The 144,179-nt window shown below is 38.4% G+C and overlaps 3 protein-coding genes, 1 long non-coding RNA gene and 1 pseudogene across 13 annotated transcripts; 4 read left to right on the top strand and 1 right to left on the bottom strand.

Moving 5' to 3' along the window:
- Positions 1 to 33,026: 33,026 nt before the first annotated feature.
- COMMD3 (COMM domain containing 3) lies at positions 33,027 to 36,997 on the top strand. Of its 3 annotated transcripts, XM_025463988.3 has the most exons (8): positions 33,027 to 33,236; positions 34,560 to 34,671; positions 34,781 to 34,844; positions 34,939 to 34,973; positions 35,346 to 35,406; positions 35,497 to 35,553; positions 35,648 to 35,707; positions 36,623 to 36,997. In XM_025463988.3, exons 1-8 carry the CDS (start codon positions 33,098 to 33,100, stop codon positions 36,680 to 36,682), a joined length of 588 nt encoding a protein of 195 aa, XP_025319773.1. In that variant the 5' UTR covers positions 33,027 to 33,097; the 3' UTR covers positions 36,683 to 36,997. The 3 variants fall into 3 exon arrangements, with proteins under 3 accessions (XP_025319773.1, XP_025319774.1, XP_025319775.1); XM_025463989.3 differs by lacking the exon at positions 34,781 to 34,844 and having other exon boundaries at positions 33,053 to 33,236; positions 34,902 to 34,973; XM_025463990.3 differs by lacking the exons at positions 34,781 to 34,844; positions 34,939 to 34,973 and having other exon boundaries at positions 33,053 to 33,236.
- Positions 36,998 to 38,418: 1,421 nt separating this feature from the next.
- BMI1 (BMI1 proto-oncogene, polycomb ring finger) lies at positions 38,419 to 48,537 on the top strand. Of its 5 annotated transcripts, none has more exons than XM_025463984.3 (10): positions 38,419 to 38,557; positions 43,419 to 43,549; positions 43,896 to 43,992; positions 44,598 to 44,653; positions 44,768 to 44,818; positions 44,973 to 45,081; positions 45,160 to 45,205; positions 45,629 to 45,727; positions 46,091 to 46,171; positions 46,255 to 48,537. In XM_025463984.3, exons 2-10 carry the CDS (start codon positions 43,438 to 43,440, stop codon positions 46,582 to 46,584), a joined length of 981 nt encoding a protein of 326 aa, XP_025319769.1. In that variant the 5' UTR covers positions 38,419 to 38,557; positions 43,419 to 43,437; the 3' UTR covers positions 46,585 to 48,537. The 5 variants fall into 5 exon arrangements, with proteins under 5 accessions (XP_025319769.1, XP_025319770.1, XP_025319772.1 ...); XM_025463985.3 differs by lacking the exon at positions 38,419 to 38,557 and adding an exon at positions 38,966 to 39,101; XM_025463987.3 differs by lacking the exon at positions 38,419 to 38,557 and adding an exon at positions 42,594 to 42,674.
- Positions 48,538 to 62,667: 14,130 nt separating this feature from the next.
- Positions 62,668 to 129,556, top strand: SPAG6 (sperm associated antigen 6). 4 transcript variants are annotated; one of them, XM_025463978.3, is made up of 11 exons: positions 62,669 to 62,828; positions 62,934 to 63,029; positions 80,640 to 80,806; positions 84,500 to 84,683; positions 104,406 to 104,611; positions 105,454 to 105,627; positions 107,207 to 107,359; positions 109,560 to 109,751; positions 120,681 to 120,797; positions 124,732 to 124,877; positions 128,558 to 129,556. In XM_025463978.3, the coding sequence occupies exons 1-11, from the start codon at positions 62,804 to 62,806 to the stop codon at positions 128,625 to 128,627; spliced, it is 1,530 nt and encodes a 509-aa protein (XP_025319763.1). In that variant the 5' UTR covers positions 62,669 to 62,803; the 3' UTR covers positions 128,628 to 129,556. The 4 variants fall into 4 exon arrangements, with proteins under 4 accessions (XP_025319766.1, XP_025319767.1, XP_025319763.1 ...); XM_025463981.3 differs by lacking the exon at positions 120,681 to 120,797 and having other exon boundaries at positions 62,668 to 62,828; XM_025463982.3 differs by lacking the exon at positions 124,732 to 124,877 and having other exon boundaries at positions 62,668 to 62,828.
- On the top strand, positions 118,247 to 120,576 carry LOC112670327 (60S ribosomal protein L10a-like; annotated as a pseudogene).
- Positions 123,360 to 124,539, bottom strand: LOC125753445 (uncharacterized). The gene is made up of 2 exons (XR_007405323.1): positions 124,501 to 124,539; positions 123,360 to 123,944 (listed from the first exon to the last, which is right to left on the bottom strand). It is a non-coding gene; the product is annotated as an uncharacterized LOC125753445 (long non-coding RNA).
- Positions 129,557 to 144,179: the final 14,623 nt, after the last annotated feature.

Genomic DNA, 144,179 nt, shown 5'->3' with positions numbered 1-144,179 from the left:
AGAGTGCTCAACCTGAAGAAGTGAACAACGTATTTTGTGAGCTAACACCAACCTTTTCCATTCTTGGCTTTGCCTTTTTGTTCACCAATCCTCCTCTTTCATAATTTGGCCCTGAATCCTAAAACCCTCATTTCCTTATTCCTCTGCTGTCTCTCTCTCCTGCTCCTAGAAATTAAAATTCAAACTTCAGGGTTAGCCATACTTTTGCTCCAAGCCTTCTATTATTTAGCTACAGTATTGACATACTTAATCTCCTTTATGTGACAAGTAATGAACTCCACTAGCTGGAAAACTTGAACGCAAAGAGAATAGACAACTCTTGTGATATAATTCAGATGTTTCCCTCGATTCACATTATTCCTGCTCTAAAGACCTTCCCTGTCCCCAGATATCAGTTGGTTCCTCACTAAAACCAGCCATCAAGCAGTCTCACCTTATGCACACTTGCTTAACAAGATATAACATTTAAATAATTGTGCTGGAAATTTAATTTGCATACTCTCAAGCAACAATTGTTCATTGGTAAAAAATAAAGCACTTGACCTTCTACAGTGGGCTACAAAGACTTCCTAAAGGACAATTCGTTCTGCAACTGATTTTTCTAAATATTTAGTAGCACTCAAACACAGCACTAAACAGGCTATTTGCTTGGAAAAAGAAACAATGCCACTTTAGACACTGCTGTCAAATTTTTGATAAATAAGTACAATATGCTCTTTCGGAAACTGGTGAATCTAAATCAAAACAAAATAAGATCTTTTGCCTCTTTCCAAAAGATACCAGTGATTCTCCACTATTCTTCATCCTGTCACTCTTCCTGGTCTTCTGTGTTGCTTCCTCTTGATCCCCTGCGACTTGAATGTTGGCGTACATCAGGGCTCAGTTATCACATCTATCTCTTTTCTGGGATGATATCAAGAAATCTCTCAGCTTTAAGAACCATCTCTGTGCTGACAACTCCCAATTTTATATCTCTGGCTCAGACTTCTCCCTGTCTCACATATCCCTCTGCCTATAGAGCATCACATGGATGCCCAAAAGACACATCAAACTTAATCCTAAAGCAGAATTTCTGATTTCCCCCTAAAAAGAGACTTAATCCCACAGTCCTCCCTTATTTCAATAAATAGTAACTCCATCCTTCCAAATCGCTGAGGTCAAAAACCTTGGTGTCATTCTTGACTTCTCACTTTCTCCTTGCACCTCCCACAACTAATCTGTGAGGAAACCTTAAGGGTTCTACCTCCATAATCTCTCCACACTTTGACCACTCTCACTACCTCTGTCACAAAGCAAACTGCCATTATCTCTCACCTAAATTCTTGCAATAGTCTCCTAACTGGTTTCCCCACTTCAACCTTCTTCTCCAACGCCCATGCCTAACTAAGGTCTTCTTTGAATATAGAAGCCAAGATGATCCTTTTAAATCTCTTGCTCCACTCACAACCCTCCAATGTATTTCCATTTCAGACAGAGCCAAGGTCAAAGTCTTCACAACTGACTCAGATGCCCCACCTCTGCTCTAGCCACACTGGCTCCCTTGCTATCCCTCCAGGCATGCTCTCTCCCCAAGATCCTGGCAACTGTTGGTCCTCTACCAAGAACGATCTTTCTCCAAATAGCTTCATAGATATTTTCAGGTCTTGATTCAAAGTTATCTTGTCTGCCCATTTAAAAATGCACCTTCCACCTTCCCCCCAGCTCTCTATCTCTTGTCTCTTTTTTACTTTTCTCCATAGCGCTTATTACCTTCTGATGTACATGTTGCTTATTAGTTTATTGTCTATCCTTCCTTACTGGAATGCCAGCTCCATGACAGCAGGGAATTTTGTTTTTTTCATCTAGAGCCATGCCTAGCACATAGTAAGTGATCAATAGATATAAGTTGAGTGAATAAATGAGTAAATAAAGAGTATTTAAGACAAAGGCAAAAGCATAATTAACAAGTATACTTCCATGAAGGACAGATCCCTTAAAAGAAGGCACTGTGCCTTTTCCTTCTTGGTGACCCTAACAGTGTCTTTCATATTGTAGGCATTCAATAAATACTTGTTGAATATTTGTTGGAGAATAGACTGACACGACACTGGATTGCCTGTGTTCAAAATCCAGCATCTCTACTGACCAGCTGGGAAAAGCATTTAACTTTTCTATGCTTAGTATCTTCATAAAATAGGAATAATAGCTATAATAGTAATTATATATGGAGTTGGAATAATAGCTATTATAGTAATTATATATGGAGTTGTCATGAGAATTAAATGAGTAAATATATTTACAGCATAGTAACTGTTAGATGACAATGATGATAATGATAGTCCTTTGAAACTCACAATGAGATAAGAAAATTCCAAATAGGGGGATCCCTGGGTGGCTCAGCGGTTTGGCGCCTGCCTTTGGCCCAGGGTGCGATCCTGAAGTCCCGGGATCGAGTCTCGCGTCGGGCTCCCAGCATGAAACCCGCTTCTCCCTCCTCCTGTCTCTGTCTCTGTCTCTCTCTATCATAAATAAATAAATAAATAAATAAATAAATAAATAAATAAATATCTTTAAAAAAAGAATATTGCAAATAAGCTAAAACAATCTAAACTTTTTAAGTGTAGTAAAGGAAACAAGAATTTGATCAAATAAGCAAATTATAGCATGTCACTCTCTAATCGAAAATCTGAGAATTTCCAACTTCCAACTTGGAACAACTTCCATAATAAAATCCAAACTTCTAATCTTGCATGCAAGGCCTTCTAAATTTAAATTTTAAACTCAACATTTAACAGAAAAGTTAATAAGATATAATTTTTTTCAAATAGTAAAGAATTTTCCAGAAACATATGATGATGATTTTTCTAGGGATCAATAATGTCTCCTCCTGTTTTTACAATGCTTTATGATTTACAAAGAGCTTTTACATAGCTTACTTGTTTATAACCATGACCACATTAAAAAGGAACCAGGAAAGGAAAAAAAAGAGAGAGAGAGAGAGAGGGAAACAAATCAAAAGAGACTCTCAAGAACAGAGAACAAACTGAGGGTTGATGGAGGGATGTAGGGGGATGGGAATTAAAGAGAGTATGTGTTGTGATGAGCGCTGGGTATTGTATGTAAGTGATGAATCACTGAATTCTACTCCAGAAACCAATATGCAGTATGAATAAATATAAACCATAACATTCAGTATGTTAACTACTAAAATTTAAATTTAGAAAAATAACAAAATAAAAAAAGATTTAAAAAGAGAGAGATAAACCAGGGCAAACACCATTTTTTTCATTTTACAGATAAGGAAAGTGAAATTCAGAGAGAAAAAGTGATTTGTTTGAGGTTTCATAGGTGGAAAATGGTGTATGCAAGACTAGAAAGCAGATTCTTCTGATACTGAATTCAGGGTTTGTTTTACCACAATCTTCTATTGATAACACCGAATTTACCTAGTGGATTTTGTATCCTTTGTATGTTTTGCACATGGGAGGTGTATCATAGGTGCTTACTACATGTTTACTAATCACTTAAGGTGAAAGGTGTGTACATTTTTCTTTTGTTCTCACTTACCAGACTTGTCATAGAAAAGATAATTCACAGAGGTGCCTGGGTGGCACAGTGAGTTAAGCATCTGACTCTTGGTGTCAGCTCAGGTCCTGATCTCAAGGTTGTGATCAAGCCCCATGTGGGCTCTGCACTTAGCAGAATCTGTTTGAGGTTCTCACTCCCTCTCACTCCCCCTCTATCCCCCTTGCTTGTGTTCTCTGTCTCTAAAATAAATACATAAATCTTTTTTAAAAAAGATAATTCACATCTTTTAGCAGAAAATAAACAAGTCCCCAAATCTTGCTAACCTTCACACAGAGTGAATACTTTTCTCGGGCATAAAAGCTATTGTAATGGGCCACTGATTTCTATCAATATTCATATTTACTGTTCATTTCCCAGGAGTTCTGCAAGATTAATGCCCAGCTTTCATGACTTCGGTCATTTCCTTTTGAACTAAAGAATAAATCATCAGATTCTATAAGATCTTGTGTTCCCTTCTGCATATATAATTCTAGCTCCTTTTCTCCTGTATGTGAAGAGACAGAGAGATTTAACTTTAATTGTCTTACACAGGGGTTTAAAACCTTATGCTTTAACATTTCATTGCATACTCCTAGCATTTTCTAGGAATAATTAAATAAAATAAATAGCATGATATTTATATTTAAGATATGTTTGAAAACAATCATGTTTCTAACTGAGCCGTGAACAACAGCCTTCTTGAACAATAAGAATTTAGCAGATACTATACAATAGACTTCTATCTTTTTTATTTCAACTATACTAAGTAGTAGTTTCTCTAAAGCCTAGAAACACCCCCCAATAAAAAAAACCTTTTTTCTATGCCTGATATGAAGATGCATCAGAAACAAAAACTTTTAGAGAAAAAAAAGAAAACAAAAGAGATCTAGCTTTTTGACCCTTTGGGTAATTTAAAGAAATAAGTATTGGGGATTCTGGATGGTGCACTTGGTTGTGTGTCCGACTCTTGGTTTCAGCATAGGTAGTGATCTCACGTTGTGATCTCAGGGTTGTGAGATCAAGCCCTACATCCCCACCTCCGGTTGGGTGCTCAAGGCAGATCCTGCTTGATTCTCTTTCCCTCTCCCTCTGCCTCTCCCCCCACCACACTCCTGCACGCTTATATTTTCTTCCTCTCAAACAAACAAATAAATCTTAAGGAGGGCATGGGATGTAATGAGCACTGGTGTTATAGACAACTGATAAATTATTGAATACTACATTTGAAACTAAGGATGTACTATATGTTGGCTAATTAAATTTAAATAAAGACAAAAAATAAAGAAATAAGTATAGTCTTTTGTGGGTCAGTTATCTGCTGCAGCTGATCTCACCAAAGGGGCAGAGATGTTTCCTCCTATCAGCCATCACCTTGGTGACACTCCTGTGATGATTTTCCTGGCTTGCCCAGGTAGCTGCTACAGTAAAATTAACCTGCAGGTTTTCAACCTTAAAAACCAGGAAGCTCACTTCTCTCAGCCTCTTCTCTTCCACTTCCACTGTTGTGTTCTACTTTTCATCTATCAAAAACATATGATGAAAAATGTAATCTAACAAAGGGAGAGGCACTCAGCCCTCAAGTTTAGTGGACACCATGTCTAGACATTGGGCAGAGAATACATTTACATTGTTGTGCAGGCTGCTCATGTAAACTGTTATTCCCTGGCACCTACACCCTAGGGCGAGAGTCCAAACTTGTGATGGGCAGCAAGCCATGCCAACAGATGGGCTCAGGGATGACAGCCAAGGGACTATGTATGTGCATCAAGTATAGGTGTTGAGAACAGGAATTCCAACTGAGAAGATCAAAATGACTGTCTGTCTCAAGCTTATGGTTAGGAGCTTGTCAATTCATGCCTTGTTTAATATAAATGGACTGGAATTCAAGAGAATGGACAGATTTTGACAAAAATCTCACATTTACTTTTTTTAACTAGAAATGTAAAAATAACTTGGCCATTTGCGGGAAATGGTTTGGTGGTGTTTTGTGAGCGGAAAATGTTTTAGCTTCTCCAGAAGACTTCATGATTATTAAAGCTTCTCTTAAAGAAACGTGGAACTGGAGCATTTTACAGAATTAGCTCATTAGCTTCTCATCTGTTATTAAAATCCTGTAGTGCATTTAATTCTATTATTTCAATGTCACATATAATTTCTAAGGAAATTTATCATAACAAATCAATGAAATTGAATTTCCCAATTCAATCATCTGCTAAATCTCAAAAATGCCTGAGATTCACTCTATTTTGTTTTTAATTTAGGAAAGATTGTTCAGAGGGGACACTTTATTGGCATTTTTAAGTTTTTCCTTTAAAAAATAATTTCAAAGTTTCAAATCCAAAAATTATATGATTTGAATCATAAGTGGAAGGAGGAAAGATTCAGAATCCCTTAAGATCACTCCTGTGAACAGAGAAGGAAACATGTGATTTATGTTACATAACTTCTCTGTGTTTTTTTTTTCCTACCTAATAAAATTAAGGAATCGGACTAGACTATCTCTAAGGTCCTTCTCAGCTACAATTCCCTATTTCTAATGTAAACAAATGAAATGGTGCTTTTCTTTCAAAATAAGAATCAAAATTCCGAGTAGAAATCTCATGGCTATTACAACTCCAAAAGAAGGTGGAGCACAATGATTGCTGCTACATAAGCCAAATTTCCCTGGATTCCTAAGGTTTTTAGAGGTAAGGAAGTCTTGATTCATCTACACTCTTTCAAAGGCCTTAGAGATAGGTGTTTTCCCCCATCATTCAAAACTCCTCCATAAAGATATTTTTTAATTTTTTAGAAGTAATAACATAAACAGAAAAGGACACATAAGATACAAGAATAGTTCATGAACCTTCATAAACTGAACATACCAATGAAAACAGTAACAGATCAAGAAATAGAGCACCACCAGCACCCAAGAAGATACTACTCTTTCCAGTCACTACCTCATCACTAGCAACCACTATTGGGACTTCTACCAACATATATTAGCCATAACTGTCTTTTGAACTTTATATAAATGGAATCATACAACATGAGCTCTTTTGTGTCTGGCTTCTTTTACTTGATATTATGCTCATGAGATTCACTCACATTGTTGCATGTAGTTTTAGACTGTTTATTCTCATTGCTATATAGTAATTCATTTATCTATACTACTGTTGACAGGCATTTGGTTAGTTTCTAGATTTTGGCTGTGACAAATAATATTCCTGTGAATATTTGAGTACACCTCTTTTTAATAAACATGTATGTATGCATTTCTTTGGGGCATATACTGAAGAGATTTGCTAGGTCATAGGATATGCACATGCAGCTGTAGTAGACATTGCCAGTTTTCTCAAGGAATTCTAATCAATTTACACACCCACCCATCAGTTTATGAGAATTCCTGTTGCTCCACATCCCTGCCAAATTTTAGAATTTATGTCTTTTTTTTTTTTTTTCTCTTACAGCGTTGCTTTTCTGGTGAACATCCCAAAGTGTATTTTTTTAAGATTTGTTTTATTGAGGTGAAATTCGCATAACATAAAATTAACAGGGATCCCTGGGTGGCGCAGCGGTTTGGCGCCTGCCTTTGGCCCAGGGCGCGATCCTGGAGACCCGGGATCGAATCCCACGTCGGGCTCCCGGTGCATGGAGCCTGCTTCTCCCTCTGCCTGTGTCTCTGCCTCTCTCTCTTTCTCTCTCTGTGACTATCATAAATAAATAAAAATTAAAAAAAAAAATTAACATTTTTAAAGTGAACAACGTAGGGACGCCTGGGTGGCTCAGTCAGTTAAGTGTCTGCCTTTGGCTCAGGTCATGATCTCAGGGTCCTGGGATCAAGCCCTACATTAGGCTGTCTACTCAGCAGGGAGCCTGCATTTCCCTCTCCCTCTGCCCTTCCCTCCTGCTCATGCTATCTCTCTCCTGCTCAGCTATCTTGTCAAGTAAATAATAAAATATTTTTTAAAAAAGAACAATTCAGTAACATTTATTACATTCACAATGTTGCGTAACCATCATGTCTATCTAGCTCTAGAACATTTCGTCAACGCAAAAAGAAACTGTGCCTACTAAGCATTCACTCCCTATTCCCTGTGTCTCCTAATCTATCCATGGCAACCACCAATCTGCATTCTGTCTCTATGGATTTACTTATTCTGGATATTTCATATAAATGGAATCATACACTATGTGACATTATGCTTCCAGCTTCTTTCACTTAGCAGACTGTTTTCAAGGATCATTCACACTGTATCAGTACTTCACTCTTTTTATAGCTGAATAATATTCCATTGTTTGGATATACTACAATTTATTTATCTCTGCATACACATTTAAGTTCTTCCTACCTTTTAGTTATTATGACTAGTACTGCTGTACATATGTGTGTACATGTATTTAGTTGAACCCCTCTTTTTGATTCTCTTGGAGATATATACTGATATAGATATATAGATATAGATATAAATATATATCTCCTAGGATGGAGATAGATATGTATCTCCTATATATCTATATCAAGATATAGATAGATAGATAGATAGATCTATAGATATCTATCTATAGAGAGATATATATCTATATCTATAGATAGATATACATATCTCCATCCTAGGAGTGGAATTCCTGGGTCACACAGTAATTCTGTTTAACTCATCAGGGAATTGCCAGAGTGTTTCCATAGCAGCCTAACCATTTTAGATTCCTACCCATAGTATATCAGGGCTCCAAATTCTCCACATCCTCAGTAGAAAAATAACACTTATTATTTTCCAGATTTAAAAAAGCATTATGATTATAGCCACAGCCATCCTAATGGGTATAAAGTGGTACTTTATTGTGATTTTGATTTACATTTCCCTAATGAGTAAAGATGTTTAACATCTTTTCATGTTCTCCTTTCCGATTTACATATCTTCAAGATATGTCTGTTTTAGTCATTTGCCCGTATTTTAATTGGACTGTTTGCCTTTTGCTGTTGAGTTTTTAGAGTTCTTTATATATTCTGGATACTAGACTTAATCAATGTACTATTTGTGAATAGTTTCTCCCATTCTATAGGTTATCTTTTCACTTTCTTGATAGTGCCCAAGAACATTTCTTTAATTTATTAAAACAAAAGTTAATTTTGATGAAGTCCAGAATGCCTAAGTGGCTCAGTTGGTTAAGCATCTGTCTTCGGCTCACTCAGGTCATGATCCCAGGGTCCTGGCATGGAATCCCGCGCTGGGATCCTAGATCAGCCTGCTTCTCCTTCTGCCTGCCACTCCCCCTGCTTGTGCTCTCACTCTCTCTCTAACAAATAAATTAATAAAATCTTTAAAATTTTTGATGAAGTCCAATTTATCTATTTTTGTTGTTGTGGCTGCTTGTGTTTTCATGTCATATCTAAGAGTCCATTGTTAAATCTAAACCCATGAAGATTTACTTCTATGTTTCTTCTAAGAGTTGTATGATTGTAGCTCTTATATTTAGCTTGTTGATCCATTTTGAATTAATTTTTATATGTAATGTGAAGTAGGAGTCAATTTTATTCTTTTGCATATGGTTATGCCAGCACCATCTGTTGAAGAGAGTATCTTTTCTGCTATTGAATGGTCTTAGCATCCTTGTTGAAAATCAATTGATCATAGATGTATGGATTTATTTTTGGAATCCCAAATTTATTACATTGGTCTCTGTATCTGTCCTTGCTCTCTGTATCTGTCCTTATGTCGTACCACACTGTTTTGATTACTATAGGTTTGTAGTTAAGTTCTGAAACTGGGAAGTGTGAGTCCCTCAATTTTGTTCTTTTTCAGTATTCTTTGGCTGTTAAGTGCCCCTTGCAATTCCATATGAGTTTGAGAATTGACTTTTCCATTTCTACAAAAATTGTCACTAGCATGTTGACAAATTTCACTGCATCTGTAGATTGCTTTGAGTAGTACTACCATCTTAACAATATTAAGGCTTCCATTCAATGAACACAGGATGTCATTCCATTTATTTAGACCTTCTTCTATTTTTTAAAGCAACATTTATAGTTTTCGGGGTACGGTTCTTTCACCAACTTTGCTAACTTTATTCCAGGCACTTTATTCTTTTGGATGCTCTTGAAAGTGGAATTGTTTTCTTAATTTCCTAGTCAGGTTGTTTGTTGTTGGTGTATAGAAACACAACTCTGTGTGTATGTGGGTGACAGAATGGGGACTATGTGTGTATGTGTACTCATCTTGTGCTTGAAACTTGGCTGAGATTTGTTTACTAGCTCTAGCAGGTTTTTTCTTTTTGGTAGAGTCTTGGAGATTTTCTGTATGTAGGATCATGTCGTCATTAATAGAGATAGTTTTGCTTCTTCCTCTCCAATTTGGATGCGTATTATTTATTTTTCTTGTCCACTTGCTCTGGATAGAACTTTCAGTACATTGTTGATTAATAGTGTTTAAAACAGACATCCTTGTCTGTTAGCTCTTAGGGGGAAAGTTCTCAGTCTTTCACTATTGAGTTTGTTAGCAGTAGCTCTTCATAGATAACTTTTATCATGTTGAAGATGTTCCTTTTATTCCTAGTTTTCTAAGCATTTTTATCATGAGTGTTTTAGATTTTGTCAAATGCCTCTTCTGTATCAATTGAGGTGATCATGTAGTTTTTACTTTCATCCTATTCATGTGGCATGTACACTGAGTTTCCTACGTTCAATCACCCTTGCATATCTGGGATATTTCCCACGTTGTCTTTATATATAATCATCTAAATGTGTTGTTTGATTTGATTTGCTAGTATTTCGTTGAGGATATTTGAACTTATATTTGTAAGGAATATTGTCCTATAGTCTTTCTTTCTTTCTTTCTTTCTTTCTTTCTTTCTTTCTTTCTTTCTTTCTTTTTCTTTCTTTCTTTCGTTCTATTTTTTTTTTTTTTTGATATCTCTGTCTGGCTTTAGTATCATTACAGTACTAGCCTATGAGTATGAGAACATACCAACTATGAGCTGGTAAATATTTCCTCTTCTTCCATTTTTCAGAAGAGTTTGAAAATAATTACTATTAATTCTTTAAATGTTCGGTGGGACCGATGTGGTTTTCATTTGCATTACTCTATTGTCTAAAGAAGTTGAACATCTTTTCATAGGCTTATTGGCCATTTTACCTCATCTTTTGTGGGTACTCTTCACACTTTGCATTTCCATATTAATTTAAAAACCAGCTTCTCAGTTTCTATAAAAGAAAGGAATCTTCCTAGAATTTGGGGACAAAATCAGAAGAAACATTGTAATAATTCAATAAATATTTGCTCAGTGCCTGATGTTGGCCATGCTCTCTAGGAGATGTAAGGATACAATGGTAAATGAGACACAGTACTTGCACTCAAGGAGCAGCCTTGCTAGTTTCTGAATTCCACACTGAGAATCTCCATAGAATTGATGCAGTCTGTGTGTTGCTTTTTAATCATGACAGATTTATAATGGGTGGTATTAGACACCTGCTGAGGGATTTTATGATCATTTGTAAATGTCTTCCTGATGAAATGGGGTGCTTTCCAAAGCCTTGTGAGGTTTCACTTAAGAAATAGGAGCTTGGAGTTCACTGGGTTCTTCACAGATGATTTTATTTAATTCTCACAGCAACATCTCCCAACAATTAGGTAAATAGTATTGTCCTCATGTTTACAGATAAGGAAACTGAGGTTTAAAGAATAATTTACCCAAGATTATACCATGAGTATATTATGGATCTAGGGTTGGAACCCAAGTGTTCCTAATTCCAAAATACCAAACTAGAAATATCAAGAATAGAAATGATATAAAATGACTTAGCCCTATGATTTAATTTCTTGCAACAGGCTTACATGTGCAATGTCATAACAGAAGAGATATGATATGAATGTGATCTTAAATATTTCCTTCATACTTTACCACTTCCATACCTCATTGTATCTATCTATATAGTTACATATATGTTTTGTGGCTATATATGTAACTACCCTTATGTATACATATATAACTACACACACATACACACGTGTAACTGGATATAGTTATATGTAATTACATATGTATATATAGTGATATAAACATATATATGACTGTATTACTATCACTATAGTGATATCAACATCTAGTTAATATGATATATTGTATCATTAATTATATAATTAATACTTATATTAATAATTATTATTTATTAGTATGATGGTAACTTAATATCACTGTGTATACGTATATTAGCATATTACTATATATGCATATATAGCTATCATATATACATATATAGATACTATAGCTCTATATAGTTACATATATACATAATTAATACACATATATACATAAATAACTGTAGTATATGGAATACATATATTAGTATATAGAATACTATATATACTACATATATACTGTAGTATATAATTATATATATTGTATTATATACATCCTAGTATGCCCTCAAGGAGATAGGCTATAATAACAAAATCTAATAAAAGAGATGCCAACTATACATCAAAAGAGTTGCAAGGTTATTCTAACTGATATTGCTAAACTTTGGAAATGGATTCTGAGGATGTTCAACCAAAGACAATGGGACAGAATTTTTGGTTTGAGTTTCAGTTTGTTAGCAGTGGCCATTTATTGGATGTACTGACTCAAGTAGCTGGGAATTGTTCTAATGGATCGGCCAGTTGGTTGCTGAAACCTGACTGAATAAAGTTGAGATGTCTGAAACTCCTTGATATAATGTCAAGGAAGAAATCCAAATAGTAGGGAAATAAAAATGTTGGAGTGGATTAGTCATGCAGAGGCTGTTCTCCCAACTGCTAACTGTGTCCCCTGAGGGGGTCCAGAAGACAGTCCTTGGCGAGAGTAGTACCAACACCGAAAAAAAAAAAAAAAAAAGAACAAACATTGCACTGGTTGTTCTGTGTAGCCTGGGGATGTTTTGATTGAAATGTGCTTTTGATATCATTCCCCAATGAATTCATAAAGAGAGTACCAAGGTCTCACTGAGTGCAGTGTCACTCAGGCAAGGTGTATGTGGCAGCAGAATGGGAGTGATAAATACAATCAGCCCTACAAAAATCTTTGTTAGCAGCTATTTGAGTATTGGCTCTCTAGAACCAAATTAGATAGTTAGCCCCTTAAAGGCCTACTTGATCTAAATAACCAAAACTTCTATCTGGTGAACAGAGATTTGCTATGAGCTTTGATAATGGGGATCCAGGCCATTCACCCAACTCCTGAACCTGAGTCAGTCCAGGGACCCAGAGTGCCTGTGTTGAAAGAGAGGCAGGGACCATTGGAGGAAGAATCTGTATCATCCCCTGTCCATACTGTGTATCTTCTCCTGGACTTTCCCAAAAGCACTTGCAAGTCTTTAATCAGCGTAAGAGTTTAAAGATGTTTAGAAGATAATTGGAAACTAAGAACTGCAATTCCTGAATGAAACAGTGGTTTATAGAATACAATGAGATTGCTTCCCTTGTTTCCTTTAATCTTAGCTCAAATAAGGCCATCTCTGATCATCCAGTGAAAAATGCAAACACCTTTCCATCTAGAACTCTCTAACCCTCTTCCCTGACTTACTTTTTGCTCTATAGAATTTGCTGCCTTCTATATTAGTTAAACATCTGTTTCTTTTAGAACACAAGCACCATTAATGCAAGGATTATTATCTGGTTTTTTTTTTCGTTGTTGTTTTACAAACAGCTAGAACAATGCCTTTATAAGTATTTATCAAATAAATAAAAATGAGAAATAAAATTTTGATCTGATTTTGTATTATTTAGGCCCAGTAGTACCTTAAACTCATACTGTATTTAGTTCCTCTGTTGCTAAGCACAAAAAGGAATAGATAAAATATGAAAGAATTTCCACCCAAATTCCTGTCATTGCAAGAGCAAGAGCTCTTATGGCAGGAGGGGCCACATTCAGAGCTCTTAGAGCATCCCCTGTGTACCTCTCTATACCAACCAGTCACCAAAAAGCAATACCCTGCTACCGAGGGATCATAGAGATAAGGGACATCATAACAATGCCCCTTATGGGCAGGGTTAAAGATTCTTTTTACATCACTGTTTAACTAAACTGTATTGTTAGTGAAGCTGATAGATATCTTGAAAAAGGAAGCATATTATCAACATTTCAATCTCCCTTATAGGAAAAGAAGTAAGACAGTGAGTTGATATCCATGAGATTCACTTATCTTGTAGACATCACTCAGAAGTAGCTGGCCCTATTGAACAGTAGAAACGTGTCCTTGACAGATTGTTGTGCTCTCTTATGGGATATACAAAATGTTTTTAGCCAACAACCAATTCTCCCACAGCTAGAATAGATGGATTTGGGAACAATAGGAGGAAGTAAGAGTGGAATCTTTCACTATTACCCTAATGATCCCTCTGCAAAATGTTTGCTTACTATCCCAGTAACATTAGGCTCTGGCATAGAGGTCTTAGTACCCAAGGAAAGAATTTTTCCATTAGAGGTAAAGCACAGATTCCTTTGAATTATAAACTGAGAGTGTCACATGGCCAATTTGGGCTTTTCGTGCTACTGGATAACAGTTCAAAAAGAAAGTAAGGGAAAAGTATGCACTGATTCTTGAGGATACATCAGATCACCTCCTACACATCAGGATATACCAGATCACCTTAGAAGTGGTGAAAATTACAAAAACCCAAATATGCCAGACTCAGATCTTCCAGGACTGTTGGTGTGAGCCCCTTTGGGTTAAGAATCTTAACTAGCTGATCACAAAGGGAATAGAGAACATGTAGTGTAGCAGGAAAATCATAACATCTACCCTTGCCTGGTGATTCATGCTATGAGCAAGGATTAGTTTCTTCTTTCCTGTATCAGGGATATATCCAAACATTTTAACTAAGGTCCATTTTCTCTCCAGGTCTCTTTTCCCCATTATTTTATTTAGTCTTTAAATAGATGTAGTGATTAACTCTACACTTAGTCCATGGATTACAGAATATCGAGATGGGATGGTGATGAAACTAGAAAAGGAATGCACAGCATCCTGGGATCCTGACTTGGAACTGAGTACAGTTAGTAATGAGATTGCGTTGACCTTTCTGGGAAGGGAGATGAACACATTTTCCATTATCCTGAGGCTTGCTCATCATGTTAATTTTAATCGTTTCTTTTCTTCTAAGATTCTTCTTCTCTCTCTCTCCCTCCTTCTTCTCCCTTGCTTCCTCCCATTTTTGGAAGTCTCGAGTATGGGAAGAAGGTTATATGCTGTTATTAGACAGTTTGACTGTCTAAAACAGGGGTAAAATGCAGAGTTGAGCAGAAGCTTGTTGTTCTTCTTGCATTCAATATCTGAACTCTCTGGATTTGAAGAACCCCTCATTTTATAGGGCAGAGCCTGCTGCCAACTAAGCTGAAAATCTGGAATATTGTAGTTCTTTTGTTCAGATTCCTTGCACCTAAGCAAGAGCTCTCAGCTCCCAATTTAGTCTTGGGACCTAGTAACACAAAGACACAAGTGTCATGGTGGCAGACGTCACCAGACAGCCATTTCCTGAAGCAACGAGGGGAGTAGTTCTAGCAGAACCCTCCTGGGCCAGCTAGTGACAGGTCCTGTGCCCAGCTATTCCGCCTGCTATCAGCTACTCCCTGTCCAGTGCTATCTTCCAGAGAGCCGTGCTGTGGGCGATTGGGCTGCCGCTTCCTGGGTAGGTGGCCCGGAAGCAATGGTGTGCTAGCGTCCACTGTACCAGGTTGTAAAAGGTGACTGCTAACTTGGTGGACATTTGTGAGCCAGTCAAGAATCATTAAATGTAATACTAGTGGATCCCTGGGTGGCTCAGCGGTTTAGCGCTGCCTTCCGCCCAGGGCATGATACTGGAGACCCGGATGGAGTCCCACTTCGGGGTCCCTGCAGGGAGCCTGCTTCTACTTCTGCCTGTGTCTCTGCCTCTCTCTCTCTCTCTCTGTGTCTCTTGTGAATAAATAAATAAAATCTTTAAAAAATAAATATAATACTAAAGATTAAATTATGTAAATTTATTATTAATAAATTAAATATAAAATGAAAGTAAGTACTCAAAATTCATTACTTCCTATTTTTCTACATTTTACTGTTATCTGTGGACTTAAGATTATTTACATCTACTATATCTGTATGATATGTCTCTTCCCAAGTCCTCGTTCAGTGACATCACAGGAGGAGCTTGAAATCAGCCAGGATGGGAATATTTACACCATAGAAATTGGCAAACACCACAAAGTAGGACTTGATTTATTGTTTTGTTGAGTGTCTAGGGTTTAAGTTATGGAAAAATGTTAACAATACAGATTAATTTAAAATTTTGCTGTGTCTATAATCATTACTTGGAAATAGCACAGAAATTAAGAAAACATACTCCCCACACCCCCAGAGGACTGGTTTCACTGCTCAAAAGCCTTATTCTCCGTTCTTCCCAGAGATTTTAAGAGCAACCTATTATCCTTGTCAAAAATCTTTTACTGAACAAATCAGGTAGCATAGGTATCCGAGGACCAAGAAAACAGGTGGATGCACTAATCTATCTGCAATGAGACAGTAACTTTTCAGTAGCATGTAACAAAAATCTCTGCCATGAGCCTACAATGTTCAAGGGAAGGCAAGATTCTGCCTTTCATTCTGAAGCTTAGCCTCAATTTGTAACGAGAATATTCCAATCCTTTGAACAACAGTCCAATTCCTATTTAAAATTGCTCATCTTTCAAGAGGCACCTGGCTGACTCAGTAGGTGGAGTGTGTAACTCTTGATCTCAAGGTTATGAGTCCAAGCCCCACATTGGATGCAGAGATTACTTAAAAATAAAATCTCTAAAAATAAAATAAAATAAAATAAAATAAAATAAAATATTTCATCTTTCTAGGCATCCCTATTTAACTGCAACATCTCTTCTACATATTATAACATATACCGAGTGTCCCCAAGTGTAGATTTATATTCTGATGTGGGACTGTTTTGCATATTTTTGAGGAACTAAGCTACACATATCAAAAGTAACAAACATTTATTGAGTACCCACTGTCTGCAAAATGCTGTGGCAGGAGCTACTGAAGAACAATTTTGGACCTTAGAGAACATTAGCATTCTGTACCAGAGAAGACATATACACAATGACTATAATTCAAAATAGAATGTGTTAGGAAACATGAAAGAGGTTCAAACTGCTATGAAACCTACCAATTTCAGCAAGATAACAACTAAGCAATCATATCATCTATAACAATAAGCCACACTTGATAATGAATGTTATCCAAATCAAAATCTTAATTGTTATTTCTTTCAACATGAGAAGACTAATAGGCGCTTAGAAGCCAGACAGACGGACTTAGAAGATACCCAGTGACTTGCTTACTATGTTAACGGCTCAATCAGGGAAGCAGAACCAGTAGGTGTAATGTGGAATAAGGAATTCATTATAGAGATTTGAACTTACACAAATGTGGGAGAAAATGTGATTGTAAAGATCTGAAAAGGGGGTGGGGATACTTGGAGGATCAGAGAAAGTCACTCTCCTGGGAGCATGATTGGGAGTCTATAAAGGCTCTGTGGTGGGTCTGGAGTCACCGCAGGCCAGGAGAGCTGAACAGTAGTAAGGATAGCTGGACATGAAGGGATGGAAAGCAAGCACAACTACTTGTAGTAACAGAGCATACTGGCTTGATATTGTCTCTCCAGGCATCTAATCTGGCCCGGGACTGAGAGCAACTGAAGGAGGAGATTGGCAGGAGCTGAGGGAGCTGTTGCCTCAAGCCAGCAAGATGAGCCAGGAGATCATGCTTTGAGGGTAATGGCTGCCGCTTCACTTCTACATTCCAAATCTTGCACAGATTTCTCTTGTGGCCAACTTTAAATGCGAACCATACAAATCAGGAAGTTTGGGGAATTCCAGCGTGGCTAAACTGACACAGTATAAAGCCACCATACTGTGTTACCTCAAGTAAGAGACTAAAGTGCTCTTAGTCTCAGTTTTCTCATTGGAAAAGGGAATAACAGCATTTACCTAGCAGAGGTATTGTAGCTGTAGTTGTAGCCTATAATATTATTTATCCCATGAAACAAGCTTGTTTGTTTGTTTGTTTGTTTGTTTGTTTTTCAGAGAGTGCACATGCGGGGTGGGCGAGGGGCAGAGGGAGAGACAGAAAGAGCTTTTTTTTTCTTTTTTAAAGATTTTATTTATTTATTCATGGAAGACACACACAGAGAGGCAGAGAGTCATAGGCAGAGGAAGAAGCAGACTCCACGCAGGGAGCCGGATGTGGGACTCGATCCCAGGACCCTGGCATCACGTCCTGAGCCGAAGGTGGATGCTCAACTGCTGAGCCACCCAGGTGTTCCCAGAGAGAGAGAAAATCTTAAGCAGACTCCACATCCAGTGCAGCGCTTAATCTCCTGACCCTGAGATCATGACCTGAACCAAAATCTAGAGTTGAACACTCAACCGACTGAGCCGCCCAGGTACCCCAAAACAGATTCTTGTATAGCATTTATGGTATTTCCCATATCATAAATTATGGTATTTTTGGCTATTTATTATGGCTAAATTTATGGTATTTCCCTCTGTTTTTTAAGTTATCTTTTTTTTATAAGATTATCAGTATGACTTGCTAATTTTAAAAGAAATTACATATAATTTTTTGGAAATATAGTTTAACATTGAGTTTATATGTCTATTCCTTCGACTATAAATGGTTTTTGATATTACTGAAAGCAAATCTTATATACAGTTAACATCTATATTTACAGTCTAAAATTTGAAAATAGGCAGATGATTTGGATAATATGAAACCTCTATAATCACCAAAGCCCGGTCCTCAATTTATACTGATTAGAAACTTCAGATTCCTCCAAAAGTTATGTGACCCTCTATTTTTATTATTTTTTGAAGTAATCTCTACACCTAACCTGGGGTTCATATTCACAACCTTGAGATCAAGAGTATGATGCTCTACCAGTATGATGCTCTACTGAACCAGCCAGGCATCCTATGATCCTCTATTTTTATATTCTTTCTACTTTGAGGCCTGTGGAGCCAATGCCCACAATGAAATAAAAGTTCATTGATCATAGGATTGCCAGACTTAGCAATAAAAATACAGGATGCCCAATAAAATTTGAATTTAAGATAAACAATGGATAATTTTTTAATATAAGTATATCCAATGTAACATTTGGGACAAAGTTATACCCCCCCCAAAAAAAACATTCATTATTCATCAGGAATTTTAATTTAACTGAGAATCCTGTTTTTTTATGGAAACCACTCTGACTCTTCATTTCTTCTAAGGCATCCTAGTCTCACTAATTAAGGAATCTCTCCTACAGTCATACCTTCTCGTATTATTTTTGCCAACAATTTCCATAGCAGTTTCATTTCACACTTAATATATCCAAAGATGAAACATGACCTTGGCCTTTCAAATGGCTACCCTTTCCATCAAGTCACCTCAATCAGCACTATTGACATTCTTCTCATCTCTTCAAATAGAATCTTGGGTTCATTTTTGAGTGCCCTTTTCCATCTTTACTTACTTCCAGACATTACTAAATTCTCTCAATTCCGTCTTTAAAGTAACATCCAGGGCAGCCTGGGTGACTCAGCAGTTTAGCACCGCCTTCAGCCCAGGGTCTGATTCTGGAGACCCAGGATCAAGTCCCATGTTGGGCTCCCTGCATGGATCCTGCTTCTCCCTCTGCCTGTGTCTCTGCCTCTGTGTGTGTGTGTGTGTGTGTGTGTGTGTCTCATGAATAAATAAATAAAATCTTTAAAAATAAATAAATAAAATAAATAAAGTGACATCCAAGTGTTCACTTTCCTCTTCATTTTCACTTGCCACCACCTTTGCCCTGACCTGCATCTGCTAGATAGTTTCCTTAACTCCCATCTTCTTTGATCCTGTCTGAATCCTACTCATCTTCCCAAAACACTATTGTTTCACTGTTCCACACTGCTTAGAACTTATAACTGCTTGTAACTGTCTATTATATTAAGTAATATAACTTGTATAAAATATTTTGTTCTTTGAATGACAATGACAATGACAATGTTAAAATGACATTGTTAAAATGAAATTTTATTTCATGACAATGAAATGTTAAAATGAATGACAATGTTAAAATGAAAAGACAAATGACAGTTTTTTCAAGAAAAAATAGATAACCTGAATAGTATTACATCACTTTAAAAACAAATTCATGGCTCAAGACCTAAAATAAAGAAAACTTCCCCAGTGAGCTCTACAAAATATTTATAGAAAACTAAATACTAACTCTACACAAACTCTTACACAAAATAAAAAAGGAGAGAGATCAACATTAGCCTGATACCAAAAAGAGACAAAGACATTAGAGGAAAAGAAAACTATAGATCAATATGCCTCATGAACATACATGCAAAGTCCTCAACAAAATATTAGCAAATTTATGATACATAAATTTACATAAATTACAGTGATACATAAATCAGATAATACCTCAAGACTAAGTGGGCTTTACCACACAAATGTAAGTTTGTTTCAGATCTTAAAAACCAATCAATGTAATTCAACATATCAACAGACTAGAGAAGAAAGAATGCATGGTCTGGCAGCCCTGGTGGCTCAGCGGTTTAGCGCTGCCTTCAGCCCAGGGTGCAATCCTGGAGACCCAGGATTGAGTCCCATGTCAGGCTCCCTGCACGGAGCCTGCTTCTTCCTCTGCCTCTCTCTCTCTCTCTCTCTCTCTCTCTGTGTGTGTGTTTGTGTGTGTGTGTGTGTCTCATGAATAAATAAATAAAATCTTTAAAAAGTATATTTATAAAAAAGAATGCATGGTCATCTCAATAGATATAAAAAAAGGCTTTGAAAAAATCCAACAACTATTCATGATTTTAAAAAACCTCTCAGCATACTAGGATTTTTTTTTTTAAAGAATCCTTTTTTTTCTTTTTAATTTTTTATTTATGATAGTTACACAGAGAGAGAGAGGCAGAGACACAGGCAGATGGAGAAACAGGCTCCATACACTAGGAGCCAGACATGGGATTCGATCCTGGGTCTTCAGGATCACGCCCTGGGCCAAAGGCAGGCGCCAAACCACTGCGCCACCCAGAGATCCCAGCATACTAGGATTATAAAGGATGTTCCTCATGTTCCTCAATCTAAGAAAAGATATCTATGGAAAATCTACAATTAACATCATAGTTAATGTTGAAAGACCAAATGCTTTCCCTGAAGATGAGAAACAAGGTAAGGATGTCCCCTTTCACCACTCCTATTCAACATCATCCTAGAGATCCTAGCAAGTGCAATAAAGTATGAAAATAAATTTAAAGGCACACAGATTGGGAAAGAAGAAATAAAAATTAACTCTATTTACAGAAGACACTATTGCTTACACAGAAAAATTCCAAATATAGTCTATAAAGATCACCTAGAACTAATCAGTGAATTTGCAAAGTATTAGGATATAAAATCAAATTTGCAAAGTATTAGGATATAAAATCAAAATGCAAAATCAATTGTATGTTTACATACTCACAATGAACAATTGGAAAATGGGCTTTTAAAAGTATTGTTTAAAATAGTACCAAAAAGGGATCCCTGGGTGGTGCAGCGGTTTAGTGCCTGCCTTTGGCCCAGGGCACAATCCTGGAGACCTGGGATCGAGTCCCATGTCGGGCTCCCTGCATGGAGCCTGCTTCTCCCTCTCTCTCTCTCTCTCTCTCTCTCTCTTTCTATGTCTATCATGAATAAATAAAATCTTTTTTTTTAAAAAGAAAAAAATAGGGATCCCTGGGTGGCGCAGCGGTTTGGCGCCTGCCTTTGGCCCAGGGCGCGATCCTGGAGACCCGGGATCGAATCCCACGTCGGGCTCCCGGTGCATGGAGCCTGCTTCTCCCTCTGCCTGTGTCTCTGCCTCTCTCTCTCTCTGTATGACTATCATAAATAAACAAAACAAAAAAAATAAAAAAAAATAAAAGAAAAAAATAAAATAGTACCAAAAAGCATACACTACTTAGATATAAATCTAATCAAAATGTACAAAATCTTCATGCTTAACTATAAAACAGTGATGAAAGAAATAAAAGAAGACATAAATAAAAGTAGAGATATGTCACACACATGGCTTGTCATTTCTCCTGTAAATTGGTCATAGATTCAGTATGATCCCAATCAAAATCCCAGCATACTTATTTGTAGAAATAAAAAACAGATTCTAAAATTTATGTGGAAAAAGCAAACAAAATGGAATTGCCAAAATGAGTTTGAAAAACAAGAACAAAGTTGGAAGATTCATACTACTTGATTTTAAGATTCACTTCGATAAAGCTGCAGTAACTAAGACTATGTTCATATTGGGAAAAGATATTGACATAGATCAATATGTCATAGAAGATCCAGAAATAGAGCCACATATATCAATTGAATTTTGACAAGAGTGAAAAGACAATTCAATAGAGATAGTTTGTCAACAAGTAGGGCAAAAAATTGAACATCCATGTGCAAAAAACCCACAACTTAATTAGTATCTCACACAATATATAAAAATTGGCACAAAATGGAATACCTAAATGTAAAATCTAAACAATAAAACTATTGAAGAAAACATAGATGAAAATCTTTGTGAGCTTGGTTAATGAATAAATTCTTGGACACAACACCATTAAATACAACCCATAAGAGAAAAATTGGACTTAAAATTTAAAACTTCTGTTCTCTGAAAGACACTCTTTGTGAAAAGACTATCCATAAAATATTCATGGAAGTAGTTGCAAAATATATCTAATAAAGGAACTGTATCCAGAATATATAAAGAACTCTTCAAACTCAATAAGAAGAAAACAAACACTCCTATAAAAGTGGGCAAAAGATTTGAATTCACACTTAACTAATAAAGATATATAGATGGCAAATAGGCACATGAAAAGATGCTCAACATCAGTAGTCATTAAGTAAATGCAAATTAAAACCACAATCACATACCACACACCTGTTAAAAGGTCTAAAATAACTTATAACACCTGTGCAGCTGGCTGGCTCAGTTGGCAGAGCATGTGACTCTTGATCTTGGGGTTGTAAGTCTGAGCTCACATTGGGTATAGAGATTACTTTAAAACAATAAAATATTATAAAAATATATTAAAAATAAAATAAAATAACTTATTACACCACATGTAAAGAGGATGTGAAGCAATTGAGACTGCCATACAATGCTGATGGGAATATGATAGGATTCTATGATGGAAAACAGTTTGACAGCTTCTTAAAAAGTTAAACATACACATATCATATAACCCGGCAGTTCCACACTTTGATAGTTATTCAAGAGAAATACAAGCATGTGTCTACACAAAATCAGCATGTAAATCTTTATAGAGGCTTTTTTCATAATCTCCAAAACTGGAAACAATCTAAATGCCCATCAACTGGTGAATGGGTAAATAAAATGTGATATATTCATACAATTAAATATTATTCAAAATAAGTAATGAACTACTGATACATGCATCAGCATAGGTGAATCTCAAGAACATTTTACTTGGTAAGAGAAGCTAAACACAAAACTACAAACTGAATGATTATATTTGTATGACATTCCAGAAAAGACAAAACTATAGTGAGACAAAGTAAATCAATTGTTGCCTAGGGTCAGGGGTGGGGTTGGTATAATGACTACAATGGGGAAGAGGGAAAATGGTTGGGATTATGGCAGTCTTTATATCTTCAGTGTGATATGCTTATATGACTGCATAAATCTGCCAAAACTCATTGAATTGCTTAGTACTTCGGAGTTGTAAAGTTTAGACCTCCACATTTCAAACTGTGTCTTCTATTCCATGGTAGGTAAGGGTTCTTTTTTTCTTATTCTTTTAAATTTGCTTAATCTTCTTAATACTTTAAGAAGCATGTGGCATTTGTAGAAGGTGTTCTAAGCAGAGCCAAAGGATCACAAGTTATGGATCACTCTAACTAGAGTATGAGAAAGCAACTCCTTGAAACAAGATGAGAAATATTCCAGAGGAAAATGTGAAGCCATCTTGATTTTGCTACCAAAGACTTACTAAAGAGCTGCTAACCAAGAATATAATTCAAGAAAAACTAGAGTAATAACCAGTGGGAAGAGAGGAAATGGCCTCCTAGAGGGAGGCAGGCTGACCAAAAGGAACACTGGCCTGGATTCTGAGATTTCAGGGGGAGGGGCAAAAGATGAGGGTAAGATAACTATTGTCATCAAGGTCTTTGAGGGTATCTTATGACTGCTGCTATTAAAAGGGCTCTTTCAGATTCACTTTAGAGTCCCTGAAAGCAAAGAAGTGCTAGGCAGCCCAGAAGGTTTTTATTTAATTTTCTAAGTAGGGGCTTGTGTGCTTGGGGTCCTCAAATGGTTACATCATGTGCACAACAGCTGTAAATTTGAATGAAAACAAAACAAAAAAAAACTATGCCAGTATAAACAAGACAATTACAGAATTACATTATTTGGTTATAATTGCATGCATGAAGCACATGCTTAGGCCAGACTCTGAATGCTTTTCAAGAGCCATATGAAAGATGCCATTATTACTTCCATTGTACATTTGAAAAAAATGAGACTTAGAGAAAATAAGTCCAAGGTCATAGAACTAGAAGCAGGTGGGATAAAGACTTGAGCTAAATTTTCTATGACACCATGTTCTATACTACCTTTATTCATTCAACAAATATTCTTGACTATCAATCATGTCTAATAAAAGGTGAAACAATAAAGAAGTAACATCCATAAAAGTTTAAATCCCATGTTCTTCAGTGTACTTTAAGAAGGCTGCAATTTATTTATAGAACTTTTTTAGTGATCCTATTTTATTTTAAGATAAAAAGAAAATGTTAAGCAAAGTTATGGAAATTTCTCTATTAAAAAAGAGAATACATTTCTGGGCAAATCCCCCCAAAAGATCTTTTATGTTCCTTTTCACAGAATCTTGTTATCCTAATCAAGTATGTTATTCAAAAAATTAATATTCCACTTATAACTAGAGAAAAATTCTAATCCTTAAATTTGCCATTTAAATCTTGTATTTCCAAAATAATTATTCATATAATTATTCAGATATATTAAAGAAAAAGAGGGCAGCCTGGTGGCTCAGCGGTTTAGTGCCTGCCTTCAGCCAGGGATGTGATCCTGGAGTTCCGGGATCGAGTCCCACATCAGGCTCCCGGCATGGAGCCTGCTCTCCCTCTGCCTGTGTCTCTGCCTCTCTCTCTCTCTGTGTCTCTCATGAATAAATAAATGAAATCTTAAAAAATAAATAAATAAATAAAGTTAAAAAAAATAAAATAAAATAAAGAAAAAGAGTAACAACTATTTTCATTCAAAGAATGGTGCAATATTATTCCAATACAAATGTAGCATTATCTACTCTTCCATTATTATATTTAGCTGGAATGATCACTTAAAATTTTACATAATATAAAACTATGCTGGAGATTCTGATTACATTTCAATGTAAAGGGTTGTTTTTTTTTTTAATCCCCTCAGGAATCATGTTAAATATATTCAAATCTAACCATGTTTTTATACTAACTTTAAAAACTTTAATAAAACAAAAATAAGCTAAAAAGAAAAAGCTTAAGACAAATACAGAGTGTTTATGCCATTTGTGTCAATGGAAGGATAGTTAAGGCTGAACTAAAGGTTTAAGTTTGTTACTTTATGACATATGCTCCCCCCACCACCCGCCACTACTGGACAGGATGTTTGTTTGCAAAATGACTACTTTCCTATAGTCGCTCTTGATTTTAATATAACAGACTATGATTATGACTCAACTTGAACATTAGTGACATGGAATGTCATAGTTTCTACAAATAGACAAATATTGATCATAGCAACTTTTAGAAACAGAATAAAAGCAAAATAAAATTAAAATTAACTTAGAAGTATTAGTTTGAAAATGCTTTTAGTATTATCTAAAAACTCATCGGTTAAAATATCTCACAAATGTCTGAAATTTAGATTTTCATTTATGTCCACTTTGTTACAAAAATAATTTAAGGCAAACTTTAAAACTACAATATATGTAAAATATTATTTTCTTTCTATTATGATTGGCAAATGTAAAATCAATATTTCCAGTATATGCTGTTGGCGGGAGTTTTTTTGTAAATAACACATACTGTCTATAACAATTTCTGAAACAAAAGATGTATCTTGGGCAGCCCGGGTGGCTCAGTGGTTTAGTGCCTGCCTTCGGCCTGTGGCATGATCCTGGAGATCCGGGATCGAGTCCCATGTCAGGCTCTCTGCATGGAACCTGTTTCTCCCTCTGCCTGTGTCTCTGCCTCTCTCTCTCTCTCTGTGTCTTTCATGAATGGATGAATAAAATCTCTTTAAAAAAATATGTATCTCTTTATTGATACTATTAGTCTTATGAAACAGTTCTTCATTTTAACTCACAAATGTCTTAATTTGTGAATTAAGACAACAAAACAAAAAAAACAAGTTATCTTAAACCTCTACTCACCTGTTTATTGTAGTGGATCGCATTTTAAATTTTCCCTTACCTTCAAATTTTAAGAAAAGTATATGAAAATGTAGTTTTCATAGGCCTCATTTGCCCATGTAGTTCCATATACATCATTATTCTTTCCCAAATTTCTCCTTATTTCTTAGTCCATAATTTACAGAGCACTACAAGTCACATAAACATTGCCAATTATCTGATTAATTTTGATTTAGAATACTATTGCTCCAAATGATCCAGGCCTGTTTCCTTTAGCACAAAATAAAAAGAAAATTGAATAATTACCCCGATACCAGTAACCCAGGTCCAAGTTTCTAATCACATGGACTAAATTGACTATATTAATATAATTCTCCCTTTCACTCTGTTGTTAGTCATTATTTTCTTGGTATTTTATGACATTAAAATGATTTTATAAGTCTTATTTTGCAATCCCTTTTCACAAAATACAGATAAAATGCTTGCATAAAGAAATGTGATTTTGAAAATAATACTTGAAAGAGTTAGAGCAACTATATTTATGTTTTAACCTTAATAAAAACAATTAAAAGCTTGAGGAGAGAAAATTCTCTATGGAGGGGGGACAGAAAGGTTTAATCTATTTTATAGGTGCTTGTTTTCATAGTCATCTGTAAAATTACTTTCTATAAAATTACTTTCTGAGCATTTACCATGGTATAAAAGTCAGTTATGCATAAACTATTTAAAGTATTTTCTGAATATGTCTATCTATGCAAAAAAATAAAAGTGAGTGTTGAACCCAATTATACTACTAAGGTTTTCTTTAAAGTATTTCTAGCCTGAATGTTGTGGTAAGATATTTTCAAGGCTATGTTTTACTTTGGCAAGGGAGATAGAATATGTATTCTCTTGAAAATAACTTATCCAAAACAACTGTAGTTAAAATGTTAAATTCTTAACCAGTACTATTTAAAATATCATATATATTTCAAAATATTAAGACACTTATGGGGGACACCTGAGTGGCTCCGCGTTTAAGCATCTGCCTTCAGGTCAGGTCCTGATCCCAGGATACGAGATCAAGCCCTACATTGGGCTCCTTGGGGGAGCCTGCTTCTCCCTTTGCCTGTGTCTCTGCCTCTCTCTCATATATATATATATAAGACACTTATGGGGCACCTGGGTGGCTCTGTCAGTTGAGCATCTGATTATTGATCTCAGCTCAGGTTTAGATCTCAGGGTCGTGAGTTCAAGCACCACCTTCAAAAAACCATACAAGAAAAATACTTTAACTTAGGCCTTTCTTTGCCAGATAAGCTCTTTAAAAATATTAATTCTGATTTAAATTTTAAAGTTAAATGACTTAAAAGCACATTGTGTATTTTTTAGTGTTTGTAATGTATTTAATTCAGATTGTGCATCCTTATATACATAACTTTGGTTCTGAAATGATTTGTTTGATAAGTGATAGTCTAGTGATGGTCATTTTCTTTTTTAAATTATGCTCCTTTTCACAAAATAAATATGAATATTGGTATATTACTTAAATTTCAAAATTTACTATGTAAAAAGCATGGTCACAAATACCAAGTTTTAAGAAATATTGGCTTTAAACAGTAATATTCCATAGAGCAGGCCCATTCATTCCTTTTTTTTTTTTTTTTCCCGGAATTTGTGGAACTGGCTCAAACATCAATTTCTGCAGTATAAGAAAATACTATTAGAATAGATTCCCCAAACCAGAATCAAAAAGAAAAGGAATTTGTTAGATACTTTCTGTTGTTGTTGTCTAAATGTAGGACATCTTGAAACTGATTAAGTTCTGGACATAATAGATGACCTTCCAGTCCATTCCAAGCATTACTGTGAGGCTCAGTTGAATTCAGCGTAGCTAAGACAATCTCACTGTAATAGACTGTCAGAGAAAATAAACAATAAATAAGCTTTCCATAATATTTCTCATGAAGGGAAAGTTTTCTTCCTTCCTTCCTTCCTTCCTTCCTTCCTTCCTTCCTTCCTTCCTTCCTTCCTTCCTTCCTTCCTTCTTTCCTTCCTTCCTCCCTTCTTCCCTTCCTCTTTCCTTCCTTTTCCTTCTTTCTTTTTGAAAATATACAACCTCTCTCTAAAAATATTCAACCTCTCTCTAAAATTTATAGAATAGTCTATACACAAATGAAATAATTAATTAGATATATTCATCAAAATAAACTTATTTCAACATGTCCATCTTTCACGTTTATTTTCTTATAGCTAAGCCATGGGTCATTCTGGCTGAAACCAGTTAATGAAGTAGGAAATTGAAGTAGTGATCTTTATAATTTACTTTTTTTTGATCTTTATAATTTAAATAGAGAAAAAAACCGCTGTTGATAGGCAAACTATGTTTATTATCTAAGTTTTCTGTTTGACAGAATTTATTGGATCATTGACCAGCTCCTAATTTTTATATCACTTTCACTGGTGAAGTAGACACAAATTGTGTGATTTAAGAAGCAAATTTGCTTTTCTTAATCCATACAAAAGATAAGCAAATTGTAACCACTTAAATCATTTACTGAATTTAAAGGTAAACTGTTAGTTTTCATTTGTCTATGTAGAGAATTCTAAGACACATAATTCAATCTGTCCTTTAAATGCAATGTTGAGTATGATTGCTTTCTTTATTTCTAATTTACTCATCTTTAAATTAAAATTTGCCTTCATCCCTTACCAAATTGTATTTATTTTCTTTTTTCTTTTTTCTTTTGTTTATTTTCTTTTAAATAATCAATTCTTCATTTCTTCCTAACTGAACACTACAATTTTAGTCAGTTCAGCTCAGATATTTCCATGTGACATTAGTTGCTTTGCTTCAGAATAAGGGTTCAAATCTCCTAAGAAGAAGACATGGCTTTTCTAGTAAGCATAAATTTTTTTTTCCAAATTATAAACTGGTTAGATAGAAAGATTTTATATTAAAAATTGTCATTTGATTCTTATGTACATTCCTTTAATGTCATAGAGTTATCTTCTTCTGACTCAAGTAACTAACAAAATCATGGCAGGACCATCTTGATAATTCCCAAATTTTCAGAAATTCAAGAAAATTCTCCTTTTTTGACAATATCTTGACTGTAGAATTTCCTATTTGCAAAGTTTAACAAAATTATAGTTTCCTAACTTCGAGAAATGCTTTGAGATTTATCTTTTTAAGAAGCTTTCTTACTGTGTAACAATTTAACCTGTTAAAATTTAGGTTTAAAATATTTAAGTTTGCTTATCAGATTTTGAAGGTTTATATTTGATATTTCCCTGATACAACTATCTGAAAAATAAATATTTTTAAATGGTACTGATGAAAATATTGCTTACATGGAAATTGTACTATTTAATCTAAATGTTTTGAATAAAAGCTTTTTGGGGAAAATCCAATACATTCATACAAAACTATAAGCATGAACACTGTATGATTGATTTTCATTCCTGTGGTTCCAGTTTCTTTAATGTGACTGGCATTTCACTTTCTCTCACATACTAAGGCACTAATTCCATTTAAATTAATTTGAGTTTTATTTAAAAGTCCACACATATAAGATAGGCTATATGATGTGAGGAAGGAGAAAAGGTTATATTTGTCTTTGTTAATTATTGTAGCAATGACAATTTATAAACTATTAGGGATTGAGTTAAATGTTTAATTTGAAAATAAAAGTTTTGTTGTTCCCTCTGAACTCTCAATGTGGTTTTTTGACAATGTATGTGACATAAGACTCAATTTGAAATCACTGAACTCTGTGATCATGAATGTACGAAAACTTGACCATTCAAATTCCAAGTCCTAATCTTTGCCTTACACCAAGTTAAGATATTTAATAAAAGAATGCATATAGATTTTATAAACTTCACTGAAAGGATTTTGACCTATACTCAGATGCCATGTATAACTCAGTTAAATATTCCTGTCAGCTTAAAATACCTTTAGAATAACAAATTCTATTTTCATTAATATGTATCTCAAGACTTTATGATCACTAGCCATCACAGAATGATTATTAGGGGGCAGAGAGAAGACAGTTTCTCATGTATAGGTAATTTTTAAGTGTTTTTTTTTTTTAACTTTCTTCTCTCTAAAAAATGAACAAATATTCCATGGGCAAGGATAAAAAAGAACACCACTAGAACACATAGTATGTATGCCAGTTAACACTTCTAGATGTCTTATCAGCACTTAGGCATATTGGCTTCCTTTCCCCACCCCCATGGATGTTCAATAAACTCTTCATTCTAAAGAAATATTTCCTTTCAACTTTCTTTGCACGAAAGCAACTGTTCTTACATGGTCTAAAAGATAAAATAAAAAAAAAGAATGCTAGAAAATACTTTAGTTCATGAAACTAACAAATGTACCAATGAGGCCTTTGGGAGAAGTTGCTGTAAGTGCCCCCAGCACATTTTAATTGTGCTCCCAGTGCAGAGGCCAATATTAAATTGGTTTCTTAAAAAAAAAAAAAAAATCAACCAACAGCTCAAAGTATACAATGTATCTTAAAACATTGTAAAACATTGTTTAAACGATACTTTCTAATTATTTGAGTGATTTCTAGATTCTCAAAAAGAAAAACAAATACCAGCACTGTCTACCGTAACATTTCAATTTAGAAGGAAAAAACATTAAAAAATGAAAATATACAAGTATTTTGTTATTTTCAGCTGCACATAGGTATTATTTTAAAAGTCTGTTTTTTAGAGGCCAAATTTAGTCTGCTGGCTTTGAGCCTGCAGTATTTTTTTAAAGTCTAGTGAAATCTTCAATGCTCTTTGTAGTAGTCAGAGCAAAACTTTTAAAATATTTTTTTACACTTTCAGAATGTGTTCATATAGTTTTTCTAACAATATAAAATGCATCGATTTTTGCTGCAAACAATAGTCTACATCTGTGCAATCATGCTTTTTAATGATCATACTTCAATGAACTTCAATGACTTACTTGCCAAGAATATATGCTCTATCTACATTTAAACAAACAATCTTGTGCTTCCTTCAAAGGCAGTTGAAATAAAATACCTATGGTAGAAAAATTCAGCTTTTCTAGTATCAAAAAACATAATTAAAATTTTTGTAGAGCTGTAAATGTACTCACCACTTGGGCCTAACACATAAGGAAATTTAGGCAAAAGAGGATAAATAAGTGCTTTGTAAGAGAATGTAATTTCATGTGTATAAGACAGTAACATGACAGCTATTTTGAAAATAATCCCTGTGAATTTCTTAACTTTTATAACCTCAATTTACAACCATTTATGGTATGTACTTTCCTCTTCTAAAATAACAATTCAAAAAATATGCTCAAGCATTAATGCTTTCTTTTTTGACACTACATTAAGTATGATTACAATTATCAACTCAATTTCTATTAGAGTATTAACAATCAATGTTATGCAAGGTCATAAACTATATGTAATAAATGGTCTTGGGTGTTAAAATTAACACACCTCTGCCCTGTAAAATGTCCCCTATGTAAATAGGGTATCTGGAAATTTTTCAACTGACATTTTACTACTGAAGAGAAACAAGGAGTTTGGAAAGAAGATGGGAAGAAAAGATGAACATGATTAATAGGTGTTTGTTTCATAAAGACTCTAGGGAGACTCTTAAATCCTTCACTGCTCCTATATGCTCACCGAAGTGAAGAGCTAGTTCACATGCCTTTCAAAGCCTTCAAAGGAAAATTCAGTAGTTACTCAATCTGTTACTGATGCTAAATTATTCCATTTGTGTCCTGTTGTGAAATCAGGTGCTCCTATGTATTGCTGCAAGGTTAAATCTTGACTGTTTTCATTAGAAACAATTTTTCCCCAAATAAGCACCTAAATTATTCCCACAGAAGTGTTTCACGTTGAACCTGCTTCAAATAAATAATCGCTCCTGAAGACTAAAACACCTTTCTTGTTCCTTATCCCTCCCCTCCACGCTTAAAGAACTTGCTTTTGAACTTTTCTTTTTAAACTCTTTGGATCAAAATTGCATCATCTCCTTTGTGTCTCGTTCCCCCCCCCCCCCCAAGAATTCACTCTAGTTGTCCAACTTCATAGACATATAAAGGAGAATTTTAAAACTTTATACAATGTGAGTCTTTAAAGTTACGGATATCCGAGACAGTAATCACTTCTAGTAAAGACCTTGACACTCCTAACTGTATCTTACTGAGATAACTGCCTGATACAAACATATGAAGATTGTTTAATTAAAACCATAGAGATGTCATGAGTACAGCAGCACAGAATTCGAGTCAGTTTGCTTTTGGATGATATTTATTTGCAGCGGCATATGAGATTTTAATAACTGTCAAACATGTATGTGGATAATGTATTAATTCCTCAATTGTTTAGGTACAGCAAGAACACACGCACGTCTGTGCACACGCACATCCGTGCAGGAATCAACTGCCATATCCCAGCAATGACAATGAAAAAGGAGAAATAAACAAGGCTTGTTAGATGCCTACAGCCTCACTCACAAAAGAGCAATGCTGGGAGGTTAAGCTGTGGCGTAAAACAAAAACAAACACACACACACACACACACAAACCAAAAAAAAAAACCAAAAAAACCCCACAAAAAAACAAAAAACAAAACAATAAACAACCCCAAACCAAACCAAACACAACCAGTTGCCTCAGAATGGGAGCTTCCCGAAGGCTTTCGCGCTGAGGAACTAGGAAGGCGTAGTTTTCGGGGGACGTGGGGCCGGGACCCAGACCCCTTCCTCCCCGCCCCCGCCCCCGCCCCCGCCCGGGGGTCTTTCAAGGAACGCGGCGGCGGAGCCGCGCAGGAGCCGGTGACAGACCTAGGTGAGCCCCGGGTGGAGGAGAAAGCGCCGAGCGCGTCCACAAAGCCCCCGGGGCCGCGCCTCTCGCTGGGGCGCCGCAGGAAGGGCTGGACGGAAGCCGCGGCGCCGGGGAGCTCGGGGGCGGCGGGCGGTGGACGGCGGGCGGCTGGGCGCGCTGGCCGAGGCGCGAGCCGGGAGGCCGGCGGGGAGGCCCCGGGCTGGGAGGCCCGCAGCCCGCGCCGCCGCCCCGAGCCGCGTGCGCGCGCGGCCGCATCAGCTGAGCGCGCGGCGCGTGTCACGTGGTGCGCGTGTCGAAGGTCACGGCGCGCTCACAATGGAGCTCTCGGAGTATGTGCAGAAAGGCTTCCAGATGCTGGCCGATCCTGGCTCCTTCGACTCCAACGCCTTCACGCTTCTCCTCCGGGCGGCTTTCCAGAGCCTGCTGGACGCCCAGGCGGACGAGGCCGTGTTAGGTAAGCCGCTCGGCTCTGAGCTAGATCGGCCTGGGTGGAGGGGCGCTCCGAGAAGAGGAGCGAGACCGAGCGAGAGGGGAAAACCCCGGGAAGAGGAAGTCTCCCGGCTTTGCCCTTCGCTCCGGACGGAGTGTGGGGCTGTGAGCCCGGAGCGGCCCCTGACCATTGTTCTGGCCCCGGTTGGCACCTGCACATAGCCTGCCACTTGTTTCTGCTCCGATTTCTCCTCCCAGTCTCTTTGTTCCTTTGTAAAGCCCGTGTTAAAGTCTTGTTTGTGGCCTAAACATCCAAGGTTTTCAGCCTGGTCGGAGGCAGAGGCTGGTTGACACTTGGACTCCGTCAGGGTAGCTCCCTGCAATTCAAGCGTTCAGTGCGAGGCTGGCAAAGGTTTGCAAGAGTCTGTTTCCAAAGCAATTACCAGGTCACCAAGTGTTGACATTTCCCAACTTCGAAAATACCTCCAGTTCCTGTGATCACTCCAACACTCTGGTTAGATATGTTTTGCACAGGTTCCACGCCTAGAACCTTAAAATATGGTGCAGAATGTTTTGTTCCGCATCAGTTACCAGGAGGCAAGTCTCTTTTAAATGGTCCGGTCAGTGATTGCGGAGTGCCGTGTGTCAGTATGGATTGAAGGCATACTTTAAGACAGATCGCTTTTAGATCATTTTCTTAAATATAAATATCCCAACAATTCAAATTTTGTTTTTTCTGTAGTTTCATGATCTATAACACCTTACAAAAAAGTATGAAAGTGGAAGTTCTTCAAACGAAAATAGTAACCACCACCTGGGTTAATCTCAAAAAAAGGATAGCTGTCAAAATCTGAAAATATTTTGAAAATTGTATTACATATTCTGAACTCGTGCCCCGCCCTTCATATATTCATGTCTTTGGAGCCAGTTATTCTAAAAGTAATCGATCTTTAGAGGGAAAGTTTATTCATTCTTAAATTTACACCATGTAAAATATTTATCTTATTTTTCCTCTGAATTTACTGCATCCAGCATTGTAAGGACCAACTGTGTGGTTTCTTTTTTTCTTTGGGGCTACAATGTTTAAAAAAAAAAAAAAACAAATTAAGGCAAAATAAAAGAAGGTAATTGAGACTGGTAACAGCAGAATTACTGATGTATGCTCTTTATTGTTTTCCATTGACCTTGTTGTTCATCTCATTTACTTATAATTGCCAGTCCTTATAGTTGAGTTCTTTTTTGTGTTCTTGTTTAAGGGGATTTTTGCCCAAATCAAAATACTCAATTTAGAAACATGACTATAAGGAATTTCCTGTCACAGGCATCACTAGCAATTAATTTATTTTAGATCACCCAGACTTGAAACATATCGATCCTGTGGTTTTAAAACATTGTCACACAGCAGCTGCAACCTACATACTAGAGGCGGGAAAGCAAAGAGCTGACAAATCAACTCTAAGGTACAGGATTTATTTAAATATCCATTTGTTTTCAAATACTACCTTTAAGATTCCAATTTCAGTTTTTAAAATGGACACTAAACTTTGACTTTTTTCCCCCCTCCTTTAGCACTTATCTAGAAGACTGTAAATTTGATAGAGAGCGAATAGAACTGTTTTGCACGGAATATCAGGTTACTTATTTAAAGTTTTTTAAATTAACAATTACTATTTTTCTTCTCTTTGCAAAGATGTGTTTTCTTTCTTTCTCCCCCCCCTCCCCTCCAGAATAATAAGAATACCCTAGAAATCCTACTGGGAAGGTAGGTACTGTCTAAGGTGTCAAGCTGAGCCACTTTTCACTTGCAGGTATGAATGGAGAGTGCTGGTGTGAAACAAAACAGGGCAAAAAGACAGGGATCTTGACCAAAAGAAAAGGGGCCAAAGGGCAAGTGAAACGATTGAAGTTAAGCTAATGTTTTTAAAGATAAAGTTTATTGAGATGATTTTTAAAATGCTCTTTTATTCTTCAGAACTTGAAAATAAAGTTTAACAATGTTTTAAATTCAGAGTAAATTGAAATTGTGTATGTATGTGGCGGTGGGGGGGAGGAGGTAGACACCATTCTTGGTAGAAATAAACACTGAAAGTTTCTATGTAGATATTATGTACAAAATTATCATTGTATTTTTTAGTATAGGCAGATCTCTTCCACATATAACTGATGTTTCTTGGCGTTTGGAATATCAGATAAAGGTAAAGTTTAATGAACTGTTCTCTAGGGGGATTTAGGGAACTTAAAAAAAATAGAGTTAAAAACTGAATTTATGTATTGTGTTGTTTTAGACCAATCAACTTCATAAGATGTACAGACCTGCATATTTGGTGACCTTAAATGTAGAGGTATTTACAGATAAGCCTTGTCTAAAATTTAAATGTGAAATGAAATTTTAAAAGTCCTTGATTTACATAAACAGCATTTTTTTCTCTTCCCTAGAACACTGATTCCCGATCCCACCCAGAGATTAGTTTTAGTTGCAACATGGAACAATTACAGGTACAGTATTAGGATCTGTGAATATACCTATCTGTTTATAGATGTTTAATTGAGAAATATGCTCATGGAAAGTTCAAAAGAAAAATTATCTAACCATCTGCCGGTAGATAGTGAAGGATTTAATGGGAAAACGCTTCAAAAGCAGTATTTTAAAGTAGGCTTCACTTTTGAACTTAAGATGTTACAAAGAATTGGTTTTGTATTTGCTGTTCCCTCTGATTAAGACAGATTTCTGAATTGTAGTACTGAGTGTAACTTCCTTCTATTTGTGATTAGTTTGCTCCAATAGGACAGAGCAAAATCAAGAACATGTCTTTGAAAATATCTTCTTTGCTTTCGGAAGTTGAATTAAACTTTCAAACAGGGTTTTCAAACATTTTTAAGTGACTTTTTAAAAAGGAGGAAGTATACATAAATTCTAAAACTATATTGCCAGTGTAAGACTAGAAAAATTCAAAACTACATTGATTAGTGGACATGATAACGAATTTATTTCTTACCACTTAAAAAAAATGAAGACCATTACTTGAAATTTTGATGAATTTTGAATTTGTCAAAAGGCATCTCCTGTGGAGTTGTTTTAATGTAACCATTGATCAAACTAAACTTTCAGAAAGTGTGGATACAGCATTATTTTTGTTAGATAACTTGAGAAGTTTAGTTTTGACGTACCTTGCCTATTAAGAGGATTCGGTTGGAAATCATATTTCAAATCTGAGGGCAAGTAGTCCACTTGAAAAAGAAATATTTTAGAGGAAATCTTTTGATCGATAGTGGTTTGTCAAAGACTGAAATCCTCGAGAATTTTAAACTCGTTTAGAAAGCGCCCCGACTTTTTTCTTGCACCTTTCTCAAACTTGGATACTTCTGTCTTGTGTTTTATCCTAAAAACGTGGCATTATAAACATCTTTTAGGACTTAGTGGGGAAACTTAAAGATGCTTCGAAAAGTCTGGAAAGAGCAACTCAGTTGTAACTTGGGGAAGTTAACGATCCGTCCGGGTCTAGAGGAAGATCAGGAACGCCTTGTCGTCGGCCGAACCACCGTTTGTTGAGAGCTGGATGTCCTCCTCTTGAGTAGAAAAAATATTTCCCTTTTGGATTTATGCCGCTCATCAGTTTTGACACTTTATTTTTTTACACTTGTAAAAGAGTTGAGGGAAATTCTGCCTGAGTATTTCAGACGTCTTTAGTATAAACTGTACATTGATCCCATTTTGGTCTTTTTCAAGTCTTACAAAAGGAAGTAGACAGTATTACATTCTGAATAAATAAGTTGTTCCCACAAAAAGAGTGGTGAGAGTTTGTTTGGATTTGAGTTCGTGTGTTAATTATTACTTTGAAGACATACATGCGATTAGCGTTAACTTTTAACGATCGCCTGCTCTCTTGGGATGAAAGTTAAACACAGTGGGAAAGGATGCGATCCCCGGGGCTCGTTGAAGACCCCAGCCCCGGGACTTGGGGAGCGGACGTGGCCGCCCCGCGGCGGGCGCCGGCCGGTCCCGTTACCTGCGCCGGGGGATGGGGGGGGCGGGGGCGGGGGCGGGGGCTCGCCCGCAGCAGGACCCTCGCCCGCGGGGCTCCCGAGGCCCGGCCCGGCCAGCCCCCGCGCGGAGCCCCTGCCCGGAGGGAGCCCTGCCCGCGCGCGCCCCGCCTCGGCGGCCAGCGGGCGGGGAAGGGGGCTGGCGCGGCCGCGGGAAAACAGGGGCGGGCGCTGTTGTTTCCGCGAGCCCAACTCGGGCGCAGGTTCCGCGCCGCGGCGCCGGAGCCTGGGCCGCAGCCCGCGGGGCTGGCGGGGCCGAGGCGGGGGCGGTGGCCGGGCGCTCTCCTTGGCGGGAGCCAGTGGACGTGTGCGCCGCGGGCGGAGGCGGGCGGCGGAAAGAAAGAAATAACGGGGGGCGGGGTGGGCTGAGCTGTGTGCGGGGCCGGAGCGATGCCCGCGCCGAGAGCAGGGTGGCGCGTGTGGCGCTGTGGAGAAATGTCTCCGCAGCCGCGCCAGCGCCGCCGCCGCCGCCGCCGCCGCCGCCGCCGCGCAGAGCGAGGGGGGAGGGGGCCGGGTCGCGCTGCTCGGAGGGGAGGGGGCGGCCGCGGGCCCGACTACACCGACACTAATTCCCAGGCCGCCCTTAAGGAATGAGGGGAGCACGTGACCCGGTGGGGGGGCGGCGGGGGGAGGGGGCGGGCGGACTCTGAGCCATTTTGGAGCCGGTGTCAGTTTCCACTCTGCCTTCAGCGGTGCATTTTTTTCCACCCTCCCCTCCCCCCTCCTCATCCTTCCTCCCCTCCCCCCGCCTCTCCGCACGCACACACACGGCGCCCCCCACTCGCCCTCCTCCCCCCCCCACGGCAACTATGAAATAATAATCGTAGTATTAAAGGCAGAGATCGGGGCGAGACAATGGGGATGTTGGCGAGGGAGCCCCGATCCGGATTAGAAACACCTCCCAGCCCCGCAGAATAATACTGATCGCGCCCCCTCCGCGCGCTCCCTCCCCCGAGTGCGGAGCGGGAGGAGGCGGCAGCGGCCGAGGAGGAGGAGGAGGAGGAGGAGGCCCAGGAGGAGGAGGCGTTGGAGGCCGAGGAGGAGGAGGAGGAGGAGGAGGAGGCCGAGGCGGAGGAGGAGGAGGCCGAGGCGGAGGAGGAGGAGGAGGCCGGGCTCGGGAGGCAGCATGAGCCGAGCGCGGCGGCCGCGGCTCCTCTCGGCTGCGCTCGTTGCCCATTGACAGCGGCGTCTGCAGCTCGCTTCAAGATGGCCGCTTGGCTCACATTCATTTTCTGCTGAACGACTTTTAACTTTCATTGTCTTTTCCGCCCGCTTCGATCGCCTCTCGCCGGCTGCTTTTTCCGGGTACGTAGGAGGCGAGGCGCCTCCGGGACGGGGCTGGGGGGCGGCGGGGGCCGCTCGGGGCCCGGGCCGGCCGCGGGTGGACGGGGAGCGGCCCCCCCGCGCCTCTCCCGCGCCGGCCGGGAGGGCGCTGACAGCGTGGGCGCCGAGCCCCGCGCCGCCGCCCGCCGCCGCCCGCCGCCGCCGCCGCCGCCGCCGCCGCCCGCCGCCCGGCCCCGCGCGCCGCCCGGCCCCGCGCGCCGCCCGCGCCCCCGCGCGCGCGCCCGCCGCCGCCCGCCGACTCCCGCGGCGCCGGGACCGACCCGCAGCCCGCGCCGCGCCGCCGCCGCCGCCGCCGCCGCCGCCGCCGCCGCCGCCGCCAGCCGGGCTCGGCGCCGCTCCAGCCGCCGCCCGCTCAGCCCCGGACGCGCCGCGCGCGGCCCCACGTTTTAGTTCCTTTCTCCCCCGAGCGCCCCTCTACACCCTCGCGACGCACATGGCCCCCGAGAAGAACTCTTCTATTTCCAGCCTCCGCGGCTCGCCCCGCCACGGCGCCCTTTGTTGAGAGGTAGATTTTGATGAAACGGGGACGGGTTCCTGAAATCGGGAGCTGCTCGGGTCAAGTGGCTTCCCTCTTCTCCCGAAGAAAAGGCTTTTGAGGGGTTTAAACGTCCAGAGAACGCCCTCATTTTATAGGGACGGGTTACGTGGGGGGCAGCGATGCCGCCAAGGTGGATGTTAAACTGGAAAGAGCCCAGACAAAAATGTTATTAACTTAAGTTGGAGGGACACTTGTGTGAAATTGGATGGCTTGTAAGATGGCGGTTCCCAGTTGTTTCCAAGGTCTCCTGCATTTGTCTTTAAAGTGGTAAAGTTTTCAAGGTGTTCTTTGTTGGGAGTCTTAGGTAACTTCTCCAAACATGGCTTGGGACGTGCGCACTGGGAAGTGGGCATTTCAAATTTGGAGCTTTTTTTGGAGTGATGGTGGTGACTGGACGTCACTCCTGCAAGAGGTTTCCCCTTTCTTCCCCCCCATTCTTTTTCTCTTCTGTTTTTCCTCCTCGGTGGCTGCAGTTTTTCTCTCCACCTCTACTATGGGATGCACTTAGAACCATGACTTAAGCCCACTACGTTTTATAGGTTTTGCTAAATGTCAGCATAGGTCATGTGGTGAAGAGATGCTTTGGAAAAGGAGCTCTAAAAAGTTGACTGCATGGGTTTACACAGTCTTTTGGGTTTGACAGCGATATAGCATGATCTTTTCCCCCAGAAATTTACAGTTAATGATTGGAAGTAAACAAGGAGAGAGACTTTGATCATTCCCAATTGCAATAAAAGGATTTAGTGGGCTTAGTGGTCACGGTCCAATATTTGAAAGAGAAGCATGCATTTAACCCCTTTTCTTTTAAAGTAGGCAAAATTCTGGGCATATTTATCCAAGTGTAGGTTGGTGGTAACCTAGAATGTTATGAGTACTTTAACGTCTATTTTATAGGAACCGTAACCCCCAAGTTCTGAAAACACATCACAAGCTGCAAAAAAAAGAGTTGGAAGTTAAGGATGCAGATTGTTGACAGTATATACTAACTTATGTGACTATGTTAACATTTGAATTTTATTTTAAGTAGATTGAGCAGAACCCCTTAGAGATTGATCTTGTGAGCAGATTTACAAACTTCTTAATATTTGAGTTCATTCCCATTCATTTGCCCCAAAGGGCAGAGGGGTTTGAAATAGCCTATCTGTGCAAATTATATGCCTAGTAATTATATGCCTAGTATCTTTAAATCCAAGCTGTGTAAATCCCAACTGTGTATGCGTGTGTGTACACATGTATGCTTTTGTAAGAAAATTGAGCATTTAATTGTACTTGATAAATCCATTAGTACTCTACCACCAAGTTCTGGGATGTGCATTAAGGTACCCAACTAGGCTAAATTCTCCCTAGGAGTCAAGTTAACCCAAACTTTGCCCATACTTCTACTGGGGCTGTGAACCCCAATTGGGGTTACAGAGCTCATTTGCATTTCTTAGATTGCAGTAGTCAAGCTGATTGTTAACATAAGAACTTTCTTCTGTTTTGCTTCATTTTGACAGTACTGGTGTTAGGCCTCCCAACTAAACTGACAGCCCCGAGTAGATTATAATGACAAGTTTTAACTATTGAGTATTTTTACTATGGTACGTTTGGTGCTGTTTTACTTGCCTACCTGGCAGTTTCTATGTTGGAACCTGGAAGGCTTTCATTTGTAAGGTGCAAGAAGAGATTGTTTCTTAAATCTATCAAGCATGTCAAACGTTTTGGAAGTCATCCTTAGGTTGCCAGGACTTTCAAGTGGTACAAAAAGGTAAATAACTGATTTTTATGTAAGTAACAAGGTGATATGATAGTGATGTTTACCAGCATTATAAATGGTAATAGGACTGTGGCCAAATTCTTCAGAACTGAGGTTGAAGAGTTGTGTGAATTAAGACTTAAGATGAATTTGAAAGACTAGTACCTGTGACTTAAATGTTAAAAGCCAACCAGTAGACTACCTTCCACTGAGGTTTGACCTGTGTTTTAGTATTTGGTGTTTTCTGTAGAGTAAGAAAGGCAGCTATTCTTACTGAAGTCCCTTCCTAAACTTCATGTGCGGTGGCTTTAGTGTGATACGCTTTCACAAGGAGACATAAGTACCACCTTGCTATCTTTCTAGGAAAGGTCCTGTGGTTTCACAAGGAGAGTTTTCTTTAAGAATTAACGTTTTGTCTTTAATCAACCACAGTGGATTTAAATACTGCTACTTTTTAGAGACAGTGCTCCACCCACAACTCCTCTGCAACTCCACTTAGTTTTATTTTAACAATATGTTGACAATAGTCTTGTAAACAAGTAATCCAAAGGTAACTGAAGAATCACATTTGAAGTTTTCTGGTTGAAGTTGCCAGTTGCCACTGTGATCACTTTCATAAAAGAGACTTTGTTTTGTTTTTGCCGTTCTCTAGTACTCTAAAGCGGTTAGTTTGAGCCATTGAGGTATGTTGATTGATATTTCCTTCTTCTGCATTAAAATTCCCTAAGAATTAAAAACCTCAGATGCATCTTCAGGTTTCACAGGTTCCTAGATGTCTATTCAAAGCGGCTTTGAGAATGTACTTCATACTTCAGTCTGGTCTAGAAGCTTGGTCCTATTTTAGGTTCTGAAATGAATGAAGTGGGGGTAAGAAATATATTTTTCAAGAGTACTACACGAAATAATTGACTTCCCTTGATTGTCCGCTGGTGTATTCTTGCTGACAGTTCCCCACCGTGACTTTTCTATATTATATGGTATCTATTGGGAATATTATTCCATCGTGTGGGGATGTGAATGGAGGTTAGGTTGAGAAAATGACATTTGTTTTTGTCTCCTATCGTTGCTCTGGGTTGACAAGGTGTTGATTTAGCGTTGGGAATGGGCTGTTCACATGGTTCTTTACATATTGTCACTACGTACCGATTAAAGTAGTTTGTCTCGCCTCCAGCATAGTTCAAATAAAACACACGGCTTTGCCCCCTCCTTGTCTTCTTGTAAAACAGATTTTACTTTTTAGCCTTAGCAAAACTTTCTATCGCTCATCTAATCTGCAGGAGAACTTCTTATTAGAGAAGAAAGCTTTAAAGAGGTTCAGTTCAATAAACATCTCTGCAATTTGAGCCCTGACGGTTTCGGGCTAAGTGCACAGTTGGCAATTCTCAAAAGATCCCTTCGTGAAATTTTTGACTTAGTGATTGCTAACAGGAGAGATAGAGTCAAGATCTGAAAGAAGCTCTTCGCACCGAGTCGACTTGGAAAGAGGCCCCCAAGAGTGTCCGAAATGGCCGGGAGTGCGGTTTGCATTTTCCTTTCGCGCTCGCTAGCTCCGGGCCCCCCAGGCTGGCCGCCGGCCGGGATCCTGCTCCCCAGCGCCGCGGGCCTCGTGGGGCTGCCCCACCCCCGAGCCGCGCCGCCCGCCCGCACCCCACCCCGCCCCCGCGCCGGCCCCGCCCCCGCGCCGCGCCGGCCCCTCCCCCGCGCCCGCCGCCGCCGCCCCGCCGCCCCGCCGCCCCGCACGCCCGCCGGAGCTCCGGGCTCGGCCGGGCTTCGCGCGGAGTTGCAGCGGTGGCCGGATGCCAAGTGTAAGTGTAAGTTGCTATGGAAACCCCGACAGAGGCGAGTTCCGAATCCGGAGCGAGACGGAGCCCGGGGCGCCGCCGGATCCGCCCCTCGCATCCCGGCCCCCGGGCGTCCGCGCGCTCAGGCCCCAGCCCGAGGCCGACTGGAGGTGCTCCTGCGGCCCCAGCACCCAGCTCCGGAAATGCCAGGGATGCAGATAGGGCAGAATTTGTTTTCCCTTTGTATCGCGTGAAAACGTGCCAGGTTCTGGTTGCTGGAACCGCCTAAAACAACAGGAACCCCTGGGAAGCCAGGGCATGCTCCCGGATTTTCGATTGAAGATCCATAAGGAAGTTTTACAGTAAATTTGGAGACCTGGGACAAGCCCTGGCGGTTGGTAAATATCTACGGGGACTGTGTGGCGTCTGCAGCAGCCCTGGGGCTGCTAGGCAGGAGGACAAATGGAAGAAAGAGACCCGAATACTCTCAGCTCCCAGCCCCCACCCCAGACCTTTTCTTCTCCCTCCTGGAATGACCTGAGGGACCAGAAGTTACTTTAGTTGAATCCTTTTTTGTCGTTTCAGTATAATTGATTCAGATCTGATTAGTAAATTCCTTCTGTAGAAAACGTTGGGACAGTCCAGCTGTACAGTGTTAAACGAGTTTTATGAACTCTTCAGCATTTCAGAGTGTTGGGTTACTAGAAGTTGGGAGATAATCTCGTTTCTCTTTCTGTGGATGATAGCCAATATTTCTGTGTCTTGCAGGATATTTTATCAAGCAGAAATGCATCGAACAACCAGAATCAAGATCACTGAGCTAAATCCCCACCTAATGTGTGTGCTTTGTGGAGGGTACTTCATTGATGCCACAACCATAATAGAATGTCTACATTCCTGTAAGTACATAGTTTTAGACTCTTTTATTGTGTCATTTATATTTCACATGTCTTTCTGATGTTTGGAAACTACTAACAATTCCCGCAATCCTTGAGAATGTTGGTACAAAAGTGATGGAGTCATTTTCTACTCTTGCATTTGGTGAATTTTTGTTAATGCATATTTTAAGTGTATAAGTGTGCAACAGATGAGTGTTCTCAGGATGTTAATTGAATTAGCTTAGTTAATTGGAAATACCTTTTGGCATTTACTATTTTGTTACCACTGGTTCTCCATTTTTGACACTAATTTCAATGCTTAATATCTAATTTCTAAACTTATAAAACTTTGTTTTTCTACTTCCAGTCTGTAAAACATGTATTGTGCGTTACTTGGAGACCAGCAAGTATTGTCCTATCTGTGATGTCCAAGTTCACAAAACCAGACCACTTCTGAATATTAGGTAAGAAAAGGTTTAGAATTATTGTTTCTAATCGTTATTGGAATGGCATAATTTAGTAAAGGCTACGCTGTTTTATTTTTCACACAAAACTTACTGTTGAATACCCACCTGATGTGTATGTTTTGTAGAGGTTGCTTTTCATTTCTTCCCATTTTAATTTGACTAACTGCAAAATTTGGTATTATTCAAGTGGATTTTAAGAGTTTTTTTTAAAACCATCTTTTTTAAAACCTGAAGTAGTTCTGCATTTCTGCATTGCTTTATTGACTTTATGACGGGCTGGAATGAGTGTGTTTAAAGTACTTCCATTTTCTTCTCTTAATTCTTTCATATTAGCTAGTTTTATAACTTGAAAGGCACACTTCTCTGGTTCTTTGCAGTGAAATACAAAGAATTTCTTAATGAATGTAAAATAAAAGTATTCTACTGACTTAAAAGATTACTACTATATAAAGAATTTTTATTCCCGTAATTATTATGTTGCTGATGTAGACTCACAATCAAATAAAATAATACTATAACACAAAGAAAACAAAGAATCTATCATAACTTAAGAGCATTTTAAGTTTTTGCTATTAATTAATAATTTACTAATTATTTTTCAGGTCAGATAAAACTCTCCAAGATATTGTATACAAATTAGTTCCAGGGCTTTTCAAAAGTGAGTAACTTGCTTACAAATGAATTTTTACAAAGTATTTCATCAGTTTTACCTGCTATAACAAAAGTTTGTCTTTTTCTTTTCTTTTCTTTGTTTTTGCCCTCCCCTCTTTAGATGAAATGAAGAGAAGAAGGGATTTTTATGCAGCTCATCCTTCAGCTGATGGTAAACTCTTTAGAGAGGGAAAAGATAATTTATTTGGAGGGAGAACTTATTCATTAATTGATTAAAATTGAATTAAAGTACCACTTCCATCTTCCTATATATGTAATATTTTAATTATTTAACTTTAAAATTAAATTTGAAAATGTCTTTATAGCTGCCAATGGCTCTAATGAAGATAGAGGAGAAGTTGCAGATGAGGATAAAAGAATTATAACCGATGATGAGATAATAAGCTTATCCATTGAATTCTTTGACCAGAACAGGTAAATTCTGTAGGAAATGTGTTTTATGCTAATCTGCTCATAGATACATTATTCCACTAATAAAGTTATGTTTCTTAGATTGGATCGGAAAGTAAACAAAGACAAGGAAAAACCTAAGGAGGAGGTATGTTCCATATCACAAAAACACAGAAGAAACATTGTTTGGATTCTAGATTTTTATGAAGGTGTATGTTGCCCTTTAGAATATAACTAAGGCTGGATGATGCTGTCAAGTAGGAGAAAATGATCATATTTGATGTTTAAGAATGATTTATATCTGATAGTAACTAGATAGAATTTATATATGATTACTGTTCTTAAAAAGTACTTTAAATAATATTTAATGCCTTGATGTATGTAAAGTTTTCTTATTTTATCAGTAATCTGCCTATTTCCTATTTATAATAGTAAACTCATAGTAGAGAATTTAGTCAATTTCAGTTTTGGTATTCATACATTTTGTTATATTGAGGCACTCTAATTGAAATTTTTTTCTTACCCAAAAGTTAGGAATTTTAAAAAATAACTTTTCTAAATGTATTTTTAGGTGAATGATAAAAGGTATTTACGTTGCCCAGCAGCAATGACTGTGATGCACCTAAGAAAGTTTCTCAGAAGTAAAATGGACATACCTAATACTTTCCAGGTATCTACTTTATAGTTCTTGTGCATTTAATGTGAAATTTTTTGATTCAGTGACTTTTCTTTTTGGATTCTGAACCCAAAAAAAGCAGCCTTTTTTTTTTTTTTTTAATTAGCAGTTTATTGGAACTGTCTCTTAAAATGTTTAGTATGAATTTTTTCTTATGCTATGAAAAAGATTCCTTAGTAATTTCAGGAAATATTTTTCCTCATTTAAAGTGTCAAGAGGGATTCTTTCCTTGTCCAGATGTTTGAAGAGAATGCTTTTTAAAGCATTTTTGGATTGCATATAGATGACCAAAAAGAAAATCTCAATTTATCTTTGTTCTTCATGGTTCTTAGTAACTGAAATACTATTTTCCAATAGATTGATGTCATGTACGAAGAGGAACCTTTAAAGGATTACTATACACTAATGGATATTGCCTACATTTATACTTGGAGAAGGGTAAGTATTATAGCTGATGCTTGATGATTATCGTGGTAAACTGTATTGAAAGAGGACTAATTTTTTTCCTTCTCACTTTGTAGAATGGTCCCCTTCCTTTGAAATACAGAGTTCGACCTACCTGTAAAAGAATGAAGATGAGTCACCAGAGAGATGGACTGACAAATGCTGGAGAACTGGAAAGTGACTCTGGGAGTGACAAGGCCAACAGCCCCGCAGGAGGCGCTCCCTCAACCTCTTCCTGTCTGCCCAGCCCCAGCACTCCCGTTCAGTCTCCTCATCCTCAGTTCCCTCACATCTCCAGCACTATGAATGGAACCAGCAGCAGCCCCAGCGGTAACCACCAATCTTCCTTTGCCAATAGACCTCGAAAATCGTCAGTAAATGGGTCGTCAGCAACTTCATCTGGTTGATACCTGAGACTCTTGAGGAAAAAACAATTTTAAAGCCCTGATTTATATAGATATCTTCATGCCGTTACAGCTTTAGAGATGCTAATACATGTGACTGTCGTCCAATTTGCTTTCTTTTGTAGTGACATGAAATTTGGCTATAAAAGATGGACTAGTTGTGATACTCATATGGACGTTAATGGAAGAGAAAGATTGTTCCTATGAAGAATTGGTTTCTGAGAAGGCAGGCAAGATGTTTTTCTGTGTGTTAGGGAAGATGTGAAATGGTTTCTGTAACCATTGTTCAGATTTGAAAATACTCTGCAATGGATATAAACATTGGGCCATAGTTTGTTAATCTCAACTAACGCCTACATTACATTCTCCTTGATTGTTCTTGTTATTATGCTGTTTTGTGAACCTGTAGAAAACAAGTGCTTTTTATCTTGAAATTCAACAAACAGAAAGAATATGCATAGAATACTGCATTCTATGTAGCCATGTCACTGTGAATAATGACTTCTTGCATATTTAGCCATTTTGATTCCTGTTTGATTTTTACTTCTCTGTTGCTACACAAAACCGATCAAAGGAAAGTAAACTTCAGTTTTACAATCTGTATGCCTAAAAGCGGGTACTACCGTTTATTTTACTGACTTGTTTAAATGATTCGCTTTTGTAAGAATCAGATGGCATTATGCTTGTTGTACAATGCCATATTGGTATATGACATAACAGGAAACAGTATTGTATGATATATTTATAAATACTATAAAGAAAATATTGTGTTTCATGCATTCAGAAATGGTTGTTAAAATTCTCCCAACTGGTTCGACCTTTGCAGATAACCCTATGTTTGAGCCTTATCAGCATAGAACATTTTTAATGTGGACCTCTAAATCTCAATTCATTTGGGAATCAAAATTCATTTGGAAGCAACTGGCAAATCATAATACTGATTTTTCTCTAGTAATACGTTTACTTTTCAAATTAATTGTTGTAGTAAAGAAAAACTTTTAACTAAGGACTTTGGAAATGGTGTCTTCATTTCCCGTTGCTTTTGATGGAATGAATGTGTTTTTAAAATGCGTATTGATCACTATAGTTCTAAAACAAATTTTTAAGTAAACCAGAAAATTGCTGGAAGAAGGCATTTTATCTAAAATTATTTTAACATGTGGTTTAGCAGTTACTTCAAATTTATGAATTGCTTTTACAGTTATAAACAATGACATATACCCTCTCTCTAATGTCTTGAAATAAAAGCAATTTATTTTTAGCTTCTCCAGGTATTTTTAAATCGAGTGAACATGTTGAATTTAAAATATGAAAAACCATAATCGTTTTCAGTTTGTGTTTTGCTTTGGTCGAACTTGGTGTGTGTTCATCACCCATCAGTTATTTGTGAGGGTGTTTATTCTATATGAATATCGTTTCATGTTTGTATGGGAAAACTGTAGCTAAACACTTCATTGTTCCCAGTCTGCAAAAGAAGCACAATTCTATTGCTTTGTCTTGCTTATAGTCATTAAATCATTACTTTTACATATATTACTGTTATTTCTGCTTTCTTTAAAGATACAGTAAATGAAGTTTTATGAAGCCACAAAATACATATATTTTTATTTTGACCTAAATTTGTACAGTACCATTGTAAGTGTTGTTTCTAATTATAGATGTAAAATTAAATTTCATTTGTAATTGGGAAAAATCCAATAAAAAAAAGGATATTCATTTAGAAAATAGCTAAGACTTTAATAAAAATTTGATATGAAAAGCACAATGTGCGGAAGTTTTGGAAAACCTACTGTGGATTACAACAGGTAAAACTAAAGAGAATCCATTGCTGTCTTAAATAGTGATGTTGCTAAGAAGTCCATGCTTTGTTGTATAATTGCTTGAAAGCCCAATTGAAAGATGTATCTGTTTATTTACTCTACAATCTTTGAAGTAAAAGTTACCCATGTTTGCCAATTTTGGTGAATTTAACTCATTTTTCTAGGCTTCTCAAGTTTTTCATGATGTTATCTAAGAAAGAAAACTTAGTTAATGGAAGTTTCAAATGATACTTTAACTTTGGATGGTCATGTATATAAAGAATGAAAAAATATTTTTCAAAAACTAAAAACTTCAAATGCTAGTGGACCTGTCACTTGACTTACACAAAACCAAGTTGTAAGAACTAAAAGACTTTACAATTCAACCTTTTTATGATGGACTTATTTTTTAAATTACTTATTAAAAATCAGATCTTAAATTTATGGCTTACTTAACACTGTTTTACCATACTTGAAAACATGCATTTATTTTGTTTGAAAGGATTTTTTTCCCTACTCCATTTGAAAATTTCTTAAGCGTTACTGGGTATTTCAGCTAAAATGTGTTTTAATAAAACAGAAGAAAAATTATGTTTTGCATTCTCCCATAACCAGCTTTCACAGTTGTGACTATTAAGTTTTAAAACTTTTGCTAAGCTACCACTTTAAGAACCTTCAATCTTCACAATAACCAATATCAAAGTTGCTAACTTTGTAACTCTTAGCAGTAAAGGCAGGGTACCTGAAAAGTCGGCTTTAAATTTGGCTTTTGCTTCTGAAAAGTATTCTAGGGTTATATATCTCAAAGTTAGTACTTAAAAAATATTCCACAGAAAATGCCTAAATTGATTTCACAGATTCAGTTTAAATGCAAAAGGAGAATGAGGCTGGTTACTGTTGTGTAAATAGCGATCTATCTTGCTTTACACATGCATACCACTTTCCAAGTACTTTTTGCTTTTAAAATTGCCGGCCGTTAATTGCACTGAGGGGGGGGGGGGGGGGAAGAAGCTGCCCTATGGTTGACTTAACCTACCAACCATATTGCTTTGTTTCCATATTCATACGTGCAAACGTTAGGATTTCTGGAGGTACAATGCGACTTTCCTACATCCTTTCCTCTTACTCTTTTCCCAATATTTGGAGTTTGTGTATAGGCCTATCTAGATCAAGTTTTATTGTGAAATCTAAGAACCCATGTGAAATACTACTTCCCACTGGCCAACAAGAAATGAAGATGTTCGGCTTTTTAAAAGTAGCTTATGGTCATCTTTTGAGGGGACAGAATCTTAATTTTAGAAACAATCTGTACATGGGACCTAGTCTCAGAACCGTGAGGTGATGGAAGTGGGGTTTTTCCCCCGTTTCCTTTATATTTTAAAGGTCTGGTAGATACATTTTTCCCCCTCATTTTCCCTGGAATGATAGTTGGGAATTCTGATTTAGTCTAGTTCTTCTATAAAATGGAGGTTACATCATATCCTGAAATACTATGGTTGTTCCCTCATACAGTCTTTTTGCATTCTATCCAAAGCTAAGGTCTTGATGCAATTACATTTAAGATGATCCCATTTAACACTTTAAAGACACTTGATGTGAAACGACAGAAGACAGCTCCAGCATGAGGCTTTTGGGTTAGATAGCATCATTTCACTTGAGGATGTTTCTTCAAGTATAAAATAGCACAACAGGTGGTTATTTTTAAGATGGCTCTAAAAAATTCTGACTCCTTCCAAATAAAACCTTGTATTAAACTGGGACCACAGATTTCAGATGGACAGGTCTTTTATAAGAAAGAGAAAGTAGTACATATTAGAACCTCCTAATAAGTCGGATTTGGGAAATACTCCCGCGAATACCTTGAGCCTGTGGATCTCCTTGCAAATCTCAAAATCGCCCAGTTTTGATTATGAAAGTCTCCGAAAATGTTTACACAGTCGAGTGTTTCCTGTTTCCGCAGTTAATTTTTTTTAACGTTTTTTTCTTCTTTTGGTTCTTGAAACGGATTTCCTTTATTTGCACCAGTTTCTTTTTCTTAGTGTGCAATTTCTAGAGTTCTCACATGAAGACTTCACTGCCAGCCCTGTCTTCATCAAGTCGACGACGTCAAAACTCAGTCATCACTGCAAAGAGGCTATTTCTAGGATCCTTGTGAGTTTCCTGAAGAAGTTCAAGCGCATGTGGAAAACTCATCCCGACATCTCATTTAACCCTCCAAATATAGTAAGCACTCAATAAAACTTCCACCGAGTTAAATTACTCCCATTCTTCTGCACTCCTAAGAATATTATCCTCCAGAGACTTCTCAGAGAGAATTTTGAAAAATAGCAGGTGTCGTTCCCTTAGAGTCCCCCATATTTCAGTAAAAATACTACTTCTTGCTCTGATTCTGGAGTCATCACAAAGTCCAAACTGCACAGAGGACGTGGTTTCAGGTTCGGTGCCGATTTGGTGCCCTCCATCCTGTCCCCCCCACTAAGTTGGCTAACAGCCTGGAAGGCTGCGGACCAGGGCACCCGGGAAACGCGTCGAAAACTGAGATGGAAGGCATGGGGACGCTGCCGAGATAAAGACGTTACTGGAGACAGAGGAGTCTGTCCAGGATCCGGGATCCGGGATCCACAGTGTTTGGAATAAATGCCCCCAAGAGTAGACGATACTCAAGCCGAAGACGGGAGCGCACGGCGCAGTTGGAAGGAAAAAAATTTTTTTTGAAAAAGCGGGGGCGAGGATGATTAGGGTGGCAAGAGCCACAGCTTAAAAAAAAAAAAAAAAAGAAGGAAGGAAGGAATAAAAATGAAAGAAAAAAAAGGCAAGCAAGCAAAGCCTTCTCCTACTCTGGTGCCCGGTGGAAAGGGCACAGGACGACCGCCTGGAGAAATGACCTCCCTTGCACCGCCGCGCTGGCTTCCCGGTCAGGGAGTCTTCCCCACAAGGACACATTGAGGAGGAAGCTGCCATTCTCCCGGTCCGTGTTGTCTAGCCAGCGGCCCTCGGCGCGGGGCCGGCGCGGCGGCTCAGACCCCGGGGACCGCGCGCCGCGGGGGCTCCGCCAGGCCCTACGCGCCGGCCGAGCCGCAGGGCGCCGGGAGGCCATTTTGCGCGTGCGCCGCTTGCCTCGCGCCGGCCTGGGTTCGGCCGATTCGGATCCCGCCAAATTTGAAAGCGAGATTCTCAGGCCCCGCTGGCTGGGGACGCGGCGGAAAAAAAGAAGACGTTTCTCCAAAGTCGGAACCTGTGGCAAGGCGGGGGGGTGGGGAGCGGCGACAGCGGGGTGCGCGCGCCTCACGAGGCGGCCGCCTCCCTGACGAGGGCTGGCCCACCGGGCGAGACCTCCGCAGCCTGCCGCGCGGCGGAGGCGCGGAGACCCGGCCTCGGGCCTCGAGCTCGGCGCGGGCGGAAAGGCGGCCCACGTCCGGGGAGGCCGCGGCGTCGCCCGCCGAGCCCGCCGACGCTCGTCCGTGCGTTGCACCCCCTCCTCCTCCCGCTTCGAATGCTACGCCCTTTCTCCTTCAAGAAAGGGGTGTCCTTGCAATTGGAGCTTTTATTGGATAGATCGCAAACTCCGTTACTAACAAAACATCAAGCTGCCATCTTGAAGGTTCCCGAAGGCCGCGCTTCGAGGGCGGTGACTGGGAAGGCGGGTGGGAGAGGGTCCTCCGGTCGGGCCCGGGTCCCCTGGGGCTTAGTCGGTGACGCTGCCCAGGGCGGGGGTGGCTTCGCGGGAGCAATCTCGCGGTCTGGGCACAGGCCCACACGTGGGGCCCCAAGGCGACGCCTAACCAGGCCTGGGGGCCAGGCGACCCTGGGAGGCCGGAGACTGGAGGCCGCCGCCCCGCGCCCTCGCGCCCGCGGCCGGGGAGAGCGCGGCGGCCCGACGCTGGGATGTCGCCTCCGAAAGACGCTGGCTCGCCGCCGCCGGTTCCCGACAGAGCCTGCGCCCGCCGGGTGCCCGGGGCGCGAGCGCTCCCCTGACCTGGGCCCCCCGCGGGCGCCCCGAAAACCGGGAGAGAAAGGAACGGCTCGGGAAGGGGAGTCGGGGCAACGGCGGAGAAGTGAAAGCGGCCTAAAATGGGCGACGCCGGGCGAGTCCTCTTTATCAGCGCGGCAGACTGCAGGAGCCGCCATTTGGTGGCGGATTTTGGTATTTCAGTAGCACGTTGTGCTGAACGTCACAACTGGCTTGTATACGTGGCAGTGTCACTCTTCCACCGCGGTTTTTAGAGATGCCAAGTGTCCCCCAACCCTCCCCCGCGGGGGCGCCGGCCCCCTCGGCCACTCCCGGTGGGCCGCTCGGCGCGCCCCGGACCCAGGGCGGGGACGTCTCCTCGCGGGCGGCGACGGCGGCCGGAGCGAGGCGACGCGGGGCCCGGCGCACACCTCAGCGCGGCGTTTGCCTCCCCGTTTTTCGGAGACCGGGGCGCTGGCGAGCCCGCAGCGCTCCGCGTCTCCCGGCGGAGAATGCCACTGCCCTGCGGCCGTGACGGGCGTGGTCTTCCCGCCGGCCCGCAGCCCTGCCGGGTAGCGCGCCTCACACCTCTCGGCGTGAGGAGCTCCGCCCAGGGAAGGAACCCACCCGACGAGAGGCGGCCCCTCGCGAAGGTCGGGTTAGGATCCCGCGCTCGCGCTTCCAGCCCGGCCCGGCGCCCTTCGGGGACCGGGGACGCTAGACAGAGGCGCAGGGCGCTGGGAGGCCTGGCGTCCCACCTGGGGTGGCCGGGTCTTCGAGGGTCTCCTTGAACAGCCCCCGAAGCGTGAGGCGCCTGCCTAGCGCCAGAACAAAGGGCCGCGGGGTGAACGCGAGGCGAGTCCGCGCGCGCGGCAGCCCGGGGCTCCGCCCGGCCCCGGGTCGGGGGCGCGAGCAGGCCCGGCTCCCCGCCTGGTGAAGGAGCTGGTGGGCGCCCTGCAGAGCGCGCGGCCCCCGCCTCCGCGGCCGACCGAATGCACCCAGTCTTCGAGCCGGAGCTGCCATGTTGCATGCACAGAGGGCGCCAGTAATTTGACGCTTCCGAGGCGGCGACACCCCCATCCGAAGAGCCCTTCGGCCCTCCGCGCCTCACAGCCGCGGTCAGATCCCGAAGGGACCGCGGGGCGCGGGCCGCAGCGAGGCGGCGGCGCCGCAGCCGCTTCCCCTCGCCACCTTCCTTCCAGGAGCTGCAGGGCTGCGCGCTAGGCAGAGGCTCGGTTGCCAGTAGCAACCACACGACGGCGATTTGCAGCCGGGGCCGCCGCAGCCGCCGCTGGTACCGCTGCATCCTCGTACACCTCGGGGTCGAGCGTTTGAAACTCTGGGGGTTGCCCTGGTTGACATCCCTCGCCCCCGCCCCGGCTCCTCATCCTCCAGTACCCTCAGCTCGGCTCAAAAGCCAGCTCCCCTGGCTTGGCCCTGCCCCCACCGCAGACAATAGGGGCTGCTAGGAGAGCACGCTGCAGCGCGCGCCTCGCTGAACAGGCACCTGAGCCCCCGAGATAGGGCGCTTTGCTTAGTCCCCAGCCCCAGGTGCCCTGCTCTCCAACTTGAGCTGAAATGCTTTATCAATGGGCAATCCCGTAGAAAGCTTTTCTTGACATCAGAAATAAGCATGGTGGTAAAGAAAGAAGTCAAGAATAGACGCCCACTCCCTCTCTGGTAACATGGACACAAAGAAGAGCTTATGGTTGTATCTGCTCTTGGTAACAGTGGCTTTCCTCTGGGTTAGAACCACAGGAAAATGCTACAATCTTCTGTCTTCTTTGTCTACCACGAATATTTTGATTTGCTCCAGCCTCACATCCAAATACTTGTTATGCGTAAGCGGATAGAGCATCCCACCCCCCTTCATTTCATTTGATGAACCACATCAGCTCTTGGCAGTGTAGACTGGTCTGATCCATAAAGAAAATGATTGACCTTAACCCTCAGGAATCTTTTTGCCTTCCTAATATCTGTGGCTCTAGGACACTGGTTTAATTTTTTTTTAACAGAAGCTTGTTAGTGTTTGAAACAGGTTTTTATTGAAGAAAAGTATCCAGCACAGTCTTTTATTTAGCTAGTAGGATAATTTGGGAAATATATGTATTGCCAGATTTCTTCACGCTTGATAACTGTCCCTTCTTTAAATAGCCATTAAGTTAGCTGAGTGTTCTTCAAGGATTAAAATTTCATGTAAATCAGCTGAAATATGATTTCAAAAGTTTAAAGCGCCTAGAGAACAACCACCTGTCTTATAAATCTTTGTATGCTTCAGTCCTTTAAACACAATTCAACAAATATTTGAATTTCTAGAGGATTCCAGAAGTTCAACAACACTTATTTTAAAAAATTATTAATAACTGCTATAAAGTTTGGGTACCTTTAATGAACTCGCTGAAAAGCTAGACATTTTCCAAGCTAGTGCCATTAGTCAGATATTCTCATTCATGCATATTTTTTACCTAATTATATTTCAAATGTGGTAGATTGTACCAAAATTATCTGACAGATGTTCCCAGAATTCTAAGGACAATGATAAAGTGTATTTAAGAACTAGTAACTTTGCTATTCTCCCACTAAACTCTGAAAATTGGTTAAATAGGCAAATGCAGGATGAGACTTTAAAGAGAGTTTGATACTTTCAGATAGCACAAGCATGATATTAACAGCTCAACAGGAACACTTAAGAGGTTGTATTGGATGTTGCAAATCTACCAAGACAATGCATCTTGAAATATCTTTTTTTAATTTAAATCAGCTTTAAAACATACTGAAAATAGTTAATATGTCTTAATCATATCTGATGGTGAACTCAAATCAATACGCATCCTAAAATCTTAGGTGTGATGTTTTAAAAGGGGTTCACTTTTAAGCTTCACAAAATGTCAAGTTCATTAAATAAGACAGTTTACTTCAAAGAAGAAAGTTAGCATTACTTGGTTCCTGGAGGCAACATAATGACCTGTAGATTGCCCAAACACTCCACCACCACCTTAAAAATAGGAAAGCAAGGCTTTAGTGAAAAGTTCCCTTCTACGGTCTTTCAAGAAAGAAAAGCTCCAACAACTTGCTTTGGACCAAGTTAAAGAGATTATCTCCCTTTTTCATTATGACTGTGTCTTTCATTGAATTGAAGGATAAGATCAAAGTGCATTCATATTCATGTGAATTATCGCTATTGACTTGAATAATGATGGATTTCATTGTTTTATTTAAACTGAAACCAGAAATGCTGCTTTTGAGTCTATACCCCTAAGGCTGTAGAATTTCTTCTATAAGGACTCAAAAGCCAAGCAATTAGGTCTGACAACCACGTCATTTCCATAATGTACTTCCCTACAGAGGACTATTTATTGGAATCGGCTACATTTCTATAGAATCTTACCACGCAATTTTTGACTCCTTTCCAACCTCTTGGGAAAAACAACAACAACAACAACAACAATAACAATCCTAAGTTTAATAAACACACTACCAAAATACTTAAGTGTAAATCATACTGGGAAGATAAAGTGATGTTTGGAAAGCATTTAGTTGTTCATGAATCAGAAAATTAATCTTATCAGTAATTAATTCAGGACAGTGTTTTTGCTTTGAACATGATTCATTACAGTTTGTTTTCTAATGTAATTGAAGAACTTGGTCAGAGTAAGCTTGGGAAAATGTGTTTACCAGCTGTTTCTTTCTAAATATGCCTCGTGACAATTTTCTTAAAATATTTTTACTTGGGTTCTCTTCAAACTACCCCATCATTTTCTAAGGAGAAAAAGGTTAGGAGATGCAAAGGACCTCACTTACTTTTACCAAATGCTCATTCGACTCAAATTATTCACCTATGAAAATTCTTAGCACTTTGGAGAACACCTCTAAGGAAAGTCATTATAATAAACTAAGTTTACAACAAAATATATAAGCATCCTTTAAAATGGACTTAAGAAAATGCATGTCATGAACTTTAACACACAATTCATGTAGGCTCTCTAGACTGAAAGAGAGCCTCTAGTGCACTACAAGTCTATTATATTACCATGGTCTGCCATGGGTTCTGGGAATATCCTTTTCCCACAAAGATAACTGATGCCAGTTTCTTGGTATCATTCTTAAATTCTTGCCATACATTGAAAGCACTATGCATAAGCATCACATTTTTTTAAATTATTTTTTTTTCTATCTAATTGTGCAACAAAAAGGCTCTATCTTCACTATCCCCATTTGGTGTCCATAATATTGCAAAAGACCTTGTAAGCCAAGAGTTTTGTTAGTAAGTGTGTTTCTATTTGAGATTTGGCCATAAACATTCTGGCATTATTTGTATACTTCTAAGTTTGTTTGTAAACTTCCAAGAACTTTACTCTTGACTTAAAATTAAAATGAGAAGCAATTACGTATTCTTTCAGCAGAGGGAGGGAAAAACTCCTAGAATAAAAAGCATTTCTTTGTAATTCATTTCCTGTCTTGCTAATGGGAGAGGTATTATTTTCTTCATACGTGTAGTCATTAATCTTTTATATTACCCATATGAGAACCTTTATCCTTCACTTAAAAAAATAAATAGGGGGTAATGTTGGAGTAGGAGGTAAATTAAAATAACTCAGTAGCAATATTCAGAGATTTCCCTCTGGCATATCAAAAAATAAGATGTTTTATAGCTTGCTCGGGCTAACGAGAAGGCAAATTGCAGTGCAAATATGTCCTCGTAAAGAATGAGATGCTGTGCCACCGCGTCTTACAACCTAGTCTACGTTTTAGCGGAGCTTACTCTTGGATCTGATAATCCCTGTGGGGGAAACCGACCTGCAGAGTGGATAAACAGCCTATGCCATCTTTGTTCAAGCACAAACCTTGAAATTTTTCTCTCATTACTTTTTCAGCATTTTCGAGGGGTCAGCGCATACAGTCAGTTATTCTTCAGAGGAATCAATGAGCAAGAAGTTTGGGTTTGGAACTTGATATAACAAAATGACGTCAAATTTAAAAAAAATGAGACTCGCACATGCGCAGTGAGATTTGGCTTTTTTTTTTTTTTTTTTTTTTTTTTTCAAATAAGCTTTTGGTTCTTCAACCCGCCTCTGGGATCTGGCCTGCGCCACGGGGTCTAGGGAGCTGGCTGAAGGAAGGTGGTACGGGGTTTCAACACCCCACCCCCGGCAAAAAAAAAAAAAAGTCTGAACCCTCAGGCTCCCCCCCGCCGCCCCCACCACCACCACCGGGCTCTCTTTAGAACTCCTGGCAGGAGAAAGTCAGGGGGAAGCAAGGCCGACCCGAGCGGCCGCGGCGAGTTTTTCCGGCTGCGCCCGCGCCGCGGGACCTCGGCTCGGGGGTTCGGGGCTCCGCCCCGGCCGGGCCGGCCCCTGAGAGTTGGCCGCACCATTCCTGGGCCCACCGCCCGGCCGCGCCGCGGGGAGGCTCGGCCGGGACCCCTCCGCGGGAGCCCGCGTGGCGGTGCGGTTCTCGCCGGAGCCCTGGCCCGGGGAAGCAAAACGAAAGGATAGAGGCCTTCTTTTCCTGCAACCCGCCCCCCAGCAGACGCCGGCTCTGCGGGACCCGCGGTTCCCTCCCTCAAGATAGCCAGGCCTGCAGAGCTGGCGGATGCACGCAGAGTGGGACACCCCTCACCCCCGACGCACCCCGCTCGCACCCTCGGGCATCCCCAAGGCCGAGCGCGCAGCCCGCCCGGGAGGCCCTGCGGAGGGGGGAGCTGCCGGGCCGGGCCGAGCCTGCGCCGCGCTTCCGCACTCGCGCCCTCGGGCGGGGCGCCCCCGCCTCTTCCTCCGGTCAGCTCCCCCTACCCCGACCCCGACCCCGACCCCGACCGGGCTCCCCCGCACCCCCTGTACTGCCTAGCGCAGCGGTTCACCGCGGGGCCCGCGACGGTTTCTGATCCAAACCACCACCTGAGCCCAGCCCCAGCTGGTTCCCGGAGCCCCGTCCCTCGTTAGGAACTGCGCGGAGGTGCTCATCGGAGTTAGAGGATTTGGGGACTAAGAGAAAAGTCGAGGACCTCCCGGAGTACTGCATTCTTCCCTTCCCCTGGGACCCCAACAGCCCCATCGACACTGAACACAGGTGCCTGCCGGCCCGCGCCGTCGAGCCGGGAACCCCGCGTCCGCCCGGCGCGGAGACCCGCCAGTGTCCAGTGGTGCGGCGCCGGCCAAGCACTAGGCTTCCGTCTGGCGGAGCCGGGGCGCCGCGGCGGCTGGACCTGCACCTGACCGGTGCGCGGGCCGAGTCCTCCCAGGTCCTGCACCCGAGGCGGGCGGGGTGGGCCCCGGGGGGTCGTTTCCTATGTGACACCTGCCATTTTTGCCTCCTGTATCCTGTACTAATAAAAAGATGGGAAAGGGACAGTACCTACCATCCCTGAGACGAGTCCAACAACACCAAGATTTTAAAGAGTTGGGGGCTGGGGTAGTGTTGAGAGGGAGTGGCTGACAGAGGTCTATGTCAGGGAGCTTAGAGTTTTCTATCTGGTGATGCGGGGTTTGGGTACAATTTTTAAGGAAAACTCACTTCCTTAAAATTATCCATATCACATACACACACACCAAGCAGCAATAATTCTTCTTCTTCTTCTTCTTCTTCTTCTTCTTCTTCTTCTTCTTCTTCTTCTTCTTCTTTCTTCTTTCTTCTTTCTTCTTTCTTCTTTTTTTTAAATACATGTCCTAGTACCTATTTCAGGCTTCTACGTTAAAAGAATCCATTTTTAGTACCAATCACTTTGTGCTCTATGGTGCCTTTGGAAGCGAAATTATTCATGTATGGAATCCCCCTAATCATGGTTTATTTTGAGAGTGGAAAAGATGAGCTCAGTCTCTGCATCCATTGAATTACTGGAAAAGAAATTCATTTACAGGTATAGCCTTAGAACTTTGGGCCAGTTCAATCACTGTCCTCTTAACATTTTACTGACCTCAACACTGAAACGTAAACACTTTAAAGTTTAAAATGTGAAGAATTGTCTTTAAAAGGCTTGAAAAGCAAAGAATAGGAAATAAGACAAATACAGCCCAAGCATAGAAATGTTAATCTTCCCCTCCTGGAAAGGAGTGTTGAGTCTCCTCTGCACTGCTGACAAACCTGATTACACAAATGGATGGTCTGCTGAGACCCAAATGCAAAATCCTGATGTTTTTCCCTGAAAGAGTGCCAAAGCAACATTTAGGAGTCATATGTTTGCTTTCATCATTGTAGATAATATTTTGAGTCCACTAATTTGGTTATGAGATATGTAGTGTTTTTATTTTTAATTCAAGTATGCAAATATGGAGTTGTTTCAGTGACCTTAGATTTGTTTTTGGCAAGGTGATTATTGTATTCTATAACTTAATAATTACATGCAATTGCCAAATGAATGCCTATTTAAATGCTAATACTACGTTTTAATTCTTTGGGGGAGGAGGGAAGGAGATTTCATATCTAAATAAAAGCCAGCTAATTTTTATCAAAAACAAGAAGCCTTTCATTATTTAAGTGATTTAGATATTTTCATTTCTTCACCTAGGTTACCCTAAGTCCCTGGTCTTTGCTTCCAAAGCACTTGTATGGCTTAGAGCCATTATAGCTCTTAAAACATGGGCAGGCTGCAGTATATACTTGATGAATGAACTAATACTTTGTTTAGGTGTCTTTCTCCCACTAGATCTCATGTGCTAGAAGACAGACACATTCTGTTACTAGCAAAATGTCTGGCATACTTTGATACTTAATATGTGTTTGGCTTGATAGAAGAATATGTATACACTTGATTCACCTCAACAATTTTTAAAATGTGGATGTTAATATCTAATCAGCATATATAAACCTTAACTTTTAAAATTCAGCGAGGAGCTGAAGAAAAAAAAATATGTATGGTAAAATCAGCAAAATTTCTTTCAGGCATGTGTAAAATATATTCCCATGATAATGAGATTTTTCAGAATTCCCAAATCAGATTTTAGAGAAGCAGAACAGGATATCTAAACTGACTTTATAATGTTGTCTTTTTAAGTCTAATTTGCATAAGTAAAAAAAATTAAATGCAAAAGTGATTTTGAAGTTACACATGATTAGCTTTTTACAAAAGGAGCCAGATTTCCAAACAAATCTTTCATAGAAACACTTTTCAATTTGTTCAGATAATGTGTTTTATCCTCAATCAAATGTATAGTTTAATAGATTAAGTACATTGTATATCTGTATTTAAAGTCAGCTGGTACTTTAAGAACAGTAATCTTAAATAGCACTTAAACCCTGAAATATCCCTTTGAACAGTTTTCTTTCTCACTACTTAAATGCTACAGGTGTGTATGTGATATTGGGGCATTCAATTAGCTTTGTAAAACAGAATGGTATTTTATTTTGAAGTTACTAAGTTGAAAAGTGGGTCAGAAAATGTAGATTGGCTTTCTTGTCAGTAAATCTGCCATATTTTACACTTGAATTGTTGATAATTCATTTCTATGTATATTATAATCATTCTGTAGCATTTCTCTCTTTAATGGTAAAGCCTTCCCCCCCCCCAAAAAAAAATGCTAGAAGAAAGAGCAAAGATCTAGATTCTTTAATGTGTCCAATTTCAGATATAAAGTGGGAATCCTATATTATGTTTTATCAGGAAAATATAATTTAACCACAGATATTGTTAATGACAGATATTCAGAACCTCTAGTTAAAAATAGTTTATATACTATCTGAACTTAAGTTTTTAAACTTTGTAGCATTCCATAAGTAGACTTGTATACGTAGTATATTTATAGGCTTAGGCATCTTTTTCAGTATTGAGTTCCTATCTCAACACTTTTAAAGTAGAAAATCATAGTAAAACAATTACTAAAAATGGCAGCTGTGGTAGCTTAGGAGTTTGAATTGTTTAAGGACTGAAACCAAATATGGAACCTCTTAGTTTTAAGGGGGATTTTTTTTCATAATGCAACAAGGAACCGAAAACAAAATTACAATGAAGGTTTTATTTGCCATTTTAATTATTTGCTCAATCTGTTTTCCCCCACATGGGAACATACAAAAACTTTAATTTTAAAAGACCCGAGAGAAATGTGGGGAGATCATCGTGAAACTTACGACTTTGGAGTTAGGTAAAGGGATTGTGAGTAGTCCTGGCTTCTGAACTGCGGAGCAAAAGGCATGCACCTGCTCCTGTAGCAGGGACCTGACTGATTAAACTTACTCATCTCTCTTATTGGTGGTCTATTCCCCAAGTATCTGGGGCTCTATAAAATATCAGGATTTCACCGGAGAGCTCAAGTCGGAGTGAGAGCCTAAAGATTATTATATAGGACTCCCCTCAAATATGAGAACAAGCTAAGTTTTCATACTCCCTTCTATTGAAGAGGAGATATCAAGAAGTTTCCTGTCTTGGCACTACTTAGCAGCAGCTGTGGCTATCTACTCACTTGACACCTGGTGAAATTGTAGTTTCTGATGGAGAAACACTTAAAGTTGACACCTGTCCTTGAAACATCCCCTATACAGTTTTCAGGCAAGCTAGAAACCAGTGATAGGCTACTTAATCCCTGTTAAAAGAAACTGGGTAAAAAAAATTTTTTTTACACTTATACAACCTAGGGAAGTCTAGTTAAGATCATGTGAATCAAGACTTTCCAGGTAAAAAATTTTCTCTCCCTTTCTTTTGGAAATGTCATTTAGCAACAAAATGAAGCCTCAATTTAAAAGACAGATGTCTAAATACCACAGAAGGGAGGAAACAGCAAGGTTGGTAGGAAGGAGAAAGTCACGGAAGACAGGATATTTATCAATCGTATGTTCCCCGTCTACTTTTCTCACTGAATCTCTAGAAGTGCTTGTTAAATACTTGTAAAGCAGTAGTTATGGACACGGCTGTCTTGCCCCTCCAGGAATCCTGAAGCCAGAAATGCCAGGCACATGAGAGCTGGATCCAAGGGGAAACCATTCAGCGGGCGTCGGGGTTGCACTGGCAATGCGTATAAGGATGACACGGCGTCCTAGCTGGGGTGTCCCTTGGCCGTCCAAGGGAAGGACGACTGCGCCTCGCCGCGCGCCGGCCGGCGCTCTCGGGGTACCCCCCCCGCCGGGACCCGGTCCGCGGCACAGTCGGGAGAGCCGGCGGGTGTGGGTCCGGCCGGCGAAGAGCCCCGGCTCCCCGCGGACGCCTGCCCGGGCCAGACCCGGGCCCCGACGGCGCACGCCCCCGCGGCGGCGGCGCGAGCGGGACGCGCCCAGGGGACCCCTGCAGGCGAAGCTCCCCCGGGGGCTGCCCGCCCGCGCCCCGCGCCCCGCGCCCAGAACCGCTGCCCTGACGTCACGCCCGGCCCGGGCGGTCGCCGCGAGACGGTCGCGTTCCGGTTCCGGTCGGTTGCCCGGGCGACGCGGGTACACAGAAACGGCTCCCGTCGGAGGCGGCGGCTCGCCCCCTGGGCTTTCTCGCAGGTCGGGCGCGGACGCGGACGGGCCGCCTCGCAGCCGAGCCGGTGGCGGGCCGAGAGCCGCGGGCGCCATGAGCCAGAGGCAGGTGTTGCAAGGTAGGGCCCCGGGGGCAGGCGCAGGGCGGGGGCGCCCCGACGGCGGGCGGCGGGAGGCGCGGGGACCACCCGGGCGGCCTGCTCCACCGCGTCTGTCCCCGGCAGTGTTCGAGCAGTACCAGAAGGCCCGGACCCAGTTCGTGCAGATGGTGGCGGAGCTGGCGACCAGACCCCAAAACATCGAGACGCTGCAGAACGCGGGTGAGCCCGCGACCCCCGGGCCCGCGTCTCTAGGTGCCCCCGCCGCGCCCTGCAGCCCCGGGTACTCAGCCCTCGGTGCCTCCCCGCCCCCTGCCTCCACCCCGGCCTCCCCCTCCCCCCACCCCTCCGCTCCCCGTCGCCCCGCTCCCCTGCCCGCTGAGCTTTGGAGAGGCGCTGGGCGGCGGCGGGAGGACGGTGCCCCTAAGCTCTTGCAGCACACCGCTGAGACCCTAGAGCAGCCGTCCTCTTTAGCGGGTCTTCTTGGGGTGCGAGGCCGAGAGGGTGAAGCGTCCAGATGGGCGTGAGAGGGGCCCGACGTCCCTGTTTCCAGCTTTTCGCAACCGGGCGAGTGTCAAGTTCAAAGTCAAGGCCAGAAGAATGGCCTGGAAGTCATTTTACGCAAATGGAAATCTACCTCAATCAGACCCATTTTATCCCGGTGCCGTGGCTTGTCACCCTGCCTTTGATCACCTTGGACTTCCTCACACCAAAGGAATTCCAGAGCGGTTGACACATTACTTCTCGCCTTGCATTAGTGAAAGAGCAAAGATTTGCTTGAATAATTTCTAAGACTTTCAAAGTAGGTGAAGTGCTAGCTTTGGGAAGTCCTTCTGGTGCTGTCGTTCCACCCCCCTCAGTCCGAACCCATGCATACTCTAGAAAGAGGAAGAGAGACGGGGTGTGATCTGCTTCCGATCAATTAACATAAATAGATGGAGAAGATCCTGGTGGATTAGGGATGATTCCACTGCCGTCTAAACTCAAAGTAAGGTAGCATTTTAGCACTACTGTATCATAAATGTTCAATTTATAGTTTGTGATCTTTAAAACTCATTCAAATTAACACGGAGTTAAAAGATATTTTAAGGACATATTGACAGGGCAAGAATGCTTAGAAATAATGTTTGTTCTGGCTTCTCTGGCGGGGGGGGGGGGGGGGGGGGACTTACAATTGCACCTAAATGGCAATTTTTTCTGTCACTGAGAAGGATTTTGGTGTTTATTCCTTGTATGCTTTTATTTGAGGGTGGGGTTGTGTTTAGAATAGAGAAAGTATATTTGATAATCATGTTTTAAGACTTTTTATTTTGAGATAATTGTAGAGTTATATGAATTGTAAGAAATAATAATCCCGTAAGAAATAATACAGAGATCCCCTGTACCTCAAGGCTGTGGCATGATGTCACAACCAGTATGTTGACACTGATAGAAATCCATCCACTGTATTCAGGTTTTATCAGTTTTGCTTGTATTTATTTGTGTGTTTCTGTGTATGTGTATGTTTAGTTCTGTACAGTTTTATCCTGTGTGTATCCATCATCACTGTAGTCAAGATACACAACACTTTCATTACTGCAAGGATCACTTTTATTGTTCTTTTATAACCACACCTACATTCTTCTTGTCCCTAACCCTGAAAAACCACTAATGTGTTCTCCTTTCAAAAATTTCAAAGTTGATCATCTTTTGTTCTGCAGTTGTTTCATGTAGATTAATTTTCTTTCTTCTGCATGTGTGTGTGTACTTATGTGCTTGTATGTATATTCCCCAAAGTACCCAGAACAGTGTTGGGCACAGTGTTTCATATATACTGGCAAATACAAGTTTATTAGAGCATATTACATTATTTTTAATGCACTTAATTTTTAGTCCCCTCCCCCTCAGTCCTACTCAATGGCTTTTGTGAATGGACACCTATCTGTTTACAGATATTTAATTTCTGAACTATAAGTAAACAGTTAAACTATGACTTTTTTTTAAAAGGGAAAATGATTGACATTATTTTAAAAATTTGATACTGTAACACAGGAGTTTAAGTAACAAGATACAGAATATCAGATTTTAGTATAATAGTGGCAGGTTATCTTTTCCTGTAAGTGTACAATGTAGAATGTGTTATGGAATTTAATCAATCCATCCAGACCATTAGGCTAAGTGATCACCAAAGTATGGGACCTACATATGACATCTGAAGTAGCCGCCCATTTCCACTTATGGTCTGGCTTATGAAGGAAGGGAATACAAAAGGAATATAACAATATTTTGAAGTTGTCTGCTCTTGATCAATGTTGTTGATGGAATGCTAAGATTTTTCTTTTCTTGAGCTTACTTTAACATATTTCATGTCATCTAGATTCAATTTAAGCTCTCCTTTAATAATTTTAAATAGATATAGCTAATGAATATTTCAACATATTTATTCTTTTAATTAAAATCTGTAAATTTTGTTATGAGAACATAATAGTCTATAAACCATTCAAATGGATTGTTCTTTAATAATAATCAACATGGATTTTAAAATACTTTTTAATGAGCCACAATAGCTATGCATCACATATATTATGATCAAGTTTTTCTTTCAATCAAGTGACTTCATTTTGATAGCATAAAGTACCAATGCATCTTATTCCTGACTTTGTCGTATTCTCTGCACACTTGGGAAGGTTTGGTTTTGCTTTCTCACTTTTCTCCCCTAATGAACTGCTTAAATAAATATGTACCATGGATCCAAGATAAGGCAGAAAACATTTTCCTTATAGGCATCATGATAAATCAGTAGTTCACTTGTTAAGAATTTTTTAATTCATTCACTCTGAAAGGAACCTAAAAGTGAAAATTATCCGATATGGAGTTTTATTTCATTTTAAATCTGTGATCTTTTTCATTATATTTTCGATGTGTTAACAAGAATACTTGCTTTATCAAATATGTCCAAAGTAATTACTAAAGCAAACAAAGTGTTGCAAGATATCTTCTTTAGAGTATTTGGACAAAAAATAAGTTTGATTTCTAACCAGAATTGTTACTAGAAAGAATGGTGTACAATGTGTTTACTCTAGAGGAATTTTTTTTTTTTTACTGAGATTTTTATTCCTTCTAAATCAAATACGTATAGGAGAACATTTAAAAGTTTAATGTTTGTTATAGAATCTCTTTATGCACCCTCCAACCCTGTGCCTTTGAACCATTACATCTTGCAGCTATTTAAAAATGAATTTTGATACTTCCCTCTTTGAATAATTAGTAACACATGTAACACATTGTAAATAGTAGAGACAATACATTGTTACTTCTACCAATTGTAGAATTTCAGCAAATGGAGGTGATCGTTTAGTTATAAAATATAAGTAATATATTTTGTGGCATATTGGACTATCAGGCTCTCTTACTTAGGTTGCTTAGAAAGTCTTTTATAATAAGCTAATATAAAAACTCCAAGAAAATTATTTTTAAACTGCTTAGCTACATAAAATAAACTTTCTGAAGCAGCTACTTATGTAAGAAAAATGGGAGTAAAGTTTAAAGTAATATTTTGTAATATTTAACATATAATGTATAGCAAAACAATAAATATGGCTAATCACTAGTTATGTACATTTTCAGAAGAGTAGCAATAGAGAAGATTACATACTTTAACACTTTAAATATGCATCTTTATGAAGCTAATTTGCAAATCTAGGCAATTTGATGAGTTTACAATTCAAGAAAATTATTTGTTGACACAAAATGATCTGAAGTTACACGTGTCTGGGGTAGGGTGAAAATGTTCAGATTAATGATTTAGCACCTCAATTTTCTGAGAAGGTAAAGCCTGTGGTAAGCATTTATGTTTAAAACATAGCCTGGTAGGTACAAGTAGCATGATTCTCTTACAAAAACCACTAATCCAAAGGATATTGAAACTGAAAAGATAATGAGTAAAGCAACTTCAAAAAAACTTAATCAATCATGCTATTTAAATTTCATGAATAAAAATAAATAAATAAATACATTTCATGAATGTAAAAGGAGTCTTAGAGTTGTGAATGCATGATAATTAAGCACTGATCTTAAAAGATAGGGATAGTGATTTTGTGTTTTGTTTGTTTTACATATGCTTAAGTGAGGGAACTATAAAAATTCTGAACTTGTATGCACCTAATAATACATCCTAAAAATAAGATCATTCAAAATTGTATTCTAGGTTTCAAACCCTTGTTCCTACTTGGACATTTATCTATTTTGTTATTTAAGCTTTGGTACAGAAGTAGAAAGTAATGTAGCCAGGGTTAGGGTATCCTTGTTTTCTTAGGAAAAATTGGATGATTTAAAAAAAAAAAAAAAAAAGGCTATGGATGACCCTATTAGAGTAGGGCTTAAAAATGGCAAGTTTGTGTGGTTATATTTTAATGTGACAATTTAATGTTTTTGAAAAGTTACTTAAGTATTTCCTAACTCTACCTTTCAATGTTTTTTCATGGCTTTTGCTCCTCTGACTAGAACCTTTTCCTGTACTTCTTTGCCTAATTAATTTCTACTCATTCTTTATGGCTCTGTTGGATGTTGATTCCTCAGGGAAACTTTCCTTAAGCCCTCACAGTAAGTTAAGGCTCTTGATTTATGCTTTTCTTGCTCCTAATATTTCTCTTTCATGATACTCATTATGATTGCAATGATTTAGTTTCTGTTTTCTCCACAAACTGTAAATTCCATGCCCAGCGTAATGCTTAGCATAGGGCAGATGTTCAACATGTTGAAATAGAATGAAAGGAGTAATTATTTTTCTTTTTTAAAAAATTTAATTTTTTAAAGTAACCTATCCCCAACATAGGGCTTAAACTCACAACACTGAGATCAAGAGTCACATGCTCTACCCACTGAGCCAGCCAGGTGACCCAGGAGTAATTTTCTTCTGAGTGTTTTCACATCTCTTAAAAAATTAGATTCTTATAACAGCTCAGGTAGGTAGTATAGGTATCTTCTTCAGTGTGGATACTTAAGCTGCAAAAAGGTTGATAATTACCCTCATTATAAAGAGAGTCCCAGTCAAACTAAGACTAGAAGATGTTTAATTGCTGCCTGACATTGCACTCTATGTTACCTTGTAAGTGTTAGTAAGCTATTTCTAGGTCGTTCTAGGAGTTCCTAATACATCTTAATGTTAACTGTTAAACCAGGTCATTTCTTTAGGCCTTTGGGTGCCAAAGGCTATCCAGTAATTGTGTGCAATTGGCTTTTGAGGTCTCCTTGAGGATCATTATGGGAGCTTGAGTGGAGGCCGGGTGCAGGGAACTAACTTTAATTGATAAGTTTGAGGTTTGAGGGAGTGGGAGTTGTATTTAGGGCTTACACTGGACTCAGAACTCTGGAGGACCTTCAGCTTCCTCTGACTTCTAAGGAAAACCTTATCAAGGCAGAAGCTCTTTAAAAAGCACCCCAGGAAAAGTGTGTAATCCACTGGAAGTTGCAAACTAAGATAGTACTTCAGAGAGTCCTTGGACTGAGTCCCTGCTGGGATGAGGGAGAGTGCAAGGGAGACTTCCTTAGAGCCCAAGGTGGCTAGCCGCCCTGTGACTGTCGCTCACTTTTTAAGAACATGGTGGGGTGGGGAGTAGAGCACAGTGGAGAGAGAGGCACTTGATATTTGTTGGTTGATTATATCTAACACTTACCTTTGTTTTTTAACTTAATTATGCTTTGTGTGAAGGACTTTTACTCCATGTTCACTGTGCTCAGAACTTTGGGATTTCTATCAAGTACTGGCCCTAGGAGAAATCAAAGCCACCCTTGAGAAAAAATTTGGTTTTGCTTTATACTGGGTTGGATGGCCTCTCCAAACACGTCAGACTTCCCTAATTTTCAAAGTGAAATATTGGTTTTGTCATATACCTAATGCTTTCTGTCCTAAGGGTGGATCAGTTTTAAATTAGATTTTTTTTTTTAAAGATTTTCTTTATTCATGAGAGACAGAGAGATAGGCAGAGACACAGGCAGAGGGAGAAGCAGGCTCCATGCAGGGAGCCTCATTTGGGACTCAATCCTGGGACCCCCAGGATCAAGACCTGAGCTGAAGGCAGATGCTCAACTGCTGAGCCTAATTTACTTTTATTCAAGTTTTCTAAGTCCAGGTGAAAATAAGTGATATTTGTGCTATATGTATGTGTGCATGTGTCTTCAAAGGAAATGATCTCTATCTACTTTTCTGTATATTCTATTTCTGTGTCATTAGAATCACTATTAAGTTATATACATAGACTAGCTTATGTTAGTTTTCCATAGAAATGTCTTTGTAGAATTAGTCTAATAATATGCCTTTTTTTGAGGGCTTATTAAAAAATACTTAGATTTCTCCATAGCTTCCTTAAATCTACCACTGAAGACATTGTCTATTTTATTAAACATTTTTAATGTAAAGATATACTCTTTTATTCAACCAATCTTTATTAATCATTAAGTGTCAAGCTAGGCCTACATATGAAATTTCAGGAAAAAAAATTTTGTTCCAGCTTCATTTCACAAAGTGGTTCCCTTTTTACTTTTGCTGCCAGGAAACTCAGTGATATGTTTAAAGTTCAGTTGTAGTAGCTATTCTTAACCTATATTTTTGATAAAATTATCAGTTCTCATCTCTCTACTACTGGCTCTTTTTTTTTTTTTTTTTTAGATTTTATTTATTTATTTGACACAGAGAGAGAGAGAGTTCAAGCAGAGAGAGTTAGCAGAGGGAAAGGGAGAAACAGGCTCAATCTCAGGACCCTGGGATCAAGGCCCAACCTGAGCTGAAGGCAGACACTTAACTGAGTCACACAGGCACCCCTACTACATGGCTCTTAATTTTTATCTTTGTATCTCTATCTTTTAAAGAAAACTATCTCAAAAAATTTTAGAGTAAGTGGAATGTGAATAAAACATTTTATCTGAAAGAAGTTTTTTGAACTGATTACCTTCCAAAAGTGACCTCTTCAAATATTACTCATGAAACCTCTTGGAGCAGACAATCCTTTTATAATTCTATTTATTCTCTACTGACCCCATTCATGAACATTCCAATTTTCTGCAGGCAGGTGGGTTTCATAGGTATAAATCATAAAAGAGAAAATCCATTGCCAGAAGAAGACAGGACTAATTCAATATTTAGAAATTCAGCTCTCTAGAAAACTTTCAAAATAAGGTACAATTATATCTATGTGCTCTATATACCTAAAAAAAGAACTATGAACATGCATTATCCATTTTGTTATTTTTTTATTTTTAAAAGGTTTCTAAAAATCACTTTTTTAAATATATATAATTCACATGCCATACAATTCACCCATTTAAGTGTAAAATTTAGTGGGTTTTAGTACATTGTTAATATTTTAGTAGTTTTTTATTTAAATAACTTCTATACCTACCATGGGGCTCAAACTCATGACCCTGAGATCAGGAATTGAAGGCTCTTTTGACTGAGCTAGCTAGGAATTCCAATATATTGGTAATTTCTTAGAATTGTGGTAAAATATAACAAAATTTGCCATTTTAGCCATTTCTTTTTAAGATTTTATTTATTTATTCATGAGAGACACAGAGAGAGAGAGAGGTAGAGACACAGGCAGAGGGAGGAGCAGGCTCCATGCAGGGAGCCCGACGTGGGACTCTATCCCGGGTCTCCAGGATTAGGCCCTGGGCTGAAGGCAGCGCTAAACCGCTGAGCCACTTTAAAGTGGCTACCCATTTTAGCCATTTTTAAAGTGTACAGTTCAGTGGTATTAATTACATTCATAATGTTATGCAATCATCACCATTTCCAAAACTTTTAAAAAGTCACCCTAAACAGGAGCTCATTTTGTTTTTATTTTAACTCAAAATTGCCTAAAAAAGAGAAAATTGCACATTAAATTTCAGTTTGTTCCTTCACCATTCAACATTTATTGAGTATCGAAGGGCCAGGGGCATGTTTAGATGCTGATCATGCAAAAAATAGGAGGCACAGACAATGCACTTAAGGAGCTTATTTGCTGAAAGAGAGCTACATACATACTTGTTGATAAGTGTCCATTACACAACATGTGGAGCATACATGGAGGGTACCTAATTCAAGCTTTGGAGGAGTACATTCATGGAAGACTTCTAGACGGAGATACCTAACTGAACTTCCTAGGAGTTAGCCAGATGAAGAAGGCGGCAAGGAAAACTGCATTCAGATAGAGGGAACATTATGTGCAAAGGCACAGAGGCAAGAGGAAAGGTGGTGCTTGATAGAAAAGTCTAATGTTTAGCTATGGCAGGAGCCTCTTGGGATAATAGGGCTACAGAGAGGCAATGCATGGCTGGAGAGGAAAACGGGCCTATTTATGAAGGACCTCATCTGAAGTTTGGTTTTTATCCTGAAATGGGCAGAAAGTCATCAAAAAGCTTTCATTAGAGGAGTAAAGGGATCCATTTTGTATTTTTGAGAGATGATTTTCACAGCAATGTGGAAGATAGATTGTAGGGAATTAAAAGAGGATCAGGAAGACCGAGTGAGTGCCCAGTGTTGTTATAGCAGTCATGCTGCCTCACAGATCTGTAGCATTTGTGTCTTAGGGGAAAGGGCAGGAACAGGTGAGGAGAAAGGAGAGCTCCGGGTGACTCATGGTCACCATTCATGAATGGAGAAGAGATACAAAAAGCAGAGGAAGACCATGACCTCCTTTTCTAATAGTGTCAAAGTTGAAGTGTCTGGGGTATCTGTGTGCCAGTGACTATAGTGAGCAGTTTGGGTACGTAGGGCTCTGGAGCTCACGAGAGTCACTTTGGCTGGAAAGAGAGGTTTGAACATGTGGAATTTACATGTTAATTTGAAAACCATACTAAAGGCCCATTTTAAATTTATGTGTATAATTATAAACATGTAAGTTCCAGTCATTTTATCTAAAGTATCATGTCAATTGAACTTGCCATAACCTTTATGATCTCTGAGTTTAAATCTTGCATATAGACGGTGGTGGCTATGACCTAGCCACTGGAAGAATGAATGAAATTTCAGTTTAATATAGTAATCATGGAAGAGAACTACAGTAATGTTAATGATAGAATTAAATGAATTCAACAGATAATACCCTTTGGTATGCATTTGAAACCTGGCTCCTGTAGGCTGGTTTTCATTGGCAAATGGGATGTGATTGATATAGGGGAGGAGAAACAAAAGAGCATAGATGCTAGAGTTATCAAATAGTATCTACCTCATAGGATTTAATGAGGATTGATGAGTTAATATTTGTGATTTTTAAAAAAATATTTATTAATTTCTTTTTTTTAATTTATTAATTTATTAAGGGAGTCCCTGGCACATAAGTACTATGTAGGTATATGTTAGGTAAATAAATACCTACTGTGCTTTGTGCCCCTTGGAAGAGCTGCTAGCTGTCATTGTGAGACTCAGTGCTCTTGGTCCCAGCTTCTCTCACCCTTCCCTACTCAACAATGGCAAATCAGCTGTGGTAGTCCTTCACTCACAGACATCTGAATTGACAGTGACTTACCAAACAAAATTCAGAGGATACTACAATTAACGAGAATACATTTATTTTTTTTTTAAGATTTTATTTATTTATTAGAGACACACAGAGAGAGAGAGAGACAGGCAGAGGGAGAAGCAGGCTCCATGCAGGGTGCCTGATGTGGGACTCGATCCTGGGTCTCCAGGATCAGGGCTGAAGGCAGCACTAAACCGCTAAAGCCACTGGGGCTACCCAACGAGAATACATTTAAAAGAAGAAAAGAGATGTTTCCTGAATTATTTACCATTATAATTGAATTCTGTGCAAAAAGACCATACATTTCATGATTCATTCTGATCCCTCAAATAAACTAAGGGACTCTTTGTGTGTTTTAAGGGATATAACATCTAAAATTATAATTGATTCTATGGTTATAGCAGCAAAGAAGTATTTCACAGAAAACAGGGCAAAGAGATGTGATACTGAAATTTGTGATTTCTTAATCAAATGCAGGAATGGTGGTCAGTGGTATATAATCATAGAGGCTAGAAGAAACCAAAGCAAAGCCTGAAAATTATTAATTCTAAAAAAAAAAAAAAAACCAAAACAAAAAACAAGAGAGGAACACTTAAATATTTTCAAGTTAAAAATGACCAGTGAAGGAAGATGAGAACATGCTATAATATTCATCAGTGTCATGGAACTTGCTTCAGTAAAAATATAGTCATGTAAATGTAGTAATTTACAGAAGTAAAAAACTTAAAATTAGTAAAGTTAGTAAGTGTAATTGGAGTTACTCTGTGATGGGAGAGTCGGTATAGTAAAATTGAAGTAGATTATAGTTTCTAGAGCCAAGACCAGAAGTACCTTAATAAGAGTTAGTTGTATATTCAGAACTGTGCTAGATGATTTGGTAAATAGAAAAGAAGTGTAAAACAAAGTCTGCTCTAGAGATGTTTATCATTTTACTGAGAAGATAAGACATTTATTCACATAAAACAAATGAGAGCCACATAACATGCTACATCAAGGATGGCTGCTGTGATTTGTACAACTTCAGAAGTGCCATTTGTATCATGATCTATGTGAATGGCATCCCTTGGATTTGTGCAGTACACAGCCTGCTCAACCATATGTGTTGGGCCTTGGAATTATTCAAAGTCTTCATTCCCATTTATTTGCTTCCCTGAGAGTAGGTGGTACAAACAATAAGGTTCCCATGGCTTTCCATTTTATTTAGAGTAACATTACAAAATCTTAATTCAGTTTATAGCCAGATTTGATCTGGCCCCAACCAACTTTCCAGCTTTATCACTTGCCATATCAGCCCTCCCACTTTACATTTCAGGCCAGTATGAATTTATCATGGCTTCTTCAACAGTTGGCAACAAGCATACATCTTGTCCAAGCTAGAAACTTGGAAATATCACTTATTCTTCCCTTTTCCTCACAATAATCGGTTTGTCTTGTAAATATCTTGACCTTTCACTTTTCTCTTTCCCTTTGCCATTAGCTTTCTCCAGGCTATCTTCACATCTGGCCCAGATTCATACAATAGCTTCCTAAGTAGTCTTCCTGCCTCCCATCTTGTCTCTTTTCGTCCTTTTTCTCCAGTGTAACCAGTAACCCTTCTTTACAAAGTACAGAAACACTGATGTTAATGTTGAGATTAAATTCAAAATACTTAGGTTTTTGGGCTCTTCAGTACTTTTGCTTCTGTTAATCTCTTAGCCTTGTTTCCCAACTCTTTGCTCCCCTCTTGTGCTATGATCACACTGAATTCTCAGTTTTGACAAACTCTCTTGGCTCTGAGCTTCATTTATACAGTTCCTTCTGGTTTGAAAACTCTCCAGTCCTTCCCATCTCCACACCCTCCAGTTATTTTAGCAGATGATCTGTGACCCGTCTGAGAGCCTTCAAATCTCCACTTGGATGTCCCTTACCTTGGGTTTCCTTCCTTGTGTCCCTCAAGGTCTAGGTTGGATGCTCCATTGTGTATATATTTGCAAAGCACCCTCTACTTCTCTTTTAGTTGCATATCTCATAATGTGTTGCATTCGTTTGCATTTTTTTATATTTCTCTTGACCCCTTTATAAGTTCTTTGAGGTCAAAGATGATTATGTTTTCTTTTCTTTTCTTTTTTTTTTTTTTTTTGTAAGATTTTATTTATTCATTAGAGAGAGAGAGAGAGATGCAGAGACACAGGCAGAGAGAGAAGCAGGCTCCTTGCAGGGAGCCCGATGTGGGACTGGATCCCAGGACCCAGGGATCATGCCCTGAGCCAAAGGCAGATGCTTAACCTCCTGAGCCACCCAAGCATCCCTGATTGTGTTTTCAATACCTTGTATATTCTTACTAGATACTTCTTGAATGAATGGTGAATAATTATTCTACCATGGTAATTCTAAAATACATGGTAGAGGGATGCCTGGGTGACTCAGTGGTTGAGCATCTGCCTTCAGTGCAGGTCCTGATCCCAGGGTGCTGGGATCAAGTCCTGCATTGGGCTCCCTGCAGGGAGCCTGCTTCTCCCTCTGCCTGTGTCTCTGCCTCTCTCTCTGTGCCTCTCATGAATAGATAAATAAAATATTAAAAAAAAATAAAATACATGATAGAAAAGGCTCAATCTTTGAGGCCAGGGAACCATAAATATTTCTTCATCATAATGGAAGGTGCTGATTAATGAGTCCTATACATTAATAGTAATAACATGTTGATGAGAAATATGGGCAACAAAGGGAATGGATTCCTTTTGCACATTCACTTACCAGGCACTTACTGGTATATATTTTACCCCAACTCATCTGCCTAGCACTTTAAAAATTTTAACTCATTTTAATTCTCACAACAACTTTATGAGGCACTCCTAGAATTTGTCACCATTTTACACATGAGGGAACTGTGATGCAGAGATGATTAGTTAATGTTGTTGAGGTCCCACAGCTGACATGTGGCAGAGCCTGGAGTCAAAGGCAGCCAATCTCCCTCTAAATACATGCTTTAATGATCTCAGTCTGTTGTCTCTCCACACAAGCAGTTGCATAACAAGCAGGGCAAGAGATTCCTTCTATTTCTAAATTTTTTTATTTTTTATTTTTTATTTATTTATGATAGTCACAGAGAGAGAGAGAGAGAGAGAGAGAGAGAGAGAGGCAGAGACACAGGCAGAGGGAGAAGCAGGCTCCATGCACCGGGAGCCCGACGTGGGATTCGATCCCGGGTCTCCAGGATCGCGCCCTGGGCCAAAGGCAGGCGCCAAACCGCTGCGCCACCCAGGGATCCCTCCTTCTATTTCTAAAGCATGAAGTCCCTCTATATTCTTATTGGACCCCAAACAGAATGTCCCAGTCAGATGGTAACATTGACAGGCAAAGGTAAATCCTTGACTACATATTGATTTATTGTATGCAGAGATGACTTCTTTCAAAACTTCATAAATGAAGGGATCCCTGGGTGGCTCAGTGGTTTGGCGTCTGCCTTTGGCCCAGGCCCGATCCTGGAGTCCCGGGATCGAGTTCCGCATCGGGCTCCCCGCATGGAGCCTGCTTCTCCCTCCTCCTGTGTTTCTGCCTCTCTCTCTCGGTGTCTATCATGAATAAATAAATAAATCTTAAAAAAATAAAAGCTTCATAAATGAGCTATAGTAATAGTTTCATGGTAAACGGTCATATAGAAAGACACTTTAAAAAAGTATATTGTTGGAATTGAAATTTTTAATGCCTTGTAAGTTATATATAAATCTTCAACATATTTTATGTTTATGATAATTTTGAGTATAAAACTGGAAAGTAAAAAATATACTTGATAGAAATCACTTTTAAGTCTAAAACATAAGGACATCAAAGGAGTTGTGATTATTTTGAGGGTATTTTATAATCTCCTCCATTAGATTATTTGTTTCTTGAGGGAAGGAGCTGCCTTTGCTCAGGTGTTTAATCCTATTGTTTGCCAGTTGGTGAATCCTAATCTATTTTTTGAGTGAATGACTAGGGGCAGCAGGATCAGCAAAGTTATTTTTGTTGTTGTTTTTGTATAACTGGATTGAATGTAGGTATTAGAATCTATATCTCTGGCACTGAAACAAGAAAAATAGATAAGAAACTCCAAGCTATAAAGTTGGGAGGAGAGAGATTGTGAAGATTTATCTAGAAGTTTCAGAAACACTTTCACATCATTTGATCAGTTTTTATAAAAGAAACATGGATATTAGGGTATAATATGTGAATCATTATTTTTAATATTAGAACCTGTGGGATCCTTCAGTAGAAACCTCACTGAGGTCATTAGCTGTCACTAGAGACCTTGCTTATCAGATATTGTAGCCACTATTCAAAGTGCTGTAATTTACGGACTCTAAATTTTCATGCATTCATTCACTAAGGATCAATCACCATGGATTCCTAATGGACAGGCAGGTAAGGAAAATTTTCTTTTTATGTCATATATGCTTCTTTTCTCCTTTACCTTTCCCTTCCTCCCTCTCATACTGCCTTCCTTCCTTCCCTGGTTCCTCTTGTATCATTATCTGTATTTTTAGGACAGACATAATTAGAATAACAAGGTCTCCATACCTAATCTGTGTAAAAGATAAAAACATGTCTCTGGGGACTGATAATTATGAATCACTAAGAGATATTTCAAGGACTAGAAATTTGGTAATAAATAGAAATAAGGTAATAAAGATTACCTTACTCAAAGAAAGATATATTTTTTAAAATATTTATTTATTTATTTTAGAGACAGAGAGTGAGCTTGAGCAGGGGGAGTGGCAGAGAGAGAGAGAGAGAGAGAGAGAGAAAGAAGCAGGTTCCTCACTGAGCTTGAAGCCTGACACGGGGCTCCATCTCACAACCCTGAGATAATGATCTGAGCCAAAATCAAGAGTTAGAGGCTTAGCTGTCTGATTCACCCAGGCCTCCCCAAACAAACATATTTTAAACTGAAATTTTAGCTTTTACTTTTATAGGTTCAAAGATTTTAAATTTTTCAAAAGTCTTATTGTGTTACTGTCTGAACTAGGGAATGTGGAAAAGAATGATAGAGCAGGGACGCCTGGGTGGCTAAGTGGCTGAGCCATCTGCCTTTGGCTCAGGTCTTGATCCCAGGGTCCTTCCGGCTCCTTGTGGGGAGCCTGCTTCTCCCTCTGCCTATGTGTCTCTGCCTCTCTCTATGTGTCTCTCATGAATAAATAAATAAAAATATTTTTTACAAAAAAGAATGATAGAGCAGAGGCATCTGCATAGAGGCCTAAATTTAATATTAAATACAGGGATAGAAGGAAAGGAATGGTGTGTCATTTTGTTTATCTTATTTTTCCTGGGCCAGATGTAGTAGAAAAATGGAGGAGAGGGCAGCCCCGGTGGCTTAGCAGTTTAGCGCCACCTTCAGCCCACTGCCTGATCCTGGAGACCCAGGATTGAGTTCCATGTTGGGTTCCCTGCATGGAACCTGCTTCTCCCTCTGCCTGTGTCTCTGCCTCTCTCTCTCTCTGTCTCTAATAAATAAATAAAATATTTTTAAAAAAAAAATAAAAATGGAGGAGAAAATATATAAAGCAAAAAATTCCTTTGATTATGTGGACAGGTGAAATACATATAGGGAGGTAAAATATTTTACTGCTAAAACTACAAACTGAAAATTTACAAAATTGGGAGACTTATGATATTATTAGCTAAATACCATAACTAATAATAAACACTTAAAACTAAGTTAAACATTATAGGCCCAGATAGATGAATTTATTCTTCAACTTCTTAATGTAAAAGTTCAAAGTTTTTGAGATTTAATTCAAAATAACCAGGATTAATAACCTAATATAGGCTGATTTTCCAATTATATTTCTTTTTATTTTTTTAAAGATTTTATTTATTTATTTATGAGAAACACACAGAGAAAGAGAGAGAGAGAGAGGGAGGCAGAGACACAGGAAGAGGGAGAAGCAGGCTCCATGCAGGGAACTGGACATGGGACTCGATCCTGGGTCTCCAGGATCACGCCCTGGGCCAAAGGCAGCACTAAACCACTGAGCCACCCGGGCTGCCCTCCAATTATATTTCAAAAGGCAATAAGCCACTGCCTTTATATATATCAAATGGGGGTGCGGGGGAGGAAATACCAGAATTATCAGGAAAAAATAACATGAAATGTAATTATTGACTTATTTTATGTTAAAATCATGCATCTTTGTTATGAAAAATCAAGTTATATTCAACAACAACCAAAACCAACCCAATTTAAAAATGGGCAGAGGACTTGAATAGACATTTCAACAAAGAACATGTAAAATGGCCAATATAAGCAAAAAACATAAAAAGGCATTCACTGACATGAGTGCTAGGGAAATGAAAATCAAAACCGCAGGAGTTACCACTTCACACCTGCTAGAGTGCTGTTATTAAAAAACAAAAAACAAAAAGTAAAATGTATTGGTAAGGATGTGGAGAAATTTGAACCTTTGTACTTTGCCGGTAGGAATGTAAAATGGCACAGCAGTTCCTAGATAGTAATGATGATTACACTAATTTGTACACTAAAAAATGGTTTAAAATGGTAATTTTTATGTTATGTGTATTTTGCTACAGTTAAAAGCCAAAAAAAAAAAAAAAGATTAATGAAGCAACTAAGGAGAAGACCAAAAAATTATTTTAAATTCAACTTTCTAGAAAGAACTCATGTTAATATTTGGTTATCATTCTGTACTTTGACCTTTTTATTGTGAGGTATTTCAGAAATTATCACTATAAAAACTATAGATAGTCATATTAGCAACACTTATGAGCACAGACACACTGATTTGTTGAATGTGAGCTGTGATCTAGGCGTGAGTAGAAGTGCCTGCAAAGTTAACCAGCCTGAGTGCGATTCAAACTTGCAACTGTGATCTCATACAAGATGACCTCACCAAGCCACCCCTGCCATAAAAATGAGCACTAAGTGAAACTGGAAACTGTGAAAAGCCCCGGGTCACATCGTTACATGTATCTGTGATAAGCATCATTATTCTCTGCTTATGTTATTTGGTAGTAGTGTTTATCTTAATTTGGTCTAATCCTAAGTGTTACTATAAATGTTTTGTTTTTATTCTATTTCAAATGTTTCTAGATATAACATTATAAAAGAATATTGATAATATTTGCTTTTCTAGATCACTGTGGTATGTTTTTAAAGAAAAGATGTAATAACATCTAGTTGAATAGCCTGCTGCAAATTAAGTAAAGTTTAGAAGGTCAAAGGGCATTTTGTTCCAGTTTGAACTCTGTCATTACCTTTCTTGTAACCTTAGACTAAAACAGCATCATTAAAGCCCAAATAGCAGTTGACTATTTTGGGTATTTTATAGTAAGTCAAAGGTAAGATAAAAAATTAGAATAGCCAATCAAATGTCCAAAATGTAATCATTTTTTATCTCCTTATCCCTACCTCCTCAACTTTCAATATGTATTATATGTTTAGCAATCATTAATGAAGAATGTCTGAATTTCTGTTTTCCACCATTTATTAGTTTTGTAATGACTTCTTCACCTTTCTCACCTTTCTTTACCTTTCTCACTTCTTCACCATTCCATTTCCTTACCTGTAAAATGGACGTAATAGGGCCAACTTCATAAGTTTGTTATGACAGTTCAGTGAACTAATATGGAAAATGGAAAACAAGTCCTTTTTTTTTTTTTTGGAAAACAAGTCCTTAAAACAACGTGTGCATGATAATAAAGTGCCAGATAAATACAAGCTATCTTTTACTATTGTTGCTGTGATGATGATATACCTACTATGTATTCAACTCTAGAGTCAGTATTATGAGAGCTAGTAATACAAAACACTTATCTCAAAGAATTTGTTTCTTTGAAATAGTGTCAGAAATCTGAATTTGCATCCCTTCATCAATGTGAGGCCCTAGCCAGTTGAAATCATAGAAAAGACCGAACAGCTGGAATTAGAGAAAAAAACAAAAGAAAACAAGACAGATGGAAGTCTCCATAGAAGTCTAAGCCCTGAAAGATAGGATTTGCAAAGGCTGGGGAAAACCTACCCCGATCCCCCCTCTACCCTCTACCATGTGGTAGGTAGGCATTAAACTACATACTCCATAATCTTTCTTTGCGCTCCTCAAGACAGCCTGGTTAGGTCACATAGCTACTATTTGCCAAATCAGGGATTTAAACTTTTAACCTAACTCCAAAGCCTTTCTTGTTTTCATGCTATGCCCCTGCTTGGATAATTACAGGTTATATTATTCCAGTTAGATGCTTCTAAATATATCATTAGTTTTTAGTATATAATTTTTTTGTTTTTACTGATTTTTTATGGTTAATTTTATCTACATATATGCTGAATTTTATATTTGCTTTCTCATTTAATTTTGCTGACATATGTTTGTTCATAACTCAGGTGTAATGTCTTTGCTGAGGCCTCTTCTTCTGGATGTGGTCCCGACGATTCAACAGACTGCTGCATTGGCTCTTGGGAGACTGGCTAATTATAATAATGACTTAGCAGAAGCAGTGGTGAAGGGTGACATTCTTCCCCAGCTTGTTTATTCATTGGCAGAACAGAATGTAAGATTAAAAAAAATGTTTTGTATCTTTTTTGTCTTATATTTTTAAAAATCTGCTAGTTTGGGTACAGTGGCATGCTTGTAGGCATTAGAATTTTAGGATATTAATACAACCTTTAATTCTTTGAACTGCATATAATGTTACCTTTAGGGTATTTTATCTTGGGAGTGATGGGCACATTTTTTCCATTACTGTTAATATAAGAAAATAGATTACACAGTTTTTAATGGGATTATATATAAAGCAGTACTTCTGTGAATGAGAGTCTTAAACCTGTAGGATCAGCTTTAGAGAGCTGTAGGAGCCTTAGCTAAATAAAAAGTTGTTTTCAGCAATCCTTATATGCAGGTGAAATCTGGTTAGTGGAAACTGTGAGACAGCTTGGAAGCAAGGGGAAGAGAAGCATACAAAAGGAAGGAGAATACCTGTAATGGAAGGTTTGGTAAAGTATTTTATACCAAGTATGTAAGCATGTCGGTTCTTTCAAGAGTCATCTAAGGGTGCCCCGATTTTTTTCCCTTTCTATACGGCTCTATTCTATGTTTCTGTACAGCACCACCTAACAATAGTTAAGGACCTTCCTACAGATAGGGTCTTGGTCTGTTTATTCCATTCTATTAGTTTACCATAACCTAAGGATGTATGTTTCTTTTTTGGGGCTATATATTTCTTGATATATTTTAAGATTAAATTCCTATTTATGTAACCAAATGACAACTATCCAATTTAAAAATGGGCTTAAGACTTGAGTAGACAGCTATATACATATAAAGGAGATATATACATGGCCAACAAAGATGAAAAGATGTTTAACAGCATAAGTCATTAGGAAATACAAATCAGAATCACAGCAAAAGATCACTTTACCTACTAGGATGGCCACGACACACACACACACACACACACACACACAAGAAAGAAAAAGAAAAGAAAACTATAACAAGTGTTAGTGAAGATTTGGAGAAATTGGAGCTCTCCTACATTGCTGATATGAGTGTAAAATGGTGCAGCTGCTATACAAAACAGTCTGGCAGTCAAGTTAAACATAATTACCACATGACCCAGCAATTCTGCTAGTTAGATTTCCAAAAAAATTGAAAACAGGTGTTCAAACAAAACTTGTACACAAATGTTTATAGCAGCATTATTCACTATAACAAAAGAATGATTGGATAAAATGTTGGACATCCATATAATGGAATATTATCAGTTGTAAAAAGGGATGAAGTGCTGACACATGCTACAACATGGATAAATCTTGAAAACATTATGCTAAGAGAAAGAAGCCAGACATAAAAGGCTATATATTGTATGATTCCATTTATAGAAAATTTCCAGAATATGCAAATCCATAGAGACAGAAGGAGATTAGAGGTTGCCAAGGTCTGGGAGGAGAGGGGAATGAGGAGTGATTCCTGAACATGTATGCAGTTTCTTGTTGAGCCAGTGAAAATATTCTAGAACTAGACGGTGATGTTTGTACAACACTGTGAATGTGCTAAATGCCACTGAGTTGTACACTTTAAAAATGGTTAAGATAGTAAACATTTTGTGTATTTTATCAGAATAAAAATATAAATCCTAATTGTTTAAAATTTTGCTTATTTTTATAAATTGGAGAGTCATTTACTGACTGTCTTATCTCTACCAGTGGTCTCAGAAATTTTATTTTTCTTGCAGGTGTTCCTTCTATCATCAAATACTATTAGACTTTGTTCTTCCTGGACTCTTAGCTCTTTCTTTCGAGGGCAGAGTCTGTGTTTTGGTATCCCATGAAGAAGGTTCTCAATAGATCTAAATGCGAATGAATGGGGGATCCCTGGGTGGCGCAGCGGTTTGACGCCTGCCTTTGGCCCAGGGCGCGATCCTGGAGATCCGGGATCGAATCCCACATCGGGCTCCCGGTGCATGGAGCCTGCTTCTCCCTCTGCCTGTGTCTCTGCCTCTCTCTCTCTCTCTCTCTGTGACTATCATAAATAAATAAAAATTAAAAAAAAAAAAAAATAAATGCGAATGAATGTCCATGAGCTGTAGAGACAAAAAAAAAAGTGCTAGGGCAGAAGTAAGGAGAAAGTGAGAGTGTGAAGCAGTATTTCTAGGCTTCTGTCTCCTTCATCTACCAGTCCTTTAATTCATTTCTCACAGGATTTAATCTCTTCTTTATGAGGTACAAAGTCCCTGGCATGGCTTTTTTTTTTTTTTTTTTTTTTTCTTAAGGCAATTCTTTTGGTGAGGAATGGGAGAGAAGAGAGTGGAATTTGGAGAAGCGGAAATTAAGAGAAAGGGGAAATGGGATCAGAAGGTGTGAATTATAGGCACTGTAGTTAACAGTGACTATCGATGCCCAGTAATTGTGAATTTGAAAATTCTGCCATATAAAAAGTCACATTAGCTTAAGGTGATGACAGGAAATTTATCACCATTATTTTTCCATGATTATAAGAAAATAATAGCTATTTTAAAACTCTAAGTTTTATAGTAAGTAGATATTTGTTACTGTCTTTAATCTTTATAACAAATATTTTAATATCTATATGTTGACATTTAAGAACCTAAAGAAATATATCAAATCAAAATATTATTATTGTATATTTCTTATATCATCAACATATACCAATTTTTTATATTTAATATGTTAAAATACACTTGATATATTTTCTTTCCTATAATTTTTGTTGTATTTTAATCTTTTAGCTAAAGTAAAATAGTATGCTTTCAAAATGGGTGCTGTAGTCACCTAGTCACTTTTAATTGTCACTGTAAAGAAATAAAAACTTGGAATCTAAAATAGAGGATTAATCGGGTTCTATTAATAAAAAAAAGAGATTATTACTATGTGATTATGCTAACCATAAAACAACAGTGAGTGTTATAGCCAAACACTTCCTCTACATTTAATTTTTTTAGTTATATGAAGAAAAACATGTTAGTATTGTGTTTCAGGTTTTTTATTTCTCAATCTGATAAAATTTTATATAGAAAATATTATAAATATGAAGCATTACTTAAAATTCACCTTACAAATAGAAGTCATTTGTATTTATCATTTTTAAAAAAGCATTTCTAAGAGGGGATAAGTAACACATCCCCTTGTTTGACTAGTTTATTTACCAGGAAGGGTTTTAAAATATATCATGAGTGTTTTGCCTTTACATTTATCCAATAATTGGTAGTGTATCTCGAAACATGGTTGTTATTTCAGGATAACTTGGGACACCCAAAAGATTAGTTGAGGTCATGAAAGGCCTACCATGCTTAGAGACTGAGGCCAAGTAAAGGAAATGAATTTGTCAGTGGACAGTTTTGTTGCACATGCTAACAATCTAAGAGTTCCCATGGGTCAAACAAATACTTTTCAATGTGATGCAGATACAGAAGATCTCATTATTTTCTGAATTGGTAGGAAATACAATGTTTATATTTTATTTTATTTTACACAATTTCCAAATGAATGTTTCAGAACAAAACATTTGAAGTGTAACTTAAGACTTAACATTATTTCAGTTTAGTTACTGAACAAAAGCAATAGGAGAACATCAAAAGATTTTGCAGGATGTTTTTCATCTTTTGTATTGAAAAGCTGTTGAGCTTTATTTATACTAATGTCATTTTCATGTTGGTTTTGGTCTATTTTAACCTTTGGTTTTATGAGTGCTTAATTCACTTTGAGTTTTATCTATTTTATCATTGTAGCGTTTTTACAAAAAAGCAGCTGCTTTTGTGTTACGAGCAGTTGGTAAACATTCTCCTCAACTAGCTCAGGCAATAGTTGATTGTGGAGCACTGGATACGCTGGTGATATGCTTGGAAGATTTTGACCCTGGAGTCAAGGAGGCTGCAGCTTGGGCACTTGGATATATTGCAAGACATAATGCAGGTAATGGAGCATATCTGAAAACAGGATTATTAAAATTTAGATTTATTAGGTAAATCTGGTTTTGCTTAGTGAGCTATAGATGCAGTTCTAATGATGTTTCCATACATTATGGGAGATAAGTTTTGAATGATGGCCAAATTGTTTGGATCACAAATTCACAAAAACCTACACATTTCAGTCTTGGGAGAAGATATTTGCAAATGACATATCCAAAATCTATAGAGAACTTATCAAACTCAACACCTGAAAAACAAATAATCCAGTTAAGAAATGGGCAGAAGACATCCAGATGGCTAACAGACACACGAAAAAATGCTCAACATCACTCATCATCAGGGAAATACAAATCAAAACCACGATAAGATACCACCTCATACCTGTCAGAATGGCTAAAATTAACAACACAGGAAACAACAGATGTTGGTGAGGATGTGGAGAAGGGGGAACCCTCTTGCGTTGTTGGTGGGAATACAAACTAGTGCAGCCACTCTGGAAAACAGTATGGAGGTTCCTCAAAAAGTTAAAAATAGAGCTGCCCTATGATCCAGCAATTGCACAACGAGGTACTTACCCAAAGGCTACAAAAATACTGATTTGAAGGGGCGCATGCACACTGATGTTTATAGCAGCATTATCAATAACAGCCAAATAATGGAAAGAGCCCAAATATCTGTCAACTGATGAATGGATGAAGAAGATGTGGTAAATTGCTGGAGGGGAGATGGGTGGGGGGAAGGGGTAATTGGGTGATGGACATTAAGGAGGGCATTTAATGTAATGAGAACTGGATGTTATGTGCAACTGATGAATCACTAAATTCTACCTCTGAAACTAATAATACACTATATGTTAACTAACTTGAATTTAAATAAAATCTTTAAATAAATAAATAAAATACAAATCTATTAACATATATATAGATATAGATACATAATGGAATATTACTCAGCCATCAAAGAGAATGAAGAATGATGAAATTTTGTCATTTGCAAAGACATGGGTAGAGCTAGAAAGTATTATGCTAAGTGAAATAAGTCAGTCAGAGAGGGATCCCTGGGTGGCGCAGCGGTTTGGCGCCTGCCTTTGGCCCAGGGCGCGATCCTGGAGACCCAGGATCGAATCCCACATCGGGCTCCCGGTGCATGGAGCCTGCTTCTCCCTCTGCTTGTGTCTCTGCCTCTCTCTCTCTCTGTGACTATCATGAATAAATAAATAAAATCTTTAAAAAAATAAAAAAAAAAATAAGTCAGTCAGAGAAAGACAAACACCTTTGATTTCACTCATATGCAGAATTTAAGAAACAAAACAGATAAACGGAAGGGAAAATAAGAGAGCAGGAAGCAAACCATTAGAGATTCTTCACTATAGAGAAAAAACAGAGGGTGGCTGGGGAGGAGCTGGGAAAGGAGATGGGCTAAATGGGGGGTGGGTATTAAGGAGGGCACGTATTGTGATGAGCACTGTGTGTCATACGTAAGTGAAGAATCACTAACTTCTACTCCTGAAACCAACATTACACTGTATGTTAACTAGCTAGAATATAAATAAAAATTTGAAAAGAAGAAAACCCTACGCATTTCAGTCATTATCTTAGTTGGCAGAAAAGAAATTTGAAGATGGAAAGAGAAAGGGAGTGGGGAATGAGGAGAGTGAGATATTGATGGATTCTCAAAGACCTTGGTAAATTGGTTCAGTGAAAAAATTTTAGTTTGTCACTCTTCGGGGGATATTGGGTCTTTATTCTCTCTCATGATAGGGGTGTTCTAAACCAGGCAGGAGACATATTACTTGAATGAATAGTGTTGAAGAGAAATGGACATGATAATTTCTAGAATATATTTGTATTGAGCCCATATTGGCAAGAAGAAGGGGAAGGAGGAGTACCTTCTTTTATAAACTCACAGCTCAATGAAGTCATCAAGAAGGACATGGACCTCTTGTGTGAAGTTTGTGCTGACACACCTGATTGGTAAAGAATATAGAGGGAACAAAATTTCCCCCACCACTTTACAGAAGTTGTTAAACAATATGAACAGATAATACAAGAAAATACAGTTTCATTTTTTTATTTTTTATTTTTTAAAGATTTTATTTATTCATTCATTCATGAGAGACACACACAGAGAGAGAGAGGGGCAGAGACACAGGCAGATGGAGAAGCAGGCTCCATGCAGGGAGCCCAATGTGGGACCCGATCCCAGGTCTCCAGGATCACACCCTGGGCTGAAGGCGGCGCTAAACTGCTGAGCCACCCGGGCTGCCCCAAAAATACAGTTTTAAAACAAACATGTAAAAATGATCAACTTCACTAGTAATAGAAGGGCTGCATATTAAAACATCAGTGCAAATGTCTTTTTCCATTTAATATTATTTAGAGGAAAAAAGAGAAAAGCAGAAATGTAGCCAAATGGCTGAGAACACAGTGGCGTTAGGATCTGAGTTTGAGTCCAAGTTGTATCACTTAGTTTCTGTATGACCTTGAACATGGCTTTTAAACTTCCTGAACCTCACTTAACTTCCTCATCGGCAAAAGATGGCACCTGAAAGTAGGTGTTTCAGAGATTTACTGTGAGCACAATGAGATAATATATGCAAAGCACTTAGACCAGTAGGCACATGGTAAATATTCAATAAATATAAGATATTAGTAATAATACTGAAGGTTGGAGAAGACATGATGTTTATACCCATTGGTGAAGGCATACAAATTATATAAACTTGTAGAAAGCAGCTCGGCAAAACTAAGTCGTGAAAGAGTTCATGGCTACTCTAAAAAGTCTGCTTTGGGAATTCATCCTAAAGAAAACATTCCATAGAATGAAAAAGTTATATTCATGCAAATGTTATCATAGTATTATTTATAATATCAAAAACCCTCAAATATTGGGCAGGAATTTAGCAATTAAATTGTGGTAGTTTTTACTTAATGGAATTTCACTTGGCAAATTAAAAAGTTAATTATGAATCCTACATGGTAACATGGAAATGTGATTGTAATGTAAAAAAGAGATAAAATTACATATTGCAATTATAATAATATAAAAATAAGTTTTTTATGTGGACATAATTTTTTTTTAAACTTTCCTCTTTTTTTTTTTTTTAAGATTTATTTATTCATGAGAGACAGAGAGAAAGAGAGGCAGAGACACAAGGGAGAGGGAGAAGCAGGCTCCATGCAGGAAGCCTGATGCAAGGCAAGATCCCGGGTCTCTAGGATCACACCCTGGGCTGGAGGCAGCACTAAACTGCTGAGCCACCTGGGCTGCCCGTGGACATAAATTTCAAAGAAATACACGTTTGTGTTACTAGGGTGATAGAATTAAGGATATATTTGTTTTCCATATTTTTAAGTGTGTGTGTATGTATAAAACAGTAGGTACCACTTAGTACTTACTGTGTGCCTGGCTCTGTGCAGTATGCTTCAGATACATTATGTCATTTTGATTACTGTTACTCCATAGGGTGGGTATTACCCTGTTAAACAGAGGAAGAAAATGTAACTTAGAGAGGGTGACTCAAAGTTGCCTAAATGGTGGAACCTGAATTTGAGTCTAAATATGTCTGACTTCAAAGCCCATGTTAACCACAGACCATAACAGCTTCACTCAATATATCTTAAAAGAGCGAAGAAGGAATTAAAAATGGAAATATGAAGAGGTTCTCCCATGGTTATGTTTAATTTGGTTCTTAAAATGGCAACACTATTAGAGACAAAAAGGGAAGAAAATGATGCAAAAATAAGTGGAGAAAGAAAGCTATTGTCATGCCTAGAACGATTCTGAATCAGTATACTAAAATGATTTTCTGGGGCACCTGGGGGGCTCAGTCAGTTAAGCATCTGGCTCTTGGTTTCAACTCAGGTCATGATCTCAGGGTTGTGGGATTGAGCCTTACATCTGGCTTCCCACTGATCAGAGAGTCTGCTTCTCTCTCCCTCTCCCTCTTCTCCCCCCCACCCCTGCTCACTTACTCTCTCTTTCTCTCAAATAAATAAAATAAAATCTTAAAAAAGTATAGTTCTTTAATATCTGGATTTTGGTTTTCCAAATAGGGTCACCTAGGACTATTCTTTAATATATGTTGATTGAGGAAACTAAGGTATTTTTTTTGTTTTTAAGATTTATTTGAAAGACAGTTGGGGCAGGGAAGGGGCAGAGGGAGAGAGAGAGAACCTTGAGCAGACTACCCACTGAGCATGGAGCCCAACATGACACGAGACTTGCTCCCATGACCCAGAATCCTGGACCTGAGCCAAAATCAGGAGTTGGATGCTTAACCAACTGATCTGCCCAGGCACTCCTAAGGCAGTGTTTTAAATCAGAAGCTGGTTACCATGAGAAACTGGTTATCATATTTAGTTTTGGGTTTTGCTGTTGTTGTTGCATGTGGTCAGAGGACTTTATGGCAAATAGATTGTAATATGAATATTTCAAAAGGCGGTGCAAAGGAGCTTTGAGAGACTGCCGTACAGATACATTGTCAGGCAGGTGCCTATAGATAACCTTTCTCTATCTCCCTTTTGTTGAGTCTGAGGCTAAATGATTATAGTTCATAAATAGAATCTGTCTTAGGGATTCCATTCCAATTTCTTGCTATAATCTGGCTCCCACATGGAATTCCCACTGTAATTTCAATATTTCACAGTAGTTAGGGATCTGGGACCCAGAAGCTCCCAGAAGAGATTACTGCATAGATTTCTCAGAAGGAAAGGGAATTGTTACCCAGTAGGCAATAAAAGAAGTCATCACTCACATCCTGAATTAGTGAAAATAGAGGGTTTACCTCTAAATAACCTGGTTTCTTTTTCAATGATTTCCTAAAAATAGAATAAGATTAATCGGAGGACACTCAGTGTTTTCTTCTTAGTATTAGGAGAATATTTCATAGACAGTTCAGGAAATAGAAACCTTAAGTGGAGATGCAAAAGAGATAAAGTGTACCTGTAAGGGCAATAGAAGGAAAACGTTTTGTGTCTCAGAAACAAAAATAAAGTAAGCATGCAATTAGAAGAGAAAAATCAATAGGCACCATCTGACTTGTTCTTACTTGAAAGATACAACTTCTAAAAGTTATTTCTATGAGTAGATTTTAAAGCGTTTTAGATAATCAAAGGGAACTGGAGACAAACAACCCGAAATGGTGTGGGGTTTTTTTATTTTTTAACTCTGTGTGAATCGTAACATTAAATTTCTGTGGTTGAATCACCAGTTATTGAATATACTTGACATATAGACCTCTTACTAGGAAGATAAATAAACTATTTCTTTGTTTTCTCCTGCTTTTTAAATAAAAGCTGAGATAAATCCTTAGATTGGTTCTTTCTTCTTCCTTCTCTCTGGATTCTCCCAGTCTGCAGCATTATTCTATTAACATATTTAACTCATCCATATTGACTTCTCACTGTATCTGAGGATTAGTCTTGCTTTTGGAGATAATAGAAGGATGAGGCGAGGAGCCTGCGTGGACTAAAAGTGTGAGGGGCGAGGAAGAATGAACCATGGGTCTCTGCAGGTGCAGGGCTTCCACCTGGAGGGGCCCAGAGGAGTGTGTCGCCCTCTCCAGGCCCTGCTCCCCTGCTCCCCACTGGCAGCCTCTCTCTGGCTTCCTTACTGTGGTAGCACAGCAGCTTCCCAGAGGAGCTGCTTCCAGTGACCTTGAATCAAGGGTGTGGGAGCAGGGAGGGTAGCACTTGGGACTAAGGTGAGAGCAATAGCCTAGCTGAAAACATGAGGAAGGAGGAACCATACTAAGGTTTTGTAGGTATGATTTTCCACATTTCCACTTAAAAATAAGTTTTAAGTGTTTATTCTGGAAGTTTTAGCTAAATATGCCATCTCTTTATATACTTTTGCTGTCTCAGAGTAAACTTTGTTCTCAAGCCCAGCAAAAGGAATATAGTACATTTGGTTAGGTGTCCTAAAACATTTTAATCATTGCTATAATTGTCATATTATATAGATGAGGAAACTGAAGTAGAGAGGGGAAGGATTTATTCTGGCCCGGCAGCAATTTATGATGGAACTGTCTGGCAATTACTCAGAATCTTTCAGAGATTCTTCCTTTTTATACTGTGAGTATGTAAAGTGTTTGAGAGCTCATCATTCTTCATTTTAAGCTCCTCATTGTATCTAAAAGTCTTGCCAGATACCTCTGTTTTTAATCCCTCATGGCTGGTTTCCACATGTGTGACTATCCTTTCTCCTATAGACTTGATTGATGTCCACAGGACTAAATCAAATGAGAGATTTCCATCCCAGCTCAGTGGCAGTTAGGAGATAAGACTGCCAGAATGAGCAGTGCTGGCAGGAACTGGCTGGTTTGGATACTATAGAAACATTTAGTAGATTATATTCTATTTGCCTAATAGATAATATAAAGAAGGGATCCAGATCAAGCTGGCCAGCCTGTTTCTTTTCTATCTTTATGTAGAATGATGACATGATAAATAGAGAAAATAATTTTAAAATTCAGAGTTTTGCAAATATTCTTCTCATACCACCCATCTATCAATACCAATAGGCTAAACCCATGTGGAACAGCCTTAGGAAGCAGTAATTAATTTTTGAAAAATCCACATATTCATGACAAATATCTGAGATAAACAGGGACTTTGTACTGTGTGGATGAGGGGGTGAAGGGGACTATAGCCTGGTAATTAAAAATTATTTTAAAAGTCCTACAGATGACTGTCTTTACTGATGCCTGTAGATAATGATGTTGATTTCTGTACTGTCTTTTTCTTTGTACAACTTGTTTTATCTTGGAGGGGTCAAGGAACACATGAGCATCTGATGTATATGAGATTGTATGTATTACCTGTTATACCTATTTTGATCCTAACATTGATTTCCACAAATACCTTTTCTACGTATTTAAGTGTTGGTGAAAAAAAGATAAAGTGCAAATAAATGTCTTATCCATGTTCTTTTGTCATGGAGGCCAAATATGTTAAAGTAACACTTTAATTATAACTTTACTTCAGTAGTTACCTCCTTTGTTTTTTTTTTTTTTTTTTTTTTTTTTTTTTTTTGTAGTTACCTCCTTTGATAGTCATTTTTAGGATTAGTTTGTGTGCTAGCTAGAAGAAAAATATGTTGTGAATGCTTCTGTATTTTCATTTATTGTGATTTTTAAAGTTATAAACTCTTGTTTGCTAAAATCTTCTGAGATTTTTTTCATGCACCTTTTTTTAGAATTTAGAATATGAAACAATAACATAATTCTGTAATCTCAGATTCCTAAGTCCTTGAGGCCTGTAACTTTATATATGAGGCTAGCAAACAATTTATTGCCATCATCATCATTGTAATCATCAAAAAGTATCTGAGGCACTTATGTGTATGTTACCATGTCTTCAAAGTAAAATAAGTTGGCTAATATCTTACCTCCAGGACTTTATAATGTAAGGTAGAAAAATTGATAGAGATGAGTATAAAAGTCATCCAGACAGCTGGGCACATTAGACAGAAATGTGCTGTCCTAAGAGTACATATAAAATACTGGGTGATTCTAAGTTGGACCAAGTAAAGGGTGAATGACAAGTCAAGCTTTTTGTGCCATTGCAGAAAGGGCAATAATCTTTATATTATTCTTAAGAACCTCGTTACATCCAGATAACCACTGGACAGACTTTGGGCATAGAAATAAAAACAAGTGACATTGATAGTACAGTTATAGGAGAAAGGAAAGTCCTACCCATCAAAATATTTCCTCTACTTGATGTCATCTAATATTCTTTTAGTCTGAGGCTTTGTTTTCTGTTTGGAAATATCTGCACAAGAAATGTCATTAAATTGTGTACTGAGTAGGTAAAGACAAGGGTATTTGTAACCTATTAGTTTAGAAATAAATCAAGTTTGAACAGTACATCATAACATATTTTTGGAGTTTGAACAAAAGCATTTTTCAAACTTGATTTATTTTCCAGTCACTAGCATATAAAACTGTCCAACACCCTTTAGATATTGAGGGGAAAAAACTTTTTTATTTATATTTGTAATTTTCAAAGTTCATTAGTCATCGTGTATTTGAAGTTTGAAAGTACTGCAATTAAGCATTTAATAAACATCTGCAAGAGAATTACTTCTTGAAAGCTTAGGACTTTGTTAGCATAGAATTATACTTTGAGGGGAGACTGGGTGGCAAAGTCAGCTGAGCCTCAGAATCTTGGTTTCAGCTCAGGTTGGGAGGGGTGGTGAGATCAGCCCCACAACAGGCCCCCAGCTCAGTAAGAAGTCTGCTTGAGATTCTCTTTCTGCCCCTCCCCCTCACCTAAAACAAAAAGAATTGTATTTTGAAATAAGTCACGTTCATCATCTTATCCTACCATAAATTTTAAAATCCACTGTCTACAGGGAAAATACTGTATAATTACCATGTTATCTGGCTGATTTTGCAGTTAACTTTTAGGGCCTACTCTGCTCTCATCTGTGGCTATAGATGAATGAACCAGCTTGCTAGAAAAATGTAGTGTAAATTAATTGCATTAGAGTATTTTGCTCAAGATAGGACCTCTGGCCTTGAAAAAGTGTTAACTGCAGTTATTTAACTATTTGTGTGATTATTCTATTAGAAGCCATTTCTCTATATCTCCTTTGATTTTAAACTACAGTTTTACCAATATGGTACTGCACTAGTCACACGTTACTGTCACGTACTTGAATGGTGGGTAGGGCATCTAAGGAACTAAATTTCTGTCTACCTCTAACATAAATTTAAAAATCGATAACCAATTACTGGTAAGTTTTTAGGTATGATCGAAGCAACATAGGCATGTGAATCTACTTTTTCAGCTGTAAATTTTTTGAAATCTAAATACAGATCGAGTTTTTCCAATGAAAATTTAGAAGCCAAATTGAGATGCAGCAAAGTGCAAAATATCCACTAAATTCTAAGACTTGATGTGGAAAAAAAAGTGAAATATCTCATTAAAAATTTTGAATGTTGCTTGTATATTTAAATTATAATATTTTGGACATGTGTTAAAGAATGTATTTTATTAAAATTAATTTCACCTATTTCTCTGTTTTTAAAAGATTTTACTCATTTATTTGACAGAGGGAGGGAGAGGGAGAGAGAGAGCCCAAGCAGGGGAAGTAGTAGAGGGAGAGGGAGAACAGGTTCCCCATTACGCAGGGAGTCTGATGTGGGGCTCAATTCCAGAATCTTGAGATCATGACCTGAACTGAAGGAGGGCACTTAACAGACTGAGCCACCCAGGTGCCCCTAATTTCACCTATTTCTTTTTGCTTTTTAAATGTGGCTACTAGAAAATTTTATTTTATTATTTTTTAATGCTGGATTCCTTTCTTGAATTATCTAGCTTTCTAAAGTTTTTTCTTAATTAAGATTTTTTTACTTATTTATTTGAGAGAGAGTGAGAGAGACCATGAGTGGGGGGAAAGGGCAGAAGGGGAGAGAAAGAAGCAGATTCCCCACTAAACAGGGAAACAACCTATCAGTAAGCTCCATCCCAGGACCCCAAGATCATGACCTGACCCAGAGGCAGTGCTTAACTGATTGAGCCACCCTGGCACCCCACTACTAGAATATTTTTAATTATATATGTGACTCGCATTCCTATTGGACAGTACTAACTTAGAATTAGCACCCTATGCTTTGTGTTTATTTGTTAAAAGGCAATATACTGGTAACGCTGTGGTCTTAAAAAGTCATATACATAATATTCATGTTTTTTTAATCAGTGAAACTAAACTGTAGTATACAGTAAATTAAGGAATTCAGAACTAAAAATACCATTTGGGGAGAAGTAAGTGATGATTCAACTTCAAGTAATCTCTTACTCAATGTAAGGACTAAAATATACTTTATAAGATAAGTGGCCAGACTGCCAAACTCACACATGGTGAGACATGATGGTGGAGACATTTACTTATAAAATAAACAATTTTGCAGTACCTATTAGGTTGCTGTATATTAGGTTGACCTACATGAAGTTACCTATATTCAATTGGTTCTGATTGAACAAAAACAGAAGTTTATGTGGTTTAATCTGAAAATATCAAGAACCTCAGGAATGCCTGGGTGGCTCAGTGGTTGAGCATCTGCCTTAGACTCAGGTCGTGATCCCAAGGTTATGGGATCGAGTTCTGCCTCAGGCTTCTCATAGGGAGCCTACTTCTCCCTCTGCCTATGTCTCTGCCTCTCTCTGTGTGTCTCCCATGAATAAACAAAAAAATATATTTTTTAAAAAAACCTCAAAAAATGTCAACACTCTTCCCCTTAGTAATTGTAGCTCTGGGCCGCTATCAGAAGTAAACACACACGTGCATGTATGTTTGTGTAACCTGTGGAGTTCTAGATGTATGTATGTATGACCAGTGGTAGCCAGCCTCCAAGATGCCCCACAGAGGTCCTGTGTCCTGGTATTCACACTCTTGTATAGGCCCCTCCCACATCATACTAGGATCAGTCTGTGTGGCCACTAGAATATGGCAGAAACGATGGTAGGTTACCTCTGAGAATAGGTGACCAGCTGTCAGAGAGGTCTCTGTCCCAGGGTCTTTCTCCCTTTCTGTCTCTCATCACTTATTCTGGGGAAAGCCAGCCTCTATGACAATGGGGACAGTCAGACAAGCTAGGGAAAGGCCCACATGGTGAGAAGCAGAGGTCCCTCAACAACCAGCAAGAAACTGGAGCTTCCCAACAACTACACTCAGCTGAGTGAGCCTGGAAGCAGATTGTCCCCACGTTGTGCCCTCAAATGACTACAGCCATTTGTGTGACACCAACTTCATGAATAACTTGGAGCCACAACCACCCAGCTGGGCTGCTGCTGGATTCCTGACCCACAGAAAATGTGAGATAATAGATGATGATGTTTGAAGCTGCTGAGTTTGGGTCATTTGTTACACAGCAATAAATAACATACATAATCTTTAATGCACAAAGAGGTTCACTCTGCTGTACTTTATAATGGCCCAAACTCAAACCACGATTTAGAACAAGAGAATGTTCTAAAGCAGGGAAATGGTTAAGTAAATTATGGCATGTATTTACTCACGGGGGTATTATGCAATTATTAAAAATATCAGGCAGGATCTATCCTTAGGAATAGACGCGGGCAGTGGAAGCCCATGGGTAGCTTCTAGGAACAACTCAGAGGGAGTCACACCAAGAATGTTGGACCAGGGGCCACCTTTATCAAAGCATGGAGCAAACTTTCTAACCATCCAGTGTTTCGTTTCCCTTTTCTGTTTCCTCTGTGTGTGTGCTTGTAGAGAACACCAGCTACCCTTGCCTGTCCAGCCTCTTCAGCAGCCAGAGAGACTTGAAGGCAGGGACTTAGCACTGGGCTAGAGCAAAGAAAGCATGCCAGGGATGTCACAATCATAAAATGCACCCTTTCCACTTCAGTTTACTTTTTTTGAAGTGCGAAGCAAAACTGTAAGCAGAGTGAAGGTACAACCGGGGCCTCAGCATTATAGACTTATCCAGCAATTGGAAACAAATGAAAACATTTCTAGATACAAAAAGTATATTTTGTAAAAGATCTGATTCCCAGGAATTTAGTATCCGTTTTCTTGTGGATGGAGCATTATAAACTCTCTCTGTAGCTTTTGCCTCCTATTTGGCTTAGTCTTAGCTGTGAAGTTGTTAATAAGTCAAAAACTAAAGATTGCCAAAATTTGGGGGTTTTAAAAATTGCTCTAAATCTTATGTTACTTATTGACTTCCAAGGCCATGCCCAAGTCTTTCTCATTTCCCACATTTTCTTTCTCTTGCCTCCACTTCTTGTTCTCACCGTATTTTGAAGCTGCTTTTTATATTTGAGCCTGTGTGCAGTCCATCCCAGCTGATTGTAATTTCTTACTACAGCACCATTAACTCCAGATCAATGGCTTACTTGACTCACTTGACTTTTTAAAAGAACCAGAATTATTTAACCTTCAAAGCATATGTATGTACGTTAACCCTTAATCTCTCAAACACTCCACCCATGTGTATGAGTTAGACTGATGGCTCTGAGGATTGGAAAGACATGGTGTGGAAATAATGTAGGAAAAATGGCATCTGTGAGGTGGAGGAGATAAATAAAAAATCATATATTAGACTCTTTCATAATTATATGAAAATTCTCTCTCCACCCTTTTCTCACCCTGCAACTGGAGAGGTCTATCTCTCAGCTCAGAATTATAGATATCATGAGCCTTGTTACCTACAGAAGGATGTTGCCTCTCTTAGATGTGTTGGTGAAGAATAAAGCCAGCCTCCATGATGGCCCCTCAACCCCCAATGATGCCCACCTCCTCCTACTCACATCCTTGTGTAGCCTCCTCCCACATTTCACTGGTGCAATATAGCAGAAATGATGGTATGTGACTTCTGAGGTTAGATTATGAAAGACTGCAGGCTTTGTCTTGGGTTCTCTCTTTTGGATCACTCACTCTGGGAAAGGCCTCATTATAAGCCACCTATGGAAAGGCCCCAGAAATGGGGAGGACCTAATGAAGTCTTCTTCAACACCCAACATATAAGGAGTGTGCTTAAAAGCAGATCTTCTAGACCCAGTCAAGTGCCCCACCAGTGAAAGGCCCCACCCTGAGACACCCAGCTAAGGTGCTTCCAGATTCCTGAACTACAGAAACCATGACATAGTGTTTCCTGTTTCAAGCAGCTAAATTGGTGTGATTTGTTACATAGTAGTAGATAACTAAGCAGTAGATTAGCTGGGTTAGACCAAAACCAGGACAAATTTCTTCCACTTTGGAAATGCCATTCCTAAACTCATACTGGAGTATGGTCAGTATATAACCAGCTTTGGCAATTGCCAACACCATATCTGCTTTTGCTATAGTTTTACCAAATCATGAAAAATTTGGTTGAATGGGGTGACTGATTATTCCAATACAAGATTATCATAAGTGTGTAGCCAAATTTTAAATGTATTTTTAACCTACTTTATTTCAAAAAGGTTTTGAAGTGATAGTGATACATTTTACGGCCAGATGCAAAAACCATCCTATCTTGTGGATAAACAGGGCCACCTGAGTGCAGAGAAATGATGATTCATGACTTTCTTTTAGCTTTTTTTTTTTTTTTTAAGATTTTATTTATTTATTCATGAGAGACACAGAGAGAGGCAGAGACATAGGCAGAGGGAGAAGCAGGCTCCCTATGAGAAGCCTGAGGTGGAACTCGATCCCATAACCTTAGGATCATGACCTGAGCCAAGGCAGATGCTCAACCACTGAGCCACCCAGGTGCCCCTCTTTAATATAACTTTTTATAGGGCTTAGAAACAGTGAGTTAAATGTGGTGTTTGAAAAAATAATTTAAAAAACAATAAAATTAAAAGAAATTAGAGTTCCTGAGATGTTTGATTTACCTAATTATTTCTCAATGAGTGTGCTAAATTCGTAATTTTTCTTCTTTTTTTCCTTCGGAGAATCTCTTCATTTTGAGACCTTTTGATGAGTTCTCCTGATCACTTAATTTTGCTCAAAGTCTTCTCTCCTACATCTCCAGTATGAGAAAAATTACTTAAGTATTGGAATATATGTTTAGGTTAATTCTTTTTTTTTGCAGGCCAACTTTTAAGTTTTCATCGGTTTCCTGAAATTTGCCACTGAATTTATTTTATTTTATTTATAAATAACAAATCATGTTCTTTTATGACTCCAAAAATCATTACTTTTGCACATCCAGGAGGCCTCCCACAGGTCATTTTAGAAGGTATGAATTTTAAGCCCAGGGTTGTGAAGTGATGGTTACAGGCTGTAGATGGCCCACAGATGGACGGGGTTTATTTGGCTTGCATTATATTGTCTCACAGAGTGTTCTTAAAAAAAAAAAAAAAAAAAAAAAAAAGCCAACACTTAAAAACTGGGCAATTTCACATTAAAAATCAGATTTCTGGCTTCTCTTGAAAAATTATAGGCCTATATTCTCACATAGCAACCCTGGACTCAAGCTAAGTAATTGCTGCTGCTTGTAGCTGGTGCATATACTTTTCCTGTTTTGTACTGCTACCCCACTTAGTATTTTTCTTACACCTTCTGTCTTCACTTATTTGACTTACTTGCCTGGGCCCTGTGGACATGTGAGTTTGCCACTCCAGATCTAAACAAACAACCTTCCCCAGCAATTAAGAGGAGGACTTGAAGCCAGCAAGCCTGTGTGAGCTGAGCCCTGTTAAAACAAAATCCCTTTTCCCTGACTTCCCTGTTACAGTCATGCCTGTTATATATGCTGATGGGCATTCCTGTCCTCCTCTTGTCAACATAAAGTCATTTCTAACATTCCATTAATCCAGCTTTAGATAGCATTAATTTTATGAATGTTGTTGTCCTTTATGCAGTGTCTTTTTGTTTTACAATGGAAGTATACTGAGTATTTTTGATTTTACTAAATTAATGTTTTTGATCCATTGAAGTTGTAACACTTCACACCTGTTAGAGTGTACTGCAAATTCAGCCTTTATTTTGTTAGGAAAAGAAAAACCCAAGACAAAAGCCCAGGTCCCAAGAACAGCACAGAATAAAATTCTTAAGAAAAGGCAACTGTGTGAGAAGCAATGAGTTCTCACCCAAATTTTTCATATTAAGAATACACAAAGAATTGTAGGCACATAAGCCCTTACAGATATTATTAGAAAGGATCATGGAAAAACTGAGAGTCAGAAGTGTGAAGGGTGACCACCCTTGTCATGGTCCCAGGGAGGAGTCTGCCTTACATCCTTCACTCAACAATGAGCTGTTCATGAGGCCCAATAGAACCAGTTATTCCTTTACTGAAAGCAGCTGACCATCAGATCTGAGGATTGTATATTCAGTTTTCCATATGTCTGCAATAAATGGCTTTCATTATTATTTATGAAAAAGGGAAGTGCTATTGTATAGTTTTATACCCTCTGACAATTTGCAGTCTAAAATATTGTTATAAATTAATAATGTTTCACATTTTAAAAATAATATTTTAACTTAAATGTAATAAGGGCATACATTAAGACAAGAGGGCAAGTGTAAAAGAGTAAATGGATAGTATTTCTACTATATATTAGTAATTTTCAAAAGATTTCCAATTTTCAAAATGCTTAAAGGAGGCATACCCCACCATTTTTATTTTTATTTATTTATTTTTGATGAAAGACAGAGAAGCAGGCTCCCTGCAAGGAGCCTGATGTGGGACTGGATCCCAGGACTCTGGGATCACACGCTGAGCCAAAGGCAGACGCTCAACCAGTGAGCCACCCAGCTGTCCCCATACCATTTTATTTTTATTTTTATTTTTTTCCATTTTTTTTAAATAGAAAATTTCTTCTATATTGAGAAATAAGCTAAAATGTTTATATTTTTTCTTTATAATAGCATTATTAGTATAGTTAGCATAGCAGTGGCTGTGTGTATGGACAAAGACATGTTCATATTTCTTTTATTTAAAAAAATTATAATCACATCAAAGAAAATTTGGCAAATTGAGAAGAAAAATATATCAGCAATAGTACCACCAATCCACTATAAATCCTGTTAGTATGTTGGTTATATTAACATAACCCTCTTTCTCTGCATTTTTCTTTGTATAACTACTTCTAATATTGCTTGTTATCTAACAGGATAATTATGTGAATGTTATTGCATAAGATTTATTTTTTGAAAATGAACTTTTAAAGTTATATTTAAAATTTTAAATGAAGCTATTTTCAGGCACTGAGATAAATTTCTTGACTCACTGCTTTTCTTTGGTCAAACCTGTAATGAGCATGTGAGTCTGTGTATATCAATCTTTGATTTCATGAGTATGAAGAATTATTGAACAACCAAAACTGATTTTCAAATTAGAGTTAGAAATGAACTCCAAGAGATTTCTTTTATGGGAAGGAATTTTTTAGGGGCGGAGGGAGGAATTTTTAAATGTACCAGAATTTGCATGTGCTTTGGTTACCATTGCTTTTTTTTCAGAATAGAAAAGCATAGGACAAAAGAAACCGGGAAAAGGAAGTAATGTGGGAGGGCACTGCCTGCTACACTCCTACATATGCATTTTCCCCAACCACTCCACAGACTTGACTCCTAGCTCTTTCTTGTAGTGGTCTGTTTGTGCATTCACCCTGAGCCAACTCTGCTCGAACAGAAAAGTATTTTACTCTATACTGCTTCTCCAAGATCTAGCCAAGTTTCTAGCACATAGTATAAGCACTTAATGAACACCCTATAACCAGAGGAAGAGAGGAAAATATGTAAATATACTGAGCATGAAAGAGGACAGGATTATTGTGATGTTTTGGCTGTAAGTTACAGAATATCAAGTACAAATGGCCTAAAAATAGGGACATTTTTTATTTTACGTGACACACAAGTTCAGAGTCAGGGCAGTTCCAAGCTTGGTTATGAAGCTGAACAGTGTCATGGAGGACACAGATGTTTTTCATTTCTGTACTCAACCATCCTCAGAATATTGGTGATTTCTTCCGCTAACATTGCAAGATGGTTGTAAGAGTTGCAGATGTCATTCGTACACTTGACCATGTCCAGCAAAGAGTTGGTGTTTCTTTCTGTGTGTATCTATTGATGACAGAGAAAAAAACCTTTCACAGAGCCTTCTAGTTGACTTCTACTCACGCCTTGGCTGACAAAGGCTACTGTGTAGACACCAACACTGACTGGCACAGAAATGCCAGAGGAAGCAATAGTAGGCAAGAGGAAAAAGATAGGCCATAGGAAAAAGGGGGGTGACAGAGGCAGGATGAAAGAGTCTGCAGTGTATGTAATATAGCACAGCGTGCATTCTCTAGGCCTGCTGTATTCTTTCTTGTATATACACTGCCTTCCTTATACCTTATATGTGTAGGAAGGTAGCTGAATATTATCATTTATAAATAATAGTGTGTTTCTGATCCCAGGTTTTATAGAACCATATAAATCTGGAGATGTGATGTATATGACATCTCAAGTACAGAACTGGGAGGCCCAACCCATGTTGTTGGAAGCTTCATTACCTTCACAGTAAATCTTTCTCCAGTGCCATCACTGGCCTTCCCCACATTTAACATCACTACTCTGGAGAGAATAGAAAACAGCTGAGAATGGGATTGGGTAACAAGTCAGAAGGACAGAGTTTGTTTTCATATGAACATATAGAGTTCAGGAAAAGGAGGATATGGCACTCTAAACAGTTATTCAAGAAAAGGATAAAATGCATGGGAATTACAAAGATAGTAGATTTTTTTTTAAAAAAGAACCTTAGTTATTAATAATACTTTTAAACAGTTATAGTTTATGGCACATTCCTACTCTTAGAAAGTATAAATAAAAGTGAGCAAACATAAGTAGATGAACTAATCTTTATACTATCTCAAAATAAAATGTGCAGCCCATTACAGATCTCCCTCAACTTACAATAGGGTTATGTCCTGGTAAATCCATTGCAAACTGAAAATATCCTAAGTTGAAAATGCATTTGCTAGACCTAATCTACTGACCATCACAGCTTAGCCTCGCCTACCTGAAATGTGCTCAAAACACTTAAATTAGCCTATAGTTGGGCAAAATCACCTAACACAAAGCCCATTTTATAATAAAGTGCTGCATACCTTGTGTAATTGGTTAAATACTGCAAGTGAGAACTGGAATGACTGTATGGGTGCAGCATGGTTGTAACCCTATTGGTTGTTTAGCCTCGTGATCATGTGGCTGACAGAGCTGAGGCCTGGGGCCACTGCCCAACATCACGAGAGAGTATTGTACTGTGTATGTATCACTAGCCTGGGAAAAGATCCAAATTCAAAATTTAAATTGCAATTTCTGGGCAGCCCGGGCGGCTCAGCGGTTTAGCGCCGCCTTCGGCCCAGGGTGTGATCCTGGAGACCCCGGATGGAGTCTCACATCGGGCTCCCTGCATGGAACCTATTGCTCCCTCTGCCTGTGTCTCTGCCTCTCTCTGTGTGTGTCTCTCATGAATGAATAAATAAAATCTTTTAATAAATAAATAGCCATTTCTGCTGAATGTATATTGCTTTTGCTCCATCATAAAGTTGAAAAACCTTAAGCCAAACCATCCTAAGTTGGGGACTGTCTGTGTATATATTCAGGTGCCCTTAAATATGTACACATAAAGTTAATATTACCATACAACACCTGTATAATTTGGACTGAACTGAATTAAGTAGCATGTTACTAATTAACATAAAATATGAAAATTATATCTATAAGTTACATATAATATCACACTTTATGCTTTCTTTCCATTTCCCTTGGGTAGGGGTGGTAGGAGAAATAAAGTAATCACCTGTTTCATCTGCTGTCTTATTGGTCTTCGGGCAGTTGCAGTAGAATCCCAGAGAACATTCTGAGGAATCTGTTATATTGCCAGGTTGATATTCCAGTCTGTTGCTGTTGTCTTTTTTTTTTTTTTTTTTAACCATCTTCCTCTTATCTTCCTCTTGTTCTCAAGATTACATATTAGCTTCCCATTGTATTTCATATTTCACGTTAGATTTTTTCAAATTGAAATATATTTGCTAATCAATGTAGTGTTAATTTGTAGAAGTGTGTCGTCTGCACCAGAGTTGAATGAGTCTGGCACATAATAACCTTTCGTTGATACATGTTTAATGAAAGCATGAATGAATCATTTATATAATAGAACTTCTAGGATAATTATAATAATTGAAGGAAAACAAATATTGGACACTATAACCTGTGTTTTCTAACATTATTTCCTTTTAGAAAATGTGATATCACCAATCTTTTGAAAAACTAAACACTGTATTTTTTTAATTAAAGACTTTAAGTGATATGCTAAATAGATAGCTTGGCTATTAAGACATAAATTGCTAAGGCACTACAAATCTGGGAAAATGAGAAAATAATTTGAAAAGAAGAGATTCTAGAAATGGGTATATGTGATTTAGTAAGAGAGACCATGAATACAATGAGGGGAGAATCTGTAACTATGTATGGTGTTTTATGCTTCTCAAAAGGCCTATTTTTACATATATATTATATGGGTCTGCCTGCTTGTTTCCCATTCTCTATAATTTAAAATGTGTTATTTTTATAGTTTGTCTTGGACACATAAGCAAATCAGCATGTATACTCAAATGATTTTATTTCTGACATGTGAAATGGTTAAAATAAATTTATTCCTGTATCTAAACATTAACATTTACATATTAAAATATGTTATTCAGTTGTGGATCTCATTTTATGTGTACAATGAAGGTACACCTTTTAATTCTGAGTAAGTTAAAAAAATCTTTTAAAAGTATTATAAGATGAAAGGAATTTAAAAATTGACATTATTGGCACAAGATTCGTGCTAATGTTTACTCATGTAAATAGCACAAAATACTGCCTAATTAGTGTGGTTGGTAAATTTTTGGTACTTTAATTTTCTCTGTTATTGTAAACCATGCATAAAATGCTTGCCTATTGAGAAGTGCAGAATTGTCAGAGCTTAAACAGCTGACATCTGCTTACTCTCTTAAAAAAAAAAAAAAAAAAAAGAATAACAAGCCATTTCAGCCTAATCTACCTCAAATGTGTTCATGTAAATGGAGGTCCATCTATTGACCTGTATTCTTTTCAGCTCAGGATTGGTCCACATGGTTTATGAAACCAGGAAGGCTGATTTGAAATGCAGATGTCGAGACAGTGAAGTACACCCTCCCCTTTTTTCTTTGCTGTATCTGTCAGGGTGAAAAATGGCTTGCACAAGGGTCAGTCACCCATACTCACTTAATTACTTTTCTTGGACCCACAGAACTGTCACAAGCTGTGGTGGATGCGGGAGCTGTTCCTCTTTTAGTACTCTGTATCCAGGAGCCAGAAATTGCTTTGAAAAGGGTTGCTGCTTCGGCCCTCAGTGATATTTCAAAGCATTCTCCAGAGTTAGCACAGACAGTAGTGGACGTGGGAGCCATTGCTCACTTGGCCCAGATGATCCTGAACCCTGATTCTAAATTAAAGGTATTTAAAAATAAGGTTGAGAAACAAATCAGGCTTCCAAGAAAATAGAAATGTGGGTAGGTTAATATTACTATACATTTAAAAATCATTAGTAAATTTATCATTGAAAACAGATACAGATATGTTATATATTTGGTCTTTTAATGCATGAACCTTTTGCTATAAACATTAGATGGTAGACTTATCTGGTTAAAATATGTAGCATCGGTATTAACATTGATCATTAAAATAAGGAATTACATAATGATTGGATCTCAGGGTTGGAAGGTACCTAAAGTTCTTCTGGCCCACCACTATTATATTTACGTTTCTTATGAAAATTGCCATATTTATCTCAGTCTTTTTTATAGCTTTCTAACATAGTCAATTATACTTTCACATTCTAGTGGTTACATTCTATAAGATTTTAAAATTGTTAATGTTAACTAAGTAATGGAAAGCTGTTTGAAATGTTATCAGCATGATGCCAAAACTCAGATTATACTTTGCGTGATCATTTTTGTACTACATGTATCATAAATTAACAATGTGAGTATTAATTAAGGAATACTATTCATGCAAAGGTCATATTCTTCAATCATCTGCATAGATAAGAGATTTAAATAGTGTGCAGAAGAATGAAGGCATTTAATTTGGGAATTAGGGAATTTAAGAAATTGAGTATCTAGGTATGAGACCAGGAATTGACTGTCTCAAGACTCCTAAATCTAAGGTTGTGTTAGAAACATAATTGTTTTTTTCCTTTTTAAGAAGGAACTTGAGTGTGTATAAGGCTGTATAAATCAGAACTCTACAGCAAGCCGTATGCCATGTTTTGTTTTATTTTGGTTTTTCCTTAACAGCATCAGGTCCTTTCAGCTCTTAGTCAGATTGCAAAACATTCTGTGGATCTGGCAGAGATGGTGGTGGAAGCAGAGATCTTTCCAGTTGTACTTACCTGTCTGAAGGACAAAGATGAATACGTGAAGAAAAATGCTTCTACTCTAATTAGAGAGATTGCAAAACATACACCTGAGGTAAAAAAAATTTTTTAAGGTGTTAAAATACAGTAATATGTAGTTAGTTTTAGTTTTTAAGCAAAACATCAACTTGTTTACAAGGCATGAGTGCTGTGCCACATGATCTGGTCAGGGCTTCTCACCTCAGCAGTACAGACATTTGGGACTAGGTAATTCTTTGTTGTGGGGCGCTGACCCTGTGCACTGTCAGGTGGTTATTGAGCAGCAATCCCTGGCCTCTGCCCTCTAGATGCCAGTAGCACCCCTAACCTTATCATGATAAAAATGTCTCCCTATATCACCAGATGCTTCCCAGGAGACAAAGGGCCCCTAGTTGAGAACCACTGGGTTATATCAATGGAGTTTGAATCTAAAATCTCAGTTTTTAATAATTGTCTGCTTTCCATTTCTAGACCTAGAGCAGGGGGTGGACTTTAGTCATCCTTGTCATTCTAGGTCAGCTGGGAGGAGTAAGAGAGGGACAGATACCTCCAGGTCTGAAGAGACCACATGGCCCACAGCCTAGTATAACCCCTCTACTAATTGCTGGAGTTCTCAGATGCTAAAGGAATCTGGGTGGATTCTGAAGTTGTACATTTTTCCATGTGTATTTTGACTCATCAATTTTCATTTCACTCAACTTAGTCCTCATTCTTTACGTCACCTAACATCTTCATTTGGTTGAGATTTTTCAGGACTGAAGTGCAATCAGCTAGTAGTCATTGCTAGCAAAGGGGGGATAATTAGGCTAGAATATTTCAAGTCTGACATTGTCTTTTAGCATTCAGTGATTAATCTGTTTCATGTTCACACATTGTGATTGGGGGTTTCAGTAGTTAGCTAGTTATGAACTAGCCCTAGGCTTAGTGTCTCAGTGAGGAATTTTGACATCTATTAAGGATAAAAGTTGTGTTATTGATGCATGAAAAACTGAACCAGAGTGGCTCCTCACAATGAGTATATCTGCTCACTTGAAATAGCAGGATTATTATACTTGTACTTTTTTTTTCATGCCTTAAAATTATTTAAAAAAATTTTTTATTAAAAAAATTTTTTTTTATTAACTTATTTTATTTAGATTCAATTGGTTAACACATCATTAGTTTCGTATGTAGAATTCAGTAATTCATCAGTTTCAAATAACGCCCAGTGCTCATTATATCATGTACCCTCCTTAATGCCCATCACCTGGTTACCCCATCCCCCCACCCACCTCCTCTCCAGCAACCCTCAGTTTGTTTCCTGTAGTTAAGAGTCTTTTATGGTTTGTCTCCCTCTCTGATTTTGTCTTAATTTATTTTTCCCTCCCTTCCCCTATGCTCCTCTCTTTTGTTTCTTAAATTCCACATATGAGCAAAACCATATGATAATTGTCTTTCTCTGATTGACTTATTTCACTGAGCATAATACCCTCCAGTTCCATCTATGTCAATGTATGTTTCCTTAATGAATATAACAATCTTACTAAATGATATTTCAAATTTTGCCAGATGTTTTTTAGGTCCTAAACAAAAAAAAATCAGACAAGGCTAAAGTAATATTTAAAGATAATCTCATGTATCATAGTCACGATGATCTGACTCTCTTTTCCTCCTAGCTTTCACAGTTGATAGTTAACGCAGGAGGAGTGGCTGCCGTGATTGATTGTATCGGGTCCTGCAAAGGAAACATAAGACTGCCTGGCATCATGATGCTTGGTTATGTAGCAGCTCATTCTGAGAACCTGGCAATGGCAGTGATCATTTCCAAGGTCTGTGTGGATTTGGCCTTATCTCAACTTGTTATTAACCCACCATGGAGTGTAGCCTTAGCACATAGTAGGTGCTCAAAAAATATTTGTTGAATGAATAAATATTGCTCTCCCAAAGAATGCTTCAAAAGCTGTGTGCTTATGGCCTCTCTGGCAACCCTCTAGGGTGTGGGTTTCTTATCAGCATAGAAAACCTGCTGCTGTATGTTAAACAGAAGTGCGGCTTGGGTTGGTGTTTTTTTTTTTTTTTTCCCCTTGCTAATCCTCAGAATAAAGAGGAACCTCAAATCTTTATTTTCTACCTATTCCTTGGTAATTCTTTGCTTCACTCCCTTTTTATCCTGTGCTTGTCCTTTTGTTCTTCTATTACCAAAGACTATGGTAGTGACTAGAGCATAGTGCTTTCCAAAGGGTCACCATGGGGATATTATTGGGATTTTTGATTTGCAGTTCTTTTGTGCATAGTCAGTAAGCTTACACATAGGAAGAAGGATGAAAGAAGCAATTTTTTGCTTCCTGTATTTCTTCCCTAAACTAACCAGGAGGCATTCCCCTCCTTTGCTCTAGGGTTGCTGCTGGCCTCTCCCACCTAGTTTGCCTTTCAGTGAGTGAAAGATTGGGGTAGTAGCAGCAGCAGTTCGAGGCACACCACCCAGCGCTGCATTATTCTTTCCTTGTCCTATGCAGTACCATAAGGACTAGTAACAACAACTCCTATTTCCATAACACTTTGTAATTATTGAAGCACATTCACATTCCTTATCTCATTTGATAGTCATAACAACTGAGGCCCATAGTCAGAATTTGAGGGATGGGGATAAGGGTATCTTCCCTTCCTCTTGCCCCTTCATTCTTGATATATCCCAGAAGTATAGAGTTTCTGGAAAGTTGCCTCATTTTTTTTTAAGATTTTATTTATTAATTCATGAGACACACACACACACACACACACAGAGGCACAGACACAGGCAGAAGCAGGCTCCATGCAGGGAGCCTGATGTGGGACTTGATCCCGGGTCTCCAGGATCACACCCTGGGCTGAAGGCGGCGCTAGACTGCTGAGCCACCCAGGCTGCCCAGGTTGCCTCATTTTGAAGACAGATCTGATCTTTTTTGTATTGGCAGACAATTTTTAGTTTAAGAAAAATAAAAGCCAAAAGAAGCCAAAAGAGAGATATGGCAGGTTTCTTCAGGAAATTCGTCTTACTAATAACTGAAAAATAAAAGCCAAAAGAAGCCAAAAGAGAGATATGGCATGTTTCCTCAGGAAATTAGTCTTACTAATAACTGAATTTAAAGGTGGACAAAAAGAAAATATACATGATCATTTGGCCTTTGCTATGGTAGCCTGATCTTATGACACTGACTTTTGTATATTAAATTTAAGGTGATAATTATTATAGTCTCAAATTAGGTAGAAAATTATGCCTATACAGAATCTGGAATTAGAGTTTGATTACTTGAGTCTTCCTTGGGTATATAAACTGTGGTGTATTTGAGATCCTTTAGTTAATTCTGTTTGATTACTAAGATAAAATTGAAGTCTATGTAAAATATAAGTACATGATATCTGTGTAACAAAGTAATCATTTCTACTTTGACATTTAATCATGTTAAAATGGGCAAAACTATCATTTAAAAATTGGACGAAAGAAATGAAAATTATTTACTATTTCAAGAAAGTTTTGAATGAATGTATTTCATCTAAAAGTTACTTAAATAGGATTCTTGCTCTTTCATTTGATTTTGGATCTATAATAGTTATTTTGTTCTCAGATCTATTATACTTGGTGAAAGGCATTTTTAAAAAAGGATTCTAAATTAACTCTTTAAACAAAGGACAATAAAAGATTTTAAAAACCCTAAACATTTTAATTTTGTCACAGTGGAATCTGGTTTTGCCTATAATATACTAGTCTGTGGCATCTGTTGTTTGGTTAAATGCCTCTCTATTTTGGGAGTAAACGCTAGCAGAGATATTCTTAGTTTAGTTGGATTGTTACAGATAATTAAGGTAAATTAGTTCTAGTCATTTTATTGACTTGAAAAATGACAGCCCCTGTGATGTGCTCATTTATTGAACCGTTTAGGAAAAAAAGGATCAAGGCCAAAATGATTCCTTCTAATGTTTGAGAGACACGGAAGACTCTTTAATCCTGCTCTAGATTCATAACACTTGCTCTTTTGATCAACGCTGCAGGGTGTGCCTCAGTTGTCAGTCTGCTTGTCAGAAGAACCAGAAGATCATATTAAGGCTGCTGCTGCTTGGGCCTTAGGACAGATTGGGAGACACACTCCAGAGCACGCACGGGCTGTTGCGGTCACAAACACCTTGCCAGTTCTACTGTCATTGTACATGTCAACAGAAAGTTCTGAGGATCTTCAAGTAAAAGTAAGTGCTTAATTTTTAACAGTCATATGAAGATTTGTTACATTTGACTCGTTCTTAATTTTAGGGGCATCTGGGTGCTGCAGTTGGTTAAGCATCTGCATCAGCTCAGGTCACGATCTCAGGGTTCTGGGATGGAGCCTTGGGTCAGCTCCCTGCTCAGCAGGGAGTCTGCTTTTCCCTCTGCCTCCACCCCTCCCCCTTAGCTTGTGCATGCTCTGTCTCTCAAATAAATGAATACAATCTTTTAAAAAATATGTCATTTTAAATGTTTTAATTATCATTATGGATAATGTTGATTTTATTAGTCAAAAAATACAAATTTATCAGAACTGAGGTAGCTCTCCTTCAAAAATGGGTTACCCTTATTTCTAACAGTGATAATTTTAAATAAAGTTCTCTATAGGTGCAAAGTGGTTTGTAAAATGAATGTCTGGCTTTTGCATTCTGCATTCATGTTGACTTTTCTTATGGAATAGGAATTGAATAATAGAACTTTGAGGTGGAATTATAACTGTAGTCCAGTTAACATAAAAAAATTGAGTCCAAAAGAATTTAAGGTGCTATTGAAAGGCATAATGGAACTGGTCAGAGGGTATTCCTGGAAGCTATGTTCCATCTTTCTTAACTCTGCTCTAGTTTTTAATTATATGCTTTGTGTTTGTTCCTTAAAAGAAAAATGTCCAAAAGATGCATTTTATTTATTTTTTTAAAGTGAAAGCATTTTTAAAATTTTTATTTCTTTATTTGAGAGACAGAAAAAGAGTGAGCAAGAAAAAGAGGGAGTACGAGCAGGGTGAGGGGTAGAGGGAGAAGCAGACTCCCTGCTGAGCAGGGATTCCCAACATGGGGCTTGATTCCAGGACTCCGGGATCATGACCTGAGCAGAAGGCAGACACTTAACCAACTGAGCCACCCACATGTCCCTAAGTTAAACGTTTTAAAATCATGCATTTTTTAAATAGCATGCTTTCTGGAAAAAAAATATCACTGGCTATTTAGAATGATTGGCAGAACATTAATTAGGATGGGTTGTTTAATACTTTTAAAATTTCAATGAAAGAAAACAATGTTTCCCAGCATAACTCCCTTAAGAAAACATGTGCCTTTTTTGAAAGGAGTTTTCAGAATTGACTTGGATTGAGGAAAGTGCACAGAAAAGATAGTAACTCAAAATAAAATTAACAAGAGTAAGTTAGAGGACATTTAAATTTAGTTAATAAATAAATAGGAAAGCACATTGGCTGAAGCAACTTTAGATGGTAGTTTACTTGAACTATATAGCTGAGGGACTCTGAAAGTTAGGTTATGTAGTGAGTCATTAATTGTATTTATAAATTTTATAAAAGTGAATTTATGTTTATCTGGTTATGTTTATGTGTTATTTTTCTACAGATTCCTTGAGGGAATTTTTAAGATTAGTGTTTTCTTTTTCAGTTTTTGTAAGACTTTCTAGATCAAAGCAATGACTTCATAGATTTAGGGCTTCCCTTATATTTCTCCAGTGTTGAGTGTATTCCTTGGCAATGTTTGGTAGAGAGTAAGATTGACAATAAGCTAAGGCCTTTCCCTGGTTAACAATTCTGTGATTCTTTGGCTTTCTGGTGAGAAACCACAATTACATTTCCAGTTTTGAGTTGTCCAAGTACAGCTGATTTACATATGTATAATTTTAGCTTATATATGTAGTTCTCTTTTTGCCTCATATTTAACCCATCATCATGCTTGCCTTTTCTTCCCCCGTCTTTGGTCTTATTTCCACCCCCACCTTCCTACCTCATCCTTTCTCTAGTCACTGGTCCAGTGACTAGGGTCTCCTCTGCAGGGTCTCTGCAGCTATATGCTATGGCCAAAATGTAATAGTAATCATGTTCAACTTCTAGATTATCTAGAAGTCTCTATCACTTTCAGATTCCTTCAGGTAACAACTTTTATCTTCCTTTAAGTTTTGGAAATGAAGGAATATATCAGCCACAGCATGAATAATTAATAGTGGAATCAATAGTAATTATAGTTTGAGAAACCCTTGCAAATAGTGTCTTAGGTAGCATTATATGCTTTTTTATATACTACAAAGTTTATGTAACTTGGTTTTTAATGAGCTATTATGTTGTTTTGTCATATAAATATCACTAGAGTAAAATAAGTTTGAAAACTTCACCTTTTGGGCAGCCTGGGTGGCTCAGCAGTTTATCGCTACCTTCAGCCCAGGGCCCTGGAGTCCCGGGATCGAGTCCCACGTCGGGCTCCTTGCATGGAGCCTGCTTCTTGCTCTGCCTGTGTCTCTGCCTCTCTCTCACTCTCCTCTCTCTATGTGTGTCTCTCATGAATAAATAAATAAAATATCTTTTTTTTTAAAAGAAAACTTCACCTTTTGAAATAAGATCATTTTTATTATATATATGTTTAACAAAAATAGTTTTGTTAAAACATTCGAGTTTACTAATAGAAGCAAAGGTTCCTTCCGCCTATATTTGATATGATATTTACTTTCAGGAAATACAAGGAGCATTAAATTAAAAAGTGGGATCTTTATTAATAATTATCCCTGTCAGCAATCCTTCCAAGGCTTTAAGTCTATCCAAATATTTTTTTATTGTAGGGACTTGATTATTATTTTTACTTCCCCAAGCTTTCTTGGATTCTAACATTTGTTGTTTTAAAGGCTTTAGAGTGAAAGTCCAAGTCTGTTTGATTTGACATTATCTCAGTAGGGAAAAATGTATCCAAGAGCTTTAGGAACCTCTAATGGTATTTTTCATTTGTTACTCTGTGGCAGCTTTCAAATTAAAGGCCATGTTGAAGTTCATTTTATCCCAAAGGCATGTCAGCTTTTGTAAGCATTCTCTAATTGGTTCTGATCCAGGAGAACCAATGAGCAGTCTCTTGGAAATGCTTGCATGTTTTCACATGGCCTTATATCTGCCTGTATGTTATTAAAAACAGGGGGAAAAGTCCATCTTTTATCTAATAAGCTCACCTACATATATTTTGAAAGTATTCACACAATTGCATTTTTATTTGTTCTGATTTAGAGGCATCATATTGAAATGGGCCATCTTAGTTTGGCATTTGACTAAGTTCATTCTTTTACTTCGTTATGAAAGTATTGCTAAGATTATTTGACTTAATTATTGTGTTCTTGTCATCATGGTTGTTTCCCTTCATTCTTTAATGGCTTTATTGAAATATAGTTCATATGTCATTCAGTTCACTCATTTAAAGTATATAATTCAATGGTTTTTAGTATATTCACAGATGTAGCCATCGCCACAATCTAATTTTAGAACCTCTTCATTCCCTTATGAGCAGTCATTCCATACCCTCCATGCTTAGTCCCTGGCAACCATTAATTTATTTTCTGTCTTTGGGTATTTGCCTCTTCTGGACATCTCATTTAAATGGGATCACACATTATATGTGATCTTTTGTGCCTGCTTCTTTTCGTGTAGTGTAAGTTTTAGGGTTCATCCATGTTGTAGCATATATCAATACTTTGTTCCTTTTGATTGCCAAATAATATTCCATTGCATCACTATACTGCATTGGGTTTACCCATTCACCAGTTGACAGACATTTGGACTGTTGCTACTCTTTATACTATGGCAAATTATACTGTTCTGAACATATTTGTACATGTTTTTGTGTGGATGTATGTTTTCATTTCTCTTGGGTACAAACCTAGGAGTGGAATTGCTAGGTCACACAATAACTCTTTAACATTTTTAGGAACCACCAAACTATTTTCTGTTGTGGCTGCACCATATTACATTCCCACCAGCAATGTATGAGGGTTCCAATTTTCCACATTCTTGTCTACAATATTACTTTTTTTTTTATTGTAGCCACCCTAGTAGGTGTGAATTGGTATCTCACTGTGATTTTGATTTGCATTTCCCTGATGGCTAATGATGTTGAGAAATCTTTTTATGTGCTTATTGGCCACTTGTATATCTTCTTTGGAGAAATGTCTAATCAGGTCCTTTGCCCATTTTTTATTTGGGCTATTATCTTTTTATTATCGGGTTGTGTGGGTTTTTAAAATATATTTTTAATATAAATCCTCATCAGATGTATGATTTACAAGTATTCCATTCTATGGGTTGTCATCATTTTATTGATGGTATTATTTGCAGCAAAAATCTTTAAAATTTTAAAAGGTTCAATTTATTTATTTTTGTTGTTGTTGCTTCCACTTTTGGAGCCCTATCTAAAAAGGCTTTGCCTAAAACAAGGTCATAAAGATTTATTCCCTCTTCCTTTCATTTATTTTCAATTTTAATTTTAATCTTTTGGGGGGAGGGGCAGAGGCAGAGGCAGAGGCAGAGAGAGAATCTTAAGCAAGCTCCATACCCAGCACAGAGCCCCACACAGGGCTGGATCTCACAGCCCTGAGATCACGACTTGAGCCAAAATCAAGAGTCAGATGTTTAACCAACTAAACTTCCCAGGCACTGCCCCCTTTCCTTTTAATAACTGTAACTCTTTGGGCCAGAATGCTTTCAGAACAAAATTAACTTTTGAATTAAAAACAGTATTAACTTTAGGCAATTTTCATTAAAGATCATCCATTAATTGCTTCTCCCTCTGCCTCTCTTTCTCTGTGTCTCTCATGAATAAATAAATAAATCTTTAAAAGAAAAAAAAAAAAAAAAAGGACACCTGGGTGGCTCAGCAGCTGAGCATTTGTCTTCGGGTCAGGGCCTGATCCCAGGATCCGGGATCTCCCTCTACCTATGTCTCTGCCTCTCTCTCTCTCTCTCTCTCTCTCTCTCTCTGTGTCTCATGAATAAATTAAATCTTAAAAAAAATAAAGATAATCAATTAAGGAAAGCAACAACGAAGAAGTTTTGTTATTTCTTTCATTTTTTAAAAAAGATTTTATTTATTTATCATGAGAGAGAGAGAGAGGCAGAGACACAGGCAGAGGGAGAACCAGGCTCCATGGAGGGAGCCTGATGTGGGCCTCAATCCCAGGACTCCAGGATCACGTCCTGGGCTGAAGGCAGGTGCTTAACCACTGAGCAACCCAGGGATCCCCCTATTTCTTTCATTTTCTGTGAAAAACAATTGAAATGGTATCAAATATTTGCATAATATCGACAACTTCAGCTTATTAATTACTTATAGTCTTATGTGTGTTATTAAGAGATTAAAAAACAGTGTTGCCAGTTACTTACCGTAGTTTTACAATAGCTTTTATCAATATGGACAGAGTCCATTTTTAGTCTAATCTGAAAAATGAATGAATGTGCAACTATATATGCTATGCTAGTTTATAGGAAAATCAGGCTCAAACCCAAGCTGCCTTACATAGATAGCTCATGACTCCTTCTCTGACATCATCATCTATTATGCATGTCTAAGGATAACTAACTAACTACTAAATGTTTGATTTACTGAAATAGAATAAAGGGTTTGTTTACCCCATATAAATTCTGTATAATAGTTGCTCATTGCCATAAATAAGCAAACATAAGGCACATTTTCTAAAGGCTAATACATTTTAAAACAAACATATAACATGATCTTATGTGTAGAAAATCCTAAGGAATAGACACACACAAATACTAGAACTACTAAGAGTTCAAGATCACCAGACATAAGATCAATATATAAAAAAATCTATCATATTTTCAGGGGCACCTGTGCCCCTATGTTAATAGCAGCAATGTCTATAATAGCCAAACTATGGAAAGAGTCCAGATGTCATCAACAGATGAATGGACAAAGAAGATGTGAGATACACACACACACACACACACACACACACACACACACACAAAGAAGATGTGAGATACACACACACACACACACACACACACACACAATAGAATACTACTCAGCCATTTAAAAAAAAAAAAAAAAGAAAGAATCTTGCCATTTGCAACAATGTGTATGTTCCGGAGCTCTAGAGTATTATGTTAAATGAAATAAGCCAATCAGAGAAAGACAATTATATTATTTCACCCATATGTGGAATTTAAGAAACAAAACAGAGGAGCATAGAGGAAAGAAGGAGGGGAAAAATAAAACAAGACAAAAATCAGAGAAGGAGCAAACCATAAGAGACTTAACTATAGGAAACAAACTGAGGGTTGCTGAAGGGGAGATGGGTGGAGAATGGGGTAATTGGATGATGGGCATTAAGGAGGGTATGTGATGTAATGAGCACTGGGTGTTATATACAACTGATGAGTCATTGAATTCTACCCCTGAAACTACTAGTACACTATATGTTAATTAATTGAATTTAGATTTAAAAACCAAACAGGCTAACATAAATAGCATTTTAAATAAATCTATCATATTTTTTCTTTTTCTTTTTTTTTTAAGATTTTTTAGGGATGCCTGAGTGGCTCAGCAATTGAGCGTCTGCCTTTGGCTCAGGGCATGTTCCTGGAGTCCCAAGATCGAGTCCTGCATTGGGCTTTCTGCATGGAGCCTGCTTCTCCCTCTGCTTGTGTCTCTGCCTCTCTCATGAATAAATTAATAAATAATCTTATTTATTTATTCACGAGAGACACACAGAGAGAGAGCCACCCAGGTGTCTCAAAATCTATCATATTTTCATATGCTAGTAATGAACAATTCAAACATGGCTTGCTTAGTCGATGGAGCATGCAGCTCTTGATCTCATAGTCATGAGTTCAAGTTCCATAAACTTAAAAGAAATAAATACGAAATTAAGACAATAGTTTCATTCATAGTAGCATCAAAAAGAATACTTAGGAATAAATTTAATAAGAAAAGTATATATTTGTACACTGAAAACTACAAAACGTTGCTGAAAAAAATTAAAGAAGGTGTGAATAAATGGAGAGACACTGTATTTATGGACTGGAAGATTCAATATTGTTAAGATGGCAGTACTTCTTCCCAAATTGATCTCTATATTCTTTTTTTTTTTTGATCTCTATATTCAATACAATATTTATCATAATCCCACCTGGCTTCCCTCCTCCCCCGATTTTGAGAAGCTGATTCTAAAATTCAGATGGAAATGACAAGGACTCAGATTAGCCAAAATAATCTTGTAAAAGGACTTAATGCTGCTCATTTTTAAAACTTACTACAAAGCTACAGCTATCAGATAAGATAGTGTGGTACTTGCTTACATAAAGACATCTAAATCAATGTGATTGAATTTTGAAAATTCAATTTTCTGATTTTTCACAAAGGTTCCAAGGCAATTTAAAAGGAAAAGGAAAAAAAATAATAAAAGGAAAAGGATAGTCTTTTCAGTAAATGGCACTGAGATAATTATTATATCCTCAAACAAAAATATCAATTTGGGCCGTTATCTCATACCATACATTAAATCAACTAAAAATGGGTCAGAGATCTAAATATAAGAGTTAAGACTACAAAACTCTTAGAAGAAAATACAGAAATCTTTGAAACCTTGGATTAGACATTAATTTCTTAGAAATGACAAAGCACAAGTGATAAACAAAAGTATTCATAAGTTGGATTTCATCAAAATTAAAAGCTCATATGCTTTAAAAGACATCATTAAAATAAAAAGACAAGCCACAGACTTGAAAAAATTATTTGCAAATAACATATTCAAGAAAGGACTTATATTCAAAACATATAAAGAGCTCCTACAACTCAATAGTATGAAGATGAATAGTCCAATTAAACAGTGGGCAAAAGATTTGAATAAGCATTTCACCAACAAATAATCAGTGCATGAAAAAATATTCAACATCTTTAGTCACTAGGGAAATGCAAATCAAAACCATAATGAGATACAATATCACACCCACAAGAATGGCTACAATTAGGAAGACAGTAACAAGTGTTGATCATCATATGGAGAATCTTGAACATTTTTACATTACTGGTAGAAATGTAAAATATTGCAGTCAGGCTGAAAACCAGTTTGGTAGTTTCTCAAAACAGTAGACATAAATTTACCATCATCACCCAACAGCTTCACTCCTAGGTATCTTCCCAAGAGAAATGAAAACATCTGTCTACACAAAGACTTGTATATGAATCTCAAAAGCAGCATTATTCATAATCACCAAAAGTGGAAACAACCCGAATGTCTATCAGCTGGTGAATGGATAAATAAAATGTGACAAATCTGTATGATGGAATATATTCTCTGACAATGAAAGGCTCGAAGCACTGACACATCCTATAACATAGATGAACCCCCAAAACATTATACTTAGTGAAAGAAGCCAGACTCAAGAGTTCACATATTGTATGATTCCACCTACTTGAATTGTCCAGAAAAGTAAAATTTATAGAGACAGAAAGTGGGTTGGTAATTGTCCAGGGCTGGTAGGGGAGTGGCTACTAATGGAATGAGGTTCTTTACTGGAATGATGAAGATGTTCTAAAATTAGGTTGTGATGATGGTTGCACAACTCTGTAAATTCACTAAAAGTCCATTGAACAGTGCGCTTAAAATGAGTGAATTTATAGTATCTAAATTATATCTCAATAAGGTTATTAAAAAATCTTAAGCTCAGAAATTGACAAGTAAATAAAATCTTAATTAACTACTATACTAATATTTCTTTCACGTTGGGAAATATAACTGATTATTAATCGCGACATACATTCCTATCTAGAAGTACCTAGAGTCATAGGTATATTTCTTGACAAAGGATAGTAAAGCTCAGTGAATTTTGAGGATCATTAGACTCTTTTCTAGAGTTCTTAATTAATAAATTGACAGTACATCACCATGGCACAGTGGATGTGATCTGTGCTATGCAATTAGTAGACCTTATCATCAACAGCAGTTAAGTTAAATTTGTTGACCTGCTAAGGTCACCATAATCCTAAAATGGCTCACAAAGATATAACTAGATATGTTGGGGATTGAGAGTTTAATTCAAACTTAGGTTATACTACTTGTGGAAGAAAGTCGGGCGGCATTTCTTAAATTCCTTGTTTCATTTAGTTTATGAACAATGTTTGAGGACAAATGTGTCAAGAGGTAAGTACTGCTTAGCTTGGGTCTCTAGGAAACCATGAAGCCTTTAGGGATAACACAAATGTGATGGAAGTTTTTCCTGAATCCATTTGCCAGTTGTAAAATTAATGATGTGAAAATCAAACTGCTCCTTGAAAAACAAAAGCAGCTCTTTTCCGGCTACTGCGGCACAAGCTACCATGAGCAGCAAAGTGTCCCGCGACACCCTGTATGAGGCGGTGCGGGGGGTCCTGAACGGGAACCAGCACAAGTGCCGGAAGTTTCTGGAGACCGTGGAGCTGCAGATCAGCCTGAAGAACTATGACTCTCAGAAGGACTAACGCTTCTCGGGCACCATCAGGCTTAAGTCCACCCCCTGCCCCAAGTTCTCCATGTGTGTTTGGGGGACCAGCAGCACTGTGATGGGGCCAAGGCAGTGGATATTCCCCACATGGACACTGAGGCGCTGAAGAAACTCAACAAGAATAATAAACTAGTCAAGAAGTATGATGCCTTTTTGGCTCCAGAATCTCTGATCAAGCAGATCCCACGAATCCTGGATCCAGGCCTGAATAAAGCTGGCTGAATAAAGCAAGTTCCCTTCCTTGCTGACCCACCATGAGAACATGGTGGCCAAAATGATGAAGTGAAGTCTGCCATCAAATTCCAGATGAAGAAGGTGCTATGTCTGGCAGTGGCTGTTGGCCACGTGAAGATGACAGGCGATGAGCTCGTGCACAACATCCACTGAGCTGTCAATTTCCTAGTGTCCTCGCTCAAGAAGAATTGGATCAATGTCCGGACTTTATGCATCAAGAGCACCATGGGCAAGCCCCAGCACCCTTACTAAGACAGTTTAATAAATCCTAGTGCTACCGTTAAAAAAAAAAAGAAAGAAAAACAAAAGCAAAAATAAAACCAAAAAAATCCCCAAATCCTCCTTGACATTTCAAAAAGCACTGCTAACTATTCAATAGCAAGATCCCAGAAGACCAGGTAGGCTAAGGCCTGAGAGAGATTCAGAGAATCTGAGTGATCAGAGGAAAGAATGCACTGACGCACAAAACCACATACAAGCCGGTGTGGAATTCCAGTGGAAAATCCACAGACAAATCCAAGCGTGAAGCCTTCCGAAGTGAAGAGGGCAGGCTTTATTTAATACAACGATCACGACCAGCTGTGGCCTGTTGTTCTGCTTGTGGGGGCTGCGCTCCCTGTTGCTGACGGAGCTTTCCTATACGCTCAAGTAGACCTCTGCTCTTTTCTACCTGTGGATGGGGTGGTTTCTCCCCATGAGCTACCACAGCGTTATCTGCGAATGTTCACTGCATCATGCATATGATAGAATCTTCCTGACTATATACCTATAAGCCATGAGACCTTTTAGAGAATGTTTGATAATGACTTTCTACAATAAACTATTTTCTATTTGTTGATTAGGGAGGAGGACCTCTTGGTTATCTCACAGTTTAATATGTACGAATTTTGACACTAATAAAATATAATACATATTAATTTACAGTCTATAGCTTTTTGCTTTTCAATTTTACTTTCCTCATGGGTTATTTTAAGGCATCAGTAATACATTTTAAAATGTAACATGATACAACTGGCAGGATATTCTATGATAAAACCAACGCCCTATAGAAGTTTTTTTGACAACTATCTTTTTTTTTTTTTAAGATTTTATTTATTTATTCATAGAGACACACAGAGAGAGATGGGCAGAGGCACAGGCAGAGGGAGAAGCAGGCTCCATGCAGGGAGCCTGACGTGGGACTCGATCCAGGGTCCCCAGGATCAAACCCTGGGCTGCAGGCGGCGCCAAACCGCTGCTCCACGTGGGCTGCCCTTTTGACAACTATCTTAAACAATGAAACTGCAGATTAGACCTGGAAATTCATTTCATTTTCAAATTCTAGGAATATGAGGTATGAATTTTGGTCAAGCTTTGATTACTACTTTGGTCTGTATTTTACTTTGTATTTCAATAGAGTAAAAAAGCCATCAAGAATATCCTACAAAAATGCACCTATCTACCAGCCCTTGAGCCATTTCTGTATGATGCACCTCCCAATATTCTGAAGCATGTGGTTGGACAGTTCAGTAAGGTAAGGCATGCTCTCTTTTCTGGAAGTGAGGGAAGAAAACTTAAATGACTTGTTAACTTTTTTCTGGTGGGTCAATGTCTTCTGAAAGATGGGGGCAGGCTTTACTTTTTAATTCTCACTGACTGTAGTAACAGGAGGGGTAACATAGGTTAATAAAATTAACATAAGTTAATAAAATTCACATATAAATAATTCACATTTCCTTCTTCCTCACTTTCTTCACGGCCTCTGTACTGGCTTTTTCAGTGATCTTGGGGAGTAAATAGTATGCCAATATATAAACACCTCATAATACAGATAATTTATATTGATAGTAATTTAGTAATTATCCTGGTATATGTTGGTCTCACTCATCTGGGAACACTGCAAATATCTTGTGAAGAGAGCAGCCCAGTGGCTCAGCGGTTTAGCGCCGCCTTTGGCCCAGGGCCTGATCCTGGAGACCCAGGATCAAGTCCCACCTCAGGCTCCCTGCATAGAGCCTGCTTCTCCCTCTGCCTGTGTCTCTGCTTGTGTGTGTGTGTGTGTGTGTGTGTGTGTGTGTGTGTGTGTGTGTGTTTCTCATGAATAAATAAATTAAAAATATTTTTTAAAAAAGGATCTTGTAAAGAAAACTAAAAAGCTGCCTGAGTCATTTATGACAAAGTCCGTGCAGTTTACTGGAGATGCTTTCAGACAGTCATTTGGAGTTTATTGAATTATTTTATGAACAGTTTTAACAAATATAGCCATCATACTTCTTAGTCATTGCAGATTAAAAGTAGTAAGGTAGAAAGGTCAAGCTGCTAGATGTAGGCTTAGCCAGCAGGATCAACTATTGATAGCAAAGGCTGAGAAAGAATGAGTGGATCTGCACAGCCATCAATGGCCAGGGGGACAACCCTGAGCTATAAAGAACTGGTTAAATTGTGATCAGGAGATTTGATTTAAGAAAATGGGGTCTTTGGAAGTAGCATACCATAGTGGGTTATGAGCTCAGGCTCAGGCTCTGGAGTTAGGGTGTCTGGATTTCCCATTTGCCAGTTGTTATATCTTTAGCAAAGTCTTGATGTCTCTGAACCTCAGTATGGTTATGAGGGTAATGAGAGTTCCTATTTTATAAGGTCACTGTAAAGATTAAATGAGATGTTATATGTAAACAGGTTTACATATAACAATAGGTAATGGCAATAAACATTAGTTTAATGCCGGGCACATATTAAGCATTCAAACCTCCTCCCCGCACTGAGAAACCCAAAATGTTGCTTTTAAGAAATAAAGCATAGAAGTGGTTAAGGTTGACTCTTAAAGAATTAATGGAAATGAATGTGAGGGGCACATATTCATGTGAATAGTTAGGTATAACGCTATATAAAGGAGTTAACATTATTTGTATACTATATTTCTACAATGAACAAAAACTATATAGTGTTACAACTTTTATATTAGGCCCTGCAACAGGTCTAGTTTCAGGTACACATCTGAAAGATGCTACTATCTACTAACAGGCTTCAGTTCTGTCTTCCATGATCTCTAACAGCTTGGGTGACCCTCAAGCACCATAGTCACTGGATAGCAGAAGGTTTTACATTGCTGAGGCTGCCTCAGGATATGGTTCTGGGTATTAGACACTTAGGTTCTGTTGTCCCCTTCTAGGAAAATAATCAAACCTTTTCCCCCTTTGGGTACTAGGTAAGAAAGTGATCAGCCAGTTTGATCGACTAAAAGGGGGAGGGAGTAAGTTGCTGAGTGGCTCATCTACGGAGTCATCAGCTCTTGAAAATGAGTAGCTGACATTATTTCTGAAAGTTTTATTTTATGGTCTCATCTTTTAGGCTACCGAGTGAGGTATTCTAGTTTTATTGAACTTACTATGAAAATGAACACTAACCTGAACTGAGTTTAAAATAAGTCATTAGAGTAAACCAGTGGGATTTGTGGAAGTTAGCCAGCCAAGATAAAATAAAGACAGTACCACATATCATATCCTCTTAGAAATGTGCCTTTGGGAATATTTGCTTTGGGCAGAATTTTGTGTTTTCTTAATCTAAGGATACCAGAGCACTAGAAGGAGATGAGAAAGCAAGGCAGAAGGTAAAAAAGACATTAATTTAGTGTGGCTGGGGTCTGAGACAGGAGGTAATGAAAACTCTCCAGGCCAAACAAGATATTTAAAACAGACGTAGCTGTAGGCTATTTCATTTTTTAGAAATACACACTAGTATCATCTTTTTATTTTATTTTATTTTTTTTTAGAGCGAGCACAAGTGGACCTGAGCCTAAGGGGGCTGGGGAGGGGCAGAGGGAGAGAGAGAATCTTAGCCAGGCTCTATGCTGAGAGGAGAGCCCCATGCTGGGCTTGATCTCACAACCCTGAGATCATGACCTGAGCCAAAATCAAGAGTTGGAGACTTACTGACTGAGCCCAGGTACTCCACTAGTGTCCATCTTTTATTGTCCACTGATGTGTATTATCATTCTGTCAGCAAGATCCTTTTGTAATTTTAAGTATTTGTTAAATGCCTACATGTACCCAGTACTCTGTTAAACACTGGAGGATAGACAAAAAAGAATGAGACAAAGTTCTTCTTCAAGGAACTTTATAACCTACCTGGGAGACCAGACAAAACAATTAGAAAATGCTTCAGTGTGCTGGATTTCATAGTAGACCTTTTTTTTTTTTTTTTTTTTTTTAAGAAGGAATAAATGAATGCAGTCTGAAGTATTCAGAGAGGACTTCAATGCAGGAAGTACAAGGGAATACAGCTGGTCGTGTAAGAAAGAGAGAGAATGGAGGGGGAAAGAAAGGGTGTTTCTGTCAGAGAGCATAGCAATGACTACAGAAGGGAGCAGCGATTCCCATAATGCAAACCCGCCCTCTCTCCAGGACCTTTCTTGTCTGGCCAGTCATTGTTGTCTTGCATAATTTATTTCTTCATCTCCATTGACTCCTTCATCTCAACACATGAACATCCACTGTCAAATCCAGCGACTTTTTAAAGTTTTCATTGGTTGCTTCTCAAAATCTTCTCTTGGATTTGTTGATTCCTTTACTTTTCTGATTTTTCTTGTCTTTGTATCATCTCCTCAATTTTCTTTCTCTGCTTACTCTTTAGTATGTCCATTCATTTGTTAAACATTTGTTGAACATCTTTTAGGCACCAAGCACTAGAGAAATAAATGAATGAGTAAATGAACGAGTGAATATATCATTTGTCTTCAATGGCATTTATTTGTGACAGACATAGCAGCTGATAGTTAAAATATTATGTGGCAAGTGCACTGGCAGTGGTTCAACAGAATGCTACAAGAGAAGAAAAGTCATCTACTTCATCCCGGGATAAGAGGGAAGGAGTGTCCCAAAGAAAGTTTCTTAAAGGAAGGGATACTTGAGCTGAATCTTCAAAGATGAATAAGAGCCAAATAAATGTGGGGAGAAGTGTGAAGAGTGGAAGGGCATTCTGGGAAGAGGAAAGAGCAAAGGCAAAGGCAAGAAATGGCCCTGCATGTATCTGTTGAGCTTACTGAAGTGAAATTTAGCCTACAGACTGGTAGGGGGAAGAAAGCTGGAGAGAGATTTAGGACCCGAGTCACAAAAGGCCCTCTGTGCCTGCTGAAGGAACTTGCCTTTGATTTTGTGGGTAGTGGAGAGACCCTGACAGAGTGTAAGCAGAGGAGGGACGCTGCGGCTTTACTTTTACATATGTGAGTGGATCCCCATTACCTTTGCTCATGTTCATTGCCTTTATTCCATCTCCATAACATAAAAAGCAAATGTATTTTTTAAAAGGCTACATTTTACTTCTAATCATCAGCAAACTTAGGCTCATTCTGTTACAGATATATAGGACATAAATTCTCTTTTACATTTCCTCAGATATATTATTTCTTTTCACTAATAATATTCCTACTTGGAAAAGAAAAGCTGACATTTTCATGTGCTTAACTTTTCAAGGTACTGCCACATGACAGCAAAGCTCGACGACTTTTTGTAACAAGTGGTGGACTTAAAAAGATTCAAGAGATAAAAGCAGAGCCTGAATCTCTCCTTCAAGAATACATCAACAGTATTAACAACTGTTACCCAGAGGAAATAGTAAGGTGGGAAAAATGGACTTTGAGTAGTTCAAAATTAGAGTTTTTCTGTTTTCAAATCTAGATTTTATATCCACTGTGTTAAAATGTGGTCTTTAAAATACTACATAAGACCAATGTATACCTTTACTTTTCTCTTGATATCTTTTCCCCCCTCAATTTAATAATGTTCTGATTGACACCCACATCTCCAAATCAAACTGGAATGTGATCTGAGACATATCTATACTAATCCAACACTAAAGAGTACCCAAATACAGAGAGTAAGTTAAATTAACAATCTTTAATGTTAAACTGATTTAGAAAGGGCCTACAGATTCTGATTTTCAAAGTTCCCTGCATATTATTTTTCTGCCCTAAGCTCACATTTATATTAGGAGTATTATAAATAGAAAAGAGATGTTGAATGGCAAAAAGAAAGTTACTATCTATATTACTATAAAAAAATAATGTTTGTGATCTGCAGGTGCCTCATCGTAATATAGCAGGAAGTTCTTTTGAAGATTAATTTTTTAAAATAAGGTTGATTTGCAGAGCATTAAACCTAAGCCTTGGTCTTTATAAGCCTAAAGAAGAACTATACCACTAAACCCAAAAGAAATAAAAGCAAAGTTACCAAGAAAATATAGAATGATTTAAACAACTGAATCTTGAAAAATGCCCATAAAATATTCAGAATTAAAGACCATATTTACCTGTATTTGTCTAATCCTACATTCATTTATTTTCCCTAGTTAATTATTAGAGAATATAAATTACAGAGTTTAAATCTTGTAATTTATATAGGGTATATAAATACTTTTTCCTATTTAATATCAGTGGTCTTTAATATATATAGTAACATTCATTGTAAAAGCATAAAATAATCTTCTTTAATATTAAGGTTTGTTTTCTGTACATATATATTCTTCTAGTAAATTCTTTCCAGAGGTACAGTTCATGCACTTTTGTGAGGTTTATGAGAACTGCTTGACCAAGAGAGTTCTAATAAATTAGCTTTAAAGATATTAATATAGAATAACATATATAAGGAGTAGCATATCATAAATGTATATCTACTGTATAAAATATATATATAATATACAAAAAAGGTTATATAAAATATGTGTAAAACCAGTAAGTGAAGGAAATATGAAAATCTTTTATTGAGAAAAAAATAAAGTTAATTTGCATACATTCTTCCCTTCAGGAAGAATGCTATTTTATATAAGTTGAAAATAACTTTCAATGTAATTTTCTAACATAATAAAATTATAGAAAAAAATTTAAAAAGCCAAAGGGGCCTAAATGGAATGACCTATCAGAATTAACCGGCAGTGAGGTACTTTCTGGAATAGAAGTCTTCTTTTTACTCCTTTCTAGAATTACTTTACAGAATACTAGGGAAAAATGAAAACTCTGTCACATTAGAATTTAATCTGGTGCTTTGTCAAAATACCATTGTAAAATTTTAGCCTCACACTCTGTGATCTGGGATTTTATTTTAAAAATTGGCTAATTATCATGAAGAATTCTGATTAGCTGACTTTTCATGTTTATTATATTTTTTAAAACATTAGGTTCTATACAATTTAGAAATGTTCTATAGAAATCTTTGAAACATTATCAATGAAAATGGACAAATATAAGCTCGAAATGGTTTTATTTTTGTAATCATATAATTCTCAGGAATTACTTGGTGACTATTTTAGAACTAATTATTCTTTAAAGACAGATTATCAATGAATACATTCTTTCAGCTGTTACTAGCCTAAACATTATTTCATATTGCCTTGCCGTTTTAGTAAACTTTAAAGATCTCAAATAAGGTGGTTGGTGTGATGAGCAGGAAGGGGCTCTGGACTAGAAGGCCTGAGTTCTAATCCTGGCCCATTCCACAGACAGAAGGTATTTTTGGAACTCCTCTGTCTTCTGGATCTCTGCCTAGACTATACTGAAATCAGTATAAAAAACTATTAATGAGCTATTTCATTTTTTATACTAAGTTTTTGAAATCTAGTAGGGATTTTATCATATACAGTTCATTTCAATTCAGATGCTAAACTTTATTAGAAATATTTTATCTGTATTTGAATTCTATAACGTTTACAGTAGATTTACAAGTTGTTCCAAAGACACCTAAAAGTTTCATCTAGGGGCACTTGGGAGGCTGGGTTAAGTGCCCAACTCTTGATTGCAGCTCAGGTTGTGATCTCAGGGTCATGAGGAGCTCTGCATGATCTAGGCATGGAGCCTGCTACAGATTCTCTCTCTCCCTCTTCCTCCCCTCCCTTAAAACCGTTTATGTGTATGGGCATGTGCACACACACTCTCTCTCTCTCTCTCTCTCTCTCGGAGGATTAGTTTTTACATTTTTATTACAACTAAATATAAAAATTCAGTTCCTCAGTTACACTAGCCATATTTCTAATGCTCAGCAGTCACATGTAGCTAGTGGCTACTACATGAAATAGCACAATTTCTTAAGTTTTGGTTTTTCTAAATCTACTTCTTACCATTTATAAGAAGTACCTATCTTGTATCTGACCTATTTATCAGGCCTAGGAAGGTGAGGCCTGTTTTAAAATTTGTGACTAACTCAGAGAGAGGAACAGTTTTGACTTCCTCAGTGTAAGAGTACTTGAAAGAGACCCACTGTTGAAGGACATATTTTTCAAGGGTAGGCTGCCTTTCAAGGAGAAACATCTTTTGGGTAACTTTTTATGTATGTGTGTATGTGTCTGCTTAACTATGACTGCCTATAAATACACTATTGAGAAAATACTGTTCTGTTTTGTCCACCTCCACTTGACAAATTGTAGGATAAATTAGTGTAATATAAATTGTGAGTTTTTAAGTCAAGCACAGGTATAGCAAAGTCAAAGCAAATCTTGAACATTAGATTTTATCTGGAAAGAATACCTTAGGAAGTTTAATTATTTTGAGTGTTTTGGAAAACTTCAAATTATGCTTAGATTTTTTTATCTGTTTATTATATTCTAGAATGCCTGCCAAATTTTGACATACTTTTATGTGTATGTAATTTCTTTCCATAGATATGAAGCATCCCATAATGCATTAATCATTATATCTAATACTTCTATACTATATATTTTACAAAATGCTCAAATGATAAATATAAATTTTAGTACTTTAGATTCCCCCCAATCAATGAAAATGACTAGTTTCCTAAGTTTGTATGATGGGATATTTGCAAACCATTTATTAAATAGTTTTTTAATGTGAATTATACTCCCAGAAATTTTTGTTTTTATGGGTGACCAGATCTGATTAAGACATACAGTGAGAATAATCTGTAAGGCAATCAGAATGCAGACATCAATTAGTAATGTCTAACTTATGAAAAAACCTATTAGTTATGATCATTAAAGCAACATCAGTCATTTAACATAATAAAAATAATCTTTGTAATAAAATACTATCACTGGATCCAAATATCTAGTTTTAAAAATGCCCCTTCTGTGCCACTTCATAACCCTTACATGTCTTGCTCTTTATCTAGCACAGTCTTGTAAATTGGTGTTCTCTTCCTTGGTAGTCTCTAACCTTATGCACAAAGCTTAACTATTCAGATATTTGAGGTTTCACTATTAGAATTAATTTAGATAAATATCTTATATTGAATCTTTTGTGCCTACTGTGCTAAATCTTTTTACAAGTATCTAAAAGAAAATTTTCTTTTTCAGATATTATTCCCCTGGATATTCAGACACACTTCTGCAGAGAGTGGACAGCTATCAACCAATTACTAACTAATAAGCAGAGTTCTGTTTTTATACTCTAATTCACAACAGAGTATTTATGAATGACAGTCGTTAAAGCTCTTTCTAAATATTTGAACTAAGTACATTCTAGATTTATTCAGTGTGAAGTACCTTTGGATAATTTTTTCTAAATTTACGTAATACTTTAAGAATTAGTGGCCTGAAAGATGTGGAAATACTGGTCATTTACATAGGATTTGCTCTAAGGGCCAATTTTTAGAAGACACTAAAGGGCATTAAGGCATTTGTTGCTGTTCTGTTACCATCCCACTCCCAGTCTCAAACACTCACACTCCCATCTACATATAGGTGAAAGATGATGTTGAAAACTCTGTTATTTGACCAGTTCCTCCTAGACATAGGCAAGAAAAACTGGCCTTGCAAATTCCTCAGCAGGACATAGCAGGGAAATAGTTGAATAAGGAAACTAATGACAGAACTATAGGGCACCTGAAGAGACTCTGATGCTCTTTACATCAATGCATTCACTAAACACAGGGAAACTCTGGTAACCTGTTGAGTTCTCCTACTAATTTAGGAAGCTGTCCCTCTCCTCTTCATGCCAAATTTTCTAAGCTCTTTTCTCACCTCACTCAAACTGTTCCTTACCTATCATGGGGCTGGAGAGGGAGGAAGTCAATATTAAGCATTATTCCACTACAGACATGCTTCCCATTTCATGGAAAGGTTTCTTCTGAGTCTAGCCTTGCTCATGAATAAACCAGGAAGCAGGCAAATAAAATGGGTCCTCAGCATACCCTGTCTTCACTTCATTTCCCTGAATTTCAAAAGTCACATTTTCAGAGATTTAAGAAATAATTTTTTAAAAATACCACTAAGGTTAGACTTTACATGCATTTTCACTTAGGGGGCTATAAAGGGGTGAGAGGGGGTTTCAATAAAATTTTAAGAAAAACAACATTAGAATTGTCCTTTGCATTTTTCCTGTAGTGTATTTCTGACCTTGGGGAATACATGATTAGGTTTAAGGGTCTTGGTTAGTTGGCTTGTGTGTGTGTGTATGTGTGTGGGTGTGTGTGGGTGTCTGCCTGTCTGACTGTCTGGATTTAGAAGGACATTTCTTACAGTGCTCTTCCCTAGCAGCCTGGAGAGGAGGCAAATGATAACCAGAGAGCCTGCAGGCCACAGTGTTCCCAAACTGGCCAGCTTTCAGATTTCCTTCTTGGATTCCCCGCCCCCCCCCAAAAAAAAAGAACCTACCCATCTATTTTTGGTATCTTCTGGATTCATCTCTGTCATCATTTCCTGACAGTGCATAACTTTGCTGCATCTTTTTAAATTAAATTTCATCATACCCAAGATTGTCCCATTTCTTTTTGCCTTGTATCAGCCTAGGATTACTTGGAATTTGACTTTTAATACCTCTTGGGGTCTACTTTGTTTTCTTGTAGTAATTTCTTTGATTTATTACATAAGAAAATAACTTTCATTTTCAGTTGTGGTAGCTTTCCTTTTTCTCCTTCATGCCTGCCCAGCATCTCTTCTGAACCTTTTAACAATCTGAGAAAATAAAGTTTTCATGTTTCTTCCTTAGTACCATTGTTTTAGAATGGCCATGTTGGTCATGACAAAAATTAGTCTCTCTGGAATGAAACCTCCTCAGCTGTTCTAGGAATCGTGACTTTCCTATTATTACTTCTTGTCTTTGCATGTTACTGTAGTTGAAGATTTCATTTCATCATTTCACACTTATCAAATACTATTAAAGAAATAAAATGTTTAATATTGTTTGGATGAATACTATAATTTTATCATGAAATTTGGAAAATATATGCTATGAAACATTAATATAACACACTTAAAGCAAAATTAGGCTTGCTTTATTTTTAGAAAAGTTTGTGATGTGACTTTTTTAAAAAAATCTTATCTACTTGTGCTAAAGCAAAATAGTATGTCTTATTGATGGTATTTTCTTTGATATTTTCATCCCTGCTTTGAATTTTGTCAATTCCTATTCTCTAAGCAGACCAACCCTGTCTCACTGCTCTTCTCCCCCCACTGCAGTTTATTTAAAATTCAGCTATCATTAAGATATCTCATTTAGCTTATATGAACAGCACTTTATTTTTAGGATTTCAGTTCAAGAATAGAATACTTGAAACTTATTATTGGTTGAAACATTATTCATACAGTTCACTTGTTATGAAAACAGGTGCATATAAGTGGTGCTGAAAAGAGATGTTGAAAATCTGGGTTCTAGTCATTTCTGTCACATAGTAAGGGGTTAAAATACTTGTTTGGCTTACTCATAAGATGCTCATGAATTAACCTCCAATGGTGCAGGTAAAGGTTTTGTAAACCTTTCCAGTCTGTGGAAATTGATGTATGATCTTAGGGGAATCTTGACAGCCAATAGCAGATCAAACATTTTGGCTGGCAAATGGGCACACCGGGCCCCATCCTCTTAGGTAAGTGGAGTTGATACTAGATGATTATATAAAGAAAAGCTACATTGCCTGTCCTCATGGAGTTTTCTAATAAAAACACATTTGCCCACACGCAGAGAGTAAAATAGGCACGAGACACTGAACACAAAACAGGCCTATTTCATATATAAACAAATGACAGCCTCATATTTACAGGAGGTTGTCCTGTTTTTCTGTTTTCTTTTTTTCCAAGTTTTTAATTCTAGTTGGTTTTGATCTGTTTTTCTAATCTTTTCCTTTCAAACTACCCTCTTAAATAAGAAAGGATTAAAGGTTTGCTCCCTTCTAATCTTGATGTGAGGTCCTGCATAACATAAACCCTGACCTTAAATTCCTAGGTGAGATCATCTCCATTCCAAAGTGTCAAGTATAGAAACTGACCTTGAAAGAATGATTTGTCTGTTTTCAAATCGCCAACTCTTTTAAGTTAGGTGCTAGTGAATGTTGAAGCTGGTGTATTCTGTAGCTTATTTTGCCACAAAATTCACTGTATGGAAAATATTGATTTGTGGCTATTCTGCTTCAGAGATTAAAAGGATTAAATGACAGTCATAACTCTATTGCATTTAACAGTCCATTAAGGGACTGTGGACCTTTAAAATATGATTTGTCTATGCAATTATTTTTCTAGTAATATGAATACTTATTTTTTAAAGATTGATTTATTTATTTGAGAGGCAGAGAGGGGTGGTGGCTAAGGGAGAGGAGAAGAGAGAATTTTTAAGCAGACTCCTTGCTGAGCACAGAGCCCTCACAGGGCTCAATCTCACCACCCTAAGATCACAACCTGAGCCAAAACCAAGAGTTGGATGCTTAGACTGAGCCACCCAAGTGCTCCACCTTTGTTTTAAGAGGATTTCATAGGGCATAAAATTAGATAATCAGTGATATTGCTTTAAAGAATGGTAACTTTTATTGTATTTGAGTAAGCTTTTAAAAAAATTTAGGCAATATAGGAAAAGATAAAGAAAAATGCAAAACATCACTCACAGCCCAGAAAATGTCATTAAGAAGCTGACCTAATTCTAGATATCTCCCTGAGTCTTTGTACAAATAAAAAATTTTAGAAAAGTGTATTCATGCTATCCATGCTATTTTAAAATAAAAAGAAAAAGCTATAATAGCTTGTTTCACTGAAGATGGGGCTTTTTTATTTTTATTTCAGTTGGTGTAAGGAAAAGTTCTCAGTGGTAAATTAAGGACCAATATAAAATATTTATAAATGGGCTCCTTTGTTAATGATTGGCTAGTATTTGCTACAGAGATTTTGTCTTTTATATTTTTGGTCTTTTTAGGAGACATTTTATTTCATAATTTTTAAGTGATTCTATGAAACAGACCACAAGGTTTAATGTCTTTTTCTTTTCTCTTTATACATGAACCTATGACTTTGCAAATGCTATAGAGATTTTATTTTTACTTTTTATTTTTCTTAGAGTGTGTGTGTGGTAGGGGGAAGGGCAAAGGGAGAAGGAGAGAGAGAATCTTAAGCAGGCTCTGTACCCAGCACAGAGCCCAGTGTGGGCTTGATCTCATGACCCTAAGATCACGACCTCAGCTGAAATCAAGAGTTGGACATTTAACCAACTGAGCCAGGCCGGTGCCCCTAAATGCTACAGAGATTTTAAACTGAGTGCTATTTATGGGTTATCAGTTTTACAACACTTGTTCAAGAATATTATACTAAAGATATATCATTTTGCAAGGTGGGTTGGTATAGCTATTTACACATTAAATAAAGCCTATAATTTTTCCAATGTATACAGAATTGGTGGTAATGCACTCCTGCTAAAATTTATACTAAAGAATCGAATGTATACATTACTGATGGTAAGTATTTACTCAAAGTATTTTGGGATATAAAGAAGTCCAGTCCTTTGAGAACTACTGCAACCTATATTGACTTCTCTCCTTTTTGAAGTTCTGTAGCATGTATAGTTTAAAACAAATGTAATTAAAATTCCAAAGAGAATGTCATCATTCTCCCACTTTCTTTTCTTCACTAACTCAAGTCTGACCTTTTTCTTGGATGAAGTGTGCTCTTCTGTCCCCAGTGGCACTAACACTGTGATGAGCATGCAGCAGCACTAATGGCAGGCTAGCCTGAGGATCAGGGCAGCTCAGTTCTCTGTGGTCATGTCTCTTCAAGTCCTGGCACCTTGCTTTTCTGAAAGACCATCATTTAGTGCAGAAGAGCACAGACTCTAGAGTTAGAGACCCATTTTAGAATCTCAAAACTGCTATGCCCTGACTCAGTGGCTTTCAGCAAGTTACTAATAGTACCCAATTTATAGGATCCTGAGGGTTAAACAGGGTGAATGAGCACAGAGCCTGGCATGTAGTAAGCAGTGACAGCACTAACTATATGGTATCCTTGTGTAATTAGAAAAAGGTGCACAGTCCTCAAGACACTTTACTTTTATCTAGGCAGAAATTGTTGTAATACTCTGATTTTTAGACCAAGACACTTTACTGCCATCTGCTGGAAAATTCTCTTAGTAAATATGCAAATCCATGATTTCTATGATGTGAACCACATCCCCTTAGATGTGCTGGTTTCCTTGGGTAGTACACAACCTGCACAACTGTGCACATAGGTGCTCAATAGATCATATTTGCTACTCTCCTTTTCACTTTTGTATATGGGGTTTGGAAGAGAATTCCAGATAAACAATACTATTGTATGAAGCAATTGATTAAAAAAAAAATCAAGGAGTCCAAGTTAATCTCCATAAACAGTTCATGTCTATTTTGTTACAAAGCTTGGACACATTTGGGCTTACTACTTCTCTTACTTCTCACACAGAAAAGTACATTCTATAGTAAAATCTGCAATTTAAGTTAGCAGACATACTAATTCAACCATTATTCTGGCATCTATAAAAACTGAAAGACCAAACAAAGGACATATATATGCAAAATCAAAGTATGTTTTGGAATAATCCATGTAGCATTTTAATCTTGATTTTAAAAAGTGGTTTCAGAATATTACATTGTTATTGCAAGGTGGCAGATCTCTGGAAAGCAGCTCTGCCAGGGCTCTGTTCACCTTTCTTCATCCCAGAACCTGGGATGGGATATGACAGGTAACTCTCTCTTCTAGCCAAATAGCCTTTATTGAAGGGATCATTGTAGGACCTTTCTGTACACGAAAGGCAACAATATGGCTAATTTGCATACCTAGCAGTACAATCATAAAGAAGATTGACTACAGTTGGGTAAGTCAATTCTAGAACCAACAGACTGAAGGACAGTTTGGTCACTATGAGGATAGAGCCTAAAATTCTTCCCTAAGTGTATTTAGTGACTATTTCCCATGCACTTCAAGATACTGCCCCAGGCCTTTTCCTGGGTGACAAAGCATCGCAGCAAGGTGTAGGCCCCAGTGCCGGAGGCAGGAAGCCCTGCCAGATTAGTCAGCAGGCCCTGTGGTATTGGAGGGATTTGTGGGAGGAAAGGACACTGTGCAGAGTTACTGGTAACTCCAACCGGAGAACCCACAGCATAGGCTTCTGGGATTTGGGAGCATGGCCATACCATCTATAGTAAAGAACTTTACACCATTTGAAAAGATGGCCTTGACTGAGACAGAGCAACTGATTGTGCGACATTATGTAACTGCAACCAGAGATAATAGGGACTAGGTTCTAGCAGACCCAGCAGGTCATAAGTTGGGTGGACCCAGCAGCAACCTATCATAAAATGGAAATGTAAGAAACAGGATTGGGCGTGAACAGGAGGGCTAGAGTGCACAAGTAAGTTGTTCCAGTTGGTGGCCCAGATCTCCACGAATGTACTGGCATACACAACTGTGAGTTCACAACTAGCTCACAACTATGGCTGCATGGGGGTATCTCTTATGGCTGGCTGACAGAAGAGAAAAAAGGCCACCTTTTCTTCACAGATGAGTTGGCTCAGCATAAGAGTGCAAGCCGAAAAGAGATGCTGCTACGCCACAGCCCTACATAGGGGGACCCTGAAAGAGAGTGGTGAGGGAAGGTTTCTGGCCATGTGCCTAGTTGTCTGCTTTGCATGGAAACAAGAATAGTTCCAGGTAAGAATATACACAGGGTCATAGCCAGTGGTAAATGGGGTGACAATCTGGCTAGAGGCTCAGAAGGAGAAATAATAAAATATCATGGATAAGGTGTGAACACAAAATGTGAAGAATTTTGTGTCCCAAGTTCATGCATATCAAAGTGCCACTGTCTTAAAGCCACTAAATATGTTCATGGTCCAGCCATGGACATCAGTCAGTCTCTCTCATCCCCAACTGTAGTGCTGGCACAACGGGTACTTAAGTGGAGTAGCCATGGTGATGGGCAGGCATGGTGGTTATGAACAGGGCTTCAATTTACCAAGGCTGACCCAGCCACAGCTACTGCCAAATATCCAACCTGTCAATCAGAGAAATCAATGCTGACCTCCCAATTACAGCACCATCCCACAAGGTAACCAAGCTACCATCTGGAGGTAAGCCGACTACAAGTGGACCTCTTCTACCCTGGAAGAAGCAGGTATTCATCTTGACTAAGGTTGTTATATATTTTAAGAATGAACTTTCCTTTCCTATCCACATGACCCAGCCAACAGTACCCATCTGAGGAGTAAGAATGTGTGATCTACTGACACAAGATCCCATAGAATACTGCCTTGGACCAAAGAGTACAATCTCATACTGCATAAAGCCACCAGCATGACAGAATGGTGGGATGGCCTCTTAAAGATACAGTTAAGGCTCTGGCTTGGAGATGATACATTTGAGGTTGAGATGCCACCCTAATCAGTAACTATTATGTGGTACTGTGTCCCCAGTAGGTAGAACTATGTGGGAAAGTGGGTGGCATTCCCAGTGGTACACTTGGAAGGTTTGTGCTTCATGTCCCCATTTTAGATCTGTGGGTCAGGAGGTCTCGTACCTAGGGGGATGATACTTCACTTCAGAGTCTCACTGTACTTTATTCTATAGCTGCAATTCAAGTCACTTTAGTCTTCTTAGGCCGAGACACCAGCAGGAAGTCAAGGAGTCACTAAACTAGCAGACATCATTGATCCTGATCATCAGGGGAGGGTAAAGCTCTGTTACAGAATTCAGAGAGGGAACAATTTTTGGCACACAAATGATCCAATGGAATCTCCTGATGCTCCCATCCCCAGTTTTAACAGTAAACAGACAAGAACAGAAGCCATAATCTAAGATGGGAATGGTGGAGATGAGGATTTGGGTCACCCTACCAGACAATATGCCTAGACAGCATGGATGCTAGCTGAGGCAGACCTAGAATGGGTGGTGGAGAAGTGTCAATTACTGAAGGCTTGAGATCTATTGCAGCTGTAGCAACTGTAGCTTGCCCACAAATCTTGTAAGTTTCCCCAGCAATAAAAGCCAATCAGAATCCTAGAGTTGGGATTATTAGGTGGATGAATTTACCATAAGAAACAGTTGGTGGCACAGGAAAAGATGCTCAACATCACTCCTCATCAGGGAAATGCAAATAAAAGCCACAATGAGATCTCACCTTACACCTGTCAAAATGACTAGACACAAAAGGACAAGAAATAATAAGTGTTGGTGAGGATATGGAGAAAAAGTAACTCTCATGCACTGTTGGTGGGAATGTAAACTGGTGCAGTCACTGTGAAAAACAGCATGGAGATTCCTCAAAAAATTAAAAATAGAAATACCACATGATCCAATAATTCCACTACTAGGTATTTACCCAAAGAAAATGAAAACACTAATTTGAAAAGATATATGTACCCCCATATGTTTACTGCAACATTGTTTATAACAGCCAAAATACGGAAGCAACCCGAGCACCTATCAATACATGAACGGATAAAGAAGATGCAGAGTGTGTGTGCATATACACACACACACTGGAATAATACAGTTATAAAACTGAAATCTTGCCAATTGTGCCAACATGGATGGACCTAGAGAGTATTATGCTAAGTGACACAAGACAAAGAAAAATATAATATGATTTCACTTATACAGAGAATCTAAGAAACAAATGAACAAGGAACACACACAAAAAGCAGGAACAGGCCCATAAATACAACTAATGGTTGCCAGAAGGGAGAAGAGTGTGGGGCTGTGTAAAATGGGTACTAGAGATGGGGAGGTCCAGGCTTCCAGTGATGGGATGAATAAGACACAGGGAGAAAAGCAGAGTGTACAGAATATAGTCAGGGGTGCTGTAACAGCGTGATATGGGGACAGGTGGGAGCTACACCTGTGGTGAGCACAGCATAAGGTAGAGAGGTGTGGAATCACTGTGTTGTTCACCTGCAACTAACGTAACACTGAGTGTCCACTGCACTTCAGTAAAACAAGGGAAGCAGCAGCAGCTGGGTCTGAGCAGCACAAGGGATGAACTGTAATGGACGCTCCTCTTCAAAGCTGCGAGCCCACGCACCCACAGGCCCAGGCACCCATTCCCCAGCTGCAGCTCTTTCCTAGGCAGACCTAGTTTCTGTCCTTACCACAAATATGAACTGAATTAAATCCTCAACCCACAACCTGAACGAGCCTTAATAATTTGCTAACTCTTAAAATTAACACCTTCACTTGAATCCCCCCAACACTCAAGAGCACTTAGGCAACTAGTTTAAATTGGAATCAAACCAAACCAGAACATCAGATTTTCTCAGATCTAGGCCCAAGCCACAGTTTCAGACACTGTGTGAATTTAACCCTGGCTAGCCTCTTTCTGGCCTTAGCAGCTCTTGCTGATCAGAAGCTTCTAACTTACTCAGATGGGGAAGAAAAAATTGGTTGTATTTCCAAAAGTAATTCCACACCCACACAATATCATAACCACTTCCCTTCCAAGTCACATCATATAAATAAGTGACACCTGGCTGTGGTTAATCATGTCTCGATTCTCCTCTAATTAAGCCTAACAAAGGCTCTGAATATAAGGGGTGATTTATCTTAACTTCATTTAGGATGAGCCTGCCTCACGGGTCAGGCAAATCTTTGGATTTCTCAACGAAGACCGGGGATAGGAGTGGGAGTAGGGAGGGAGTTAAAAAAAAGCAGTTTTCATGTGAAAAATTATTCTTAGAGGTCTTCAGATTGCTGCTCACACAAGAGATACAGGTCTGGGTTTCAGCACCATGAGGTCAGGAACTCATCTTTGTATTCAACATATCGCTTAGCCTGGCTGCCTGGCACTCAGTAGATCAGTAGTCACTGCAGAGTTCCTTGGGGCCTTGATGGTGGTTGGCACCAGAGCCTTTGGCAAGGACACTCTGAAAGTAGTCTGCCCAAGCTAGAACAGGCTCTCTTCAAGCTGCACTGCCAAGGCTGCTGCCACTTGGTTTACACTGGGCATTGGAATCTGGGTATATTGTCAGCCACAGCCACTCAACTCAAGTTAGCACTGCCTGAAGCAGTTCTCCTTAGGGCTTTAACATGGTAGCCAAAAAGACCTGTTTCAAAGGAATGAGCCCACATGTAGTATAATTCTCAGTTTATTAAACTGTGCAAGCTTGAATACATACTCTGTGCATGTGAATCAATGCCGGAAACTTTGGATTTGACAGGGTCGCTGGTGCCATGCTCTGGAGGAACCGGTGGGCTTCCTGGGCCAACTCTCCCAGGGGAAGGCTTGGTGGTTTCACTCTTCCCTGGATTCCATGATGTCCTGAGTATCCTTCCAGTACATTTACACTTAGGTTCTCTCCAGTTGGTTTCTGTTATTTGCAAGCAGAAGAAAAGCACTTTAGAGGAAACCAGTGTCCTAAGCTGGTTGCTGAGAGAATGATAGTGTCACAGAAGGAAGTGGTGAGAGGTGGAAAGGAATGCTGAGTGGAGAGTTGGGGTGAAGGCTCTAAAAAGCCGTCTTTCTTCAGCTACAGGCGAGGGACTGTGCATAGACTGCTGACTGGAGCTCAGCAGAGGACTGTGAGGGGCAGAGCCCAGGAAGGGTGGGTTTTAAGTATTCATTTTAAAAGTTGAGTACCTTCTCTTCCTCTCTTTTCTGCTTAGGAATCTCTCCAACAGTTCTTCCTCCAACTACTTGTTTGGTTTTAAGATTTTATTTATTCATGAGAGACACAGAGACACAGGCAGAAGGAGAAGCAGGTTCCCTGCAGGGAGCCGGATATGGAACTCAATCCAGGACCCCGGGATCACACCCTGAGCCAAAGGCACATGATCAACCACTGAGCCACCCAGGTACCCCCCCCCCCCCCAAACTACTTGTTTTGAGTCTCCTTCAGCTTCTTTTCCAAGGTGCTGTCAACAAGAGGGCCACAGAATTCTTTTGATTCCAGGATTATTTCTCGGAGTTATCAGGCATTTTCATTGAGCCTGAGGAAGGTGCCCAAATCCCTGCCCCATCTCTTCCATCTTCCCAAGCATCTCATTGTGAAAATGTTGAAGTCAAATCCTGCCTCCGACTTAAGCGTCTGCTTAGATGAGTTTACTGGCTGCCGCTGGGAAGGGTGGGCTAAATTAGGAAAGGGAAGAGAGCTGTGAATTTAAGAGGACTACACCAAATCTGTGTGGGAGGAGGGAAGGAAGAGAGCAGGAATTTGGACCATTTATTTGCAGCATGTCTTACTGACAGTTAAATACAGTGGTTTGTTCTGTTTTCTGCCACTCGAGGGTTATTTAATTAAATTCATGACCTAGGATGCTAACCAGCCCCACATCTAAAATAATTGCTTCTCTGTTGGTGAGATGTAAAGCCAGGATTGATTTTCCCCTGGCCGATAGCTCTCCTTTCTGAGTCATGAATGTCATCTCCACTCTCCTCCCCACGTAATTTGATCTCTGTATTTGATCCCTATTTAGTAGTACACTTCGCTAAACAGATGTCTGAGTAATTAAAATCCCACATGGGCACATTCGTCCGTGAGTTACATCTATTTAATAGCCAGCTCAGAAACTTTTCACCCTCGGCTCTTCTGCTGTCCTGGTGTCCTATGTCGCTGGTCTTTAGCAAGCTTCAAATATTAGAGTTCCAGCCGGCTATGTTTGTTTTCCTGCATTCACAGAGCCTCTCATCAGTTTCTGATGAATTTTCTCACAAATCCCTGATCTTTTTCCTCCTTCAACTTACCTGGATTTTCTGTACAATTTTCCACCAGCATTCAAATTCTCATGAGATGAATCATCCTACATTTCATTCATGCCAGCACCAGCAATAAAAAAAAAAAAAGGAAAGAAAAGAAATCAGAACAATGTTGTTAGAACCATGGATTAAGAGTGCCTTTTATTTTTTCCCCTGAGGCATAGCCAAATATTTCAGTCTGAACAATCCCCCCATTTTTTTTAAAACAATTTGAGATCAAATACTGGAAACCTGTTTGGTTGCTACAGGTCACTGAAAGATTTTGATGGCCAAAAATTATAGAAGAATGTGTGTTTGGAGCAGGAAAGGGAAGTTAGGAAGGAATGGAATTCACTCACTTTTGAGAGATGACTTGGATGGAAATTTATTTATGAAAATATAAAGAGATAATGTTCTTGTGATAAATCTTATGATACTGATATAACATTACATAAAACTTGAGGTAAATGCTGTAATTTACAGTAGGTAAAAGAATTTCCCTTGTAGTTGATGGGGCATCTTGACTTTAAGAACATTTTTTTTTTTTAAGATTTTATTTATTCATGAGAGAGAGGCAGAGACACAGGCAGAGGGAGAAGCAGGCTCCACGCAGGAAGCCCAACGTGGGACTCAATCCTGGGACTCCAGGATCATGCCCCGAGCCAAAGGCAGACACTCAACCACTGAACCACCCAGGCATCCCAAGAATATTTTGAAATGAGTTTAGGATATATTTATCTTTTCTGATACCTGTCAGTTCAGACTTGAACAAAATCAGATAAATGAGTAGGTGAGAGTTACATAAATTATTTTCCTACTTTTATTTATTTTTTAAAGATTTTGTTTATTTGAAGAGAGAGACAGAGATAGCAACAGAGAACACAAGCAAGGAGGAAAGGGAGAAGCAGGCTCCCCACTGAGCAGGGAGCCTGACTGGAGGCTTGATCCCAGGACCCCGGCAGATGCCCAACCAACTGAGCCACCCAGGAGCCCCTATTTTCCTTTTAAATAGAGTTCCAGGGCAATTAATATGGATTATTTCATAAAAGTAAGTTTCTCAAAACACGTACGCTTCTTGTGAAGTTCTTTTGTATTTGCAACACCGCAGGCATAAAAAATAATGTAATCGAAAAGTAAGCAACAAGTTCAGAAGTCAACTAATATTAGTTTGGTTATAGGTAAGGAAATTCTAAAAGTATTTGTCCCAACTTTATTATCATGATTGTATTTTAAAACTAGGTGAAGATGCTATTGTGTGAGGGGAGCTTTGTTTTGGTGGTTTACACAACTTGTAGCCTTGTTATCTGAAGCAGTAAAGGCCAGGTACATAAACAGAGACATAAATTATCAACAGGATTCTTAGACCAACAGTGACATGGAGTAGGAGCTAGTATTTCAGGAAGGCAGACGAGTTCGACATGATGGATGTGATTTCTTTCACTGTTTATCATCTAGCATTGTTATAAACCTGATGGGTCCTGAGCTAGCTGTGCTCAGGATAAACTCTTCTTGCCTGTTCCCAGCTCCCTTCCCATCCATGCAGTTTGTACTTTATTTAAAGTTCACGGCATTTCTTTCTCTGATCCAAGTCTTCTAAGGCTTATTTCCCCTGCAGTCATTTCTTATCACATGCTCATATATGCTCTGCTGTCAGCTTCTTTCAGATCATTAAAAAAAAAAAATTACTAATTCCAATAACTCACTTATTTCTGACCTTAGTGTAAACTGGGGAGAATTTTTCTGACCTCACCAAGTTGTGAGGGTCCAATGAGCTCCTGTAGATGAAAGGGCTTTATTACACAGTTACATGTGGCCACGGCGCTTGGGCTCCAGTCCCAACTGCCTGGTTCAAATATTATTTTCTAGCTGTGAGATTGTTAGCAAGCTACTTAACTTCTCTGTACTCATTTCCTAATTTGGAAAATGGACATCATAAAAGTACCCAAATCCTGGGGTTGTTTGGTGATGGTTTCATGAGACAATTCGTGCATAGTACAAGGTCAGAACATGCTTCGAACAGTCCGTTTTATGCCCCAGTGAGTGTTAGCACAAGTCTAGGCATCAGTTCACATCCACAACTCCATCTCTCTCCAGCCCTGGGCCTTTGGGGACCGGCCCTCATTTAGGAACTGTGGAGTGCTAGGTTATCTCACTTGAGCATGGTCTGTGGCAGCCAAGGTTGGGGCAGGATGTAAGAATTCTGGATGAGCACATGTATAACCGGCAGGTATTTTTAACAGCTGCCTCTTTCTTAAATCCTATTCACTGGACTTGGCTTCTTCTCCAATGACTTTATTTTGAACGATTTGATTATCTTGATATTTCAGTTTCCAGCCTATTTGTACTTACATCACAAAGATAAACCCTTCTTAATCCGGAAAATGGGGACAGTAAGAGTATCTGCCCCTGGGTGTGTAGTGAGATGAGTTAAGTGAACCTCTTGACAGAGGAGAGAGGGAAGCACAATATCTTAGGGGTGCTTTTGAAAAAGAAACTGGGCAAAAAGCATTTGTAATCCAACTATCATCACCTGAAATGACATAGAAAAAAAAAAACGTATAAACAACAAAAACCTAGCATTCTAAAAATGAGGTAAATGATTCTTCCAAATGAATTTTCTTCTTCAAAGGGGTCCCATTTGAATCTGTAACACATAACACATAACTCAAAATGCATTAATGCTGCTTTTGGATAAAAACAGATGGGATTTCTTTTTTGAAAAGGCTTTTTTAAAGGACACCTGGGTGGCTCAGCAGTTGAGCAGATCTGCCTTTGACTCAGGGCATGATCAAGAATCTCAGGAATGCCTGGGTGGCTCAGTGGTTGAGTGTCTGCCTTTGACTCAGGGCGTGATCCTGGAGTTCCGGGATCAAGTCCCACAGGGCAGCCTGCTTCTCCCTCTGCCTATGTCTCTTCCTCTCTCACTGCGTCTCATGAATAAATAAACTAAAAAAAAAAAAAAAAGCTTTTAAGGACCTTGGTACAAATACTAACTCTGCCATTTTATATTTATGACAAATATCTATTTCTCAACTTATTAATATTGTTTGTATAATTGACATATAGATGTTCTCAATGCTTAAGCAAATATATCTATAAGATATCTTCCATTTTTTTGTGGTTAGTTTCTTCCCATCCAAAATCCCTTAAATATTCACTTGTATTTTCTTTTAGTTCATTTACAGCTTCATCTTCCCATTTGTCTCTTTATCTAGGATGGATTTCAGTGTACAGTATGAAATAAGCATCTAAATGATTTTTTTTTCTCCCAGATGATTGGCCAGTCTTGCAAGTACTAGTTATTGAATAATCTATGTTCTCTTCATTGCCTGATGCATCATTTATTGGTATGTTGAATTTTCTTTCATGGCTATTTTTTCTGAAATATTAATCTATTTGTCAATCTTTTCTCAGGAGTTCAAAATCACTGTAATTATTGCAGTTTTACAGTACGTATTAACATCTGGTACAATGAATCTCCTGTAATTACTCTTCCTTTTCAAAGTAGTCTGGTTACTCCTATTTTTTTCCTCCAAATGGAAATCAATTTTTTCAACTTAAAAAAAAATCCTATTGGGATTTTGGTTAAAGTTGCAAATAAAGGAATAGATACATTTCTCTAGGGACATAACAGATTTCTCAATCTATTCAAATCTTCTTGTTTTTGTGGGTTTTTTTTCTTTTTTTGGGGCACCCATCCTTTCCAGTTCTTGCCAATACTATTTATATGTAAATAGATCTTTTAAAAAAATACATATATCCCAACAGGTTATTGCTGGATCACTGGAAAAGTTACTGATTTTTAATACTTATTGTTATAACAGCTTTTCAATCAAGTCTCTTGAGATTTCTAGGCAAAAAAATATCATCGGCAAATAAAGGCAAATATTCTTTTGCTTTTCAATATTTTATTTTTTGTTTTTACTTATTTGTTTCTTATTAAAGAATTACTTCAGCATAATTTTAAAGAACAGTATTGATAGCAGGCATCTTTATACCCGATTTTAATGAGAATGCCTCTCGTCATAT

This window comes from Canis lupus, chromosome 2 (genome assembly GCF_003254725.2).
Source record: "Canis lupus dingo isolate Sandy chromosome 2, ASM325472v2, whole genome shotgun sequence".
NCBI classification, from domain to species: Eukaryota; Metazoa; Chordata; class Mammalia; order Carnivora; family Canidae; genus Canis; species Canis lupus.
The sequence above is the reverse complement of the archived record's forward strand: the minus strand, read 5'-3'. Positions and strand labels throughout refer to the sequence as shown.

Bases quoted from the DNA above. Each gene is read 5' to 3' on its own strand.
- COMMD3 (XM_025463988.3), top strand. From the start codon at position 33,098: ATGGAGCTCTCGGAGTATGTGCAGAAAGGCTTCCAGATGCTGGCCGAT. The intron at 35,554-35,647 runs GTATTTACAGAT...TCTCTTCCCTAG, and splicing joins TGGTGACCTTAAATGTAGAG to AACACTGATTCCCGATCCCA. The intron at 35,708-36,622 runs GTACAGTATTAG...AACATCTTTTAG, and splicing joins GCAACATGGAACAATTACAG to GACTTAGTGGGGAAACTTAA.
- SPAG6 (XM_025463978.3), top strand. From the start codon at position 62,804: ATGAGCCAGAGGCAGGTGTTGCAAG. The intron at 80,807-84,499 runs GTAAGATTAAAA...TTATCATTGTAG, and splicing joins ATTCATTGGCAGAACAGAAT to CGTTTTTACAAAAAAGCAGC. The intron at 105,628-107,206 runs GTAAAAAAAATT...TTTTCCTCCTAG, and splicing joins TTGCAAAACATACACCTGAG to CTTTCACAGTTGATAGTTAA.
- BMI1 (XM_025463984.3), top strand. From the start codon at position 43,438: ATGCATCGAACAACCAGAATCAAGATCACTGAGCTAAATCCCCACCTA. The intron at 45,728-46,090 runs GTATCTACTTTA...ATTTTCCAATAG, and splicing joins ACATACCTAATACTTTCCAG to ATTGATGTCATGTACGAAGA. The intron at 46,172-46,254 runs GTAAGTATTATA...CTCACTTTGTAG, and splicing joins ACATTTATACTTGGAGAAGG to AATGGTCCCCTTCCTTTGAA.